The sequence below is a fragment of the Chelmon rostratus genome, chromosome 14 (assembly GCF_017976325.1).
Source record: "Chelmon rostratus isolate fCheRos1 chromosome 14, fCheRos1.pri, whole genome shotgun sequence".
In the NCBI taxonomy this organism is placed as follows: Eukaryota; Metazoa; Chordata; class Actinopteri; order Chaetodontiformes; family Chaetodontidae; genus Chelmon; species Chelmon rostratus.
The window spans coordinates 8956476-9078055 of record NC_055671.1 but is presented as its reverse complement, the minus strand read 5'-3'; the positions used below and the strand labels follow the sequence as shown (position 1 = coordinate 9078055).

The 121580-nt window shown below is 41.8% G+C and overlaps 11 protein-coding genes across 18 annotated transcripts; 6 read left to right on the top strand and 5 right to left on the bottom strand.

The window, feature by feature from the left end:
* The first annotated feature begins 1146 nt into the window (after window positions 1-1146).
* LOC121617539 (odorant receptor 131-2-like) lies at window positions 1147-2073 on the top strand. The gene has a single exon (XM_041952732.1). The coding sequence runs from the start codon at window positions 1147-1149 to the stop codon at window positions 2071-2073; it is 927 nt and encodes a 308-aa protein (XP_041808666.1).
* Window positions 2074-7049: 4976 nt separating this feature from the next.
* nectin3b (nectin cell adhesion molecule 3b) lies at window positions 7050-31268 on the top strand. The gene is made up of 9 exons (XM_041952731.1): window positions 7050-7167; window positions 14280-14627; window positions 15420-15719; window positions 17012-17129; window positions 17438-17589; window positions 20715-21323; window positions 28493-28637; window positions 30634-30736; window positions 31095-31268. The coding sequence occupies exons 1-9, from the start codon at window positions 7089-7091 to the stop codon at window positions 31266-31268; spliced, it is 2028 nt and encodes a 675-aa protein (XP_041808665.1). The 5' UTR covers window positions 7050-7088.
* A 5050-nt stretch (window positions 31269-36318) lies between these two features.
* On the bottom strand, window positions 36319-39666 carry rtn2b (reticulon 2b). The gene is made up of 7 exons (XM_041953007.1): window positions 39654-39666; window positions 37929-38136; window positions 37635-37773; window positions 37045-37114; window positions 36726-36772; window positions 36538-36596; window positions 36319-36421 (listed from the first exon to the last, which is right to left on the bottom strand). The coding sequence occupies exons 1-7, from the start codon at window positions 39664-39666 to the stop codon at window positions 36319-36321; spliced, it is 639 nt and encodes a 212-aa protein (XP_041808941.1).
* A 2102-nt stretch (window positions 39667-41768) lies between these two features.
* Window positions 41769-48007, top strand: ppm1nb (protein phosphatase, Mg2+/Mn2+ dependent, 1Nb (putative)). The gene is made up of 6 exons (XM_041952355.1): window positions 41769-42487; window positions 42818-43389; window positions 45552-45669; window positions 46358-46472; window positions 46566-46629; window positions 46728-48007. Exons 1-6 carry the CDS (start codon window positions 42082-42084, stop codon window positions 46743-46745), a joined length of 1293 nt encoding a protein of 430 aa, XP_041808289.1. The 5' UTR covers window positions 41769-42081; the 3' UTR covers window positions 46746-48007.
* Window positions 48008-49067: 1060 nt separating this feature from the next.
* Window positions 49068-50542, bottom strand: LOC121617762 (potassium channel subfamily K member 13). Of its 3 annotated transcripts, none has more exons than XM_041952995.1 (3): window positions 50197-50494; window positions 49516-50077; window positions 49068-49428 (listed from the first exon to the last, which is right to left on the bottom strand). In XM_041952995.1, the coding sequence occupies exons 1-3, from the start codon at window positions 50492-50494 to the stop codon at window positions 49068-49070; spliced, it is 1221 nt and encodes a 406-aa protein (XP_041808929.1). The 3 variants fall into 3 exon arrangements, with proteins under 3 accessions (XP_041808929.1, XP_041808930.1, XP_041808928.1); XM_041952996.1 differs by having other exon boundaries at window positions 49068-49385; window positions 49533-50077; XM_041952994.1 differs by having other exon boundaries at window positions 49068-50077; window positions 50197-50542.
* Window positions 50543-54011: 3469 nt separating this feature from the next.
* On the bottom strand, window positions 54012-59011 carry itpkca (inositol-trisphosphate 3-kinase Ca). Its single transcript, XM_041952089.1, has 7 exons — window positions 58903-59011; window positions 56968-57067; window positions 56669-56882; window positions 55983-56187; window positions 55698-55799; window positions 55540-55611; window positions 54012-55358 (listed from the first exon to the last, which is right to left on the bottom strand). Exons 1-7 carry the CDS (start codon window positions 58912-58914, stop codon window positions 55152-55154), a joined length of 912 nt encoding a protein of 303 aa, XP_041808023.1. The 5' UTR covers window positions 58915-59011; the 3' UTR covers window positions 54012-55151.
* On the top strand, window positions 58214-64374 carry ccdc61 (coiled-coil domain containing 61). 3 transcript variants are annotated; one of them, XM_041952087.1, is made up of 13 exons: window positions 58214-58414; window positions 59563-59720; window positions 59800-59882; window positions 60600-60760; window positions 60873-61025; window positions 61105-61312; window positions 61414-61496; window positions 61630-61850; window positions 61951-62029; window positions 62142-62339; window positions 62423-62456; window positions 62959-63025; window positions 63140-64374. In XM_041952087.1, exons 2-13 carry the CDS (start codon window positions 59573-59575, stop codon window positions 63232-63234), a joined length of 1530 nt encoding a protein of 509 aa, XP_041808021.1. In that variant the 5' UTR covers window positions 58214-58414; window positions 59563-59572; the 3' UTR covers window positions 63235-64374. The 3 variants fall into 3 exon arrangements, with proteins under 3 accessions (XP_041808021.1, XP_041808019.1, XP_041808022.1); XM_041952085.1 differs by having other exon boundaries at window positions 62423-62468; XM_041952088.1 differs by lacking the exon at window positions 58214-58414 and having other exon boundaries at window positions 59535-59720.
* A 655-nt stretch (window positions 64375-65029) lies between these two features.
* Window positions 65030-87644, bottom strand: LOC121616927 (transcriptional regulator ATRX-like). Of its 2 annotated transcripts, XM_041951815.1 has the most exons (36): window positions 87510-87644; window positions 86904-87010; window positions 86765-86820; window positions 85616-85644; window positions 85139-85260; window positions 84924-85040; window positions 83935-84044; window positions 82377-82444; window positions 80492-82269; window positions 79715-79775; window positions 74486-74637; window positions 74106-74282; window positions 73918-74026; window positions 73116-73212; window positions 72735-72938; window positions 72398-72551; window positions 71883-71992; window positions 71505-71648; window positions 71182-71359; window positions 70959-71096; window positions 70361-70536; window positions 70152-70269; window positions 69600-69727; window positions 69442-69515; window positions 69066-69158; window positions 68640-68746; window positions 68411-68567; window positions 68216-68307; window positions 68013-68118; window positions 67743-67920; window positions 67243-67434; window positions 67003-67146; window positions 66800-66859; window positions 66607-66702; window positions 65709-65816; window positions 65030-65586 (listed from the first exon to the last, which is right to left on the bottom strand). In XM_041951815.1, exons 1-36 carry the CDS (start codon window positions 87527-87529, stop codon window positions 65494-65496), a joined length of 5853 nt encoding a protein of 1950 aa, XP_041807749.1. In that variant the 5' UTR covers window positions 87530-87644; the 3' UTR covers window positions 65030-65493. The 2 variants fall into 2 exon arrangements, with proteins under 2 accessions (XP_041807749.1, XP_041807750.1); XM_041951816.1 differs by lacking the exon at window positions 69066-69158.
* A 2941-nt stretch (window positions 87645-90585) lies between these two features.
* Window positions 90586-106351, top strand: LOC121616910 (plastin-3-like). Of its 2 annotated transcripts, XM_041951779.1 has the most exons (16): window positions 90586-90715; window positions 96376-96480; window positions 96677-96828; window positions 99174-99303; window positions 99521-99653; window positions 100531-100612; window positions 100700-100865; window positions 100984-101126; window positions 102079-102174; window positions 102277-102472; window positions 103155-103233; window positions 103384-103501; window positions 103597-103727; window positions 104605-104728; window positions 105016-105140; window positions 105234-106351. In XM_041951779.1, the coding sequence occupies exons 2-16, from the start codon at window positions 96420-96422 to the stop codon at window positions 105364-105366; spliced, it is 1869 nt and encodes a 622-aa protein (XP_041807713.1). In that variant the 5' UTR covers window positions 90586-90715; window positions 96376-96419; the 3' UTR covers window positions 105367-106351. The 2 variants fall into 2 exon arrangements, with proteins under 2 accessions (XP_041807713.1, XP_041807714.1); XM_041951780.1 differs by lacking the exon at window positions 90586-90715 and having other exon boundaries at window positions 96145-96480.
* A 4688-nt stretch (window positions 106352-111039) lies between these two features.
* On the top strand, window positions 111040-114870 carry cnga2b (cyclic nucleotide gated channel subunit alpha 2b). The gene is made up of 6 exons (XM_041952729.1): window positions 111040-111140; window positions 111250-111360; window positions 112025-112201; window positions 112885-112992; window positions 113123-113229; window positions 113378-114870. The coding sequence occupies exons 1-6, from the start codon at window positions 111040-111042 to the stop codon at window positions 114868-114870; spliced, it is 2097 nt and encodes a 698-aa protein (XP_041808663.1).
* Window positions 114871-116893: 2023 nt separating this feature from the next.
* On the bottom strand, window positions 116894-121245 carry rraga (Ras-related GTP binding A). Of its 2 annotated transcripts, none has more exons than XM_041952383.1 (10): window positions 121112-121245; window positions 120580-120701; window positions 119473-119572; window positions 119300-119366; window positions 118960-119182; window positions 118187-118282; window positions 117981-118103; window positions 117779-117870; window positions 117561-117676; window positions 116894-117470 (listed from the first exon to the last, which is right to left on the bottom strand). In XM_041952383.1, the coding sequence occupies exons 2-10, from the start codon at window positions 120604-120606 to the stop codon at window positions 117367-117369; spliced, it is 948 nt and encodes a 315-aa protein (XP_041808317.1). In that variant the 5' UTR covers window positions 120607-120701; window positions 121112-121245; the 3' UTR covers window positions 116894-117366. The 2 variants fall into 2 exon arrangements, with proteins under 2 accessions (XP_041808317.1, XP_041808316.1); XM_041952382.1 differs by having other exon boundaries at window positions 121028-121170.
* Window positions 121246-121580: the final 335 nt, after the last annotated feature.

Genomic DNA, 121580 nt, shown 5'->3' with positions numbered 1-121580 from the left:
TAGAGCAGAGCCCCACGAGTCTGTGCTGAAAATGGCCACTGTGCACAGGATAAACCAGTTCTGGTTTAGGTCACAACAATGTTCTTTGTCTGACCCGCAGGCCAACTGAAATGCACATTATCATCAACACACTTTCATCGTAGTCAGTGTCCAATTATTTTTTTCAATTGTCATTTGCGGCTGAGCCTCCATCGGGCTGCTGGAGAAGAGTCGTTATAGTAATTACTTTATTGTCTGACATGTAATTTCAAAGTGGTCATATGCAACCTTCAGGTAATTATATAGAAATGGTGGAAAACTAATTGAAACAGAGAATAGAGCAGATGGAGATCTGTGTTTGAAATTGTGTTCCCAGACCTATATACATACATATTGCATTTGCATTTATTTGTTTGCTTTCATTTCTGCTCACTGAGGCAGCGTCCACTGTTGAAGCAAGCTTACACACATTTGAATAGGCTGTTTAACATTGGCTGTATATTATGTACTGCAGTTGAAGTACTACTATATGAATGCAATACAATGGTTTGAATTCCATTTTAGTTTATACAGTAGCTCTGCAGTTGGTCAATGACCACTGAATTTCTATGGATTTTGCACTTAAGTTTAGCAATATGAAATGTCACGTAAGCAGGTTTACAATATAATATCATGCTACTGTAATTATGAAAAACTTATTCAGTGACTCTAGCAGAACAGAACTTCTCAAACTCCCCTTCAAAGAAAGCCCAACCAGAGCTCTGACTGGTTGTTGTGGTGATGATGTCAAGGCACAGATTACTAATAAAAAGGACATGATGGGCTGGAGGTTGGTTCATTCCTCAGATTTGTCCACCAAATCTTCATTGTCAAATGAAGGCAGGCCAAACAAGTCGCATGCACAGTAAGTATCATGTGTGTCAGACATATGATAAATGTCTTAATTATGAGTTTAACAGCATAGATTCTGTGTATTTCTAAAACATTTTTTTATTATTGTGATGCTGTCTAATTGCTGTTTGTTAACCCCTGAGAATTGTTACATTATTTAATATCCCATCATCATCATTCTGTACAGGTTTAAAGAGTCAGGGCTGTTCATAATGTTCATTAAGGATCAGTCAGGTGTGTTTGTGTGCCGTGCCTTTACAGACCCTGCATGAAGTCATGAACAACACCACAGGAGTCACCCAGGTGATGTTTCAGAGACCTGTCAAAGTTCTGCTGTCGATGCTGCCATGTCTTCTCTTCTTGTACATCAACGGCATCATGCTGTTTGCCTTGCTGAGGAAGCCTCTCCTCCTGGAGTCCTCTCGTTACATCCTGTTTGGTCATTTGCTCCTCACTGACTCTCTGCAGCTTCTGGTGTCTATGCTGCTGTACATCTTTGCCGTGACCATGGTCAGAATGATCAGCCACGTTTGTATTGTTGTCACACTGTTTGCAACCGTCACTGTTAAAATGTCACCGCTCAACCTGGCTGTGATGTCTTTGGAGAGGTATGTCGCCATATGTTTCCCACTGAGGCATGCTGATATCGCCACCGCCAGGAAGGCGGGGGTGGCCGTCGCTGTGATGTGGATGCTGGCCTCTTTAGACTCGTTCACCCAGCTTTTCCTGTTTGTCAGTCTGGAGAACACAAGCTTCACTTTGCCAACGTTCTGCCACATAACCAGTGTGCTGCGGCTACAAATTTATTCAACTTTAAACAAGGCCTACACCACTGTGTATTTTGTTATAGTGAGCATGATTATCATCTATACATATATTGCTATCATGATTACAGTGAAGTCAGCCTCCTCTGATGTCCGTAACACCACTAAGGCCCATAAGACGGTGCTGCTGCATCTGCTTCAGTTATGCCTGTGTCTCACCTCCACTCTCTTTAATATGATAAACAGCAGCAGCACATGGAACATAAATCCTGCTCTGGCCATTCACATCCAGTATACCCTCTTTGTAGGTCTTATCATTTTCCCCAAATGTTTGAGCCCACTCATATATGGCCTCAGAGACCAGACCCTCAAACATGCCTTTAAATACTATTTCACCTTTGGCTTCACAGCCACTGTTAAGCAATTTCCTAAGTCTTGATTTCAAATACAGTCATTGTGTTATGTTTTTTTTTCTTGCACATCACGTTGAGTAGGAATGCCTGCTTATTTTTGCAGTAGGCACGTTTGTGATTTACTATAGTATGTGATGATGCGTGATTTCTTTCAGATGATTAAAGATACTGTACACTGATGCTAAGTAATAGTACAGTATAGAACAATTATTTTCTCATGATCTGTAAAGTCTGAAAATTCTCTATGAACCGTGTGTATTTTTGTGTTGAGATGTCAAGATCTTTACATAAAAAAAAAAGTACATCTTGTATACAAGCCAGTTTCACCCTTTATACTCCTTCTTTGGTGAAATTTGTGTTAAGAGAAGACCGTCATCAACCACATGTGTGCACGGTAAGTATCTGACAGATTTGATAATTCATTGTAAGAAATGACAAATATATCTGCTTCACATCAATTCACAATGACTCTCTGTGACCTGATTGTACATTTTATATTCTTGTATTTTGAAGTAAATCGCTCTTTCATGATGATGATCGAATCCTGAAGATGATGAGGTGTGTGGTTTACTAAATGACTGACTGGTTCAAGCCACAGTATCTTGTATTCTACTTTCATATGCAATTGCATGTTTTTATATTGCATATAGAGACACAATATCTATACTTAACCCTAATATAAAATTAATGATTGATGTGCAGTATGACTGCATTGTTTTGCAGCATCAATGATAGGACTATAACTTCACTCATAACTTCCTTTATTCTTAGAGGGACACACATTATTCAAGCTTTTCACAATAAACTTAAATAAAAAGCTCTTTAATTTGTTGGGGATTATTTGTGTTTCATTCACATTGTTTTTTAAGATTAGATAAACTTCATTAATCCCCAGCTGGGGAAATTCACTGTTACAGACAGCAGCAATAAAAATGGCAATAGCAAGGCAATGGAGAATAAGAAATAAAAAATAAGAAGTTGACTGTATATATTTATACATTTTATACAAAAGACTATAAAAAATGTATTGCAAATGGAAGATATTTAGAAATATTATAAAATTGCACAAGGATTTTAATAAATTGCACATGGTCTGGTATGGATAAGTTAAGTACAGTGATTGCTCTATTGCACAGTAGATAAATATATATGTGTCACAGTGGAAATAAAAATATATATGCACAGGTGTAGTTAAAAAGAAAGAAGTAGTATTGCATAGGTTATAGCATGTATGAGATAGAAGGATGTTAAATGGCAGTAGTGCAAAAAACAGTATGTGTGTGGACACAGTGCTACATTATATAGTGCTGAAGTTGAACAACCTGACAGCTGTTTGACTGAAGGACCTGCGGTAGCGCTCCTTCTTGCAGTGGATGCAGCAGAGAGAGAGAGAATGGATTTTGGATGCAGATTTAATTGCTTAGATCTACTTTTCATGGAGTTTTGTATATGACTTGTCAGCTGTTTGAAGACATGACCAAATGTTCCAGTGTTTCCTATGAGCATTTCTGAAAGTTGAAATACATTTTATTCCCATCGGTTTAAATATATATTCTCAAATAACAAATGTCAAAGGAATACAACAGATCACTTTATCTTTTGATGGCAACAGATAAGATAGTTTATATTGTATGAAACGTACAGTACTCGTTGTCAGTTATCATTATGTCTGACCGACTCCACCAGCCTTAAATATTGTAAACATACAATATGTACCATGTTGCATAATGACGGGACTAAAAATCATTAAATTAGAATCAATTGCAAGGTGACACTGACCAGAGAGTGAGCATGATTTAAGATTCTGCATGTAGAGAGTTCATACTTTCAGCCAGCAGATGTCACTTTTGGTTTGTGAATAGTTCAGCAGTGCACACTGTGGTTGTGACTGCCACAAATTGCACTTTTACCATTTAATATGCAAGCTTAAGGCACCAGTCTTTTATATGGAAGCACAACACCTGAGGAAACTTGCATGAGGTTATGAAAAATAGGCATATTTTGAGATTCTATTGATGAAATTCCCGTCCCCTGCTCTTTCTCACAGTCCAGATGGACACTTGTGTAGGAGAAAGGATAGAGACAGAAAGCAGAGAGGGACCAATTTATGTGGGTAAACAGGGAGGGAGGTGCTGACCTGCAGAATAAAAGAAGCGTCTGAGCGGGAGGTGGACTAATTTAACCGATCTTTACTTCGCCACAATCCTGAAGCCCTCTCAATACCTCTCTGGCCTTCATGAAAGAGCACTTGAAGGGTTGAAAAACATTCCAGAGAGTGAAAGTACCTGGTGACGGAGAGCAGCTTTAGTTTAGAGCGAGAGTAGAAGGGAGAGGCCGTGTTCATGATCACAAAATCCTTCACATTCTCCCCCAGTGGAGTCTGTGGAGCTTTGGTTTAATAATGGCGAGCGTCATTGACACAGCCTCAGTTTTACTTTTGGTCACACAGGTAATGTGTCACCCTTTCCACTGCATTGTGGTGTGTCCACAGGCTGCTGTGAGGAAGGTTTTATCGAAAATATCACCTGAGAGTAACAACACTGACGACACCTACTTTTCACCAGTCTGTGGAAGCTTTGCACAGTGGATGCATACACAATGTAATGCAAACCAGTGCAATAGCCTGCAAAAAATACCATTATGAGAAAAGTGTTTGTTGTGTTTAGAATGTTGTCTTTTGTTGAGACTGTGTCAGAGAGGAATTGAATCAAGTCAGTCATACTTTCTGTCTTGTTTCTGTCCAGGAATATTCATTATTACGAAGTGGAAATGCAATTTCAGAAATTTGCTGCAGCTGAAAGAAAAGGGAAATTTAAAAAAAGAAATATAACAGTAGGGCTCATCATGTCACCATCATGTTTAATGGAAAAGTCTTCCACTCCAAGAGGTTGTGGAAAAGTCAGAGGGAAACGTTCTAATATGGCTGTGATTGTAGAGGAAGCCCCACAATTGAATTATACAGTCTGTTAGTGTGCTCTTCTTTCTCTCCCTCATCATAAATTCTTTGTCACAGTAACATATAGCTTTCATGTTGACGCATCGCACTCAAGGCAGGATTTTCAGATTGAACTTCACAACAATGGGAATATTCAATGCATTCATTTTACCCACTTCGAGACGCGCTCACGTGCACACTCACACACACACAGCGTTTGCACTATAGAGCAGCAGATGAACGGGATGGTGGGAGAGTAATTGTATCCCTTGTGGCTCTCCAGAGGACAGCACTGAGACTCAAATTAATGCACTGACCTGGTTAGCTTTCTGTCAGCAGGAGGGGGTGCTGCCCCCAACCCCCATCCTCATCCCACCCACATTTACTTGGCAAGGATTAACTTGTTGACTATGAGCAACAATTACATATGTCTGCATGTGACAGACCAACGCAGCCACAAGGATCAAATGTTAAAATTCTCAACAATTCGGTTGCGTATCACCAATTAGAGTGTAAATCCATAGAGAAAGTTAGACCATGCAATAATTTTAAGAAGTTTACAAACACAACAAAACACTAGACCACATATGAAATAATTTACTGATAGTATATGGCTTTCAAAATATCTGCTACCATAAACTCATGAATACCACAGACAAGTCATCGTACCACACAGGGATATATCTGTCGTCATGATCCTTCAGGCCCAATGCCAGGATGAACAGTGTAGACCAGGCATGTCCAAACCGTCCCATAAAGGGCCGTGTGGCTGTATGTTTTCATTCCAACGAAGGAGGAGCACACCAGGCTGGTCTCATGTAATCAGCTGATCTCAGTCTTCTGATAATTAGGTGACCTCTTGACTGATTGCAACAAAAACCTGCAGCCACACGGCCCTTTATGGAATAGTTTGGACATGCCTGGTGTGGACCTTTTTTACTGCAGACCTTTTGAGTTGTCTTAGCAGGACACACACGGGTGGAAGTAATAACATTAACGATGGCTCAGCTCAAAATGTCCCAGGAGGCCATACTAACGAACCATCGATGTACCAAGGCCATGAAACTGCCATAACTAAACTGGATGCAGCCATCATTGCCATTATTAGTTAGATTTGTGCTTTTCCTGCAATTGCATGTCAAAATAAATGTCTGACCTGCAAAAAGGAATATTATGAGTCATATGTGCCCATAAATAGTCATGCCATTGTTTGTAGCTGTAGCGCCACCTACAGACAAAAAGGCATTTTAAAAACAGTGCTCAGAGTTGATGAGGTCATTTTTAAGTCTCAATGTGGTTGCAGCTGCCTGACGTGGTAGAGCACTACTCAAGCAATTCTTTCTACCTTTGTGTAGAGTGAAAATGGCGTGGAATAAAAAAGATAAATGGGTAACTTATATATAAGGTCAGTCAAAATAAGGAAAAAATACTCTTTTGATAAAATTCAAAGTGGCGAATAGCGTGGTGCGGAAAAGACACGTGGTTAGACCATATAGTCTCTGTGGGTTGAACCACCTCTGATTGGACCAAGCAGTCAAGAAACAAAATGTTTCTTTACTTTAAAGTTCAACAATCAAAAAAGAAAGCGCTGCTTTTTATATATTTACATGTTGGTCTCATCTGCACCAAAATGAATCAGTCCTTCTCAATTAACTATCCCAATTTCCACCAAATATTGTTGAAATCTCTTAAATAATTTCAATATATCCTGCTGACTGACAGACAGAGAAACAAAAAAGACACATTGAATACGAATGGAATTGGAATTGGTAAGAACATTAATTTTCAGTGAGCATCCGGCAAGACAGCGAAGAAGAAAGTGGTTTGATTGATCAATGTATGTCGGGTTATCAACAGAGATGACGTAATGTGTATACTAATGGACCATTCTTCCAGGGGGATGTTGCTGTTGGACCTCGACAAATGACCGTTTACTCCCATTATCAGGTGAGCTCGCGCTCTCCCCGCTCCGTGCTGGGCAGATGGTACAGTCCACATGCAGTTCGGAGTTGTTGCTGAGGAGGTTTCTCTGCTCAGCACATACCGTTAAATTGGCATGCAGCTTACGCCCGGGTCCTGGAGCAGGAGACTGCGCTGCTTTTGAAAATGTTACCGCCTTCTCACCGGAGTTACCTCGGACACCACAGCAGGGTCGCGTTGTTTCACCTTCTGTGCAGTATTACAGGTGAGTCCGGGATTTCGTGCGGCAGGTTTCTTTTTTTGTGCTCTCCTAACGCTACGGAGAAGTTTTGTGAAAGAGCCCGCTGCCTCGCGCATCATTCAAACGAGCGAGTCGGCAAACCTGGGCGCCTCCGTCCGCTTTAAGTGTGGATTATTACGAGGCAGCAAGTTTAACAAGTGTAGCAGGTGTCATTAAAGACTAAAGGAAACTTGGTTATAAGTTCACTTGGACGCTTCGGAGTGGTAGCTAGCCAGCGCCACCACCGCGGATGATGGTGTGACCCGAGGCTGCCTAGAAACAGTCCATAGAAACCGGGGAGCGCAGACAATGATTTTCAGTGATATTTATATATGTATCCTTACCCAACCTACACTTAGGTCTCTGTAGATTCACTGGCAGCCATATTTGCTCCAGAGACGTTTTCTGTCAAAGTAATATGCTGCTATGTTATGTGTAACGCCAGCTGCGTTTCGCAAAATGTTGAGGAACTTAACGTGTGTGTCACCAGAGAAGACAATGGTAAATGTACGCACCTCCCGGTCGGGATGAGGGTCAGCCGCCATGTGTCTGCGCTGGACTCTGAGCTCATTATGCTTTAATCAAGGGGTGGGCAATTTACTAACTACACCCTGAAACACGCCAACTTTGTCCACAAACTCACAGAGCAGCGACCCGGCAGCGTAGCTCCAACTCTGTCACGAAACTGTCCTGGTCTACTCTCAGGTCAGCACGTTGTCTGTTTAAAAGTGCATGACAGGATATTATGGGATAGGATGTACTGCCCACAGGCAGCTTTTCTGTACCGCCCTAACTGCCTTTCCTCTGCAAAAAACAACAGACAAGTTAGATGTTTACAATATTAATAATTAAGAAACTTGTTTGATGTATAATGAAAAGCTTGTGCAATGCACAAGACCAAAAATCCCACCAAATTCAAACGCTGCTGTGCTTTTAAACAGTAGTTTAATGTCCTGCATTTGCTCTTTGACAAATGAGTGAATCAGACCAGAGAGTTAATGTATGTCCCCAGTGATGTTTCTCTTACCATATTTCCCTTGCTTTATCTGAGGGTAGGAAAAGGACCTCCAATATGTTCACTGAACATCTTTCAGTGTGAAGCATTTTAATGCAACACGAGCACAAAATGCTTTCAAAATCACTGTAGAGGTAACTCCGCTTTTACAACTCAACTTTTACTAAATTGAGTTAGTATTTGTTGCAGGCCTGTGTTCTTGGATGTCATTACATTGCAACAGAGTTTCTATTTTTCTTGTCACTGCCTTTATCTTTTTGGCAGTTTTCTGGCAGTGGCAATATTTTAGCCATAAAACTGATGTGTGTGTAACACATAGGATAGCAAAAATGGGGTTCATACTGTAGAATTTTTCCAATTCAGAGCAGCATTGTACATCAATGTCACATTAGTAGATCTATCCTTTGCCCAATATAAAAGAAGCGGTCATGTCGCACACGGCACTGAGCAGCGTGCAGAGAAGAGAAGCTCTGGGCTACTATACTAAGGCTGAACCCATAAACGGATGTGTAACTCCTTTGTTAAAGACTCGACTTGACCCAGAGACCCTCTACCGCATTATTAATGTTCTGCATGCTCTGTCAATTTATTGCCGGGATCCCAAAGTCCATTCCTGAACAGACTGTTTACCTCCTTCAGAGAGTTAAGGTTAAGGAGGAGAGACAGGTGCCCATTTATCTAGCTTCAGTTTAAGTCTGCTGTACATTTCATTGAGGAGTTTGACCTTGTGCCTTTTTTGAATGCAAAATAGGTGCACACGCCCTCACAGCTAATAATGTCTAGGTCTTAAAGGGGAACAAACACAGTTTTTTAAGATTGAATGTGTTGTACTTAGATGCACTTTGTTTTATTAAAGTTTCATTAATCTTATTTCTGGCCACCAGGGCTGACAGGTACAGAGTCACAGAATATCTTCTAAAGTGAGATTAAGCAGTTTGTATTAGGTCAGGTTATTCTGCTTTACTGGCTACCTCTTACCGATTGATTGATGGAGCTTTGTGACGCTACAGGACATCATACAGCTGATCTTTTCCTTTTCATGTAGTAGAAATGTTTAGCGTCCCTACACTTTTGCATTACTGCTTTCTGCAGTCAGCTAGAAATGCACATTTTGTCACTGAATGAATTCAGTTTTTTCTTGTATATTTGAGAGTTGCTAATTCTCTGAAGAATTAAAAATCAGATCTCTTTTACTTCATGCAGCATGAAGAGAAGACCAGTACATCATGTTCCCTGCCACACTTTCAGAGTGTTCACAAGACAAAACACAGAACAACAGTTGCTAGTCTCATAAAATGCAAATTACAAGATTGACCAGTCACTCTCAGCCTTCCTCGATCAAGCATCTTAACCGAATGGCACTGTCATTGTAGGTATTAACTGTCAGTCTGCCTTTAGTTGATCCTCACCTAACAATCTAACAACTATGGTACAGAGAATCTTGAAAGAGTCTAAAAGGCATTAATTTCTCTCATCGCTGCTGTGTATGTGCGCCTTTGTGCAGTTCGATGAAGCCAGTCATAAAATGTCAGTGTGCAAAAAGTTGATTTGAAGGTCTGATAAGGCGCGCCGTCAAACGACCAATCACCCCCTCTCTGTCCTGCTCTGCGCAGCTGGCTCTGCCACTTCTACCCTAACACCATCACCATTTATGTTCCGGTTTCCACTTTTAACAAGACACGCTGCCCTCTGGCAAGACACACATATTAATACACTTGCTGCCACATAAGTGGTGCATGTGAAGGTAATATTGACTAAAGTGAGAACGAGCAGCAGCGTGTCCCCAGGGAGCAATGTGTCCTTGATGCCAGGATATCTATAATCTGTTGTGTGTGTGTGTGTGTGTGTGTGTGTGTGTGTGTGTGTGTGTGTGTGAGAGAGAGAGAGACACACACATTGTGTTGCATTTGCAAACCAAACTGAAAGAGTCTACAGTAGCTGCTCTCTTTGAGGATATAAGGATTGCAAGAACTTAAAGCAGTGTCTTTTCTTTGTCTCTGAAAGCACAAGAAGAAGCAAGAAAACATTCTTGTGACTATGTCAAGATGGGCTGCATACAAGATCAGATAGACTTTGCCCTTTTTCTCATCACTTTTTTATTCTAAGATGGAGAAAACGAGGGCATGCTTATGTAAGGTTGTCGTCGTGTCACTTATAAAAATTTAATACGGTCGCTATACCTCTTCCATTACATATTCAGTGCAGGACAAATGCTGCTTTCTTTCCTCTTACTCCGCTGTTTTCCTTGCCATCTAGCGTTTTCATGACAAATACAGCAAGTCGGAATATTAGTTTTCTACTTGAGACAGAGGATCAGTTACAGTATATCATACATTAGTTGCCATGTGGATTCAGTTGTGGCATTTTCACATATTTTACACAAATCACTTTTTTTTCTTTATCCTTTTAGTCAGAAAGTTTGAATCTTTTAGTGTGTCAGTGTTTCCACATGTGTGTTGTTTTCTTTTTTTTCTGATTTACTTGTGTTTTTTGAAGGAGTGGTTGTTAAGTCCCTTGCAGTTAAGTACCAGTTTATTTAAATGTGTTCTCAGTTGTCCGTCTTCTTAATTAATCACCTGAATTAGTCACTTGCAGGGCACTAGTGCTACCAACTTCCTCATTTGGCTGCACTAGGGCATGATTTGGTCACCCCCTTTTTTTTCCACTGTTTATTTTTCTCAGGCTACCAAGACCACAGTGAGTGAGACCATGAAATAGAAGCCAAGGCCTGAAAAAATGCAAAAAAGTCCAAATTGACTCTATTATTAAAAATATAGTAAAACTCACTATCAATATTTTCAAAGGACCACAATGGTTTTTGAAAAGTCGTTATCCAACACGGCCAACATCTCTTTAGTGCGAGTACATTTGAAATTGAATGTATTAGGTAGCTCTTTTATGTTGTGCCATGTGTTTGTGGAGGGGTTGATCTGATGGTCAGATATCAGTTAAAAATCAAAATAATCATTCTTAAATTCTAAGTAACTAAAACACTTAAACAGTGCAGTGACGTTTGGAGAGTTTAACATTTTCTTTACCCACCTCTCTTTTACAGTGCAGTCTACCTATAATATAAATCACCTGTTTCCCTTACATTTCGTTGAGTGGCTTGTATATTATAAATTGTAAGCTAACAGCATGCTAGAGGAAAAGAATACACATGCAATCACACTTTTGATTAATCATTCAAAGTAGATTCAGATTGGTCTACCACCACAAAATGTAGCCTTGTATCAGTTTGGTTTGACAGAGAAATGTGCCTCAGATGGCAGCCAGCACAGCTCTGCAAGCAACTTCACAGTAATAATGAACTAACATGTAAGTAAAAACTTTGTTTTGTAGTGCAGACAATGACTAATTCATGGGAAGAAATACTTTGAAATAATCTATTAAAGAGATACAAGAGTTTGAATAAAATTTGCCAGCTGAATCAGACAGGGTTTTTGTTTTGTTTTTCTTAACCCAAATTGTTTTTTTAACCCAGATTTCCATATTGAATAGTTTCAAACTGTCATAAAAATTAGTAATTCCTCATGCATTTTGGAAAGGCTGAGTGTACTTCTTTGTATTCACCAGTGGAAATGAAAGTGGTCATTACTTGTCATTACTTTATTAAAGGGTAGCTTGACATGTTTTGCAAGTCTGACATAAAACAATAGTCCCACATGTTCAACCCTGATTCGTAAAAACTTGGGACGCTGTGTAAAGTGAAAATAAAAACAGAATGCAATCATTTGCAAACAAACTGTGTTGGCTGATAGCAGTTTTATAAAGTGTTCCTGACCCCATGTAGTAACATCCTTTAAACAATCATGTGTTCACAAAGTGGTGAATGTCACTTCATCCGTGTTTGAGAACAACTGAGCCTTTCAAGGATGCCCCTTCCATACCCAATCATGATGCTATCACATCCTGTTTTAATTTCTGTTTTTCACAGTGTTTGTCTGTTTTACACAGTGTGCCAACTTTTTTGGAATCGAGTTGTACATTGAAACAGTTTTTGGTTGCAGTAAGCTCCTCATATTGGCCATTAAAAGATCCCTTCCTTAGGTGCTTCCAATGGAATTGATGGGGGATAAAATCTACAGACCTTGTTCTGTGCAAAAATATTCTCCAAAGGTTATTTGAAGCTAATATTAGGCCTCAGCACTCAGAGTTAGCCAAATCAAGTGGATCTCATCCAAAGTTGCAGTCTTTCACTGCAGTCCTTTACCACAGTTACACCATGAAACATAAAGAGGGAATTCTGCACGAAAAAGACTGCAACTTTGGATGATATTCGCTCAGATTCTGATTTCTCACAGTAGCATATGCATTTTTGTACAGAATTAGGACTGTGGAATTTGTCTCCCATCCCAAGCACACTAGGAAGGGATCACTTACTGGAGGAATGCAGGAAAGAAAAACTAATGGGCACCTGGCTATTGTTTTAGACACAAATGCTGAGTTTTTGTCATCAGTTGAATATTTTAGCTGATTTACAGATCTGTGTAGTGTGTGTGTGTGTGAGAGTGTGTGAATTAAAACCAATGTGTGGCCCTAAATAGTTCAGAAATTCATGAGCAGTGCTTCCATAGCTGAACATCTCCCCACTGCTGCCCTTTCTCTGTGTGACTCATGATACCTACTCTGCACAAAATAGGCTATCAAGATTTGATAGAAACAGTTGAACATTTGGCTTATATTTCTTTGTCGTTCAATCATTATATTTCGGAAGCGGATTAATAAATATTTACAACATTACAGTGTAATATAATTTATTCTCCAATTTCACACTATTTGATTAAGCTAATAGGAATTTTGTTTTTGTCATTATCTGGAATCCCAAATAACCAACCTTGTAATTAACCTCTGAATCTATAACTTGAAAATTAAACTTCAGTGAAAACTAGAAGCGCTGTCACGTGTATGGTGTTGTCACAAACTCAGTCTTTAATCTACGGGCAGAATAAAAAAGATAAAAATAGACATTTGTACTTCATACTGTAGGGGTAGGGAAACTTCTGCAGTGCTAATATTTGAGGACATTGCCTTTTTGAGGGAGACTGGCCAGAGAAAGAGCGGCTTTTGGCAAAACAACAATAGAATATTTGCAGTCAGTTGCCAAGCAGCGCAGCAGGTTTTGATTTATGATGATGTCTTCCTGCTGGCAGCTTGTTGCAATTAGTGATCTGGTTGAGGGCTTTGGCAGTCTAGCTATATTATATTCTGTTTTCTAAATCAGCAAGGTAATTCCTCTGTTTTTTGTTTAGCGGAATCCTGGTCATACATTTCCTCTTACTTGCGTTTCGTACGTGACTTTGCACTCGCCTCTCCTCACTCTCAGCCCTCCTTTCTTTTCTCAGCGATGATGTCATCCTCTTGTTAGCATATCTCTTCCCATCGTTTTTTCCTGCCAGTGTCGGTCTGTTCCCTTCACATCCCTTCGACTCTCCGCAACACGACGTTGAGCTCTCTGCTTTTGAGACATGCCACATTTCTGACAGGTGCAGGTGACAGAGTGCATGGGCTTGTTATATTTGGACAAAGGACATACAGACAGCCTGCTTTTAATTCCTGAATTCAGGTCAGGAGGAAGAACGCTATAAAGACAAAATAAATTCATCAATGGAAAATTCAGTCACGCAGTCAGCTGTGTTTTATTTGTTGAAAAGTCCAACGCCTGCTGGTGGTTGTATCAAGCTTTGATTCCAGACTGATACTCACAGATTTCAGATGGCACTGAACAGCTGACATCAGCAATAACAATAGAAATACTCCTCTGTCACTCAATCTATTATTTTTATTTTTTGTTTTTTTTAGAGATTTTTTGTGGCCTTTTTACAAGAAAGAGGGGAGGGGGTGGATGGCTCGCAGTCAGAGGGACACTGGATTTCTTATTATGAAGGATGGGATCTGGATAAATACAGATGAATAATTACAGTACGAACTAGGCAAACAGGATTATGCTTCAAAAGAAGTGGGCATAAAACTTTTTAAAGATGTTTTAACAATCAAAGCTGTAGTATAAGTGCTCTTGATTTTAATTTTTTCTTAATTTTTGTGTATGTGGTTAAAGTGTTGTTGTGCGTCTCTTTGGCAGGTGTGTGGGGCAGTCAGGTGGTGGTGCCTCAGAGGGTGAACGCTGTGCTGGGCAAGAATGTGACATTAGAGTGCAGGGTGGAGGTGGGCGCAAACCTCACTCTTACTCAGAGTTCCTGGGAGCGCCGGCTGCCTTCAGGGTCAGTCACAGTGGCTGTCTACAACCCGCTGTTCGGCATCTCCATCCCTCCAGAGTTTATCCACCGCCTGTATTTTCGCTCGCCCTCCTCCCATGATGCCACCATCATACTGGAAAACGTGGGCTTTTCTGACGTCGGGATCTATACCTGTAAGGTTGCCACATTTCCTCTGGGAAACACTCAAGCCGCCACTACTGTCAATGTACTTGGTATGTATATATACTTCCCCATGTATGTGTTCTGTGTAACAAGTCTTCAAGAAAACAGTTTATGTTGCTATAGGTAATGTCAAGTACAGCTGAAACAGTTTGTCAATTAATAGATATTCATCAAAACATATAAATCAAATGTGAATATTTGCTAGTTTTCTTTTTCTTCTTTGACCATAACTTGAATATCTTAGTTTTGGACTGCTGTTTGGAGTCTGATGGGTATTTTTTCACTATTACTATACAAAATTATTATGCCACTGGTATGCATTACATCAGACAGCACATGTAAACATAAAACAAAAAGTTTTTCATTGCAACTTTCATAATGAACACTATGAGCCAGTGGAGGGAGAACAGTGAGTTTTATAGCATCAGACATTGATTTAGTCATTGTCTACTATTAGTCCTTGTATCAAAGGAGTTGAAAGCTAAGGCAGGTTCCAGTCCTGTGTTTTGAATTTTGCTGAAGCGATTGCTCTTTTTGTTTGCGTTTGGATCACAGGTGGTACAATGGGTACACTCACTCGATACATGTGTACTCATTCAATCCTTTTTCACAGATTACAGCGGTGACTAAAGCTGCTACTAATGGGTTGGACTGGGTTGTAGTGAATTGACATAAGGGTAGAGAATGCAGCAAGCTTGATAACAAACTTGATAAAACAGAAATGTAATGTTAACTTATCAAACGCTATAGTTAACTCAAGTGGGTCTTGAAATTCTAATGTGCCACCTCTTTTTTTTTTTTTTTTTTTTTTTTTTTCCCTCCGGTCTTATCTTTGCTCACAGTGGAGCCGAAGGTCTACGTGTCTGCGGGTTCAACTGCCCTGATCGACGGTGGCAACGATACTGTGGTGGCCACCTGCATTGCTGAGCGGGCGCGGCCTCCTGCTGAGGTGTCCTGGGAGTCCAACCTTTTTGGTCAGTCAGAAGTGCAACTGTTTGACGAAGTCAACGGCACGACCAGCACTCAAGTGCGCTACCTCTGGCAGCCCACGCGTCACATCCAGGGCCACACGCTGACCTGTGTGGTCCGCCACCCGGCTCTGCAGAGCGACTTCAGGATCCCCTACCAACTCAATGTGCAGTGTAAGACTTTCATTAGATATTTTTAACACATCAATGAAACAACCAGTGGCAAAAAATGTTATTGAGTCTTTTAGACTCATCAGGCCAGAATAAACTCACAGGCATAAAGTGAGTAGATTAGAGGGTGCAGTTGAGTCTACACTATAAAATGGAGTGAATTTTTCAGGTCTAAGAGAAGGCGCCCAGCTGTCCACTGAGAGGGAGCAAACAGTGCCAGCTATTTTCTTACTCCCTTACGTTACTTTCCTTCAACATTTAAACACAATATTTAGCAGAAGAAAGAGGAAGAAAGTCATAATACTAAAGTATTTGATTTTCAACAGCAGTCAGTTCTTTATGCTTGGCCTCGTCAGTGTTGACGTTTGATGGATTTGAAGCACTTCAGCAACAATTCACTTTTGAAAATGGCTTGACAGATGAAATCAAGGACATTCCATGCAGGCTCCTTACAGATATTAATTGTGGTTTAAGAGAGGCTGTCCTTGGTGTTTTCTTCCTTCTTTTTTTGTTTTTGTCAAAGCCTGTGTTTCTTTTCTTTTCTATGTCAGTACATGTCCCTGTGTGCCCCTAAACTGTCAAAAGTGAAAATGTTATCTGTCAGTAAGCTTCTGTAGATGTTAGAGTACATATCTGTAGTTTGTGGGGCACAAATGTCTGCGTACCAGCTGCAAATAGACTGGTGAAAGGGGTAAAATTACCTCCTTGACAATCTCTTTTGTTTGACAGATACATTTATCTTTGGTCTGACTTTCCATTTTGTCACAGATGGCAACTACTAAGGATTTTATGCTCATTCAATTTATAACATGGTGAAAAAAATCTCTGTTGCTCTGCATTATCAGTAGCTTTCTGTGAAACAAATGCAAAATTATAGAGGAGCTAGATTTGTATAGAAGGCTTTCAAAATTATGTCAAAAACTGGTACGATGGTTGACTGTTAGAAATTGTAAAAACCATCATACTGTGAGTGTTTGCTTCTCTCCACACTGTATTGTGTTTCTGATTACCAACCACCTTAGCGGAAAGTTGGAGGACACAGACTTACATCTCTAGGCCATGAATGACCCCAGACTCCATATAATGCTGCACCAACTAAGCAAACTTGTAATGTGTTCACTGGTGTAAAGCACAGAGTGGCTGCCAGAGCTATCAATACAACGTCACAGCAGAAATATTTTCAGAATGTGAAGATTTATCTTGGTTGAACAGTATTGTCTAGGCTTGCTTGTCAGGTTTCTGGCCAGTCTGCAGTTATGTCTCAATTATTTGTTGTTGTTTTTTCCTCCCTATAGTTGCTCCTGACATCTCAGTTGTGGGCTATGATGGAGACTGGCACGTGGGCCGGGAGAATGTTCAAATGACTTGCAAAGCGAACGCAAACCCACCGGCTCATCACTTCAGATGGATCAGGTGTGTGTATGAGATTTTCCTTTTCCTCCCTAAATTTGACCAATCACTCCAAAACACTGAGTCGTAGCTCGAGGTGTAAGTGAATTTAAAATGGCGTTTTTACAGCTAACTAGTAGACTAGCGAGGAGGAGGATTGTTAGCCTTACTTTTTCAGATATCTCTAACTCATCCAAAACCTTCACGTCATCATTGAATTATTTATCATTACGTTCCAAATGAAATGCCACATACCTGTATGCATGATTACATAACAAGATTCTTGTTTTAGGTGCGTCTTTCTAAATGTCTGCCTCTTTTGTGCATCATAGATTGGACAGTGAAATGCCAGAAGGGGTGGAAATAATGAACAGCACTTTGCTCTTCCTGCGTCCCCTCCAGCGGAATGACTCTGGAGTTTACAGGTGTGAGGTTGCCAATGACATCAACCTCCGCAGTCGGGATGTGCGCATTCTCATACAAGGTGAGCGGAGTATACACACCAGAACACAGCTGACTCCTATTGCCTGCTCTTCCCTTAGGAAGCACTGTGCATGCACGCACGTCATAGAGGGTATCACTGCCTATGACATTGTCCTTCAAGCTGAAATGTGACACTGGATCACTCTCACCCATTCTGTACAAACTGACAGTCTATCAAGCGTTCACCCATGATACAGTGTGTTGGCACTGATAATATTTGACCCTTTTCATTTAGTCTTAATTGCATGCTGATTAGCCTTGATTAACATTATGCCTCCAGATGTTCAAAAGGGGAGTTCCTGGGCCAAACAGCTGCAAATATTTAAGGCCTCTTTAGACCACAGTACTCAGCCTCTGTTCTGTCCTCTTGGCTTGGCATCTAAGTATGTCATGGCTCGCTGCTGTGTATGAGCATGTTCCTCTGGTTTCACAAAATCTGTCTTGTCTGTGGAGGCTCTTTTCCTGAATGAAGTTCTGATTATGATGTGATTTTCTTTTACATCTCTCTCTCTCTTCCTTTCTGTGTTTTCTTTTATTTCTGCATGTGTCATGCAGTAAGAGGCAAAAGCCTGCAGCCTGACTGTGAGATGATGTCCCAGATTCATAAAACATTAACTAGTTCTTTTCAACTCCTATTTATTATTTATCATCCATATTTCATTTTCCTTTGAGAGGACCTGTACGGTTGTGTGCAAGCTTACATGTGTTGGTGTACCCTTCGTGGTGTGTGTTGCTATGGTTGTGCTCACATATGTCAGTTCACTGCCTGTGCATGGAGTTGTACGATTCATATACTCGGAGACTTACAAACCTTCACGTTTATCATCTCTCAGATGTGAATCTTTTCCTCACATCTGGCTTGGCACCAGGGATAAAGTGGCAGAGCAATTTTGCAGGACCATTAAAGCTTTTAGACTCAGATTCTTTCCATTACTTCAGCTCCCTCTGATTATGGCTTTTGGCTTTTCTGTTTTGTGGGCATCACCCCTAATCCAGTTCACTTCAAGGCTGATGTTCTAACAGTGGCAATGCATCATTATGCATGCAAAAAAGGGTGCTAAATGCACAATCTCATGCAATTTAAGCATGCAATATACAAAATATTTGATTATGCATTTTTTAAATTTGTAATGCCATTGTAGGAAATTTAGAGAGACCCCTCATACCACTTGTTTTTTGTCTCTAAATTCCCATCATGAAGTTGCCTCAGTAAGTCCCACATTTGCTCTGTATATTCAGTAATAATGATAATAATAATAATAACAATATGATGATGATTTAACATCAACAAACAAATGTAATGTTTACACTTTTCATTCAATGCACTGATGATTGTTGAGGCTGTTGTGTTCAACCTAAAGAATTACAAAATTTGATTGTAGCTGAACTGACACTTCTTTGAGTGCGCGTCAGCAACAAATAAAACTGCAGTGACTTTCACAAAAGGTAATGATAATCACGACTCTAGTGCTGGATTGCATTACGGTGCACAGGGTTTTCTAGCCCTGTGTTCACCCACTGAGTATATATAGAAATGCTGATCTTTCAATCCAATTTCCTTTTTATTTCTTCAAATATATCAAACACATACCAGTATGCCAGTCTGATCTGCTATGACTCCATCTGCATCTCCAGGATCCTGACCACATGGTTGAGATAGTCTTGCTTAAGGGATTTCAGTCACAAACGATTATTTCTGTGATTTTTTTTTTTTAAAGATTGGGATCATTTAATTTGATAGTTGCAGAAAACAGGAAGTTTAATGGAGTTCGTTACTAGGGTTTGATGATTGGACAAATGTATCAACAATTGGCCTAGTCCATTTCCTTATCTTTTTTTTTCTCATTTTATTTTGCTAATGTAATGGTCTGTTCAGCAGGCTAACTCAAAACAAAGAGGCCAACAGCAGCACGGAGAGGCAGCAGGAAAAACAGCGTCTAGAGCTAGAATATTTTCCACATCTGACTCTGTGGATTAAGGATTTATTTTGACCAAACCAGGGTTGGCGATTGAACAGTGGAAAGACTAACCAAAACAGTTTTTGAGTTTTATTTGGTTTCTGTTGAGTTTGAAGTGTGTTTTGTGATGTTCACAAGGCAATTGTGTGTGAGGCACACATACACACACACACAAGCACACCTGCGTGAAAAATATGGCATGTCACCTCGGGAATACTCTTCTAAACTGCTAGTTGAAAATGAAGAAGAAAAAACGAATCATGTCTATAAGCAGGCTTCAGTATAAGCTAGAAGACGAGTGATCCCCACTGCCCCTTCCCCAAACTGACAGCTGTTCGCAGCCTTTGTAGGTGGAAAAACTGTAGAATTTCACTTAAATTTTCACTTACAGCATTTAAAGAGTAGTTTTAAAGTTTCTCTTGTATTTGCGCCCAAAAGTATTCACTCAACTTCTATTATGTCTTTATTACTTGTGTAAAATATACTCTGTTCTGCAGTCATTGATTTCTTCATTGGCCTTTGGTTTGCTCTTGTTTAGCACTCAAAATTTCTTGAGGTTTGTTTTTGCCTTCAAATGTATACATACCAAATAAGGAAAAATGTAAAATTGTGCTTAAAACCCCAAAACTGCACTTAGATGTACACAAATGCTAATGCAGAACAGCGGTCTATAAGGTAAATATTTGTAAAGATTTCTTCCATTAGATTATTGAAGTGATGATGACGCTGCCTGCTTTGAACAGCTTTGCTTTGTTGGTTTTATCTTGGGAGAATATTAGACATTATCTTGTAGTGAGAATTTTGAAAAACCTGGTGTTTCTCATATGGTGTACTTTATTTTTATGGAGACGCTGCTCATGACAAACTTTCTCATTGATCCATCATCTAATCTGCCCATTATACCAATTCCTAGATTTTTTCTTTATTTTTCTCACCAATCATTGTTTAATAATCGAGACTGCACCCTAAAGCTCTGCTGAACTGGCAGTGCACACCTGAGGCATGTACTCCATAGTTTAGTATATCTGGTAGTTTAGTTGATGTTTTTGTCAACCTATCCCTACTTAGTAAATGCTGATGTAGTTGGCATTGACATTCTCTGCTTCTCTGTGTGTTCATCTCTCCCTTCTACCCTCTACTCCCCTCTCACCCTCCCTCCCTCCATTAGATCCTCCCACCATGCCTTCCACCATTACTGCTCCTGTCCTAACTGGTTCTGACTCCTCCACCTTAGTGGATGAAAGGGGGAATGTCCTCAGCTCCCCCACACTCGAAGCCCTACCTGAGAGTAATCTTGGTTCCATAGTGGGTGGGGCTGTGGGTGGGGCCTTGTTCCTGCTACTGCTGCTGACTGTGGTTGGCGTGTGTTACCTACGAAAGCAGCAGACCCTCCACGGGAACTACTACACCAAGCAGTACCTGGGCCCCAATGACCTCCAGAAAGCCCCCACACAACACGAGCTCCACCCTACCAAAGCTGGCAGCAGCTCCCACCATCAGGACCACGACCGAGAGGAGTGGGGCGACCGCCAGCTCAAAAACGAGCGTGACCGTCGTCACCATAGCAACTACAATGGAGAGGAGTATCCCTCTAATGGCTACACCAGGGCAATGAGGGAGAGCAGTCACCACAGCCATCAGCAGAATCACCACCGTGAACACACACAGTATTCTAGTCCACGGCAGGCCAGATGTGCCAGATACCCTCATTCACCTAAACCACAGGGAAACGGCTCCCCCTACATGTCGGATGACTGCTACGATAGCGGGCCCGAGGGTGACTATGTGTCTCACACAGACGGATCTGTCATCTCACGCAGGGAGTGGTACGTTTGACAAGCTACCTGGTCCTGCAGGAGCTGAAATCCAACCTGGAGGCTTCATTTATTTAATTAGGAAGAAACACATTCTTTCTCTTCTGTATGCACATACACACTTCTACTAATCTCAGCTCTGTAGTTCCCTTGTTTTGTCCAAGCGTCCTGGTCAACACTTGAGTTAAAATGTTTCGGTTCGCGATGTGGCCAGATTGTGGACTGCACAGCCACTTTGACAGTCAGCATGTACATGCCTACAGAAGTGGACATGTCACTAGTTTGTGTGTGTAGAGACTAAAGATCATGATGTATGTGCTGTCTCTGCCTTACTACATGAACTGCCGATTTATTGAGCATTACTAATGTCTTTCAGTTGTGTGGAAGCCCTGGGGGCTCACAGATCACACGTGGTTGTTGTAGAGGAAAGCTTTTTGTTTTCTGTAAAATCAGCCTGCTCAGGCTTTGTGTCACTTGATCATTTGTATTTGTATGTGTAGATATTGCTCACGCTGATTTGTTTAAAGGACCTCTGACCTATGAATGTAACTGGAGGTAAGCCCATGAAATTCAAATGGTCACAGGTCCTTTTTCCACAACTCAGTAGGACACAGCAGAGACATGTAGGCTACTTTAAAAAAAGGATTTATCTCGCTGAGAAATCAAAATTCCTTCATGACTGATGATACACAATGATTCTTGGTCTTAAAACTTATTGCACTGCCTTTTGCAAAACTTTATAATGGACGACCACATCGTTTGTTTTCTACCTGATGTCTATCCTTTATGTAACTTGCTATGATTGGAGACTTGTGAGCTTGACCACTGATGTCCTCGGAGTGTCCTTTTCAAACTGATGGCCTAGAGTGGGAACCTCAAGAGCATTTCTACTGTATGTCCTCGGCTCATCTTTTATCCCCAGGAGGGAGGGATGGAGAGAGGGAAAGCAGGGAGGCCTGCATGAATGAGACACAGTCCAGTGTAACAACTGACTGGGTTTATCAAACCGTCATCATGCAAGTTTAAATAAGCTGGAACCTTGTTACTCATGTTTAATCTTTTTTACATTTGTGTGACTTATTGATTATGGGAAGAGTTTCAGGTTAGTTGTCCTCTTCAGTTAAACTCAAACACATTCTTCTGCTCACTACTAGATTGTAGCGGCTGTGTTTGAGAATTTGTGCTCTGGCACCAAACCAGTGTTCTCCGAAGTTCAAGAGAGCCATCAACCCGGGCATTGTTTAAAGCAGGCTACAGTATGGCAGCCACCATACGCTGGCCTCCTAGTCACAAAGTATTTTGTTACACAAAGAAGTCATTGAAGAGGGCAGCCAGTACAACCTACCACAAATAACCACCGATGGACTCATTTCACCACTCTGAGTAATCTGCAGAAACAGGACATGATTGTGTCACAATTACAATCTGTGGCATTAATAGGCTTATTGTTGCTTATCCAAGTGTGCTACTGCAAGCTCTTTTCATGTTCCCCTCTTTTTTGATAGCATTTATTATTACTACTACAGTGAAATATACATTATGTGATGGATGTGCTGTCATTGTCACCTGTGGTTTTCAAAACCTCCTCTGAGCTTTTTATCCTCAGCTCACCAGAGGCAAGAGTCAACATTGTGTTGAAGGAATAGCCCTGTGCTTTTTCTTTCTTTTTCTTTTATTTATTTTTTTGTCTCATGGATTTCAGGCTTGATCAGATCTGTATTAATTTGTAAACAGACACATTTTATTGCTAATCAAGACTCTCAAAAATTGCAGGAAACACCAAGTACTGTGACTTAACTGAGGAAAAGTGTGTTTCATGATAGGTTTAAAGATAAATTTCAGTTTTTGTTTGTGTGTGTGGCACATGCACCTATTTACCAGACAGGATGGAGGAGATCTAACAATTTCTTTCATGTACACCAGTGTTTGTGAATACATGCCAACTTTAGTAGTGTGGTCACCTATACAATATTTGCTGCCAGATGCCAAATATTTGTTTAATTTGTATGTATAAATATGATGATGTCTCACATAAGTATTGCTGACTAGCTAAGAACTGATTATAAGCTTAGATAAATAACTAACCTATCACTGTTGTATACAGGGTCTTGTAGCCTGAAATAGAAGTGAAAAGATGCTTTAGGCCACTTTAATATTACAGTAACAGTTGTCAAAATGGGACTTAGTTATATTGTTATGAACCCTCGCTAATTATTTGTCAGGGTGTGAATTTTGTGCAGTTAATAGGCTGCAGTTCTCATAGTGAGATTTGATAATGTGCCACTGTAACTTGCAGGCAGAGAATATGACCCCTATACTGCAAGTCATGTAGTTCCAAACTGTCCTTCCCAATGCTGTATATTACACTAGAACTAATTAATCTCCATAGACGGAAGCTTCCCATTCCAATAACTACCTGAAGTTTCAGTTCACTCCAATTACATTAACATAATGCCTCACTTGCCACTAGTGGTGTAACAAAGTTTTGGTTTCTTGTGCCCAGGTATTGAGATTTCTGCTACAATAAAAAACACAATTTCTTAAGTAGAATGTAGTTCCAGTGATAAAGCATTTACAGTGTAGATTACCTAAAGTAATCACAACAATGTTTCTGTAAAAATTATGTCACTGTAAAATTTCAACATTTTCCATCCACCTTTATTGTATTGGGGTGGAGGTTGAAATCTGAGAGACAGATCTCAAAACATGGGTCAGTAAATCCAAAACAATCTGCATCATAGATACAACTACATGTACGTGAGAATATGTGTTTCTTCGTAATTTGGATGAACTGACCCTTTAGTTGGAGTGTCCAAAGTGAAGTGTACAGCTGGCAATTTGTGAACCACAAAACCTCGAGTTTGATTGAGATTGCTGAATTAAAAGTAAGGTTTTGAGGCAGCACACACTGCTGACACCTATTTATTCTGCCTTTTACATGAATGCAGAGAATAACAGGAAGCAGCAGCTTAATCCCCTTCTTGTGTTTGCTTCTATGCACTAAGACGGAAATTCCACAAATCAATATACTATTTTTGCCTGACGAAGCGATCAGTCATCAATATCTTTACTTTGGAGAGATGTCCTTCACTTTGGGTTGTGAAATACAACTAGTGCCTTAGATACCTAGAAGAAGAAATGTAAGTGTTTTCTTATTGTTTTTGTAGGGATGTAAGAACCTGTTTTGTTGCTCTGTGAGGTTTTTTGTTGCCTTTTTGTTTTGATTCTCACTACAGTGTTTTAGGAGGACTCCGTAGTGCCATATTCACTTTTTTGCCCTTGCCACCACAATGGTTAATGACGCAGTATATTTGCAAACCTAGAGGCATTAAAACACACCCAAAAAAGCAAAGCTTGAATGAATTTTGATGTAAAATGAGTTAAACCATCTCTACTTCACAGGTATCTGTCAGGGCTTTTGGTTTCTGTAGAATCACTGTTGTTCAGAGGACTTCAGTCTCACGTTGTCAATGAAAAGCACCTTGTGGTCATGTTTGTTTTTGTATATACTGAAGAAAATGTAACTTTCTGGAAGGAAAAAATAATAATATTTGTGTGTGACAACAGTGGAGCATTATTTTGTCAACCTTTTTTGAGATACTTTAGTTCAATAAAGCACCTTAGCACCTGTGAGTTATTTTCTCTGGAGGTTTTTAAGCATGTCATTACTCACTCACAATTAATTACTCACACTGCTCAGTCTCTGCTCCTCTTTGTGCTTCTATAAATGACATCATCTCTAGCTCCCTAACGCATAATGCTGCATACACCCCCCCACCCAACCCAATCCAGTGCGAACATGTGGGACGCCGCACATGATGTAATTCATGCTTCCTCACTTCACCGTCGCTTCATTACTCCTTAGTTTCCAAGAATGCTGTAATACTGAGCTTTTCCTCTCTACCAGTAGTTCTGTAGTCGAGGGAGCTCCAGCACCTCCTCTGCTCTCTCGGTGCCCTCTTCACCGGTCCTAGTTTGCTTTGTCTCCAGGACAGAAAGGCTCTCACTCTCCCCTGCAGCTCGTCTCCTTTGTGATTTCACAAAGGAGACGAGTGTCTTTCCCCCACTGTCTACCAGCTGGTAAAATTAAACGCTGAGTGTTTATGTCTGGCCCAAAGTCCCCACTCTCCAGCCCATTGACTGTCCCCATGGCAACAAGCTCATCTGGAGCTGCTGATGGAGGCTGTCTTCCTACAAGCTCTACCTGGCCACAGAAAGCGGAGGGAGAGAGGGATGCAGGGGGGCTGCGTGGAGCTGAGAGTTTTAACCATGCTGCTGTGAAAGGCGGAGCAGAAAGAGAGAATTAGCTACTGGAATTGAAAATGGCCCATTACTGCACTACAGAGAGCTCCTCTGGCTATAAGGACGTATCGCACTGATGTGACCTTGACACTGTTTAGCCTGGACTCCAGGTCCTCAAGACACACTTCCTGTAGAAGTCTTTATTTCAGCTGACCTCTCCGTCTTCCGCAGATCTTATCATGGGCTCAGCATTTGTTGTCTTTCTGACCTTGAATCAGGGCATGCTCAGTCTGAAAATACACGGTGGAGCTGACAAAAGTGAGGCGGCTCAGTCGTAGTAATGATGTCAGCCAGCGACGCTTTAATTTGTGTGAGACGCTTGTGAGGAAGATCAGTGGGTTTGCATCTTGCCTGCGACACAACAGTTTCCAAGGATACTTTTCACAACTCACAAAGGAGTGAGCAACCGTCTCAGGCAGCGTGGAGGGATGCAGCGCTGTGTAAGAGAGACACTTTGATATTAACTCCCCAGTAGAGGTGGGATCAAACTGTCACCGGCATTGAGCTGAAAATATTGAAATAGATGTCAGAGAGAAAAATGACAGACCACCTACTGCTCTAACCTTCCTCCCCCCTCTGCTATTACACCAGCATCTGCTCCCTGCGGGGTCTGTTGTCCGGGCAATATCATGACCCTTGACCCTGCTGTTAAGGGTTTAGGATGTGGGTGGTGACGGGGAGGGGGGGTTGCCTTGCCATAGCTTGCTCCCCTCACTTCTCATGCTGTTTAATTCATGACGAGCCCGTCTGCTACACTGACCCTCTCGAGCGTCAGCATGCACTTTTCCTGGCCTCACAGTGATGGTGTGTGTGTGTGTGTGAGTGAGTGAGATAAAGTGCTGAAGTAGGAGAGGCAGAAAGAGTCTTGCACTGGAGCCAGATCCCAGTTTGGGGACAGCTGATCCACCACTAACACCACTAATCCAAGCCCCTCCAGAATGGATGATATTTGGACCAATGAAACGTTTAAACGGGAGAAAAACGTCAGAACAGAAAACGCATAAAAACCTTTCTGATAAATAATCTTGAATCTTATTCGATTACAAATCAAGTTACACTCCTCTGTGTGTTGATAAATGTTAAGGTGCTCTAAGCGTTGCGGGTTTGAAGCAGTTTTGGTCCCTTGTCACACTCTGAATGCCTGTGAAAATGTCTGTCAGCAGCCATTAAAGCAGGCAGCTTGATGAACTGCATTTTTAAAGGCATTTTGATCAACTCAAGAGGCTCTTGTCATAGTTCAGCAGCCATCAAAGATAATCGAACGGTTATTAACTGGTGGAGGACGGCATGAAGGTAGAAGAGGGGGAGGGGGGTAAAGGAGGAAGAAGTGGCTTTCAGGGGTGAGCTCAGAAGTCCCTGCTTGTTCAATCTGCATCATAATTGAACTGTTATTTAGGATTCTCATCTCAGCACATTATTGATTTTTTTTCCAGCTCAACAGCTAAATCAACTAGAATTGACCATCACACACTTTGCTTTTTTCCCCCCATCCCTGTCACCTTTTGTCCTCCAGTTCCTTCAGTGTAGTTTTACACATTACTGCTGATTGGCCAAAGCCCGCTGTTCTGTGAGTTTAATACATCTTAATCACAATTAATCCTAATCCCCTCAGTGGACAACATGGAGCGCATGCAAGCATATGGTCAAACAAAGCTAATTCAGCAGACGGTACAACAGCATCTAGAACTCCACACACACAAAGACAGAGGAAGGGCAATATGTAGACATGGATGCATGGAGGGAGGTGAAGATGTGAAGTGAATGATTAGTGAGTAATAGAAGATGCAGGACCTCCAATAAATTAAACCGCAGCCACTCTGTTCCTATATACATGTTCGTTACATCTGAACATGCACAATATCCAATACAGACAAAAACACTTTGCAAAGATCAATTACAAACATTAATTCAAAAACAACTTTGATGGTAGTGGTTTAAAACGGAACTGGTTTGTAACTTGTTTAAAAGAAAAGTTGGGAAATATGCTCACTTGTTGAGAGCTGAAAAAATCAGCACCACTTTCATGACATTGTACATTTCATGTACATTAAATATGAAGCTGCACGTGGTTAGCTTATCTTAGCAAAAACACTGAAAGCGATAGGAGCAGGATGTTTCAGATTCTCCACAAGGGGGAGCTCTTTAGTCACCTGTGCCACCTATAGGGAAGAAAAATAAATGCAGCAGTTAGTTCTTGCAGACGTGTATCCATGTTAATGTTCCCCCCTGCATGCAAATAAAGTAATACAGAGTGCTGCTTTAAAGGTGGGTGAGTCATTCTGGAGCGAGCTCCTTTAAAAGCTTCATCCCCCTATTACAGCTAACATGGGTCACATCAGTAACCAACAGATGAGTAAATAATTTCTATGACAGCCAAGTTTCTAGTTCAAACATTCAGAGGCTTTTTGTAAGAAATGTCAAACCCGGCTGAGAGCCTCCTCCTTTCCTCTCAGGGTAACGGGGAGGACAGAGGACACATCATGGCACTCAGAGACGTTTGTACTCCTTGGAACAAACTGTCCTCCGGTTAAACTCTTACATCTTGAAGGTTTAAAATGTGTAATGTCAGACCATAAAAAACACAAGTACTTACTTTCCTTGCCTGTAGATGGCGACACTGATGCAGTCTGGTCTGTCTCGTTGCCTCTAGGGGGCCCGAGTTGAACTGGAACTATGGGTCTAAACACATATCCCATGTTTCAACGAACACCTCTATTACAAAACCTGGACATTATAAGCTTCACCTGAGTTGCAGCGCTCATTTGCACATCCTCATGCTGATGTTACTGTGTTTGCGGTGCACTGAAACTGTCTCCCCGCTCTGTCTCAGACCAGTCTCAAGCAGAGAGGTCAAACTCCATCGCCGTGGCCGGAGCAGTTATGGGCGCAGTCCTCGCTCTCTTCCTCATCGCTGTCTTCATCATCGTGATCCTCACTGCTCGCAAGGCCCCGCCACCAGCCTACGCCGACAAAGTGTAAGTCTGTCAAATAATTCATGCCGCAGAACATGCTCGCCTGGTTAATTAATGACATGATACCTTGCGAGGTTGACTGAAGCCCATCGCCGGGTTCAGGGAGTTGCTCCTTGCTCCTGTGGAGAGTGCTGCAGTGGTGCACGCCCTGGAGCAGAGAGGCTGCAGGACAAGGTTGAGGGGTGGCAGATAATTGCTGTCTTGGCAGCAAGCCCTTGTCCTATTTTGTTCAGTCTGTTCTTATAGCGCACCGGCGCTCATGTTAATGTTACAGCGAAGAAGAATAACTTTGAAGTTAAACTGTCTAAAGCAGGAGCTGGGTCACACTCTGCCAGAGTCCTGTGACTGACACTAGATGCTCTGCTTGTGTGTGTGTGTGTGTGTGTGTGTGTGTGTGTGTGTGTGCGCGCGCGCGCGCGCGCGCACGAATGCACTCTTTGTCTCTGTTGTGTGTGTTCTGAATAACTGTGACAGATGGTAAATTACAGCACGGAACAGGATCTTTTATGTGTTCAAGTGTGCATGGATGAAACCTTGTGGGTTTGTTTTGATTAACTCTGCTTCAGCCTAACATGTATGTCCTAATAGCAACACAAAGGTGCACTCTGTGTGTCCGGTGCTACCAATCAACCTTCTGCCCCTTGCATGCAAATCATTATTATGAACCTGTGGACCATATCTGCAAGGCTGCGGGTTGATCGCCTCATCCATCCCTGTTAGTGTGTCAGCGAGCATGCTCACTCCAGGGAAACAGAGTTACATGCATCAAGCAAGTCTCAAGAATGGGAGCCAATGGGAACTGCCAAATAAATGTTATTCCTGTAGCGTCTTACTCAGGGTGCTAAATCCAGTCAATGATGTATAAAAATGGGCTGATAATTAGAGAGTGTTCATACACAGATTATTATTTCTCCATCTGAAGGAGTTTGGCTTTCTTCACTTTTTCTGCAGAAATCTCATACTTTCTGTCATTGTATTAAATAAAAGCACTCAGTCTACGTGTGATCAATGACCTTTGTTCCCTCACTCAAAACATATTGCTCTTTGTAAAAATGTGCATCCTAATTTCAGTGACAGCGCCCTCTTCAGGGAAAAACTGAAAGATGTTTACTGTGCAGTCTTTTTTTAATCTGACCGATTATGTGACAGTCACAGTGGTAACAGCCCACCTGCTGTTTTCTGCCAGCGATGGCCTGAACACTAGCAGAAAACAGCACTGTGGAGAAAACACTCACCATTTGTGCATGTGTGCGGCCCCTGCATCACCGCACTGACACTACAGGACGGTGGATCTCGCCGTGTGTTGCTCTGTGGTCAGTGCCAGGACAAACTTAGCATCTTAAGTGTGACCGTGGCTGGAAGTCCCAGTGGGACTCGTCCCTCTCCTTCATCACACGGGGACGTGAGTGTAGGACAGCGTGTCACTGAGAGCACTAACTGTAATCTCTCGCCGCTTCTCATCCCAAGTATGAAAGAGAAGAGCGGCATCGAGCGGCGTACAGCGCCAGAAAATCAATGCCTGTCGTGGCACCGTTTCATGAACGGTCAAGGTCAGTTTCTAGGTTTAAGCTCAGTAGTGGAGGGGGATTTCACTTAATGTGGAAATCACACTGATTTGGCCGCCTTGCTGTGGTTTCAAGGAACTCGCACAGTGAGTGATTTCAAAACATCCATCACCTTTATACTCATGTTGTCGTGCTAAACCCTGTTAAGTTAAGCATGATGCCATTAGTGTCACTGGCTACCTGTTAGAAATTTATAATTTACAAGCACAGTCCAACAAATAACCTGGATGACATCACTATGACATCATCAGGGTTGTCTTCTCAGTCAAAGCAGCATTTGACTGGAGGAGGTGTCCCTTTAAGAAGCTTCAGAAATGACCACACTAACCGTTTGATGCTGCTTCTTTCTAATTGTGCAGTTTCCTCTTTCAGGTGTCCGATCTGGAAAACTAAACTCTCCCTTCACTGCCGTTTCTTTGTTTCTGTCTCTGAAGGATTGACCTTCCTCCGACACACAAGCCTCCTCCCCCCTACTGCGGGAGAGCACCGGCTGTTCCTCTGGGTGTCCACGCATCACAAGTGGCCTGGCTCTGTCAGGTAAACCCCCCTCGCTTTTCATTACCGCTTCCATATCACGTCAGCACATTTAGGTGTATCTGAATCACCACGTACCATTTGATAGCTAATGATGAGTCACAACAGGAAGTGATAACAACCTAGATACTTCCTGATGTCATTACCAGTGTTTATTAAACAGGGGGCCTAATGGCTGCTCTCATTTAATATGTAGGATAGATTAAATTTTAATTTGTGCTCTCAGCACAACTCAAGCTTTCATAAGCCTGTACGTTTTTTAGTCTCACCCAGATAGAGACTCCTCTCACACTTAACCTGACTCTGTGACACACTGGCTCGAGAAGGTCAAACTGCTTTGTGTTTTGTGCCATTGGAACAGAGTCGCAGGGCGGAGCGCAGGTACGAGCTGACTGACGGGCAGCACCCACCCACGGCAAGGCCAGGACCACCGGCAGCACAAAGCCCCACCCAGCAGCTGTCTCGCCTGGAGTGGGTGTGTCATCAGAGCGGGACAGACCGGGTGTACATCAACCACCGGGAACACTATGTGTGACAGACATCCTGAGCACAGTCCACCAAGCAGTCACTCAGTCTGTCTGAGCAGCATGGAGCAGCAGGCTTCACCTGATTCACTGAGCCATCAATCCAGAGGAGGAAACAGCTGGCAGCGGTAGAGGCCAGCGTCTGTCTCCGCAAGCAGTTTTCACACACTTTCATCATTTTTTGCTTCACAGTGTTAAATGTTACTCGTCTTGAGGGAGCTGCCCAACATTTTGGGAAATGCGCTTATTCATCAGAAATCGACACCGTGTTTGTCATAAATGAAGCTAGCTTAGCCTTAGCTTAGCACAAAGACACGGCTAGCCTGGCTCTGTCCAATGGTAACAAAACTTTCACGCCTACATCTCTAAAGCCTGGAGTCCCCGTTGGTTGCCTGGCAACCGTACAGCCATGATGACACTCCTGGAAGTCACTGCACCCATAAAACCACAAATTGGCTCTTTACAATTCACTTTATGTACAAATTAATCAAACAAGATACAATGCTTTAATTGGAGCGTTTTAGTGGCGATGGTAGCTATTTATTTATTTTTTTTTACCTTTGGACAGAACCAGCTAGCTGTTTCATCCTGCTTCCAGGCTTTATACTATACTAAGCTAACCACCTGCTGTCTCTAGCTTCATGAGAGTGGGATACGAAATCTACAACTGTTCCTTGAATTATTATTTGTTATTTCTGATTTGCATTTTTCCCGTATTCATCAGCATTTAGCATTTAGCCTAGATGATGCCTTAGAAATGTCACGACCACGAGAGCAGATCTCACATTATCTGCCTTACATGAGTAGATGTAGAACAGCTTGAGGGTCGCAGTCATCCACCGAAATCCAAGCACTATTTTTCTTTTCCCCCTGACAGAGAGGGTAGCACAAAGCATACATCTGAGACTCTATTCTCAGGCATATCACTAGACCAAACCACGTCACATCCGAACCGCTTAGGTCCACCGAGACCAAATGTACCAACTGCAACACAGACCATGAAGGGATTAATTAAGGTATTTCTGTCCCAGTTCTGTGATTTGCTGTCGTAATGTTATGACACAGTGCTTTTTGGCAGCAGCAACTGTAGATTTGTATATGTGTAAATGTAGCCTCAGTGCCAGTGTAATTATGTAGAGTCGTAACTAATCAGGGAAACAGCAATCTGAAACATTACTGGTGTCAGTGGTTTTTATACAGACTGTAGAAATATGCACTTATTAAATGTAAACTGAGTGAAATACTCAGAAGATTTGTGGTGAGGAGCCAGCGCTGCAACATATTCACTGTCTGTTGAAGTTGAAGTGGATTACGTCCTTCGTGCTCCTGTAAAATACACCATGTCTGATTTTATTGTGATGATCTGGAGAGCTAACTGTTTGAAGTGCCATATTGACGTTTTGGGGGTATTCCCTCTGAGTATGTAGTCTGCTGTAGTGTTTACATTTCTAGATCAGATGGTCATGAGCTGTTGTCTTGTTTGATTTCTGCATTAAAATGCAAGTTGTTGCCAAACTTGCACCTGTGACATGATGCTGTGACGCCGGTAGATTCGGGATCCTCATCTGTTCTCGCTCTGTGTAAAAACAGACGGCTTGGTGCACAAAGGTGTCCCAAAGCCTTCTGAAAGTTAACAGTCTAAGAGATGGAGGCTCTGAGTCACTGCATGTGGAAACAAGAGAAGAAAGTCCTTGAAGATCTGAGAGAGAGAGTTTGAAGTGACGTGTCTGAGGGAAATTCATCTCAAGGTCACAGTCACATTGTATCCACTGTGATTGTCACCTCAGGGAGGGAAACGTTGCTCTTATTACCAGGAACATTTTGTGTAGATGATGCAGAGTTTGAGGAGCCGAAGCCCACGTTGCATTGACGCCACGCTGCTGGTTAAAATGTTTGTCAGGACTCATTTATTCCTTCAGATCAGCCAGTGCTCTGGGTTTCTCCATCCTTTCCTGAAAGGGCGTAGCTGACGCCTTCCAAGAGCAACACCTAGTGGTCAAACATGCGGGTGCAGCCCCTGGTGGTGAGTGTATTACTATCACAGAATATACAGAAAGCATGTCTGACCCTTGGCTGCTCTCTGTCCATGAAAACTTCACTGTATTTAAATAATAAAATGAATGATGGCTGAATTCTGCTTAAGCTTTGGGATCCTATTGTGTTTACAGGCTCACTGTGACGCTGTCTTGACTTACTGGGACACTTCAATGGAACAAATCCATATTTAATATTATTTAGTGACCGCACGGAGTGCCAAGCAAACTCATTTTCACTTTTAGTAAACAACCTTTTATTGGGGAGCAACATAACAACAGGAAATAACAATAAAAAATTATAAATACCTGGAGAAACAAATCAGTCTGAAACAAAAGATAAAAGTGACAACCATAACTTTTGCTGCACATTTTACAGGTGCACTATGTCACTCACACCTAGAAGACATATCACAAAGGTGCCAATGTCACATGGACAATAAAAATGCTATTAATGTTAACAGATATCAGCTGTTGCTATGCAAACTGTTGCATGGGTGCATCTTTAATGGTTTAGTTCACCCATATTACAAAAACACATATTTTCTCCCCTCTAGTTGTAGCAGTTCAAATAGTTTTGGTTTTATGTGTTCAGGTTTTGAGATATCGGTCTCTCTGATGCTTTGAAAGATCCAAACTCTGATCAGAAATGTTTAACTCTTTATGAGCTATGTGTTGTCATATGCACTACTTTCTGCCAAAGAAGTAGTAGTAGTTAAAGAGTTTTCTGGCTAAATTAAACCAATATCTGCAGATCTAGATACTCACTAAAAGTAAGTGAGTATAATTTTTTACATGCTAAGTGAGTTGGACTGACCCTTTTATTTTTTTTCATTACATGCTGAAACCTCACAATCAGCAGGGGTCTGAAGGCTGTTTCAACCTGCGATCACAATGTGAAATTACAATAAATGACTTGAGCTCATTAAGACATGTTAGTATGAGTGCAGCTGCATTTTAAGAACTGAAACACCAACCACTAGAGGTGGCCAACATTACTCTGACACGCTAACAGTAGCTCGCCGGCTAAACAGCTGCTCTGAAATAACTGTTTACAGTTTACTGGCTCAGGTTTGGCAGCTAGAACCATAAGGGAATAGTTCACCCAGAACTGAAACTTTTACCCTGGTGTCAGTTAAAGCACTGAACATTTGGAGCGAGCCAATGTTGGTACACACCAGGGGACAGGCCGAGTTTGAACGTCAGTGTAAAACAGCACCTTCCAAGTGTTCAGCAGCACAGCTGGGTCAAAGTGTTGATACTTTAACGATGAGGAAGCTCCTCATGAGGTGTTTTGTGTAATTTTATGCTGATGTCTTGGCCACATTCTTGAGTAGTTTGGTTGATTTGGAAGATGTTGACATGGAGTTGTGCCCGCGGCCGTCTGTGCTGAAACAGCCGGATGTTATGGACTAGCATGAATGTCTAAGTGGAAGCTCTTCGGTCAAATGTCGTGTTCTTCATGCTGGAGGAGAACTCTCCAATATTCTGCCTTCAGCCTGTTTACATTTCCATGGAATTCCTGAAACTGTGTTAGAGACTGAATAACTTCACTTTGGGATTTAATGGCTTCTGAAAGTGTATATTTTGTATTTGCCAGTGACCTCCACCTCCTTGTCAAACTGCCCCTCAAGCCCCTTTCTCCTCACAGGCTGTCAGCGGCATGTTGTGATGCTGCTTCATTTGTTGGTTTGTTTTTTGGAAGTGATATGTGGCCTCACAAGAGTCCATTGACCCATTTTTGTGTCTCAATCCTTTATTTAAGTAACTGGCTTTTAGTCTAATGATTTAACAATGGTGCAAATTCTGTAGATTCTAGTTTTATTTACTGAAGTGTCCTCTGAAGACACGTTATGGTGCAGCTAGTTCACACAGTTATGCAACTGAAACAGGGTGGAGGTGGTGTGTCCTCATGAAAAAAGTTATACTTATGTAGTTAGTTATAGTTATATTAGATATAAGATACAAACCAAGAGTGTTTGAAGCCTAATATAAGAAATACAAGACGAATACATGATGGCATAGCTTTAAGCAGCTGCAATAAATATTTTTATAGCAATTAATTGAATAACTGCTTTTATGTGAAAGGGCTCATTTGAATATTGGACTTATATTCATCAGGTGAACACAAGCACAACTCGAAACGGTAATAATACATCAGTGTTGTGTTCTTTGTTTGCGTCCACTGCCTGTGTCTGTCCAAAAAAAAGGTTTAAATATGAGATAATATGAGAGCAGAAGCAAAGTCGTCTGTTGTCTGCAAAGTAAAGGCTGCTGCTGTTTTGCGTCACTGCAGGACACACGAGGTTGCTGTAAGAGTTGTTTTGTTGCCACGCTTTGTACCTTTAATCATTAGACTGACCCGAGAGGAGCAGGATCTCACTGTTTGTACCTGATTAAATGCAATTAGCATGAAGAGCAGAGGACAATGCTCTCATTATTTCTCATATAAGTCTCATAAAAGTTGTCAGGAGTTCCTGCTTAGAAAGCTTTTGCTAACACTTTAGGTTACTCAGGTGGTGTAGCAAGCATAACACCATTAATGTTAATTAATGGCAGGCAATGTTCATGTCAGTTTTATTCTAGCCGGCTAACAATGAATGAGGCTAAATAATGTAAGCAGCAATAATGCCTCACTGCTTCGTTATGAATAATTCTGCAGCTCAACAGGAACACAGTGCTCACTAGTTGTGTAAAAATAGACTTGTTATCAAAGGAAAAAACAGTGATATCTTGCGCTGTCCCTGCTCCGAGTGGATGACTGTGTGAACTGGTTCTGTTAAACGCTGCCCACAGAAAGAATCCCAGTAAATAAAATTCTTCTACTCATGCACTTCCACTCCCTCTCCTTGAGTGAATGGCAGCTTTGTTTCAGCTGTCAGGATCGATTAAATCGTTCTCCCATAAACAAACACGGCGGCGGAGAAATGGAAATGAGCTGCCCCTCCAGCGGCCCCACAGAGGATGTACCATTCCAACATCTTCCAAACCCCCAAGTCCTGGGTGCTTTCAGCGCGCGACCAACAAGTTACTTGGACTTGGCCTTCTGTTTGACGGCAGCTGCAACTGCAGGTTTTGGGGCGGGTTCAGCGGCAGGAGAGTGTCTCACTGAATCATACAGACTAAGACACCTGCAGCAAAACACGAAACAACGTCAAAAGGCAGAGAAGAACATAAAGGTGTTCCTATTTTGTTAGCATTAGTGAGAGCACATAAAAGACAGTTGTACAAAGAGCAGGTTACTTACAAGTTTCTGATTTTCTTTACAAAAGCTCTGACAGCTCTGACCATCCTCCTGATCCGCACCTGTCACCCAAACAACAGCAAGCTCAGCGCATGTCTCTTCATTAAAATATGTTTTTGTTATTTTCTCCAGCAAGAGAGATTCTTAAGTTCAGTTAGTGCACTCACATTTAATCAATATGAAACTCTCACCTGCTGCTTTTTGTACAAAAGAGGAATGGAGAAAACGGCGATCACAGCTGTTCAACAAAGATAAAGGAGAAATGAAACGTCAGCACCGTTGCACAGGTTTATTACATTCTTCCATTAAAATACATAGCGTTCAAAACCATTTTACTAAGCAACACACATCTGTGCAGCTGGATCCCGGGAGGCTGAGCTTTGTGTCCTCTCTCCAGTCAAAGTGACTGTGATCTTTCCCCAACTTTTACCAAGTAGTTTAACCAGACCATAATCATAAAGCTGGCAGCTCAGAAACACTCATGAGTCAATTTTTGGAAGAATAACTCACCAGTTATCACCAGAGTCAGTCCGTTGGTCAGGACGCCGACATAGGTCAGCAGATACAGGAGCACAACAAACTGAGAGGAAGAGCACAGGAAACAAGTTGGATTTGAATGTTAAGTTGAATTATTCAATGATGTCATATAAACACATGAGTCCCTGTGGTGTGATGGGTGTGCTGTTGATCCCGCTGTGAAACAACACCTCTAACATGCAGCTCTTTCAGGTCCTGGTTTTGATTTGCTGGTCAACACCAAACCAAAAATATGAGTTGAAGAGCTGAAAACTCAGTGGTTGCCCGGTGTCGTGGTAGCAGATTGTGTTGTGTGTCAGCACATCGTCTTTTTGAATACTTAAGTTTGGTGAACTCTAATTTATTGGCTTTCATCATTCATCATTCAGGTTTAACGAATCTGTTGGTGCTCATTTAATACTGATATATAATCTGATTTCAGTTTGTTGGGACGCTGTGCAAAATGTAAAGAAGCATTAGCAAGGTATCACATTCTGTTTCATTTATGTTTTGCACAGTGTTCGAAACTTTTTTGGATTTGGGGTTTTATTTTGTCTTTCATCATTTTCTCATCACACTCAGACCTTAATGGAGTCGATCATGCTGTCGATGAAAATGAGGCGTTTGATCTCTGTGACAGCAAACGCGATCAGTAGCACCACCTCCTCTACCAGCATCACTGTCTCCTTATCTGTCAGAGTGCTGTCATTATCCAGGTACGACCTGGAGACAGAGAGACACACATGGGCTGACATGATACAGAACAGCTGAGGCCCTACATGTAGCCACAAGTGCAGCATCACTTAAAGTTTTGACCCACAGAGAGTACTGCTGAGTAGTGTGGGCTTAAAGTTGGAAAAACAAGCCTGCAGACTCACTGGAAGGGGTGCACCCCGGGGTTCCAGCGCAGCAGCTCCAGCAGCTTGTAGTAGAGACGGAGGGGGAAGGTGACGCACATGGCGCCCAGGCAGACGTGGGAGAGCACGGTGATGGCACTGAGCTGGAACACGCTGGCCAGACCGATCACCAGCCCCGTGAACACCACGCCGGTCCTCCTCACGTTCCGCCAATACACCAGATCCACAACTGGCCAAGAGGACACACACATGTTAGAGGAGGAGATGAACAGGTGTCAGGCATCCTTTAAGTAAACACATGGGACAAATCAACAAACAACAAAACAGCCATACATTGCTCATTAGAATAACCTGCAACCTACTGTGAAGTTTGAACAAGAGGAGATCATCTGAACTCTGAGCTGTTGTTCTTCTGGCTCTGCTTGAATGGCAGCTCACATGTCGCCGTGGGTTTTAAACAGGCTCAGACTTTGTTTAAGGTTGTTTCATATCAGTTTTCCAAAACTCTGTGAAAGCGACACCACTTCGAGATGCAGCTTGTGTGTGTGTGTGTGTGTGATCCTCACTCCTCATCCAAATGAGCCAGATGATCTTTCACCTTCCTCTGCTCGTTACAAACAGGCCTGCTGGTGCTGACACACATCGCTCCCTCTGTGCCACAGATGTTTTAGGTATATGAGAGGAAAATGGGCAGCAAGTTGTTCAAAAAGATGTTTTGGGATGGTCATACACACTGTTTGAACTATATGTGGGTAGATTTGCACAGCAGCTACACCACCAAATGTGCTCTGTTGTCTATTTGGCTTTACGTTCAAAGAAAGAAACAGCTTTTTCTATTCAAAAAAACATCTGACATGAGGAAAGATAATAAAAATAACACGAGCCGCAGCATGAAATCTTGCCTTCTATTCAAATCAAGCACGTCCCAAACAGTAGCATCTTTTTGTTGATCCCTTTTCTTGCCAAAGTAGAAGATATTTTAAGAAAAAGAATGTCTCTGAACTACTGTGTTGCTTTTAGTAACGCTCATTTCTGAATGAATAATAAATAAAGGAATAATTACGCGATGAGTCACAGTATGATATTAGATCTTCAAGCACCAAAGCATTGAATGAGCCTCCTAACTCCAGCGTTAATCTCAAGGTAATTAACTGATTGAAACAAACTCTTGGGATCTTGCGCCTAAACATATACACAGAAAGGCACACACAAACAACAGCTTGTCTTCCGAAAGACAGTTTACCAGCACCAGTTCCATACATTTGCACACGCACGCAACTAAAGCAGCAACACATTTTCACAACCAGGTTTTCAAAGAAGTGCATATACCATTATTTGATGGTAAATCCGGACAGGACGCTGGTGAGGCAGAAACACACTTGTGCTTTCACAACAGTGAAGTCTATTTCTGATTCCAGTCATAAAATACCATATAATCTAAGAAACAGCCATGACAAGGCAAAACCTATTAGGCTCCTTTCTGATGGGATCTTTAAGAATGAAACAAACAACAACATTCAGTCAGCAACAGGATCTCATTTAGCTGAGGTCCTTTCTGTCCATCTGTCTACCAAATGAGAGACATGCCACACTCAGTATGTGACTGGTCATCCTGTCTGTATTCACACCTGCCCAGCAGAACAGAAAATAAAGAAATTCTCTCCTCCACCTGACAGCTGGACTCTGACCAGCTCCCTGTCTGCTCTGATTCACTTCACTTAAAGCTGTCGCCATTTATTTCCTTACGTTTGGTGGCCATTTCAGCTGCGGTCCTGCTTGCTCTCCTCTCTTCCTTTGCGCTTCCACTGCTGGCTTCCACCCTAGGCTTTTTTTGGCCACCCCAGCTCCGTCAGCAATATAAGGCCTGGCTGGCCTAATTTTATCCTGTATTGGATACCCCCAGTTTGGATTCACTCACTCACACACACACACACACACTCCAATTGGGAACCTGAGACATCAGCATGTACATGTCCCTCAGCTCTCAGAGACTCTCTCAGCCAGCTGGTGGCCGACCTGCAACCAGAGGCCCTCGCATGCACCCAGAGAAACAGCTTTTAATGTCAAATTCATCACTGCTCGGAAGCAATAAGAACACAGCCAGTGTCAGCAGGCTGCTATCTCCTCCAGCTGTACACTGCAGCATTCATGACAAACTACTGAATTTCTAATAGAGCCTGAGCCATAACTAGAAATACAGCATACTCTATGGAAAAATGATTGAAGTGCTTCGTTTATCACATTTTAAATGCATGCCAGAAAGACATGCAGACTTTTTTCCCTGCAGGTTCATTTTGTGAGATTTACGAAGCGTCTCTGATGACGCTTAAAAGTCAGGCAGATAGCTATGACCATACAGACTACAGACAGATATAGAACTATATCTGTCTATCTATTTTCAGATATTCTCTAGGATATTTCTTATTTCCTTTTCTATCTTCTTACTGTTCAACAATGGGAGCAACTGCAACTGACCCAATTTCCCCTCTGAGATCAATAAAGTATTCTGATTCTGATTCCAAGATCAGTCATTTCGCTTTAGTGTGACGCAGCTGCTAAAACTCATGACATCACATTTTGCACCTGTGAGTAAAGATGTTCATCTGTTTATTTTGTCCCTTCAGACTAACATGTGCAGATGTGGGAATCTACCACGTTCAGGTATCTCCAGTATATCTGGAGCGCACACAAACTCTCTGCTGCGCCTACCTCTGTGACAAGCTGCTGCGACACCGTCATGACAGGCGAGTTTGATTAAACATTTGAGACAGTTTCTCCATCCTTTCCTGCCTGGTCACAGTAGAACGATGGCCCCGAAATCAAAGCAGGCCCATGTGGGGAATTACAGAGAGCGGCGATGTGATCCCGTTCAGGGAACTGTGCCAAAGCAAACAGCTGTAAGTCATGTTGCGGTGACATGTATAATCATGCTGGACCAAAATCACATATCTGCTCATTCAAAATGAAATAAACAGTTAGGACATGCAGCAATCTTGGCCCTTTATACCTGCTGAATTATTTACACTTTTTGGCTCTATAAAGTAAAAAAAAATCATATTTGTGGCTAATTGTTTTGTTTGTTTTTGTTTTCTTTGCATTTTATTTCAAATAACAGATATTGCTTTGTTGTCACATTAAAAAACTGTTTATGAGAAGCTTATTCTAGTGAGAAGAGAACTGCAACCATGACGCAGTGCAGTGTATCATTTCCAAAGATTTTCATAGAACAGTTCAGTCCAGAGGCTTCATGTTTTCCTGAATGACATCAGTCACAAAAATAAACGATGAAATAATACAAACATAATAATAACGATCAAATCTGCACAGAATGTCCAGGGTCACCACGAGCAGAATTTTTTATTACACTGCAAGCATTACAGATGCCAATCTGACTCATAATTAAAGAATGAAAGCAGCTCTGGTGGCAGGTTGTAATTGCTGGGTGATCAGTATGAATCCCTGTGGAGGGTACATACACTGTCACCATGTTTAATGTATAAAAAAGGAAATATCAATTTAATGGAATTATCTGTGTTTAGAATGAAAATAAGATTAGTTTCCCCTGTGTTTCTGCTTCCCACCGTCAGTCACATGCTGTGCACTAAATGGCCGACAGTCCTGTAATCCACATCAGTGGCAGCCCATAATCCCAACCGATCAAAGGTTGAGATTACCAAAGATGTGGGTGGGGCACAGGAGGACGGTGAGGGAGGGTGAGCTCAGACGTGACAGTGGCGATGCATGCTAGGCAGGGATTGGTGCACACAAATAGCCAGCCAATCACAGCGGAGGCAAGGGAAAATAACAAGGCAAGGGGAGAGCTGGTGAAAGAGGGAAGAGCGATGAAAAAGCGAGGGAGAAGGTGAAATCACAGCAGCGCAGAGGAGAGACCAAACAAGGAGGAGAGGAAAGATGAGTGGAGCAGTGAGCGCTGATCAGTGAGGTCTCCAGAGAGGAAGAGGAGAGAGGAGAGGAAGGAGATGAGCAGGGAGAGGGGGCTGAGCAGCCAGCACTGAGAACATCCATCAGCTCAGGCAGCCATGCTCTGAGCCCTGGAGCAGCAGGGCTACGCAGACACTGCACAGGCCCACCATCAGGCCCGCCTCAGCCCAGCCACAAACACCGGGGCAGGGAAAAAAGAAGATTCCCATCACATCAGCCGTGCATAGGAACCATGAGGACAGCCAGGAAGGGCAGCGTGGAGATGCCTGCGTTTATGCGGCAGCTGGTGAAAGAGACAGAGAAGAGGGTCAGCTCTTTCTTCAAAGGGGGCCGTGGAGGAGCAGCAGAGAGAGAGCAGCCAGGGGAGGGGGAGAAGGAGGAGGTCATCCCCAGCCCCTACCTGGACCGGCCGGTCCTGGACAAGCTGGCAGAGGAGGGCTGCGCCCGCTGGGGCCTCACCTACGCCCTGGGAAGCATGCAGGGCTGGAGGGCCAACATGGAGGACTTTCACAACTGCGTGCCACAGTTGGGTGGAGAGCTGGCTGACTGGAGCTTCTTCGCTGTGTTTGATGGCCATGCAGGCAGCACGGTGGCACAGTACTGCTCCCAGCACCTTCTGGGTCACATCCTGGCCACAGGTGAAAGACACGCAACTGAACATGCATGAATGAAATTAATATAAAAGATCAAAGATGTGGAGTGTTGTTTTCTTTTAAAAGGGAACAAAATGTATTGTTTACTTAATGCACAGCTAGGTTTAAGATATTCTGGTCTTGAAACTGTTTTCTTCCTGAGGAGACTCTTATTACAACGACACAATCCTTTTCCCTGTTGTCAGACATCAATATCATGACTGATCATTTCTCATTGCATTCTGCAAATATCCATCCTGTTCTACGCAATTATGTGTTTTTGTGGGTTTCCAGATTCAGCAAGTATTACATCATTGTATCTGTTTGTGCACATAGGTGGAATGGGACCAGAGGACGACCCTGAAAAGGTGAAAGGAGCCATCATCGAGGGCTTCCTGCACACAGACAAGCACCTGCACTCTGTAGCACGTCGAGAAGGCTGGGAGAGGGGCGGCACCACCGTGGTGGCCACTCTCATCTCACCATATTACATCTACTTTGCCAACTGTGGTGACTCAAGGGCCATGCTGTGTCGGTCTGGCCAGGTTTGCTTCTCCACTGAAGACCACAAACCTTACAGCCCTCTGGAGAAAGAGCGTATTGAGAGTGCAGGTGGCTCTGTGACCATCCAAAGGATCAACGGTTCCCTGGCAGTGTCCCGTGCTCTGGGTGACTTCAGCTACAAGGGGGCAGAGAACCGGACGCCCAGCCAGCAGATGGTGTCACCAGAGCCTGAGGTGTGTGTGGTGGAGCGCTCACCTGCAGATGAGTTCCTGGTGCTCGCCTGCGATGGGGTTTGGGACACCATCAGCAACGAGGAGCTTTGCGCCTTCATCCACAACCGGCTGCGTGTCTGCACTGACCTGAGGGACGTTTGCACTCAAGTCATTGACCTCTGCCTCTATAAGGTCAGAACCTGCTGCTTAATCCCATTTAATTACACAGTGATTCAGCACCGTATGCATTTCTACACTTTCAGTAGTTTAAATGTCAAATCCTTTTAACTGATCATAAACAGAAAAAAACTATTTCAGGGTAAAACTGCATTACATCATTTTTAATGGGCTGTGGATTTTATGTAATAACATAATCCCTTAAACTGTGGTTGTGTTGAGTTGGTTTGGTTTAATCTGAAGGATGCCAGGGTCATTGCACTTTTTTTGCCAAAATAGCTCAGCTTTATGAGGGTAACTCTGGGACAGTTTCTGTTTGATTAATCGTACACAAACCTAATCAACCACAATCAGACTAGATGACTTTTACTCAGGCTTTCAAAAAGCTTGCTCTAATCAACCATTTCATATATTAAGTGTTGCTATCTAACAGCAGATTAGACAGATGGTACATAAGAAAAAAATTGAATGGGCAGATGTACAAAAACTGATACAACAACAAATTAAAAATCAATAGTATCTTGCTGAGTGTGGAGTTCCTCTGGGGACTCTCCTGGGTCCTCTTGTTTTCCTTGTATATATAAAATGGTATGGGGACTTGTTGGTCTGGTTATTTTATTCTACATACTATATGCAAATGACTTGGTCATAAGGTAAATGGTTTGAAGTTTACTTGGTGAGGATCAGTGTTGTATTGTGGTTCAGGTTGCCATTTTGTTTGTGTACACTTGTGGTTCATGAATGAAACAGAGAACCTCCACTGTTTTGGAAGCTGGTGAAATCTGTTGGAAAGCAACATTGAAATCTTATCATCTTTTAAGTTTATACAGCAAACTTGTTAGGAGTCATGTTTCTAGTGACCCAAAGAATGTAAGTCCTACAGTATTCATTCTCCTTTTAGTTCTGCTTTGCTCTCCCCTGACTCCTGAGAAAAATGTTTGGCACTTTAGCTTGATATTCCATTTTGTCCACTAGCTTGTCGCTAACTGTGTCCAATGCTGGACAGGCAGCCTCTGACAATGACTAATAGTGGTGAGAATGAACCTAAACAGATGAAACAATGATGTGGAGATGCTAAAATGCTTCATATGGGTGAGGTTAGCCGGATGATAAGGGTTTGACACTATGAACGCTTTCACAGAGTATCATGTGATCCATCATTACCATAAAAACATCAATGCTGGCCACTATAAACACATTCATACATACATGAAGACAAAGTATAAAAGAAACCCACAGAACAGCATCTTTGGCTGTAAAACACACATTTAGAGTGAAAAAGCCTCTCAGACTTCTGCTATAGGTTTGGTTGGGTCTCATTTAGACTGTGGCTGCTGTTCATGGTATAATAGTGTGACAGACGACCTTAAAATAGAATGTCAGAGGTGTCAGAACAGGTTATGTGGGATTATTCCAGGTTCCTATGAGGACTCATTTCAGCCTCTCTCGCTCTGAAAGTGTCAGATGCTTGAAGGTGGATTTTCAAGAACATAGAATTATTCATCGCACCATCCTTATACATAAAGGATAATTTCAGACCAGTGGGGAGAATAATTAGTCCACTACAGCCAGATCCACTCAAATCTTAACTGCTAGACTAAAGGGTGTTTAGTGAAGGACATTTTTCACTATACGGTAACTAATCTGTAGAATAAGGGAATAGCTTGTCAAGAACACTCAAGCTTTTCAGCAGAAAATGTATGATTTATTTTGTTGTACCATAACCTAATAGATGAATATCTTCTAGTTGAATGGATAAAACAAGTTTCATCATTGCACTCATATCCCATTTAAAACCATGGTTCACAGTACCTCAAGGCAATTTACAAAATAATTGGCTTTGCTGTACATCCTGTATTTTTTTTTAGAGTCAGAGAGACACATCCGGATAAACATTGCCACATGTGCACACGCTAACCTCCGTGCTGCACTCTGTTTGGCCGTTATGTCCATCATATCACTCTGTTATGTAACAGGGCTTCAGCCTGACCTCAAAGTGTCACAGCTTCTTCTGCACTCCATTTACACTTTCCTGCTCAGCTGCATCTGTGTGACACTGGCGAGCACACCTTGAGGTGAAAATGATCTATTTCTAAAACAGTTCAACCAGGATGAAATACGGTTTTAATATGTAAGGTCCGCCGTCTCACCTTTGCTGATGCCACTTCTCTCCACAGGGCAGCCTGGACAACATCAGCATCATCCTGCTGTGCTTCCCTGGAGCCCCCCAGCTGTCAGCAGAGGCGTTACACCAGGAGGCCGAGCTGGAGGACCTGCTGGAGTCCAAAGTAGCAGGTGTGTCGATATAGGTGATACATATGTGACGCTGTCAGCCGAGTACTATCATATTGGGCATTCAAAGACCTTGTTTTTGTCATGGTTTCATGTTGACATCGTGCTCTCTTGAGGTTACTGGTTTGCAGTCAAAGCTCGCTGAGATAAATCTCTCACACTTGTTCTGCTTCATGAGGGCAGACAGCCATGTGGGGGCGACATGCTTCTAAAAATCCTTTAAAGAATAAGGCTTTAATATTCTGTATTTCAACAAATCAAAAGACCAAAATCAACAGTGAACTGACCCGACTGACATTAACAAGTATTCTTTGTGTAGCCAAAGCCTGATATATCTTATTCCTCTGTGCGGTAGCGCTGTATTGTTGTCCAAAAACTGTTAAAACACACCAGTGAGCTACACTGGGTGTCATGCTTCATTGTGTATTAATCCACAGCTGGAAATATTGCCTTATACCTGCACTAGTTACCTTTGTTTGAGTAAGGTTTTGCTAAAATCTGCAGTGCCAAGATGTTTCAGCAGCACACTTTGCCTTTTAAAAATGAAACTATATTCGTGTTTGGAGCCATTGTAAGACTATGACTCCAGGCTTATTCTTTAACACTGCGTGTAAAACTTGAAATAATTGCCATAAGCTTTCCAAATGTGCTCATACGTTTGTCTCTATGTTTATGTTTTAATATCTGGCAGAGATCTATGATGAGCTGTGTGCGAATGGGGAGGATCCTGACCTGCTGTCTGTCCTCACCGTCCTGGCATCCACTGTCATCCCTGGATTACCACCAGGTGGAGGCATACAGAGCAAGTAAGAGACACAAAATGACCGTTGATGTGTATGTGTGTGTGCATCTATACCCTGTACTGGGAAATGACACCATGTCACTTGTGTGCGTTACAGAAGGAACTGCATTATTTCTGCTTACTATCAACAAAGAGAGACACACAAGCCCACACTGCCAAATGTGAGAACAAATTCCACAACTGTCCCTTTTCACCATAAGATGACATGTTATTCCTTCACTATACACAGTATATTCACCATTATCTTCATTGCCTACAGGGCCTCGGAGGCTCCTGAGAAGTCCAGCTGGATTCTGTCTCCAAGGATCGATGGAGGGACTGTAATTAATGTCAATATTAAAACTGTTTTCTTCACGTGTGCAATTTGACAAAAAGGGAGATGATTAACAGACAGGGATGTTTGTTTACATCGTGCCAGCAAGCAGCATCTCGTCATAACAAATAAAATGTAAAAATAGATCTAATAAAGCCTGATACATTTTATATTTCTACATGAAGGACATTTTGTAAAACGTACTCAGAGAAACTGATCCAGCAACAAACCTCTGCCTCATATTCAGTGAAGAGATGATACAGACAATAATTTCAAATGATACAATGAATAACAGCCAACTGTGAAATTGTACATATTCGCTGAATAAAATAAGGTACATGAGTATATGTAGTATTATATTTTAAAGATGATGTTTTAAAAGTAGATATAATAAATAAATAATAGAAATAATGATCAAATAATTATTTAAAGTTTTTTTCAATTTCCTCTGCAGGAAGGGAAAATGAAGCTATAGCTAAAAGTTCCATTCATTTCAACAGGGAGCGCTAACAGCGCTAACAACTGGCCAGCCGATGGGAACGCAGAAACACATCTTTTCCCCTCGTGGTCGAAAGTGACAGGCAAACAAACACAGGTTAAAAATTTAATTGTACTAATTAAATCTTAACACATACACGTACACTTAGTCAAGAAAAAATACATTTCACTCATAATTTGCACTCTTTTTGAAGAGGTGTTTACTTTTTGTTTTATTTTAAACATGCAGAACAAAGTCCATTTAGTAGAAGTGACATTTGGGAAATTAGTTGTTTGTTAAAATTATTGATAGTGAACAATTGTGCATGATTGTGACCAAAAACTGATAGTGTCCAAATATTGGCCAAGCATCCTAAAATCTGTATTGACTGACCAATGAAAACATATTTTACATGAATCATTTCTACATGTACACATTTATTTTATTTTATTTTATTTTATTGCAGTTCTCTCTATATATTAGCCATATTTCTAAACACATTCTTCAGTTCAGTGCATGTGAAATGTATTTTTCCATTAGTTGGACGATATGATGATATGTACTGTGCTGCCTTATTTATCTTTTTATATAGCTGATAAAACAAACAGCATCAGAACGGGTCACTTTCAGGATGGGTCATTTTACCTGCATCATTCTGCATTGTTACATTATTTCAGTGAGTAATTTTCTGTGTATAGACGTGACATGTTAGACGTCATGATTGTTTTGAACCTAAATAAAGAATATTTGACTGACAATATGCAGCATTTTTACCCACAATAGCTCATTAAAGGTTCTTTTTAAAAAAAATTATAACAGTAAAGACAACTCATCGAGAGTGACCACTAGAGGAAAATAGATCTCTAAGAAGGAATCTTTTCTCATCATCCCAAGCACCTGCCGCATAAATGACACAGAATGGATTAAAATGGCTTTTCTTGCATAGTAAAGGATCTCCTCCAGCTAGCCAAGGAGCGCCTGCATCTTGCTCTCCGCTCTGGTGATGTGATTCTGCGACTATCTGCACAGCACTTACTGACATAAGGACGTCCTCTACAGGCCACGTTTGATTAGATGTGCTCTATTGAAAACCCTGGAACTCAGTGCTCTTTCATGATTACTATGAATTTCAATGACATGCATTGATGAAACAAGATGGGCGACTCGTGAGCAATCAGCAAATTAAAATGTGTCTTTCTCAGTGCTTGTGAGCTCCTGTCGCGGGTTTGAGAAGCTCTGTTGAAATACAGATCACGGTTCAAAGGTTTTATATGTGCAGCTAGATATCTAAGAGGAGACCGCAGATATTGTGTTTATGTCTATATGTTCACTATTCCTGACTACCACCTCACAAATAACCGCATTAATTGAGGAACTCAGGGGACATGTGCAGCACTCTCAAATCAGCAGTCCCCTTGAAGTGGTCCTTCACTGCTTCTTTCATCTGATTGCTTTTGTATGAGCCAATCACTTCAGGACATCAGACCCCTCTTCACAGCGATGTTGAATTCTTTAAACTGGTTCGCATTGTTGCTCTTTCTCCACACAGAACAAAATGTAATCAATATTTGATGTCCAGAATCCATGCTGGAGCTCTGCTATTATCTGCATAGACTTCCACTGAAGTTGCTCAGAGAGGTGCTGAATGGATGCCAATTAGAGGGAAATTATTCTACTCTCAGAATTTGATTCTGTCATACTGAAAGGACAAATTATTGATTTTCTCGAAATCACTCAGTGAGGAAATACAATGGATTAGGGCTCCAGTATAGGAAACCCAAAACAATGTACACAAGATCTTAGTGGTGCTACCTATCCACACTGGTTTCCTGTAGGCGATTATTCATAATGGCCAAAGCACCGACGCCACCAGAGAATCCGTTCTGATGGCCGTAGCTCTGCCGTGGGCCCTGGTGAGCCGTTTCACTCAGCTGCTTCTGCAGCAGTGCCAGAGACACCTTATTGGACACCATGAACTCATTGACAGAGATCATCTCTCCTGACAGACGGCGGCCCACACACACCCCGCCAGCCACTGCGCCTGCATCCGTCTCGCTGTCGCACACCGTCTCCACCGAGCCATCCGTGTAGCGGTGTCTTCCTGCAGGGCAGTGGGACGGGATGGGCTGCACCGTGTTGCGTTTTAAGCGTTTTTGCCTGAGGTGTGCAGGCAGGCGCCTCTGGTTGTGATTTTTGTTCTGGAGGCAGGGGCAGCACAGCCTCCAGCAGCCTGGTGCAGAGCAGGAGCAGAGAGGATGGCGCCCCGAGCAAACCAGCTTACCCACGATCCAGTTGAGAGTTTGTTTGATGATAATAGAAATGACATTGAATAGTGAGTAAATACAACACACCCCCATTAAAATAAAAAGGCAGTTCCCGAGGCGGTAAGCCTCCTGAGACTCGTACTGCTGTCTCTGACTGCTCACCAGGTCCCCAAAGCCGATGGTGCTGAAGGCCACAAAGCAGAAGTAGAGAGAGTCCACGTAGCTCCAGTTCTCCATAGAGCTGTACAGAGTGGAGGCACTGCACGCAATCACAACCGATGCCACACCCAGGATCAGCATCACGTAATAGACTGACGGTTTCCAGCCCTCCAGGCTGTCCTCCTCGCCGGACGACTCCTCTCTGCTCGACACCACCCCAACTCCAGCACACCTCAGCCGACGCTCGTGACACCAGCGCATGATGTAAGCTAGCATCGTGATGATCCTCTCCAGGAAGAGGTTAAAGAAGAGGATGGTGGCAGCACAGCCAATGAGACCATAGAAGATCAAGAATATTTTTCCAGCTATGGTCGCTGGTGTGGTCATGCCAAAGCCTGGAGAGGAGAACCACAGAATGAAAGGTTAAAAGGTCATGGCTGATAAACATTATGGATTTAATATCTCAAAAGAACGAATTGGCATCTCAGAAAAACCAAACGGTATCAAGACTTACCAATAGTGGAGACCACTGTTCCTACAAAGTAGAAAGCTCCAGAAAAGTCCCAGCGGGGCCTCAAAGCGTCCACTCTGATCCCAGCTCCATTTGCCTCCTCGTACTGACGTAGCAGAGTGTGCAGGGCGCCTAGGTTGACCTTATACCTCTGGGTGAAGTTGTCCAGTTGCTGTTTCCAGAGGCGACGTGCACGCAGCTCAAAGGGGTGTTCCAGGGCGGAGAAGATGGCCGCACCACACAGTAAGTAGAGTAGGATGAGCCCAGCCAGCAGGCAGAAACGGGCATTGTCCTCATTCATGGGCGCCCTGGGGCAGCAGCAGCCACCAGCGGTCCTCCTCTGAGCCATGAGCACAGCAGCAGCACAGACACACCACGGCAACAACATGCACCGCCTCCACCAGTGCCGCCGAGTCACACGCTCACAGTATGTGCTGCATGCATCACCCACCACACAACATGTATGCACTGGCTATGTAAAGCACTTCTGGTTTACGTGCACAGCAATACATTTGTGGCTACTGCAAATGAGGAGGAGGTTACTGAGGACTGCTTTGAGCATTTAGGAGACTAACGGTGCATCTGAAGAGAACAGAGTGTGGCAGCTGAAAGAAAACAGAAAAGACATATTTAATTAGCAAGTTTACTTCAGTATACATATTTGATTATTGTTTTATTTTGCATAGCTGTATATGTTTTATTTTTTTCCCTAGCCAATACAAAATGATTAAAAACAAAATCCAGATTCAATCTGACTGAAAACAAGATAAGATTTGGTTAAATCAGTTTATCACAAAGACGCTCAGAGAAAAACACTAAATCCATCATTCACAAATTCACATTTTAGTCAGAAACAGTTTTTGAAATGTAACCCACACCCACACATCAAATAGTCAAAGTTGAAAGTAAAAAAAAATAAAATAAAACAAAATAGCCACAGTACCTGGTCTCACTGACAGCAGCATCTGTTCCCCGAGCTCTGCCGGTCTGCTGTCCTCTCTCCATGGATCTGCTGAACAATGACCAGCGAGAGGAAGCCTCTTGAGTTTTTTTTTTTGTGCAAACAGAAAGGCTGTCTGATGTTTCATCTGTCACACACTGACATCATCAACCCCCCACCCCCCTCCATCTTTGAGCACACCCTGGCTGGCGCAGTCATCTCCTCATTTCAAAAGCAGAGTTAATCCTTTTCAAGCCCACATTTCACCTTAATTTAACTTCACCTTAAAGCGCTACAAGTGAAGTAAGGTTGGCTTTGTGTAATTGGTCACTCAGTTACGTCGACCGAACATGGACCAAGGGGTTTCAAGTCCTGACTGAAGCATAGCATCAACCCTGATTCTCCTCTGATGCTGAAACCAACCACTTTGGCAGTGGTCTAAACATTAGAGAAGGGTCAGCTCAGAAGTCAGCTCAGCAGGATTAATTCAAGTGGGCAAAATGTAAGAGCAGAGTTTGCCCCTCTGTCTTTAACACCCCTGAGGTGCCCTTGAGCAAGGCTGAGTAAGTTGAGTAACTCGAAAGTGCTCCAGTGGGGTTTGAGCTCAGACTGTGGTTGCACTGTGCAGCTTCCAGCCCCTCTCAGAGGGCTTTTTGTTGTTGCTGCAGACTGTGTGGGAGGATTTGTCGAACATGGCTCTGTTTCTCTGTCTGTTCATCCCTTTAATCTCGTCTGGTACTGCAGGTAAGGGCAGGGGTTCCCTCTGCCTGCCGTCTGATGGCTGAACGGCAGGGGTGGACAGGTGTGGAAGACAGAGAGCACGTCTGCCTTCATCTCACCATCAGCCCTGCGTCAGGTGATGAACTGTAGAGTTTGATTAATACTCTGATCCATCCAAGTTTACAGCACTGCACATCTATCCAAACCTATTTTAATGGCTATAAATGCACGTGAGTACATACATCAGTGACTACTTATACTTATACTATATAATCTTAATATGTAGATCTGCTGCTTTCAATAGTATAAACTGTAGTCACTGGTCTTTAAATAAATGAGAGCAGAAACAGTGTTGTAATACTACTCATCATTAGAACAATTGTGAGATAAGGGTAAGGGTGACAAGACTATGCTGTGGTAGTCAGAGTGTACAGCAGGATGGAGCTGATTGTCCACACATCAAGACAGAAGTGGTCTGCCAGTGGGTTACCAGTGTCCCATCCAGCCTACCTGCCTTCAGTGTTGGTAGTGGACAGCTGTCAGTCGTGCATTTTCTGTAAGGACAGTGGCATTCACAATCACACCCAGAGACGCATTGAACAGGCACCATCTGCCTGCAGGAGACCAGTGCAGAGTCTTTCAGAATACGAACCCTCATCCCTCCACAATGGTTGCCATATAACAAGTGGTCTGTGTCACCACCCTCTGCTCATGCAACTTACAGCTGTCACATGATCTCCTTAGAGCGCTTCCACATTAACTGCCTGCAGCACATCCTGGGAATTACCTGGCGTGAGTGTTTGCCTCACACTGAAACACTTGCAGACCAACTGCAGAAGTATTGAGCCCTTGATCACAAAGCGCCAGCTGCAGCAGCTGGAGCATGCGATAAAGATGTTCCCATGTTGGCTGCCCCGCAGACTGTTAAAAGGCCAGCTACATCATGGTCGATGCTCTGCTGGAGGGACAAAGAAGGCTTTCATTATATTGTGGGCAATGTGTACTGCGACACTGGATAATTAAATAGAGTAACTAAAAAAAGCCTCCACAGATACAGTTTACATACAGTGAGTGTATGCTCATGCCGTCTAAGACAATACTTATCTCACTGTTAATGATAGGTCAGTGTGGTTTTCTTGTTTGTTTTTTGTCCTTCAGGGTTTTCTTTGGGTGACTACAAGACCCCCAAAGATGAGGGAAAAGACAGATATGAGAAAAAAGTCCCAGGAGGAGAAAACAGATGAGGGAGGACCCCGAGGAAATGATAAAAACACTCCATGTCCAGCAACCCAAAGATGAAAAAATGATGGGGGGAAGCAACGTGTCCATAGGATACCATGGAAGAGCACAGCAGGGCATAAAACTATGTTGAACCTGTTATGTTTCACTGTATTTGGTGCAATGTCTGCAGTAACAAAGTATAACCACAAGTCTTAAAAGTGTATTTTTAGATACTGAACGTTTACATGTGATTATAATGCTGCTGTAAGTATTGTGAGTAAGTGTATTATAACATTGTGGTTTCATTGTTAGTCACTCCCTGCTGCTGGTGCTAAGTGACATGTCTTCTAATCTTATTGACCTTTCTCTTCAGGTTCAAATCTTCCAGCCTAATGGTGCAATCTTATATAAAGAGGAAACCACATGGTCTCTCTGTCTCCTCCCCAGCCACAGCAGCAGCAGCAGAGGCAACACAGTATCTATCTATGCCTCAAATAAAAAGTCACAACACAAAAACACATCAGTTAACCAATGACCTTTCTGTGGTAAATTTGAATTATGACTCTGAATGAAACTGAATTATACAACCTTTTAAAAACACTGGGGAAAGTCAAAAACACACTGTAATATGCTATTTATATATGCATATAAATGCGCTGTAGCTACAAGTAATAGGAATACCTCAGTGTGGGATGATCTACTTTGAGCATACTGCTTATGGATAGGTGAACATGGCAGAGTGGACCACATAACCCACAGAGCTACATGAAGAACAGCGCCATCTGATGGATTCTTTGTGTTACTATAATTTCTAGAAACCTTAGAAGCTGGTGTTCAGATTTCAGGAAGCAACTGTAAAATCAGGTTTTCCAAAGCTACAAGGTATTTCACACGAGGCAGAGTTTATTAGAGCAGTGGGGCAGTGTTTGATTAGTAGAGCAGCATAATCAGAGATCGGCCATGCTGGCAGCTCTGTGAGGCTGCACTGAGGCACCTCTATGATTTGAGCTAAATGCTAAAGCAAGGAAGCTCTGGCTAACACCAGTGTGCTAACATACTGCACAATGACTATGCAAGAAATGTAATCACATTTGCTAATTTGTAGTAAACACATAGCACAGCTGAGGATGATGGGAATATCATCAGTTTATCAAGTACTACATATTGGACAAATTCAAATTTTGGCCTGTCAGTGGTGCTAGAGGAAACATCAGGGGGTCATTAAAGTCATTAGGATTCATCTTCAGGGGACTATGAATGTCTGTACAAAAGTTTGGTCCAATCCATGCAATAGTGTTGGAAATATTTCAGTCTAGATCAAAGCGGTGGCCTGACCAACTGACATTACCATCCCTATAGTTACGCTGCTGGCATAGCCAAAAAAATGTCCCTGTTGTTTGACCCTCATAATTAGAAACTTCATGCAAACTATGATGCATTTAAATAAAGTAAATTTAATTTAAAACCTCATGCAATAACAATGCTATTAGTGAGGCAAACCATTGCATTAAAGAAATGCTGAAAATAACGCCACTTTAGAGCATCTTAGCTTTAGCACCATTTTAATGAGACAGTGTAATGGTTAGACTACTGATCATCTCATCTCACAGGGGGCAGCCATATCTCTGGCTTATAATTGCAAGTGCAGTGTGTTTTCTGAAATAATGAGCGGGTCGTCTCAAGACAGTTGGGTCGGACGTCTCCTGCTGAGGCTGGAAAATGAGACTGTGCTTGACTGTTACACGGTGAGCTCAGCGTTGTAGGTCTATTCGGTGGTCAAACTTAACAAGGCTCATGTTGCTCAGAGGTCCCATAAATCATCAGTGGCCTCTGGACCCGCATGGTGGGCCTGATTTACTGAAAGGAAATCTGCTCTGGAAAGAATTTACTTTATAACACACTCTGCAAAATGTGTTGTTATTGTAATCAATCACATCGTCCATTTTTTGCACCCTCATACTGTATTTTCCCTGTACTGTGAGTTAATTCTCACAATTGAAGCAACCATTTCAGGAGCCATCTGCAGTCATTCACTCAAGACTGGTGAGTAAATTTCCACACATGTTTAGAGTGGCTTTCAGGTCAGCGGCAGCATGTTGGTCAGTATATCAATGAGGTTGTCCAGACCCCACAGGTAGCCATCTTCTCGGTTGCCCTCTACCCAGGGAGTGCGGTGGTCCAAGGTAATGTGAGCCGGCAAGGTCACAGTCTTTCCGAAGTCGATCATCCAGACTCCTGTTCTGCCCGTCCAGTCGTGTACAAACAGTAAAGAACTGCCCACAACCTGCAGGGACACAGCTGTTAGACAGAGCCTGCCGACAGCGACGAACAGATAACTGGCACTACAGACTTTCAACACCGCTCTTTTGGAAACGGCTAAGTGGTTATTTACCTCTCCTTCACATTTCCAAAATCCTGTTCAAAGCATCAACCACCCTGTTCAACAAAACTGTCCCACATCTGACCTCATGCGCTCTGAAGAAGTCTGACGCCTCCAAAACCTGCCGCAACTGTTTCAACCGTCTCAGGTAGCCCCACTGAACAGGAAGATACGAGATTTACAAGAGAGGAAGGAAAAAAAACAATCTATGAGCACATGAAAGTTGTTGAAGGTCACACTCACCACAATGTGTGTATTGGAGTCGACAAAGTTGTCCAGTGCTTCCTTGACTTGCGCTCTGCTTTTGGTCCTTTTGAAGTTTGTGTGACATTCTTCATTTGCCTTCTGCACAGAAAATGTACAGATTATAACACAAAACTGTAGCTTTTAGACTATGAAAACAGACATTTATTGGTGCAAAGAAAATGCATTTTTCAATGATTGTCACCCCTGTAACATTTATTCCCTGTACATCAAGATAATCCATGACCTGACACATGTATCTTTGATGAGAGCTCTGGAACTTACCCTGAATCCTTCGATTCGGAAACCCAGAGTTGTTGTGGAGCTCAGTGTCTCCCTCCACTGCATGTACCTGGTTTTCAGCACTGCCTGCTGGGCTCGTTCCTGGACTGTCGGGGCCTCTGGATCCACAGCCACCATCTTCTCATACATGTCGTGACGAGGCTGGGGCCGCTCTCGGGCCAGCAGCAGCTCCTCCTCGAGGTATGTGCTGTGAAGGACAGTGCGTCAGTGTCTTTACTGTGACTGGAGCGTATTACTTGTATTGAAGGATTACTGTAACTGTGAAAAAACATGTTCTGCTTTAACATAAGACCCAATAATACGTGTGTAAAAGACAGTACTTTGTTCAGGATTGAGAAAAAAAATTCCCATGAAAATACATTAAGTCACTATCAAATTTATAGGTGTTTTATAATGTTGTATTTCAGCCTCTGAAGCTGTTTGAGCCCTAACTGAGCATTTGTCTATTTAATCCACCATCATTAATTAAAAGAAAATCTTTTCTGCTGATTTTATTATTACACTGTTATGTTCCAGTGATGTAGTTTTTGTTATTCAGGGTACAAAAAACTATCAGGACATTTTTTTTGATAATTTGTGCTGCACTACATGTTTCTTACTTCAAATTTGCATGAAAAAAAACTCATTCAACTGCTCTCAGTCGTAAATATTTCCCTGTTCAAACTAACCGACTGCCCATCTTGCAGTCCATGATGGCTGGTGTGCTGAAATGGGTGAGCAAGTTATCCATCATGTTGTAATCCTGCTCGTCCCGCTGCACCACACCGTGGTAGACTGGAACAAAGGGCCTCAAAGTGTCCTCCATCAGCCTGAGGTAGCATTGTTGCTCCCCTTCACAAAACTTCTTCAGCAGTGTACCATACTCCCCAACACGAAAGCTCCCTGGAAGAGAAGGCTGCTATTTATTCCTTACAATTAGACCTGCTGAGGAGCAAAATGAAAGACGAATGAGACGAGACAAACAAACCTGCATGTCCGACCACTTGCAGCCACTGCTGAGGTTTCTTGGGAGTCATAGGAAGGAGAGGTGAAGTCCCGCAACTTTTGTGTTTCTTCCATGTGGAGTTCTGCATTGGAAAAAAACACAGAAGCCTCAGTCAGCCATTCTTTAGCACACACACATAGTAGGTCACACTCCTCTGCTGCCCGTGTTGTTCTGCGTCTTCACCAACACGCAGCAACGACCTCAGACTTCAGACTCAGTCACTTGACTTTTCGCCTAATGGGTGAACGTCTCCGTGGAAACAGCCCTTAACCAAGACTGAGTGAAGACTTGCAAAGATGGGGTTGGCTCTGATCTTATGCAACAGGTTCATCAAACATTTACAGCAAGCACTTGTTTTCTGCTGAAAACCGCTCTTAACCACTGAACCACACAGTGGAAGGCTGAACACATAGATGTCGCAATGTCAACATAGAAGCTGCTTCCCACTTTTGAAATGATGTTAAAAATGCAGTGCTCACACTACTATGTAAATTGATTTGGTGATCAGAGGAAAATGCATCTATTATTATATTTTTAATAACACTAAAATAATTAACTGGTAACAGCTTCACAAATATGAAGTGATGTTTGGTTCTGTCTGTCCATCACCTCATCATAAATACGACACTGATGTAGCAGTGCTGTTTTGAATTCATTGCAGCTTTTACATCTTTCTCATAGACTGCAGATCATACAGCAAAGACATATTAAAGGAGGGGTAGAACATCATATCATAACATATGTGTTTAATGTTTTATATCGCAGTGATGAAAATCAACTACTACTACTACTACACTACAATTTTAAAAGTATTCTTACAACCGTAAAATGCTGCTTTCACATTAATGCATCATGAGTAACAATGATCCAATAATATAAACATATGGCACTTTTCTGCAAAATTAGCACTTCCACTTGTAATACTTGTCACATTTATTTTTTATACGTTTGCCTTTTTCTGCAGCAATATTAAGTCATGACACTTCGGTATTTTATTTGGATGCAGGACTTACAATGGAGTATTTACATCGTTAGAATGCTTTGACTTAAGTATCTGGTCGTTCTTCCTCCAGTTTTCATTTTCAGCTTTGTCTTGTCATCTTGCAGTACAGTGAAGGTAATTTCCGTTCACTACCTGTGGGGGGCAGCAGTAGGCCCGAGAGGCGTCGAGCCTCCGTCAAATTTCGGCAGAGGAAGAGAAGCAGCTGCAGCGTAAAGTACAGAAGAAGAATTTAACGGTTCCCGGTTGTTGAACCGCCCCAGCCTCCACGGTGCCGGTGGCTTACAAATTGTTTTGGACTGTATTGCACCACTGGTCAAGCGGCTAACGTTCGCTGTTTTACTTCACTAAGCTAACGCACCGCTATGTTTTTCCAACGAGAAGCTATGTGTTGACATTGAGGATTGAGGATCAATACTGCAACCAAAGGTAACGTTAACGTATTTGTGTTTGGCGTTTACTCCCACATTGAATAACGTTTTATGGATCTCGCAGAGATAGCATTGTTAGCTAGCTGCGACACAAGTTAAACTAAGTTGCGCGACCCAGCGCTAACTAACGAACATGTCCGTGCTAACCTAGCTAACCTTAGCTAACGCTGGTCAGTTGGCGTTACCGAGCGAATATGTTAACTCTCACTAGCTGATCTATCGATGGAGAAGTAGAAGATAATGCAGTGTTGGTTTATTTTAAAGGTCCGTAATTACAGTTTATCAGAGCTGACTGTCAAACAACGTGTGCTACCCAAGCAAGCTGCACCCCAGCGTCCGTAATGTTTTGTGTGCATGCACAGTAAAAGATGATTAACACACATTTCGCGTCATAGTCTCTTTCACTCTGCACGGGAGAAAGTGAAGGCAAACGCGAAGTCTAACAGCATTGTAACTCAGCAAAAAATGACGCAATTAACAACTTACCTCGTAAAACATGCCTTAAAACATTTGCCGAGTCCCAGACATATGATATGACCCACCAAGCAGAACTTTTTCCAATAAAAATGATGACACCTTTTGAAATGGACTCGGTTGGCTCGCTACCGCCCCTCGCGGTGTGTTGTGATGAAGCCAGACTGTCTGAGGTGAGCAAGGTGAGTTGGGAGAGAAAGACAGAATAACCATATGGATGCTCTTAAAATAACCATGCTAATGCTAGTGGCAGTTAGGTCACTCCTGAGAAATAATGTAGCTAGATTCATGAAAACAGACTGTTTTTTCTTGTCTGTCGTGGCTGTACAACAAGCTTCTTATGATACTGACCCCTGAAATCTGCACAAATCAGTCTGAATGAAGTAGAATTGTACCACTTTTCAAAAGCATCCCAGTGAGTAGAAAACAAGACATGCACATGAGATATGCACTGCCTACTTTACTGTTTGATATGATATTAATGGATCCATCTGGTCTGAGGCTCTGAATCCTAAACCCGCATGACAGTATATGACATGTGCAACACTAAGCTCTCATGTTTTTTGCAGTCTTTTTCTTTGTCCGATCAGGGTTATGATCGGGCTTAAGACCTTGTAGTTTGTTCCTGATGTCAGGACTTGTAGGAATAATGGATTTCTCCTGCATCACTAGACCCAGAGTGATGGAGGAGGGCTCTGAGGTGATGGAGGATATTGTATTTCGAGGAGTGGAGTTCTCTGTGAAGACTGGGGTGGACAAGGGTCTGCTGACAGTGGAAATCTCTGACTCACTGACAGCAGATCAGTGGAAGGGGGACTTTGATCCAGCATGTAAGTAGCATACATTCATTACAGATTAAACAACAAGCCCAAACAGTCTCACTCACACTCATTAAATTATTTTTTTCAGACATTGAGGATCTCACCCGCAAAACTGGCAACTTCAAGCAGTTCCCCATTTTCTGTAGCATGTTGGAATCAGCTGTTAGAAAGGTAGGTTTGAAGGTGCACTCAGATAGAAATGGGGGAAAGAAATGAAGAGGTGGCACAAATGCATACAAAGTCACTCGAAAGATGTGAACAGACACAGATTTGCTCGAGGCTGTGTGAGCTAAGGCGAGACTCAGTCATTCGAGTTCAATGTTTCCACTTGAGCGAAAAATGCACAGTTATCCCGAGCTGTCTTATTCCTTTTCTCCTTTTCATTTATACACAGGAACAGTGGCCAAAAGGAGAGGGCCTGGAGAAAAACAAGACAGACAATTAGAAATTTGCGTACATTTAGAAATTGTTCTCAACTGAACTGTCATATACATACAGCACAAGCACAGTACACACACACACACAGACTTGTGTGAGCTGTTCAGTCCTGTCCGTCAGGCCATTTTAGGCTAAAACAATAATAATAATGCACAGACCACAAAATATCAGTCAAATATAAGTAATAAAATCAAATTTATAAGGACAGTGAAGGAACTTTTTATCACATTAGATTCACGATTCTCAGAAGAGAAAAATACAGGATTGCTATTATTTTTGTGTATTTAAGTGGTAAATGTAAATTAAGTGTTAAAAACTTTTTATTGCTGTGCATGTAGGTCAGGCAGACATGAAATCTCCCGATTTTATGAGTTTAGTTTTTCTCTCCAAGTTGGTGATCATGAAGTCATTTTATTTCTGATGCACAGTTAACCTGCGCTTTTTCTGCAGACGAGTGATTCTGTTACACTCGACCTCTTGACCTATGCTGACCTGGAGCTGCTACGTAACAGAAAAGCAGGAGTGGTGAGTCGTCCTCGTGGCCATCAACAGCCCTCTGCTCTCACTGCCAAAAGATATCTAATCCTCATATACACTGTGGAGTTTGACAGGTGTGTGTCTCAAAGTTTATTTAGTCCCATGTTAAACATAAACTCAGACGTATTTTCTCTGCATTTTGGTTATGTCAATGGTAATAACTATTTAACCGTTTTGTGTTTGTAGGATACACTACCCTTTACCCCTGCCCTATGTGGGTAAGCCTGACCCGGCTGCACTACAGAAGGAAGTCAGAGCTCTGAGGGCAGAGCTCAGCACTGTCACATGTCATGGAGTTAACAAATCTGCAGAACTAGAAATACAGCGACTACGAGCAGAGTAAGTTGCACTTAACCTCCATCGCCAATACGCAGGGATGTGGGGCTTATTATTTTTCATGTCTCATATTGTTCTCAAGGCTGGCTCTGGTGAAAGAAGAGAAGGAGGCCATGGCCAAGGTTCTGGAGCGACTGCAGCTCGGTGAAAGTGGTTCCACAGCCGGACGAGAGGACTGGAGGGTGAGAGACGTGGTGAGGACGCTGGAGGAGCAGCTTGTCAAGGAGAGGGCCAAAAGTCAACGCTCGGCTAGCAAGAGGTGCCAGGAGCAGCGACTCCTGTTGGAGCAGGTGGACCTCTTCTGCTTCTCATAGTAGTCAGTTGAAAAGGATTCACGTTTTGCCCTTTGTTATTCAGCTGGTTTTAACATGTTCTCCCCTGTCCCGGCTAGTTGGAGGAGCTGAGGGCATCGGAGTGCGCTCTACGCGTTCGTGTCAAGAGTCTCACCAGTGAACTAGCGTTACTACGGAGAGGGTTAGACATTCTAAGCGTGTACTATATCTTTTCTTTCTCTCTCTTTCATTCATTCACTTACAATGGGGAGTAAACATTTGAAGTCTGATTGTTATTTGCCTGCTTAGCGCACACCCTCTTTGTGTGTCTGCAGCCGAGTGACTCCTGTGTCTGCTCGCATCAGCTCCCGAGTTGACGGGGAAATCTACCGCTCTCTCTCACGCGAGAGGAGGACGGGGTACGGCACTGTCAGGGCTCGCTCGGGATCCAGAGAACGGATGGAGAACAGAGTGCAAAGGTCAGAGGAAAGAGGACGAAGAGCGGACTCCTCAGGACCACGTGCTCGCATACCCAGGCCGTCACCCTCCCCCACTGGTACTGGCTCTGCTCATGATGTTGCAGTCGCCTTTTAATTCTAATGTTCTAAATCTTTTGCTTTTCATAGATCTTAGTATTGCCACCTACTATCTTACAGGGTCACGGGTACCACGCTTTGACCCAACTGCTTACATCCAGGACAGACAGCGCAGGCAGAAAGAGGCAGAACTCAAAAAGTGGGTTTCCCTTATTTTTCCTGTCACATTTTTGACGGTAGACCAGCATTTCATGTTGTAGCTGCTCAGAACAATCGTTTGAACTGTTTGAATCATTTGTTTTGTGTGCCAGACAGAGGAAGGTACGGAGGGACATGCTGACATCACCTATTGTCCCTGAGAGAGGGCGATCACGTTCCAGAGAGGCTTATCCTCAGATGGCCCGGTCCGGCAGCAGGGGCAGGAGTTTATCTGTGGAGCGGAGAGGGAGCAGGAACTCCTCTGAGAGCTCGTTAGTGGATATGGAGGAAATGGCCAAAACTCTGTTCAGGTGATGGATTACCTTGGATAGGTTTTGTGAAGTCTCTGTTGTTTTAACTGGTTATTTTAATGTCAGCTTTTCTGCGTTTACAGAGGAAGAAAACAGACTTACAATGGACCCAGTGTGGTGAGTGACATGGTAATTACTGGCACACGGTTTATGCTGGTCTCTCATTTGTATATTTAAAGGATAAGGTGGGGTTATTCTACATTTTTCTTATTGTCAGTTCCCATGAAAAGGCTAAAACCAACCATGCATTATTTTGACTCTCCTTATTGTCCTGAGTCTTCAACACAATTTGTTTGTGCTGGAGATGTAAATCTTTGAAACAGGTGGCAAATTATTTAGTTTAATTTAAAAAAAAAAAGGCTCACTAATTTCCTGAAACATCTGGGCAATGTTGTCTTTAGGAAAAACACTAGTGGCTATTTAAGGCAGCAGGATAATATAAGTGGGACTGACTCAGAAGTGCCCGCTTTCATTGTAATGAAAGAATAGGTCACCCAGGGCAACAGTGTCAACAGATCAGTTGGTTGTTGGTTTTGGTCTTTTCATGGGATTTTTTTGACAATAAAAAATACAGAATATTGCCAGGCTCATCCTTTTAATGTGTTTTTACTCTTTCTAGTCTAGAGCAGGCCTTTTGACCAGAAAGCCATTATGCAGTACTCCGTCACACAGAATGAAAGACAAAGGTAATTCATCTCAAGTCTTACAGTTTGCTGCAATAAGATAATTTTATTTGGGGTAACAGAAAAAAAAAAAAAAAAAGACACCATCTTATTATCTTTTTACATCTCCAACCCCAGACACCTCTGTAGATACAGGTACTGAGCTGTCGGAAATTGATGCCAGGCTGCAGGCACTTCAGGAATACATGAGGGACCTAGATACAGGACACTAACCACCACAGCACAACCTGCTGTTCAAGCCATTCGTGGATTTGCTCCCTGACGGCTGCACAGCTCGGAGCTCAGGCCATCTTTTTGTTTTACCGTGCACAGACTGGGAAACACATGATGCCTCAAACATGAGCGATGGGTTTACCAGCGAATCTGTGCTCACGTAAGAGACTAAAACTCCTTCTGGAGGGTCAGACGTCCAGGACTTCAGGAACCTACAGCAATCACTGTGAAGGACTACTTTTTGAGGACTGAAATTATTATTTTTTTTTAAATATACCAAGTTTTTATTAATTAACTTAAAACTTGACTATGTCTGAGCGTACTGTTACAACTCACAAAACCAACTAAGATCGTTGCATGGATGTAAGATTTGGCCGTACCTTAGTCCATAAACCCTCTACGTGCTTTTTGAAGTTTCCATTACGTTTTTATCTGATTGACCGTATGGTTTGCATTCTTTCATCTTCCAGATTCTTTGTCTTGAATGTGATTGTGTGGCAGTAGATCAACATTTCATAACCCTGTTAAACCTGTGATGAACTGTTGTGTCTTCCACCCAGTGCATGCTGGGATACACTCCAGCTCCTCTACCCTGAAAGGCAGTAAGCAAGCAGAGGGCATGACTGACTGGATGCATGTCATTACAGAATTTGGCGGTGACATGTCATTCCAGCCAAAGTCTGCATTTTCAGTGTGTATGTTTTAATGTCTGCTCTCTTTCCTGCTCGACCCTGAATTCAACATATCCAGTGCATTTGAAGCATTATAGTTGATACCATTATATAACCTCGTATTAAAATGTAGCATTTTTTACTGTTTGAAGTTAAGTGAACGTACATTCCCTTTCAGGTTATATCCCAAACTCAAGCATAAGACATTAATTTTGTTAAGGGAACGATTCTCCTGGTCAAAGATAAATCATTTTGGACAGACTATGGATGTTTGTATTTATGTGTACACACATCCATACTACTTTCATGGTGATCATGCATGCAAGCATATGAACACTGACACCTTTCTTATAATAGCGAAACTGCCAAATTTTGTATGAAACTACTGTATGTATACATGCACAAAGACTGTTATTCTAAATTTTCCCCAGACTGATGCCTTTTATACCATTGAAAATATAATTTATAAGAAACATACCCTCTGTGTAAAGACTTTTTTTTAATGATCCTTTACAGTTTTATACACACTACTTTCCTTTGCACTTGTGTCAGTTGAAGTGGAACCTGAGGGAAACCTTGAAGGGCCTCCATCATTGCAGCTGGCTTGCTTTCATTAATTAACAAATAACCTTCTGGCCAGGGAGCCTGTCTCTCAGGGGAACAACACGGTGTCAGAACAGCTGCTCTGTTTCTACAGGGATACTCAGGAGGGACTCTGTTTATATGGTTTATGTTATAACGAAAGATAATGCAGCACACACTGACTGACACTATAGCAAGATGCACGTGTGCACAACATTTAAACTACATATGTACAAAAAGTGCATGATTATATTCTTCATACAATATGGGAATTACTTCCTCTTGCAGTTACAAATTCATAGACCTGCACAATACCTGCGTAACTCCTACAGAACTCCCTCACATACTCACATATTTATGGTTTATTTTGTGTTAAACAGCGAGGAGATACTGCCTTCAAAAACACTTAGATCTCTTCTACCAGATTAAATATATATTTACAGAAAAACTGGTCTAAACATCTGCTAACCCTCTCATGGCCTCAATCTTATTGATGGCTCACAAACATGGACAAAAGTAACACAAGCACCAGTTCTGTTATTTAGTTAATTTATTACTGCAAAATAAAATCTGGCAACAGACATATAAAATGTTAAACAAATTGAATAGCAAAACATATTAAGGATAAATAGTAAGGCAAGTTCAGTAAACATTCATTGTGGAAACCATCAAATTGATGTTTGGAAGCAACAAACTGCTACATTTGACATGTATGAAGCTGCCGAACAAACCAGTTTTAGCAAACTGTAAAGGAAATTTGTTCAACTTCACTATGTATCCTGTGTAAGTTAAAATGCAGCAAGTAATACAAAACAAAACTGTTCGGACACCTGATAATAAACTGTTATTAAGAAGCTGTTATTTTTATGTTACAGGAGCTTAGTGCATTCTTCTCTTTCCTTACTGCTAAAACATACATTCATGATGAGATGAAATAAGGTCCCTGTCATGTGATGAAAACCAAAGGCATCACTTTCTTTTCCTACTAAAACATGATTCTCTTGTTCAAGTCTGTGCAGGCTGGTTCACAGAGGTCACGGACGTCTGCATCGCTTGATTTCTTCGACTGGTCAGTATGGCCTGAATGCTGAATATGAGCTATGAAGGGATGTGATTGAAACATGAGACTGAGCGTTTGTATGTACATGCGCAGACACACACACACGCAGACACACACACACACACACACACACACACACACACGTGTAAAAATGACTTACTGCTTGTTGCTGTGCGAGATAAGAGGTCTGCTCCTTCTCGTCATTCACTTTCCAAATCTGAGCTTTGGTCTGGACATCGATCTCAGGCATCTGAGGCTGCCGCTGCCGCTGTAACATGAAGAAATAAACATTTACACACACAAAGTGCAAGGAATATTCTCAACAACTGATCTTAGCTATATCGTAAGGCTGGTCTTATGAGCCATTTGCTTCCTCTGTTTTCTGCAAAGTAATGTGCTGTGATGCATTTCTCATGTGCTCATACAGTTAACTGATCATTCACATTGTGTTTAGTGTGTCACATCATGTTTGCATCAATGTACCTGTATTTGTCAGTTATCTCATTTCCTGTCCTATTATTTACTTACTACTTCCTATTTACTATTTCACAAGACATGCACACACATATATAAATATATTATATTTGTAAACAGAATTCTACATCTTGTGACAGAGAATGCACACATATATAAACACACACGTATATGTGTATACACACACACACACACACACATATATATATATACACACACACATATACATATACACACACACACACACACACACATATATATATATATACACACACACATATACATATACACACACACACACACACACACAGTCTTCCTCAAAATTATTCATACCCTAGCTAATTCTAATTCTGTTAATAATCACAACTGGATGTTATTATTATAATACTGCATCAATGTGTGTGTGTGTATATATATATATATACATACATACATACATATATATACACACACACACACACACATATACATATACATACATACATATATATACATATATACACACACACACATATATATATATATATACAGTATATAAGCAGCATCTTCACCTCATCACCTAATGACACCTTAAGGTCACTCACCAGTAGTGACATGTAGTCCTCGATTTTGTGAGACCGTATCTTCTGCAGTGACAGGAAGGCCACCGATGTGTTTAATCTGGTCTTGTTAAGCAATTCCTGCACAGACATGTTTTATGTAATATGTTGTAAAAGACGCAAACATCACCAGCCGCAGTTCTAAGAAGAGAGTTTAGGAAACCGTATTTGTTCATACCACGAGCTGTTCATTGGTCTTCGTCTCCAAAGTGTCCTTGCTGGAGCTGACTGTGCTTGACTGAGGAAAAAACACAATACACAAACAGTAAGCACGTAGAACTACAATGTAAAACACCATGTATAAAGTCCAGTACATGCAGCTTCTCTATACAGAGCCCTGCTTGTGATAATGTATGCTTTGCTGTGTACAGCTCTTCACACCTCAGCCTCGTACTCGTCCCAGGCGGCTTTGCGTTCTGCCTCACTGAGCTCCTCCTCTTGTTTATGGTCCAGCAGAGATTCGTGCTCATGGAGAGAAACTATCTGGTCTTTACAGGTATGTAATAGCTGTGCCAGGACTTCATCCTGAGACACAGACACAGAAAGTCATTCAGTACTGCAAATGCTCCATATAAGCTTGCACGTCAGACAGAAACCTGAAAACAAAGACAGAGACGGCACCTTTGGCAAACCAGAGGCGGTTCTCCTGCTTTTCTTAGAGTTTGGGTCGTCCAGCAGGTCTGGCTCAAATGTGTACAGTTCGGTCAGTTCAGACGAGGTGAAGTGCCTCTCAATCTGCTGCTGATCCACCACTCGATAGGACAGAGACTGCTTGGTCACCTGACGATCATAGATCTTCTCCTCCATGGTGCCCTGTGCATGAATATGACCATGATAATAAACTGGACTGAAAGGTTTAAAGTTAAGTAAGAACACAGCAACTCCAAAAGATCGAACTTATGACCTCTCATCACATGTCTATCAGCAGCAGTAAAGAGTGATTGTCCCTCTGAACTTTGTCCAAAAATACAAACTTAAAACACTACAAACTGCAAAGAGGCAGATAATCTCCACTGAAACCAGGTGTTTGGATGAAACCTTGACTTAGAGTTTGGGTCACATTGGAGAGAAGTTTGTGTGCTTTTGCACAGAATACTGCAGTGACATTCAGGTGAGCTTACCTGAGCCAAGAAGCGGTACACAAACACTTGTTTGAGCTGACCGAAGCGGTACACCCTGTATATGCTCTGTACGTCATACGAGGGATTCCACGAGGCATCAAATATGATGACCCTGTTGGCAGCAACGAGGTTGATGCCGAGTGAGCCGGCTCTCGTCGAGATGAGAAACAATCGTGCGCTAAAATAAAGAGAAATCACTGCAATCAGATAATTCTGGCCAAACCGTATTCCAGTATAATCTATGTAGAGAGACAATCAGACAATCTGTACCGGACATTGGCAGTGTTATTGAACCGATCTGTCCATTTCTTCCTTAACGAAGCAGTGGTGGAACCATCAAGACGATAGTAATCGACGTTTTTAATCCAGGTGCCCGCTGTGGGAACAATGAAGCACAAACATCAAAACTAAAGTACAGTCAAGGAAAAGAACTCCTAAATGCTTTCTTATCAATTCTGCCATGAACATAATACCTCTAAACGATGAAGTGTCTCTGGCACGGTGAGAGGCCTCAAGAAAAACCTCAATTAGGTTTAATGAGATCAAGGACTGACTGAACACAAGCCTAAAAATGCAAAAAAGGATGTGTGATGACCAGTCAGCATATTGAGAGACCACTTACAGTGTTTCTGTGTTCAAATGTGCTTCAGATCGAATGAGATACGTACACTTTATCCTTCAGGTCTTCAGCCATTCTGAGGATCTCAAACAACAGCACCATCTTCCCTGAGTGCTCCAGGATCCTGGAGTCCCCGTCAGACAGCAGATTCTTGAACCAGTCCTCGTCTAGACCCTGAGGCCTCCAGCTGGCGGCTCCTGTTTCTCCTACACAGAACAAACTGTATTAGTGTGCAAGCTACAGGGTGTGAGTATTAGTAACACGTGGAGCTTTAATACCTTCCACTTCTGGTAGCGCAGCAGTTGCAGCTTTGGACAGTTCAACAACAGCCGCTGCGCTGCTGTCATCTGTATTCCTGTCGTTCCCTTCATTCTCTCTCAGTTCACTACATCAGACAAAACAATTGCATAAAAAGTATAGAAATCGCCTCAGAAAGTACAAAATACAAATCTACACAATATCTCATTTCCGGAAAATTTTGCACATTTAGAAATCTAGAATTACAACCCCGAGTCCAAAAAAGTAAGAACGCTGTGTGAGCCGTGAATAAAAACAGAACACAATCAACAACAAACAAACTGACAACGGTTTTACAAAGTGGTGAAGCTCGCTCCATCCTTGCTTGTGAACGACTGAGCCTTTCCAGGATGCTCCTTTCATACCCAATCATGATACTATCACCTGTTACAAATCAACCTGTTTACCTGTTTACCAATGATCCAAACAGGTGTTTTTGGGTCATTCCACAACTTTCCCAGTCTTTGTTGCTCCTGTCCCAACTTGTTGGAAACATGTTGCTGCATCAAATTCAGAATAAGCAGATATTTACAAAAATCAAAAAAGCTGATGAGATCAAGTTATCACATTCTGTTTTATTTATGTTTTACACAGAATCACAACTTGTTTGGACTGAAGGTTTTACATGAATGTATAACTACACATGTAGATGTGCTTTTCATGCATCTGTTTCCTCTGATCATGCATGAGGCGGCTCGACTGTTCGCAAGGTGTGCGCCTGATTTAATTAACTGAGCATGGCGTTCGAAAGCACATAAAAGGTCACAGCGTGGAAGGCCTTACCTCTCAGCCACAGTGGTTTCTTTATTTCTCAGCAGAGCTGCAACGCTAACTTCCTTCTTCTTTTCAAAGTTTTCCTGTAGGTCAGTTAAAAACACTTCGCATTATGTCAGTCTAATAAAGAAATCAACATGCACTCAAGGTGATTTCTTCTTTGGTACCTTCTTTCCTCTGTTGTAGTTGAGCTGAAGGCACCAGGGATGGGTCCAAATTCGCCCAAGCACCTGAAAGTCTTTGAACAGGTTGGCTGCAGTCCTCGCTTCTGCTCTGTTAGTCAGAGAACCCACCCCTGGAAAAACAAACATGCGTCTACTTCAGATGGTCGAAAGTCCGTGAAATGCCAAATCAAAAATGTTCCATCACCATCAAAAATAGCATCACACTGAATTTGTCCTAAATCTATAATAGAATATTATTGACAGTATGTGCGTCTCTGTTTCTATAAATAGGACATTGGGAAATTGTGTTCCTATGTTACAAATTAAAACAATCATTGAACACAGAACACATCAGTGTAAGAGTAAACTAGAGCTGTGGAAGAAATGTATCTTCATCCATGAAAACAGTCTTCACCAACAGATTTCAGGGATGAATCTATCATGTTGTACCAAAGCAAAAGCTTCGTTCTGGAGATCACAGGTTTCATTTTCTCTTTAACACACAGTATGTTGTTCTACAGTTACTGTATACATAATGACTGTGTATATTCTTACCGGTGATGTGATCGAGGTAGCAGCGATACAGCTGATACTGAAGTGGGGAAAGCCTCACCATGAGCACATACTCGTGTTTGGGAGGCAGAAACTGAGTCAACTCAGTGTAGTCTCTTCTCTACAGAAACGACAAAAAAGCGTTGCAAGAGCTTGAAAATAAAACCAAACTGTATCCTACAACTACCGGCATTTTTAATTAGATTTTTTACCTGCACGCATCCAGCCAACATAGCATGAAGTACATGAGCTCGCTTCTTCATGATCCGGACGTCTTTTGGTGTGGAGTCGGCACACTGGCCGTTCTGTATGGGGTTGATAAAGCGGTTTCTGAATTCACCCAGTGAGCCCAGAAGATTCTTCTTGATGAAATTGACCATGCAGTGATCTGTGGGGGCAAAATGTGTTGTGTGAAGAGTTTAATTTTAAAATGAAATACCGGCAGGGGAAAAACAACATCATGCCTCCACTGAAATTACTTATTTGGATTTAAAAGTGAAGCACAATTTATTATCTGAGCATCTGCTGGCTTGTTTTCCAAAATGCGCCAGCCTAAGAAATACAATGATGGACTTAAATGTTACATTTTTGGTGCTTTCTAAAAAACAATTTCCAGTGAATATGTTGTTCTGACTTTATTAGGGAGCCTAATTCACTCTGTGGGAACTCACCTGTCTTGCATCTTGAAAGGAAACAGTTAACTCAGGAAGTAGGAAACAAAATAATATGTAACAGCCCCTTTAAAAGGTATCAAAGGTATAGAAATCTGCATAACTTCAAGCAAACTGCGACCTATTGAACATGACTCACACTCGATCAGGTTGTTTTGCAGCGGTGTGCCAGTCAGCACTACTCTTCTTCGGGTCTTGATGGCATTCATGGCTTTGGAGATATTGGACGCTTCATTGCGCAGGATGTGCCCCTCGTCACAAACCACAAAGTCCGGACCTGATCAGGAGCAGCCACTGGTCAAAACAGTTCCAAGCAATGAGACGTAAAACATTTTAAAAACGTCATTACAACGTTACTGCACCTGGATCCACCAGCACGCTCTTTATCTCTTTCTTCCATTCCTCATTGTTGATTTTCCGGGCTAGTGACAGGATGCGGTACATCTCGTACCCCATTATCATAACGCCTCCGTCTCTCTGCCACCGCTGCAGAGCTCTGAGTCGATCTGGATCATGCTTTATTGTAGCCAGTTCTGTGACCTGTGATGCAGTATTTTTGTGTTTGAACAATAACCACACATGCGTGTGTACATAAGTTAAGAAAAGAGTGAGACATAAAGCATCTGAAACACAAATTTTTTTTCTGTCCAGTTGTGGTTAGACACCTTTTAACTGTTTTGCATACTTTTACTTTGTCCTCTCCCATGCTGCCTTGCCATTTCTTGAACTCGCCGACCCAGTTGAGGATAGTATTCAGTGGACAGACGACCAGCGCCGTTTTGAATTTCAGATTCTCTGACAGCAGCACCGTGTGGAGGAACGTTACCACCTATGAAATAACACAGTTGTGAATATGAAAGCATGGAAAAATGATCACAGACAGTAAAGCATAGTTTAAGGTGGGTGACGTACAGACAGCAGACACAAAAATCCTCTTAATCTGAGGGTGCACTTTGTGCAGCCAGCAATATCTAAAATTACTTCAAAATGCTTGGTGTATTAGTTTGTCAGGATAAATCAAATCAAACAAGAACGTTGGGGGTGGATATATGTATGTGTCCACCTGCAGAGTCTTTCCCAGGCCCATGCAGTGTGCCAGTATACAGCCTGATCCAGGAGAAGAGTTGGCCTTCTTCACAGACTCACAGCAACTGTCCCAAATGAACTGGACACCTGTTGGAGAATAAAGAGAACACGCTAACTATGTTTTGCCTGAACACAAAAATGAAGCTCGACTGCGATAATATGCAGCAAAGATGTAAAGATTTGTAAAACTCTACATCAGCTGCTGCTAAAAAAAACAACTGCTCTGTTTTGTGCAGGCTTTTTATTGACATTTTACAGTCATAAAGTGTTGTGTGTCACACCCAGAACAGGTGCTCAACTGTCGGTTCATTATTTCCAACTGTTCTTGGAGACATTTGTGCACTTAGACTCAATTTGAAGCTGTCAAACAGTGTCTGAACGAATAAAATCCAAAAGTATCACTGATGTAAACAGGAACTGTGTGTAAATGATGCTGTTACTGCCATCAACGTGCCTGCATTGGGCATAAAAATAAAGCGGGCACAAGCTCACCGTCCACCTGGTGAGGCTTCAGTCTCGTCACCAGGTTCCTGTGCACCTGAACAAGAGGCTTCTTGGTCTCCTCTTCCTGATCCAGGACCAGCTTGGTGGTAATGGGGCACACCACTTGAGACACCTCATCCTTCCTCGTCCAGTCAACAATAATCTGGAAAACAATGGCGAACGGTCAGCTTCTGTCTGTTCGCCCCTCCTCCATCTGTCAGCAGCACACCTTTCATGCACTGTGCTTATTGTGATGTATCAACAGTGATACAGCATCTTAAGAGCAAGACTACAGGAAATATCCATTGGTCATCAGAACAGTGAAGTTTAATGGTCTTTTTTTTACCTGCGGTGTATGCAGTACCTCTCTCCTGTCCTCCATCTGTTGTTCCCTATCAGCCAGCCGTTTGCACCTCTCCTCCTCTTCTCTGAGGGCCTCCTGGGTCTCTGCACGAAGATTCTCATCCTCAATGATTTTGCGGATCTTTTTGCGCCCTTTGGGGGTGCTTTTACTGTCGTTCGTCTCCTCATCAGCATCCTCAATATCGCTCTGCTCAAACACAGAAAGATCCAACAAGCAACATGGCCATTAGGCACTGGAGCCAACAACCTCTTCATCACCTGGGAGGTTAAAATTAATAAGTAAGGTTAAAATATAAGTTTAAGGTATCAGAGATGAGCAAATAAAGGTGATAATAAACAACTTGGTTAAAACATCAGCTGCTACCTTTTCACTGCAGGAGTCAGACAACCAAATGCAGGGCACCTGTTTCTTCTGTTCGTAACTACAGGGCGCCTCGCTCATTTCATTGGACGATCCGGAGCTAAAAAGAGGACATAAGCTAATATTCAGTGTGAACATACAAGTCTGCTTAATAAATGAAATCTTCTGCATTGTGAGTGAAGGCAAACAATATTGTTTGGTGTTACTTTACCTTTTAAAGCAAGACTATAAACCTTTTAATGGAAGACATAACACGCTCACTCTCTTACAAATGAAACTGAATTCATAAGAATTAAAACTCAACCTTACTCAATTCAACATACTCAGCCTTACTTGGTCTGGTACGACCAGTAGCAAATGGTGGCTAATGTCAGCTAATATCAATATTTTTAATATTTTGACAGATTTTGCCAAATAAATGTACATTTTACTGCCAATAATTCTGTTTCTCCTTCTGAATGCAGGATTTCACAGCAGGCATTTTGGTTTGCAATAGCAGGACAAGCACAAGGGTGGCGGGGTCATAGACAACTGCTTTCCATGTAGGTGAGCTAGGTCCAGGGCTCGGCCTCATGAAAGTAGTTTGTGCTTTTCCTGCTATGACAAGTAAATATTTGTTGCATCAGAAAAGGTTTATTATTCCTTTGTGCTATTGAGGCTTTTAGTCAACCAAAGTATATTTCCCAGTGTGTCCTGTAAAGTCAAGGTGGACTAAGAAAAACTGAATTCATTATACAGAAGTAACACAAATTGAAATATAAGACATAGTTTTTGATGTTGTTAGTGGCAGCTGAAATGAATGCACCTTTTGGGTCCATCTTCATCGGTCTCATCTTCTGACTGACTCAGTTCCTCGCTCATCCCCAGATCTTCTGGCTCGGACTCATTACTGTCGCCATCATTTTCGCTAGCAGCTTGACAGAAATCAGAATCAGACATTAGAGGAAAGCAGGCACCCCCTGGTCAGACAGGCGATGTTGGAGGTGTCCTTACAGCTCAGGTGTTCGCCGTCGCCTCGTTGCTTGCGCTCCTGCTTCCCTGCTTCACTCTCTGCCACGGCCTTGTCACTTGACGTTCCCTCATCTAAGGTTAGTTTGTGACGGAGAAGATGGTGCCTGGTGTTGGCCCCATCAGACAAGGTGTCAGATGGTTCTGAAGGCAAGTCTTCCCCTGCAGCAGAGATATATTCTATTATTATTCCCGTTTATAACCGACAAAAGGCATCTGACAATCAGGAACAACTCTGGTTGGAAAGTACAAATATCTAACATAGCTGCTGTCCAACAGGACTAAAACTGGAAAATACTTGTGCTTATAAAAAGATGCACAAGAGTAAAGCTACAAATGTGCTACTTAAAAAGAAAAAGACTTACCATTTTCATCTGTTCCATGTTCCTCATTGCTTTGTTTGATCTCATCACCGTCTGACTCAGATTCATCCTCCTGCGTTTCCTCATCCGAAGAGATCTCATCGGCCGATGAGAAGTTGGCTTTGATTTGGGCCAATAGCATTTTCTTAGCGATTCTTTCAGAAGTAGAAAAGAAGGAAAAGGCACCTGAAGTTCAGTTCATGATCAGTGACATTGTCTGCAGCTGGAAATTGTTGTATTTTCAGGCAAAAATCACAGCATAACAGCAGTTGGACAGTTAACAAAAATAATTCTCAAAGTGGTGTTTAGGTGCCAACAGTCCTCATGCAGCTGGCCTTTAAAATCACATCAGATAGCTTTAGTGACTCACTTCTGATTAATCCACATTATGTGCCAAAATAAAGTTCTGCTAGTGAAGACACAGGCCGATCGAAGTGAACTGCCACAACACTGGAAGAACTACATTTCAAATAACCGGCAAAAAAAACGATAAAAAATGAGGCCGAGACGTTTTAAGAGTAAGAATTTATTACAACAAACAAGTATTCTTCACAGAAAAAACAGAAAGACACGTTCTGAGTTTATTCTCCTTTGGGAAATGCGTGGGCACACTTTCATCTTTTTTCCTACAATGTCTTGTGCTTGCTTGAGTCTGGCACAGACACTGATCTCCAGTTCACCAAGTCATGACTGCTCACAGTAAAGAGCTACAGGCCTCCTGAACACAGACTGCGAGCTGACTGGATGGCAACATACTCCTCTGGTACTACCGGCTAATTAATATCGTGTGAAAATGGGGAGAAAGCAATGTGGAACACAAAAACAGCTAATTACTAACAACTTCTGTACATAAATATTTACTCATGACGAAACATTATCTCAGCTGTTTTTAACCCTTTGTACTCCAATGGAGCATAAAGATTTAAAAATAAAGAAATGATGCACATAATCTGATACAGTTCATAATACACATGTTTTAAAAAGGTAAAAGGTTTATGGTTTTAATACCATATCATGTTTTCAACACTCAATAGTCAAAATTACTTTCCCTTCAACACGTTTCCCTTCCAGTGATCAACATGCATTTCACGACCCGGGGCTGGAATTACTCATGACAACCGAGAGCTGACACGGTCAATTGTCCGTCCTGCGTTAACCCTTTCTCGATCCTGATCTCAAAGTGGGTTGTCAGTGCAGGTCACTGGACAAAGGAAAAAATGCCATTTAAACTGACATTTAATCAAACGTCCAATGAGAGTGTACTGTAAAAGACGTATTATAGTACAGCAATGCCAGACGACAGCAGCAGTAACAGAGCGGAGCCTTGGATCTCATTTGACATGTTTCAACTGGGAAAACGGACGAAACACAAAGCAGAAAAACACTGAAGGAAATTAACATACCACCACACAGGAGTTTGGCATTATTGCCACAATCGCATGCTGTGTGGATTTCAAAGGAATATAACAGCACTATTCATGTTTTATCCCACTAACTACAAACAATGTACACATTACATTTTTGCTGACCATTTTTCTGAAGATAGGGTCGTGCTACGACTACAGCTGAAAACAGACTTCAGGAGAAAAAAAAGAAAGAAACGGCTCGATGCCAAAAGCAGGCTACAATATCCCAGATTTAAGTGATTGTTGCCTAACAGCACTGCATTCACTGCTGTGCTGTCAGAAAATCCGACCTGGAAAAAACACGAGAAACAAACATGGATGTCATTAAAAGGCACAATGTGAATTTGGTCGCTTCTTGCATTATAATGGTTGTTGTTTCACAGCCCACTCTCAATTCTCAGATATACAACCTTCGTGTTAGCGTTTTAGAGCACTGACCTGAAAGGCTTTTTAACACGAATTGTTCTTATCTGCATTACTTCGGCGAGAAAAGAAAAAAAAAAAAAGACAGCTGGTTCACGTGTCAAGCAGGGTTTAAGGCTCTGCGAGTTTAAATATGGTAAAATAAAGCGCCTTAAAAGCTAGAGTATGCTTTAGAAAATGGTCAGCAGTAATGTATACTCTGCGTATAGAAAGTGGGGTAAAACATACAGTACAAAAACACAGGTATGGTTCCGATGAAGACTGCTGACTGCAGTCTGTAACTTAGTTTGATTAACCAGGACGTTTTTCTGCTGTCACGGCTCACTGCTTACAGCATGGATGCATTATACTGCAAGAACTGAATACAGTGTTCTGCGATGGAGACCATTAAAATAAAGCTGCTCGAGCACATAACGCACATGTACCACTGAGGCTGGCTGAGCTGGCTAAACTGTCCCCACACATTAATGGCAGTAAAACAGTACGTTAATGCTAGTAATGGCCAAACTGTAACTGGAGGCATGTAACGGCAGATTTTCTTCGTTGTTTGCCAGCTACTTCTTCCGTGACATTTTGTATGGGGAAACGTTTTTAGAGTACATCACCTGACCACCAATTTCGAAGACAAAATCTCTGCCTAAATCCTGCGCTGTTCCTCAGGGCTTGAGCCTTACGAAATTTCCTCCACCTCCATTGTATCGGGGTGGCGCCAAAAATCTATTTCAAAACGTCAGCAGATAAAACAGAGGCTGTGTGTCTGGCTGGTTACCACCAGAGTTACAGTGAAAAACACGTCTTCTTAATTTGAGTGAGTCAACCCTTTAAGAGCATCTCTGTGAAAGCAGCACTGTCATAGAAACAAAAGTATATATAAGTATAAAACTTGGCATCACAATATTTGAGGGGACGTGCATAAGACTGGCATGAGACCATCATAACCATGACACAAATCATTAACATGAATGGGTCTTTATGAATGTCATGACTGTTGTCATTAAGTGTCATTCCGTCAGTCATGTCATTTTTAAGGGGGTTTGGGTTAATTCACCGAACGATGGTTACTGACAACAGTCATAAGCATTCATGAAGATTGCCCCATGTCCACGATACTGTGTCTGTCTTATCCAAACCATTCAAATAAGTGTTACCTAAATGTTTTTGGGTAGGGACACTACCCTGAAAAAGACTTCTCAGCCCTCTAATCACTACTATAGCATATTGAATATATGCAAAAGTGCACATTCATACAAAGTGCTGGAGTAGCACTTTGACCAGGTGCATCTGTGCTTCAAATAGTGTATCACTAAAACATTCTCACAAGACCTAAGGTCAGTACTGTGTAAGTGCATAAGGGGAATAGTAGCAGCAATGATAAATAATAAATCATTGATGGCCAGGATAGCTGAAAGATAGCTCTACCCATCAAAGCCCAAATACTGTGTGGCTAATGCCATCTTGTCATTGAGATGATTTAGGGAAACGGTGTTGAATTATCATGTTTCTAACTATTAATTCAGACTCTAGAGACAGTCATGAAGCCAGTACTACACTGAATGTGCCAGACGCTCTGACATAATTCACAAAAAATGAGCACTCAAGGCATCCAGTGAATGTCAACCTGCAGTAAAGCCTTCTCTGAACTACATTAGGTGTGACTGTGGGAGTGTCAGTGTGCCAGCGGGACGGTTGTTTGTGGTTTCTGGACCAGCGGCAGTAAACTGTCTTGAAAAGGCAGCATTTCCAGACCCCAGAACTGGCAGCTTGCATGTGAACTTGTTTCAAAAGAAGACACACTACATACCATATTATAGAGTATTATGTCCCAGTACAACATATTTATTATTCATCATGGTAGCCAAGTGCAAATACCAGAGCCTTGATTTTGACGGCCTAAATATAGCACTGCAAAGCACCATTTCACTATCAAACAGGGGATGCCAATTGACATTGCATCTACTGCAATTTGCTGTCAAGGTTAGTGTCTACCATGATTTGCAAATTATAAAACTCAACACGAATAGAACAAATGTAACAACTGTTTATGTTTTTTTTGGGGTGAGGGCGGTGGGGGGCTTTGGGCATTTATTACCAGAAAGTGTTTCTAAAATGTTCCAATTTTCTGTCAGTTGGACAGTGAGTAGCCCTATAGCATATCCTGAGATACAGATGATCATGATACCATCATTACAGTTGTGTTTTTTGATTTTCAAAAACAAAGTAATAAATCACACTCTGAAATAATGCATCAAACTGGCATCAAATATTAGCCCATTCACGAAAACACAGCCCGAAATGAAACTCAAATCATGTGTGGCAGAAGAATTATTAAAGATACTGTGTGGTCAGAATCGCGGATACAGAAAGGAAATTTAACTTTTGCGCCTAAAAGAACTCAAAAGCTGAACAACATAAATCATTTACAGAGCCAGGTACATATATTTTACAGATATTTTAACAAACAATCCTTGTCCCATTTTATCTTGATTAGGGCAAAATGACATTGTCTCACCACAACTGTGACCTTGTAAGGTTCGTTTTAGAGCAATATATTGAATAGATGGTTTTCAAGGTGAAGCATAAATGTTTTATAAATGCTTTCAACTTTGCAAGCCTTGCCTACCGTAAGTGAACACAAAACATTGCTCATAATTTGCTATCATTTAGAGATGTAGAGGGAAAAAATAACATCACAATTTTATTTTCTAAATTGTGTGCAGATAATGTAGTAAGCATGTTCCAAACTTTATACTTCACCTGTAAATAACAATATTTTATTTACTTAAATTAATAATGCTACTCAATGGAGGACAACAGTTCTTTGGGCAAGAGCACACTGACGTTTGAAAACTTTCTAAATAAGTTGTAATACTGTCACTGTCAAACAAACCTGTAACACATTAACAGCTTGAGCTGTAAGGCAAAATATGTTTCATTCATTGTCCAAAAGTATGCTCAGACCTCTTCAAGTGGGTCAACTGCAAGGCTTTCCCTTTTGTATTAGCTTAGCCAGGGAAAGAGTACAAATATGGTATAACAAATAATAATAATAATAATAAAAATCTTCATTAAATTGTATCTCTCACATTTACATGTCTACTGGACTGAACACTAAATGAAACATAGACAAGCAGAGCATGTTGCTCATCATTCACAAGCCTGTTCTGATCCAGGTTCAGTCTCACTGCATCACAAAGTGGGCTTCACAGTGTACCTCTAGAATGTGTATTTGATTGCAGGGGCTCTACTGCAGCTACGTTTTGGTCTTGTTTGAATAGACTGCAACTGAGTCTTAATGACACGCCTGTTGCTAGATTTGGCACAGAAGTTGGGGTTCGAAGTTGCAGCCTTTCTTCCACACCTAGGGTGTTTTACAAACTCTACATCCGGGCTTTTGGAACCATACCTATTTTCTGGATCGTCATCTTCTTCTGCTGCCCACGAGGGCCCAGATTGCTCCTCATCTCCTACAAAAGCAAAAAATTAGAAACACAAATTGTCATGATGTTGCAGAGGACTGTATGTTGCATTATACTGGCATGTCAAGAGAAACTACCTCAGATTTATTATTGTATAAGACATATGCAGACTGCTAGGTCACAGAATTGCCTCCATGCAACTCATTAATGTGGCACTAACAAATTCCCCTGAAACAACCTAAGTTAGTAGTTCCCTAACGAGTATCAGTCTGTCTGAATGGACTTTTGGACTCACTTTGCTGTCTATATAATTCTTGCTAGCATGAATCTTGATACCCTTTGATACCCTTAGCATCAAAACACTAATGTTTCTTGATTGTTTAAATGTGACTCAGATTTTCACACCTTTTTCAGTAGTAAAGATGGAATTACAGCATGAGTTAAGGACCCCTGACAGCAATTATTGTGTTAGGGGGCCGCAGGTAAATATTATTAGTTGCACACCACACACACACACACACACACACACACACACACACACACACACACACACACACACACACACACACACACACACACACACACACACACAGGCCATGGCCGTGCACTGAGTCATTAATAAGAGCACAGCATCACAGCAAACCCAGTGCTGAGTTGGAACTAGCATTACCAGTTATTTGGCAAACTAGTGATCTAGTTATTACAACCATTGACAACATATCCTGAAGATTGTGATATATAATAATAAATAATATGAAACTCACCTGATGATTGGTGGAATGCTGCTGCCCCTAGCAAGGCCACATCTTCAGTGATTGGCTTCATCTTCTGAACACTTCCATCACTCCCAGAGTCATCATCTTGTACATCCTCACTTGACGAGGATGTCGACTCTATTACCTGGCGACGAGATTTAGTCTTGGACTTCCCAGCCTGCATTCTAGCCTTCCTATCCACACCTTGGTCCTCTCTGTTGACGAGGTGAGGCTTCCCTATTGACCTCAGTGTACTCAAGTGTCGCATTTTCTTCTGCGAGTCTTGATCATCACTAGAGGAATCCGACCCACTGTCCTTTCGAGACTTTACTCTCCTGTCACATGAGTCAGACTCGGGGGAACGATCCAGCATCTTGCGTTTGCGGCGCATTTTCTCTGATGAGATCGGGGCATTCTTAGTAAGCCAAAAGAGGCATTTCTTGGCCACCTTTGTTGATGCTTTTCCACCATCCTCATCACTCTGGGGCTCATCAGAACTTTGTGATATAGCTGCCCGCTCAAGCAGTGCTGCAGGGACTTCATCTGAGTCAGAGTCGTCTCTTGCCCTGCCCAGACTTTGTTCTTCTGTGTTTTTGGCTGGCACTGTGCTGGAGGTTTCCTCAGGGTCACTGTCACTGTCGCTGTCTGCTGCTGAAAGCGATGTTTTGGCCTTGACATCACTTGGCCTACGCAAAGGTGTTGTCTTCACGCGAGGAGATCGTCTATTGCCTTGCTCCTCTTCTTGGTGTACAGACACACTAGAGTTGTCATTGCTCATCTTGCTCTCAGCTTTAGCACTTAAAACACCTGTCTGTTCATCTTCAGATACATCCTTTCTCTCTGACTTCTTATCCTTCGTGTCCTCCTCCATCTTCGGGATATCAGAGGATGGCCCCTGCTCCATAAGTACAGGCGTAAGTTTGACAACCAGTTTTTTTGTCATATTGAAACCACTTTCAAAAGGCTTCAGGCCAATGTTTTGGACCCTTTGCCTGACTTCTGAATGTGAATGCATGTCTTCCCCAGGGCAGTCATGTGCATTTCTCCCATCTGTGAAGCCCTTGGAGTCAGAATCATCATCAACCAAATGTTCAGCTGCCAATTTTTGCAAGTCACTCAAGCATCTTTCATCAGTGATATCCAGTTCTGTGTCTGCTTCTGTTACCGACTGTGTATCAAAATCATCACTGAGGACCTTTTCCCAACAGCTCAAGACATCCAAGTCACTGAATTCTTCCTTAAGGCTATCCTCAAGTGCTGCAAGTGATTTTCGCAAGCCTTTCACTACAGACAAAAAAGAGTTCAAGTACAGATTGCGAACACCAGGTGTTTGTTTGTTCGTTGTCACAGAATGAATGAAACTGACAAATGTTCGATTTAAGATGTTAGCAGAGTCCACTAAATGTTTGGCTTTTTTGGTAATGTCCTTGGACACCTGCAGTGCATTATAGTTGAACACCACATTACCATCCATACCAGTGTGATCCCATTTATCCAAAGAAACGTTTTGTGGTAAGTGTGGTAACATGTCGTAAAGTTCAGATTTCTCTGGCTCTACTCGATTCCTCCTTCGCTGCTGATTCCACAGATTCTCCATATTCTCAAGGATATTGTTACAGGTCATCACCAGGCCAAAAAGGGGCTCTGGGCTACACACATAGCAGTACCATTTGCTCTCCAAGATGCCAGACAGTTCCTTCCTTCCCAAATTTCGTAGAATACACTTCTTGCAGAAGGCATTACTACAGAAGTCACAACAGATCAAGTTGCCTCCTTCAGCACACCATCTGCATGAGGAAAATAAGATTAATACGGTTGAGCAAAACCTTAGTACAAAGTAAATTAAGGAAAACGATTACATTTCAGTTAAAATATTAAATATAACAAATCTTACCTGCATTGTTCGTCCATTCCATCTCCATCTTTACTGATGTCATCACTTAAGTAATACTTGTAGCAAGACTGACAAAAACAAATATTATAGGAAGAGTTACAGACAGCTTGAACAAAAAGTAAATTGGAAACAAAGTAATTTTCATTAACGCTACTAATGTACTCCAAATTCCATTAAAAATTCCTACTAGAATTACAGCTCCACGGTTGTTGCAGTCAAGTTGCAGCTCCCATCCATGTATCTCCAAACTCATATATGTAGTGAAGACTTTGAAGGAATTTAATAAAAGTTATTAAGTGTATTTTTGGTGAAATAGGAGTTCTCACTATATTGATATGTGTGACTCCAGTGACTAATGTCCAGTGAGAAACATGGTGTCTTCACTTAAGTGACTATTTTTATAGAGGAGTCCAGAGGGCTGATAGAGAGCTTCATCACATGGTGCAACAACAATCACCTGAAGCTCAGTGGGTGGAATATTATGCTTCAAATAAGGATGTTGCTGTAAAGAAGCTACAAATTGTAAAACGTGGATTCTTCACACATATCTTCATCTATTACACAACATTATGATGTCACAATGTAGTTGACCAGTGGACCTTTTGGATATAAAGTGGCATCCCTTCAGTATATTATCCTATGAGATATTTGTGCAAAATTTTGTCAGAATTAGAGTGTGAATTCTGGAGTTATGGCCGAAAAGTGTTGTGTGCTCACAGAAGTAAACAATTCATCCCTGACTCTAAGTAGACATTTGGGCCAGATGTAATGAAATTCCACCCAGGCGTTCCTGAGATGTCATGTTCAGGAGAATGGGACGGCCGTGAGGTCACAGTGACCTTTGACCACCAATATCTGATCAGTTCATCCTTCAGTGAATGTTTGTGCCAAAATTGAAGCAATTCCCTCAGAGCCATCCAGAGATACCATGTACACAAGAATGGGGCAGATAGCCGGGCAACCCAAAAACATAATGCCTCTGGCCACAGCCCCTGTGTGGAGGTAACAAAAAAAATGTTGATTGCAATGTATATGCTTGTTGGATATTATTACATTTCTAATGACTTTTAAATTATCACTAAATCAAATACAGAATTTTTTTTAAAAGCAAGCACTTTTAATATTGATCTGATTTATCTGACCTGACTATTCATCTGAATATGAAATGACAATGAGTGGTTGAAGTGCACACTAATGTTTTAACTGTTTCATACAGTTGTGCGTCTCAGATCTTTGTAAACAAAAGCCAGTCAGTCTGCCCATGGTTCATATCAGTACTCCTCGACATAAAAGTAAAAGTACCAAAGTAAACATGACTAAGACAGAAATTAGTGATGTCATTAACATGGCAAATTAAGTACCCGAGTAAAAAGGTATGGTAATTAAAATGCCACTTTAATCATAGTCACTATTTCATGTAAACTTTGACAAACAATTATGTAAAGTTTTACATCTTGTACATGTACATGTTGATATATCCTTACTTAAAGGTCAAATAAAATTGCAAACTTGTAAACACCCTTCCAAATGGCTGTTTCTGATAAATAAGATGACTCACCTTGCAAATAAGTACTTTCAGCACTGGATGTCGATAGAGGGAATCTCTCTGGAAGTGGTTAACTTGACGGCCACATGCGGTGCAACTGACAATTTCCATGTGTTCAACTCCTATGAAAGCACAGCACTTTCATTAGCAACAAAAATGGTTATCAGTTATGGTTTGATGAACTGCTTAAAAAGGCGTGGGGCTACTCCATTCAATATCTACTTAAATCCATTCTCCAGGTAAGATATCAATGAGCAAGACCAGTGGTTGGATACCAAAACTTGCCGTACGCACTGCAGAGTGGGCGTGAAGCACAGCTTTTTTTCAAAGTCGTGTATCAGTCATGCCTTTCACAACAAGATAACAACCAAGCTGCATTTAGACACAAAGTGAACTGAATTGTCAGCTTGACCACTGGAGTGGGTCTGTCTTTTGTCCGCAAGGGATCAATGGATGAGTACCTCCAGAAAGTGCCTTCTTTTGTTTCATTTGTTGCTAAATTGATCAATGTGGCCAATATTAAGTTGTACAACCCCAATTACAGAAAACTGGGGACGCTGTATAAAGGATAAATAGAGCAGAATGTGATAACTTGCTGATACTTTTGAACACATACTCAATTAAAAACAGTACAAAGAAAATATATTTGATGTTTGACCTCATCAATGTCATTGATTTTTGTAAGTATCTGCTTATCCTGAATTTGATGCAGCAACATGTTTCAAACAAATTGGGACAGGAGCAACAAAAGACTGGGAAAGTTGTGGAACGCTCCAGAAACACGTGTTTGGAACATTCCACAGGTAAATAGGTTGATGGTAGCAGGTGATAGTATCATAGCTATCAGCAAACACAGTTCGCTTGCAAATGATTGTAGCCTATTCTTATTTATGTTTTACACAGCGTCCTGACTTTTTTGGAATTTTTTATTTTCCAAAAAAATAAAAAAATTAATGCCTGAGTAATCATGTGATGTGCAATATCCACCAGTAGTGACTGACCTCCACGTCTTCTTGAAAACTCTTTCCGCAGTACACCTGATTTCCGGTTGCGAAACTCCGGACCCCTGAAGTCATCTCTTCCATTATCAACAGGTTCAGGCCTCACCAGAACAGTGCCTGTATAAAGAAACATATCAATGAATCAAATATATGACATAATTATTAAATATGTTAATTATAGCATAGAAATATTATAGGAAACGGTTAAGACCTACCTTTTGGCAATCTAGTGATATCAAGGTGACCATTTGTGTTTACTGGTAAATCCAAGTCCTCACTTGCATTTGAGTCCCCAGATTCATCCAGTCCAGAGTGCTTTATGACAACAGACGGTTTTCTGTATTATCAGTGAAAGAGAAAAAAATCAAATTGCAGAGCTTAGCAACATTTACCACAGGTTGGCAGCCTACTTGGACAGTGAAAAAGGAGGAGGGGGTTACCTATATTTTAAAAGTATCAACCACGTATAAGCTAATAGCACTGCAAAATCATCATTATCACTTCTGATTATCAGACTACTGTTTTAAACTTTCACATGGTTTCAGCACAAATGGTGTGGATCATAATTACATTACACTACATTCACTTCAGGTCAACATACATTATTTCCAGCAATGAGCTGCATGAAATCTGGACTGTTTATCATGGTGCTTTATCCATGCTTGCATAGTACAAATGAAATGCCAACTCACCTCCTTGAGTATTTCGTATCCAGTCCTGCCTACAAAGCAAGAGAGTTTATTAGTTTGTTTGCCACTGGTACTAAGTGTCACTTGGTGTAAAAATGCAGTAATGCCCCAAAGGGGATGCTCACTCAGAGGCCAGTACTTTTTTGTAATTAAGTTACATTTTTAAGCAATGGGCTGCATCTTCAAAAGACCTCATTAGATTACACTCCTACCAACCAAAAACATAAAAGTAGGAACATCATCAGAGGTAATGGCAGTACACTTTTGACATTTTTTTTAGCTAGAGGCACACACACCACATGGGACTCCACATGTCCACTGGTTAGATTTGGAATGCAAATCTAACCAGTGGACATGAGTCTGCTCTGTCACATCATGTCATTCATCACAGCTACAGGTCAACCTCTAACTGCATGATGTCTCAAGGTCACACTGTCTTTAACAGTCCCCCATTGCTGAGAGTGGACTACTACCATGATCCCATGATATAACCTACTTGTGTGATGCATGCAGACACATAGACATTTGTGTGGTTATTGTTCAACAGGCTGGTAGTGGCTGTACAGGATGTAATCAATGCATACCACAGTGGCTATTGCATGCACAATTGCACTTTGACAATGCACATCACTCAAACTACATATGGCACATGTAAAATATAGCTGTCTTAAGATGCCAGTATAGCGCACTAATCAGCTGAAATGGAAGGCCCTCATATACACAAGCTGTCGTGGGGGGGCTGATGCTGGTAAGAATTAGATACTAATCTTAACTCATCCTTCCTGCATCATTACCTCAACTCATACAGGCTACCTTTGATTCAAAGGTCAAGTCGTAATCTTAATAATAAGCGTAGAAACAGAAACACCATTGAATGACAATCAATCAATCTGTAAGGTGCACTAAAATGTATTGTGTATATTAGTGGATCTTACAATTATTCCACCAAAAGAATTGAAAATGTAGGCCTGTGCAACTACTGCGCAGTGGTAAATTAAAATATAAAATGATCCTAACATAAGCAAAGTTAAAATCCCTTCAGTCTGACACTGTTGTAAATTTCTGAAAATGGATCCAGTTGAAAGGCTATTGCAACCTTTAGTGTCACCAATGTACAACACTTGACAATGGATATGGCAAAAAGTATGTTACCTCTGTTGCAGCATGACCTGTCGAGTTTCCCACAGAACAGCTCCTATTTGTCAGACCTGTGAACAGAGGTTAAACACGTTTCTAAAGCATGTAAACATGACATGACATTCTTTTCACCCACAATAATCAAAAGCTGTACCATCAGCATCCTCTGAGGGTGGAGTACCATTGCTGTCCTCAACAGCTGAATGAGCCAAGTACTCATGCAGTTTGTTGACCAATACATTGAGCTTGCTGGTAGTGGTGCTACAGTCAAGAAAAAGAGAGTGTGGTTATTGTACACATAACAGTTAGAAATGGCTAGCTGGTTAATCAACTTGCTCGTTAAAAGCCTGATTAATATACTTTGTTAGCATTAGTAATATGAAGTGAATTTTGACTCCAGTTGTCCCGCACAGTATGAATTAAACCTGACAAGGCTTCCCTATTTCAAATGCTCTTTTAAAAGGAGCAACGTTCAGATTAAATAAAGCAGTAACGTTAGCTAGGAAAAATTAGCTAACATTACCTCTGAGACGTCAAGAAAACACATTCGTCGAATTCGCGTGACCTTAGGGGCTGTGTTAACTTGTTAATGACACTTAACTTAAGTTAGTACCTAACTCAACTAGAATTATCGTTATTTAACAGTTATGGTGTCACTCTAGTTAGCTGCTAGCTCATACAGCTAGCTAGTTGCTAAGCTAACCCGCCGTTATACTCTATTGGACAGTATTTCAGTTCAGTTAATTTCAGTTAGTTTTACCTCAGCATCGCTGCAGACATATCGCGAAGCAGGTGAACAACGAGGTCGTTCAAGTCCTTATATTCTCATGATACCAATATATCCTGGGTTTTCATTCTCAGCTCAGTCTGCTCTGGGTTTCAGAAGCCATAGCTAAAGCTGTATAGGGGAAACAACTGAGAACAAGCGTAAGGTCCATTTCTCTTCTTTCGGTAATTTTTAACGCGCTTGACCTACAACATTAACCTATTGCGCTTTACCGCCACCTGCTGCACCGGAGTGGGGATCAGATATTAGCTTTCTCTTTTTTTTCTAGTCTGTAGGTACAACGCCCTTTAAAGGGTTTCACTATTGGTTAATCCCCCTGGAGGCTCTGGCCTAGCACCTGAGACAGATCCTTGCACTGCCCAGTCCAAAGATAGCAATATAATATAAAAGATGCTCATCAACATTTTTTTGGTCAACCACCTTGAGTACAAACACAGCATTCAACAAGATATTTGTCAACCTACGGTGTCATTGGAATGTCAAGTTTAAAGTTGTGTAGCAGGCCCTCTCTCAGCAGCTGATGATGCCAGTGGTTTTCTCTCATAGTTGTGGCACCAGTCAAGAACACTCAAGCAAGCAGGTGGGTCTACTATCTATTCCAGATGATATGGCAATTACCAGACCTGCATATTACGGGCAGGAGGGAGTATCTCTTCTCATCCTGTCTTGGGACAGCACCTCCTGGAGAGGGAGAAGCTGAGTGATTTAGGGGTCTCGGCTACTGTGATCTCAACAATCCAAAGGGTACGGGACCCTCCCACCTATGGGATCACATACATGATCCCAGGTTGGTGTGAGAACAGAACCTTCCGTTCATGGCCTTCTCCCCTACAGGAGGTCCTTGCATTCCAACAGGCACTGCCTGATAGGGGTCAGGCCAAAGCTACCTTGAGGGAGTTTGCAGCAGGGACTGCAGCAAGCCACAGTGGTTTTGACCATTTCATCGCCAGGAAGCACCCACTCATGAAAGTCTTCCTGCCAGGGTTCCACCCCCTGGGACCCCTGTGCACCATGTCATTCCTCTGTGGGAACTCCAAACAATTCTGAATGGCCTTTTGAGCCCTGGGAGCTGGTGAGTCTCGATATTTTTGCATTAAGACTGTGCTCATTTTGGCCCTTGCTTCAACTGAGAGGGCCGGGGATCTGTACACTTTCTCATGCACCCTTCATGCATTTCCCATTGTGGATGCAGCAGAGCTGCAGCCAAATACATCTCTTTAACCTAAGGTCATCAGCTCCACCTGGTGTACATCACATCCTTAACGGCCCTGGTCTCGTCTAACCAATAGTGAAGCCTGTTACAGGGTATTGCATGTACAAAATATAAATAGTAGTTATTGAATGTAACTCCAGTTCCATGAGGACATGCCGTTTTACATGTGGTCCATTGTACTCATGCTTACAGTTTTTAAAAGTGCTTAAAAAACTGTCAATGTTTCTCCTCTCTCAAAAACATTAACAACTGGCATATTATGTCAGTTAAGATCATGCTTAATAGGCTATTATTTAGTGTAAATATCCTGTAGCCACAATTTAGCTCTCATCACCTCACCCTATGTCACACATTTCAAACAACATATTTCACTAACTGCTCTTTCATTATCCAACTGCTTGTCATTATGACTTCTTCCAACATCGCTCCATCATACAGTTGTTGTGTTTTTACAGGCTCTTCAACATTTGGTTGTCTACAAATGACTTCCCTGCAACTCTCTTTTACAGCAACACTCCATGAGCATTTCCCATAATACATTTAGCTTTTGACTTACAAAAAGTGCTGCTGTTCCCTGTATCATAGATTGCTTTGCCAAGCAGCCAGTCTATTTTCCCCTTTAACACAGCGCAAGTAAAAACCCACATAAGCCCTCATCAATGACTTCTTGTAGACCCAGCATGATTAATATTTCTTCCACTTCTTGACAGGCCTCTATCAGCATCAAAGACTGACCCTCTTGTATGTTACACTGCAAATAAGAAGCACTGATAGATGCATGGATATTAATAATTTATTAGCACACACCCTCCTAATTTCGACTGCAAATTAATTTCATTCTGTTCATATTCAGACTTTGTTGCTTCTGGGGCTACCTTTCAGCCTTTTTTTTGCGCCAGATCTTTACCTTCTGTTGATGCCATCTAGATGTGTTTCAAGCCTCATTTAGATGTTGTGTTGACTTGATTACATTCAAGCAATTAATACCTAGAATTATCCTTTAAAACCTCATAAGTCAATGTTACTTGGATGAAAATAAGGCCGATGTTCATTCAAACTGAAGGAACAGACTAAGAAACAGATACTGTGCTGCCCTCAAGTTTTCTATGAACACGATTTTGCTGATTTTCAGATAGAGACATGACCCTCACACTTCAGATGGAGTGTGAGGGTTATGAGGGCCTATCTCAGCTTACATTAGGCAAGAAGCAGGGTACCCTCTGTCCAGGTCACCAGTCTAGGGTTAAACAGGTTTAACAGGGTTAAAATAGTGCATGCAGACAGGCTATTCCCACCCACATTAACCCCTAAGCGAGTCGTCAGTGCACCTAACCTAACTAGTATGACTTTAGACTGAGAGCACGCTGGAACTGTTAGGGGAAAACAGAGCACCTGGATGAAACCCACACAGAACATGCAAACTCCACATGGGATGGTACAAGTCAGCCTCAGGAGGATTCAAAACAGGACAGAACAGAGACTAGCTAGAAAATGGGCATGACTTTGACCTTTGACAAAAAAGTATCATTTCTTAATCATATTATATATTATTCTGCTGTGTGTTGTTATAATAGATGGTATCTCACATATACTTTGCTGACTAATGTCACTTTACTTGAGACAATACTGCATTATTACTTTAAGTAAAACATTGGTGGGTACTTTATGTACACTGCCTTGTCATTTTGAGAATAATTGCTCTTGTTTGCTTTCTATTACCATTTCTATTCTTATTTTTATTGTATTTTTTTCTACTTTTCTTTGTTTATGTGCACTTTCTGTCCCCTACACTGTATTTTATAATGCTTTCAGCACAGATCAGGCTCCACAGACCGGATCTGAACGTCTGGCGGTGACGTCACCGACAGGGCGGGGCAAACATTCCAACCGCCGTCTACTTTTGTCTCTACGTGGAGGAGGCAGGACTGCGAGCTGGACGCTGTCTGGAATTTCAGGCGCACCGACAGTGAGTACCAATTTCCTGGCAACTTCTACACCAACGACCGCTTACAGCTAGAGTTTGTCTCAGTAGCGTCTTCTAAAATAACACCCGTGTCCTAATCTTTCCTCTCTGTGATAGCCGTTGTCCTGTGTTTGAAGGGGCGGCTTCGCAGGAGTAAACAGGGATAGTTTCCTGCCCACAAAACTTGCACGTCTGTCGTTAGCCGGCTAGCTTTAGCTACACCTTCACTGTAGCGCATTCGTCCTCACGGCGCTGTGTAGGTCTGAACTAAAGCAGTATGCTCAAATAAAGCAGTCTCACTTTCCTTTAATTTGTGAGCAGATAACTAGACGAAGTAATTACCACTCAAAGTCATAGCTGTGGTTACTATTAACTCCGCATAGGTGCAAGTTTCAGCAATTTTAGTGTGTCTGTGCATGGATCCTGGCCATGTTTGCTTCTATTGCTTCATATTTGTGATTAAGGAAAAATGTCCCGATAAGAAGCAAATAAGTCACAGCGCTTCAGCACACCGCGGTTCACCGAGGGATGCTGCAAGGGTGGAGTCTGCACTAATTGTTAAAATGTTCCCGGTTTGTCCTTCTGATGACAGTTCACGTTTTTTTTTCTTGTTGACATTTGGTGTGATGCCAGCTCAACTCTAAAAAAAACAACAAAACAAAACCAAAAACTTTCTGCTGTATAGATCCACCCCTCCCTCTCTGTGCCGCATTTCTTTGAACCAGTGTGAGACATCTGCAAAGTGGACTTTCGCTCACTTTAAATGATCTGGTGAGGCTGATCCTCCAAAAGACATTACTCTTATACAGTCTGTGTTAAAGTGGGTGTTACAGTTCACTATGAAAGGCAAATGTTTTAACACTGAAACGAGACAGGCTGATTAGTTGCTCTGTGTTTTTGAGCTCGTGTCAAACAGTGGTTTATGTAAACTAGTTTATTGCTCTGAGTAATTTCCCAGATTTTTCCTGCCCAGCCATCTGGAGCTGCTGCTCACTTACATCTGGGATCCCAGTTGTGGATCACTGTTGGGACAGGGTCGAACAAGAATGCCCAATAGTATCAGAAAGGCCCACATTTGTGCTTGAGAAATGCTGTGACTTGGAACAAGAAGTGTGTTGCGAATACAGTCGCTCATCAGTGTTCCCATTCCTTGCATTGCAGCCGTTTGCTGATGATTCTCGACAATGTTGTTCAGTATTTCTTGCCTATCCTGGGTTAAAGTTTCTGTTTTGCTTGTGTGCCGACAACTTTGATAAGAGATGCTGTGTGTTTGGGAAAAGAGGTTAATTTGTTACAGACAAAAATATCAGGAATCAGGAGACAAAGTATTGTTCATAGGGTCAGCAGTAGGCAAAAATGCTGTCTGCACTTTATGGGAAAGAAAAGAGCTGTGATTCATTTTAGCTCTGTGCCTGTCATTAACCTGATTGGTGTGGTCAAATTGCCCGTGAACTTGCATGTGTGGTATGAACTGTGCTTCACAACAGCTAAAGTAAAATGCCACTTTCCCTTGTGCATGCTGCAGAACCACGTGAGAACGCCTGCTGTAGGTGTTTTAAATACAGACATTACATGCCTGATGTTATCTCAGTAAAGACAAACCAGACAGTCAAGAAGGGTGAGTGTGTTTACCGTTTGTGCGCATGAACAGGTTGCCCCACTTTCTGCACCGTCAGGATTTTAAACAGGCGCCTTGACTTTGATGGCAGTGAAAGTGAGCGAGTTGCTTATTAGTTGCACTTGTCTTTGCTTACTGTGTTTTTGTGCTCCTCTTCACATGTTGTAGTTTTGTAACTTTTAAACAAAAGTGTGTTAGCTGTATGCTTTTTTTAAGATAATCAGAAAGCACTGTCTGTATAACCCCCTGAATTTATTACTTTGTGAATACAAAATGTTTTAAAGTTTGAATGGAAAGCACAGAATATTACATTGACTGCCTTTTTTTTTTTTTTACTGTTCTTCTGCTACTAACACAAAAATAATAGTGTAATGAGTCATTAATCTCTACAAAGAAATTCTCTCTGTTTGTGTCGCTTGTTGGGGTCTGGGGTCAGACACATAAAGTGGCCTTGGAATAGAGAGGGATCCAGTGTCTTGCTCACAGGCATGCGTCATGCTCGCATGAGGAAAGGGGGTACTTCACAGTGACTGTGTAATGCTTTTCTTAAGTAATTGCTAACCCCTGTGGGTGTGGTTACTTACCTGTAGCATAAACAGCTTAACTGCACCTCCATAACCTGCCCAATGACATTCTTAAATTGGGGTTGGTAGGGATTCCTGTGGTAACACCCTTGCTAGCACAAGCTTCTTTGATGTGCTGCTATACAGCTACGGCTATATCCTTTCATTTGGTGAAAAGTTGTGTACTATCGAGAGCAAGTTGTAAAGTTTAACTGCTCACATTTCAGGTTACTGTCAAGGGACCATTTCGTTTGAATATTTCCATGGTGATTCACCGTATATGCTAGCTTGGTGAGCTTTTGTAATACCAGTTTTAAACCCAGCCCAGGGTGTTACGGTTGCAGCTGGACATGATGTCAGAGTTGTGTAAACTCAACGTACAGCATTTGTTGTCGTCGCCTTACCTGTCAGTATGGCCGTGCTTATCTTTTCCGCGCAGCCTGACGAGGAAATAAAGGGCTGGTGTTACAGACAGTTTGGTGTTTATGAGTCAGTTTGCCTCACATCTGCAGGCGATTGTGACTGAGTAAAAATGTTCGTATTCTTGCAGAGTATGTTGGGTGTGTGCGTATGAGCTTGACCACACTTGGGAAGAGTGCCCAAATCTATTTGTGTGCCTCATATTTCCCATGTAACTGTGTGGATGAAACACTGGCAGGACGGGGTGTGTCAGCTCCACACATTTAACTCAGCCATCTGGGAACAGCCCTCTGCTTTAAATTGACTGAAAGATCCATCAAAGGCGATTGTAAACAGCGTCAACGTGCTGTTTTTGGCTTGACAATTAAAGCTGGTGCTTGGAAAGTAATACTTGTGTATGGGGGATATCTAGTTGTAAAGCTGTAAAGAGCAAGAGGACTGAGAGTGGTGAATTATATTAAAGACTACAAAACAAGTCCAGTTGCTCTTGTTTTGCTACTGCTAGATATCACGTGACCTGGATAATGAAAACGTACATAGATGTGTGTAGGACTTGCATGTTTTTATTTTATGTTACTGCATCCGTATGGAGCATTTTATTTTTCCTCCTTATGTTCAGTCTGCACTTCAAAGTTGCAAATCTGGAAATCTATTCAGAGTATTTTTTTGTCATTGCATTTATTAGTCAAAAGTATGGCGGCATCATTCTGATATTAAAACTCTTGCACTGCAGCCAAGCACTGACTGATTTGAACTCTATCAGTAGTGTTGATATGCTTTCAGGCGTACATGAGCTGAGTTTGCTGTTGCATTTAATTTGAAGAGTGCAGGAATTTTCTCTTCTCTCGAAGCGCACAGTCCAGCTGTCAAAGACAGCAACTGTCTTTGGGGCCTGACACTCTGAACTCATTTTCTAGCATTACACAGGATTTATTGCCGTGGTTTGTGACGGTGATTACAAACCCTCTATTCTTCTGTAGCAGCAGTGATACGACGCACATTTGTCCGTTGCCATCTGTGCCCTTGCTCCATGTACTTAACCCCCTTTCTGTTTCCACTCTCCCTCTGTCGAGGGTGTGACTGGGGCTGGCAAAGACGTAATGTTTGTCGGCCCTTATTGTAGCTGGGCTGACTTCAGCAGCCACATTTCACATCCTTCTGGAGAGAAGTTAAATATAGCAACACTGGCATCGTCATTTTCCTAATCGTTTAGTCAGGAGTTTGTGCTTGCCCCGATTTAGTGTTACTTTGTGGAAGAAAAACACCCTGTTCTCTGGGCTTCATGGAGTGGCATTTAAAAGCATCTCTGTTAGTGTTTGTGCTTATCAAAGTGACAAATGTGCCCATATCATTGTTGTTCCCTAGAACAAATTCTCTACTGTTTTACAACTCATTAGACAACAAGCACATTTTTGAGTTTGTCGGTCAAACTGTTATCATTTTCATCACTTTGTTTTATTTGTAAGTGCAGCATTAAAGGAACTGAGTCACATCTCGACCACATGGCTACTGTTGAATCATCGTTCATGAATACTATTAATAGTTTCATTCATGAAAGAGGATGCACGGTTACTGGACTTTGTTTATCTGCTTGAGTGTGTGCCTGTGAGGCTACTGTGGCCACAGAAACACTGGATGGCTGAAAGTACTCAAAGGAATTCACCAATTCAAGCTTTTAATAATTATTACTAATAATCAGACGGGTTATGATCCATTTGACTAACTCGACAGTCAACTAATTTCTTAGTACGGTTTTAAATATGCGTTACTGTGGAAACCAGAAATGGCCTTGCCCAGGATTTCTGACTAATACACAATGAAAATCAACAATCTGTACTTTAAATCAGGAAATGGGAACACTTTTCTGCCTGGAAAAATCTGTGATCTCTAGTTAACCACAGTGTAAACCTCATCTTTGTTTTCTGAACACTTGTGTTCGAGAGGAATGCCACCATACCAGTTTAGCCATCGAAAGCGAGGCCGTACACTGCTCACCTCTCTGTAAGTGAAGCTCGATCTGCCCAGGCCTCATGCATTCCTCTGCCACTGCGGAACGGGAAGGAGGTACTCAGAGGAATTCCTTCTTTTCAGTGATTTTCAGATGGTTGCGTTGCCTCGGAGGAGTTCAGAAACACAGTTTTCAGTCAAGCAAAATAACTTTCAAAATAACTTGAGTCTCCTGGCTATAGTCTTGTTGTCTGATTTTAGTCTTTACACATTTAAATGATTGTTTTCTGCTGGGTGAGGGCACTTATCTCTGCTCAAATGTTGAAATATAACCCAAACAGAGTCATGATAAAAGAGGCTCAAGGTCCTTGACGTTTCAGAGAGGCAGCCGTCACAGAGGGCTCACAAATATTCCAGATGTTGCGTTGTCACATAAAACTGGATGGACTCTCCATCACTTTTCATCACATTACAAGCTCAGTTTTTGTGAAAGAATATTTAAAGACTAAAATCAAATGATTGAATTTCATTTGTAGAACAGACTAAAGGGCAAAAAGAGATTACAGTTAAAATGGTCAGTATTGGAGGATTTGGACATTCTGTTTCAGTAAACAAATAATCAGAAAGGGTTGTATGAAACCCCCCTGTAGACAGGAGTAGTCTCAGATACTCTGTTTTTTTAAGCACAGGCTCATTGCTTTACAATGGAGCTAACAGGAAATTACTTTGATTATGGGAGAGAAACATGCTTGGAAAAGGAAAAGAGCTCGAGCGAGAAACTGCAGAGAACTGTAGATATGATCAGCAGGGGCGGGGATCAGCAGGCATCAGTGAGGAGGCGGGTATATGAGGTACAACTTTAAGATTTTTAGATCTGACAGAAGTTACCTATGGTCCTTTTGTTCTGCCTGGAGTGGAAAGGTCACTTCGTCCGGAGGCAGAAAAGTTGAGGCCTGTGTCTGTGATCGATCGGGCAGCGAGCAGTGAGATGATTGACTCAAGTTAAGGGCGTTGAAGGCACAGAAGGTTGCGGCAGTCTGAAATGTGGTTTGTGTGAGGCTGATGAAGATTTGGTTCCAGTTCAGTCTTTTGTCCTGTGATTTTTTTCTCCGCAGTCTCACCTTTCTCTGACTGACCACCTCAGGTCAATCACCGTAAAATGTCTGGAAAGATAACAAAGGAGGAAATGGAGGAGATGAGAGAGATCTTTAGAAACATCGGTGAGTAAAAGCCATTTTATCACGTCTGTCATTAGTTAGAACAAAAATAATCATGTAAGCCAAATATGTGCTAGTTACAGCTTGTTAAAAGTGCAGACTGTTATTTCTTTCTGTTTTATATCACTGTTACAGGAGTTTTCAGCCTTTCCATGTCCTGGTGTCAAATGGTCTAACGCTTCTTTTTGTGTTTCTATAGATCTGGACGACGATGGGCATGTCTGCGATTTTGAACTCAATGAGCTCCTTAAAAGTGCCGGCCTTTCTATGCCTGGATACAAGGTCCGAGAGATCATCCAGAACCTGGATCGTAACAATGATAACAAAATCAGCTTTGAAGAGTTTTTGTCGGTAGGTTCGGTGGAACTCACCTTCTGTTCTGAGCTTTTCTGACTGTGAGTTGGTCTTTGTTTTCTCTTCTGCCTACAAGCACCTCGTCCCTCCCGAATGGAGCCGGTATGCAAAGCAACTTTTAACAGCTACATGCACGACAGAGTTGAAAGGCCTCTAGAAACCACACAGACATACATACTCAAGGAATGTGGAAGTGAGATCAGCAAAGTAGCGTGGGTATTTTGTTTCAGCAGTGATTAGGGAGCAGTCATTTAGGGACGGCAGCCATTCACAGGGGGCTGCTTCTGGTACAGGAGTGCGAGGCTATACCAGAATGTCCTGAAACAGTGCTTTGTTTTTTCTAATATTGTTCAGATGTCCCATTTTTGCAATGTGAGGCACTCTTTATGGTTACGTGATGCCAGTTTTCTGCAGTTCAACTATGTTCTTTTGTCAGTGAGTGAGTCAGTTATGTCAACAACAACAACAAACCTTTCAAACAAGATGCATTACAAATCAGGATCTAAACATTCAGGACACTGCTTCAGTTGGGCAAATAAAAGCACAATAAAAGTAAAGAGACTGCAATCCACCTTAATTAAATATAATCACTATATTGATGACCATGAACATAAATAACATGCTTGATTTGGTAAAAGTGAAATAACAGGACATGATTGAACTGGCAAATAGTAACAGGCTTTTTTAAAACAATGAAAAGATTAAAAGGATGTCACTGATTCTGCAACCCTTATACCTTTTTTTTTGTAAATGATCTGTTTAAAAAAATGTGTACACTTATATAATTATGTCAGTGATGTTGGAGGGGCGTTTTCTCTGTCCTTTAGCAAAATATGTCAAAAACAGCCTCATTTTGTACAGAATTTGTGCAGATAATCACTAGTGTGGGCCCAAAGACCACCTAAATTGATCATTTGATTTGATTCTTGTGATTTTGCAAAACTTGGATTTGTCTGTTGCAATCTGTTATACTGTGTTCATATGCTGGCGGGAAGGGGAGGACCATGTGGAACTTCCAGCTGCTACTAAACAGCATTGTTCCATTGTGTTAGTTATGTGTGTGTTCCATTGCAAGGTTTTCATAAAACACCCTTTTGCAAAGTATGTTCTTAGGTAAAGATAACAACCCAAATTTAAGGCACGGGGAGTAAATGTGGATATCCTCTTTTTAAAAAAAAAAAAAAAAAAAAAGCTTTTTGCTAATTTGCAAATTCAATGAAAATCTTGTTGTCTATGAAAGGTCATGATTGTGTTTTTGTGGTTACCTCTTTTACCTAGAGCAGCCAAAAAGTGCAAGGTGGCACCTTGTGACTCTTGTGTATGTTTGTGGTAAATTGTGCTGTGCTTTTTAAACGAGGCTCACAGTGCCTGGCTGGATAGCTCATTGTGGTCACGCTCAGCATCCGTGGGGCTGAGGTCACCGATGAAGCAGAGATAGCTTCAAGTTCAGGAAATATCACACATATTAGCATAGAATGTGTATTGTCAAAGCAGCATTGTCTGAAGCGGCTCACATGCTGTGTATTACTGATAAGCCACATGCAGTATGAACTCACACTGCAGAGCTCTCTACGGTCTCTTTAGTAGTTGTTAAGACAGCTTAATGTTTTGAGCTAATTATTTAATATTGGGATGTGGGGACAAGCCTGAGGATGGTGTTTGTGTCAAGGATGATAACAGCTGTAGCGTTGGCGGTTTAGTGTTACTGTTGATGACACTAATGACTTACTCGCACTCACGCACTCAACACTGTAGTACTTAGATGTGTAGTGAGGGCACAGTCTCACTTTAAATCACAACAGTGCACTTAAATGCACAACACAACATCAGTAGCTTTTCTGAACCTGTCAACGTGACCTCTTCCTGGATCATTCATAGATGTTTGTAGATGTTCAGCTTGTCTTCTCAGCCCTTTAGCTGCGAGGTTGGTTTTATGTTTTCACGCCAGTGAGGAGGAACTCTGCAACAAAGAGATATACAAATCAGCAGGCACTTTATTAGATACACATGTACATAAAGTAACCTACGTAAAGTCTGTTTTTATGATGCCCACATTGTTCAGTTTTTGTTGACACTGTCATAAAGGTATTATTTAAATTTTGTTTTCACATTGACGTTTTGTAACACCTCACCTTTAACTATGACTTTAGTAAGGAACATACAATTAAATCAAAAAAAAAACAAACCCTGAACACTATTAACTTCATAATGGCAGAATTTATGGCAGAGCTGTTGTGTGTTCATGTCAGGAAAGAAAAATAAATTTCATCCTAAAACAACAGTGTAGGATTTTGGCGGCACGGTGGTGATTTGTTCTTGAGTATTCTCTGGTCTTGTTGTAGATCGTGCAGGAGCAGAGGAGCAGTGAAATTGCGAAAACTTTCCGCAAAGTCATCAACAGAAAAGAAGGCATCCTGGCTATTGGAGGGACATCTGTGCTGTCAAGTGAAGGCACACAACACTCGTTCTCTGGTAATGTCTCCTTCCTCTCTCCAGTCACTGCTAGTGTTTGTCATAAACTGTTGACTTTGTACCCTCTGCGCTTCAGCTACAGATGCCCCATTTACCATTGAATAAACCCATAATGGACAATGTAACTCACAGAATTGGGCCATTATGAGCGATACTGTCACATTATATTGTTTGTATTTAGCTTTTAACTGATGCCTGTATATGATCACCATTCCAGAGGAGGAGCGATATGCCTTTGTGAACTGGATCAACAGTGCTCTGGAAAAGGACCCTGACTGCCAACACGTCCTGCCCATGAATCCCAACTCAGACTCTCTCTTCACGTCTGTCGGCGACGGTATAGTCCTCTGGTGAGAGTTCCTGTTTTCACTTCAAACTAACAACACAGCTCCTCCCTCCCTCACCTGTGAAATAAATGTCAAATGCCTGTGTCGCACTCCTCTTAATGTTGTGATCACAAATGTCAGCCTGTATTGGGGTAAGTCAATCAACCACAACGACATTCTGCCTCACATTACAGAGGAGATATTGATACTAATACAGAACTATTACATTCATTAGAATGAAAAATAAAATAAAATATTCATAAATGGTTACATATTCTTGCATGTCTATTTTGCTTTTTGTCAAATCACCAGTTTAAGGACCACAAATGTAAGTTGAAAGAGAAAATTATTTAACAACAACTTGATCAAAATTGCAAACACTGCTGTAAAGGTAAATCATATTGGGCTGATCGGCAGTTAACATTTCACAGCTAAAAAGGTTGTAAGTCTTGCAAGTAATCACCAGTTTATCATGTTAGTTTTTAAATTAACACAAAGCAGAGCTGAAAAGTGATATATGTTTCTTATAGTATTGCCATTTTGTCTAATTGTTACATGTGCACACTTCCACTTTATGATGCATTTAACATCACAATGAGAGGCAAAATTTGTAAAAGGTTTTAATGAGGCATTTTAGCCCTTTGTTAGATAATATATATATACAATGAGGGGAGAAAGAGATGTGTGATGAAAGGGACAAAGGTCCCCAGCTGGACTCCGGGGAAATTGCAATTACACGGTCGCAATATTGAACAGCTTGGCCGCTAGGAAAGTTGCATTCTGGACACCACGTTCCTTAAAGAGTTCGCACACTTTCATCTTTTGCCAACAATGAGTATTTGGGTTGCTGTCTTTGCCTTGTTTAACAATGTCATTAATGTGGTTTTGGACGTTTGCACAGCAAAATGATCAACCTGTCAGTGCCAGACACTATTGATGAGAGGACTATAAATAAGAAGAAGCTGACACCGTTTACAATACAGGTCAGTTAAATTAACTGTTTTCAGGGCTGCTATTTCTCTTAAGGTGGTATTTGAATTTTCGCACAGCTGATGCTTTGTACCTTACAGGAGAATCTGAACCTGGCCCTGAACTCGGCTTCTGCTATTGGCTGCCATGTGGTGAACATTGGCGCTTTGGACCTGAAAGAGGGGAAGCCTCACCTGGTGCTGGGCCTCCTGTGGCAGATCATCAAGATCGGCCTGTTTGCTGACATCGAGCTCAGCAGAAATGAAGGTACAGGCCACAGTTAATAGATCCATTACATAACACGTATTTGAGTCTGTGATCCTGTCACTAGCGTTTCCTGGTCTGTTGTCAAGTAGCTTAACTGATCATTAACACTCCTTGACAGCGCTGGCAGCATTGCTGAGAGACGGGGAAGCCCTGGAGGACCTGATGAAGCTGTCTCCAGAAGAGCTGCTGTTGCGCTGGGCAAACTTTCACCTGGAAAATGCTGGCTGGCAGAAGATCAACAACTTCAGCTCTGACATCAAGGTGAGCCTGCTCACTAACACTGAAGCCAGTATTTAAACACTAGCTGCAGGTAGTAGGTAGTATACTCAGTATGAAAAGTTTTGGTTCTAAGTTCTTTGGGAGATGTTTGTTTTTTCACTTGTTCATTTCCGTGCATTTCTCTAGTAAGTCGCTCCAACAACACGCTTGTCTATCAGCACACTGGGCCTGGCAGTGCATGATTATGTTTGAACAAACTCACTTAAATATCTGCCAACACTGCTCCAAAAATGGTACTGACTGGGTTGCATCTTTCAACTGTCAGCCACATGGAGACGTGTGTGTAAGCATATATTATGTACACACTTTGTGGTCAAAAAGTGCTTTTGTTTCTTTGCCTACTGCTATGGAAATTTAGATAAATAATATCAGTTATTATGTCAGTTGTACTGTATTCGTTTGGAGGAGATTGCACAACACTCTCAGGCCACTCCATAAATCAACGAGGCAGGTGTACAAGCTACGGCACCTGTCTGGTTATATATGTATTTTTTTCTCACTCCATGTCTTGCTTGACTATCTTGTACGTAGAGATCAAAAGTTTTATGAGAACTTTGCTGTTGTTTTTGCTTTTTGTTAATTCTCTGAAATGTAATTTTGAAATTCATTATCAGTTTTCCTGTATTTTAATTTCATAGCTGATACTTAATTTATGCCAAATGTCGTGTTTTATTTAAAAAAATCTAATATCAATACAGTACACAACATGTGGTGAAACCCAAAGCATCTACTGTAAATACTGCATATAAGCAGGTGGTAGACAACATACAAAACATGCAGTAAGAGTTGCTCACAAGCAGTATCAAGCTTATCAGTACCTCACTTGGGGTACAGCTTTTTAATGAAGCAAAAATTGCAGGTATGTTCCACAGTGGATTTTGCGGTTCCTTCACTAGTACAAATCTAATTGTTTTTTGTTTGTATTATTTTCCAGGACTCAAAGGCCTATTTCCACCTCCTGAATCAAATCTCTCCAAAAGGCAACGAGGAAGACCAGCCACGCATAGACATTAACATGGCAGGCTTCAGTGTAAGCGCCGTGACAGTCAGCACTCGCCGTTGAGTATCTCCACCACATGGTAACAGCTGTACGGTGTGTCTGATGTGAGGCTGTGGTCTGTGTGTTGTTCAGGAGAAAGACGACATAAAGAGGGCAGAGCTCATGCTGCAGCAGGCCGACAGGCTCGGCTGTCGACAGTTTGTCACCCCAGCTGACGTCGTCAGCGGAAACCCCAAACTCAACCTTGCCTTCGTGGCCAATTTGTTCAACAAATATCCAGCACTGACCAAACCTGAGGGCGAAGACATCAACTGGGGACTGTTGGAAGGTGGGTATGGTGAGAAGAAGTCAGTTTTTAGATTCAATTGTTAACTTTTAGAATTTCAGCTTCGTAGTTTTTACACATACCTGCTAGCATCCATGTCTGAAACCATCATGGAGGTCCACTGGTGTGTTCGTTATTAACAAATAAGGCCAAAATACACAAATAACAACCAGAGAGATGCTCGTTGAAAAAGATTCTTAGTTGTTTTCAACTGTAGAGTGAATTAGGCTTCGGATCTTGCCCCTTGTTACCTAGTCTCAAAACTCCAGAAACTTACGTAATTCTATATAAAATGAAATATTCGTGACTGGATGAGCAACTAAGTTAAAGTTCAGAACTATGGGAATTATTTATAAAGAGTTTAACAATCAAAAACTCATCCCTACTAGTAAGAAGCTGTTCTTTGTTAGCTAACTGGTAACTAACTGGCCTGCAGGCCAGACAATGTGACTCCTACTGGATACATTGATTAGCATGCAGAACATATTTTTATATTAAGTCAGTAATGGCTACCAGATATTTTGCTTGTATAGCTAAGAGAGTACTATCAGACATATTAACCAGGCCTCTTCAGTTCTGATGAGACAGACAAGCCGCATATTTAGAAATGTACTGAGACCTCCAGAACGGTCGCCAGCTATGTCACTTGACATCCCCATAAATCCCATGGTCCTCTGCTGTCTAGGTGAGACACGAGAAGAGAGGACATTCCGAAACTGGATGAACTCTTTGGGAGTGAACCCACATGTGAATCACCTGTATGGGTACGTACCACAGACAAATTACTAGAAGACAGTTAATCTCTCCTCTGTACACACTGGCATCTGAAGAGTCCTCACACTTGTTGGGATCTTATATTCTTCTCTTTTATCTTATTTAATTTGATGTTTATCCAACACAATTTTGTCTCTTAGAGACCTACAGGATGCCATGGTAATCCTTCAACTCTACGAGAAGATTAAAGTGCCTGTGGACTGGAACAACAAGGTCAACAAGCCGCCTTACCCCAAGCTTGGAACCAACATGAAAAAGGTAAATCAGATTCCTTTTCAATGATTTCAAGCTGAGAAATTGAGAAACAAAATCGTTTTGGCTGTTTTAACAGCTGTTTCATTTTGTGCCTTTAGTTGGAGAATTGTAACTATGCAGTGGAACTGGGCCATAAAGCCAAGTTCTCCCTCGTTGGCATCGGCGGGCAGGACCTGAACGAGGGCAACTCTACCCTGACTCTGGCAGTGGTGTGGCAGCTGATGAGAAGGTAAAACACAGCTACATCAGGATCACTTCAGAAAAGAACAAAATAGAAATATCTTTGAAATGTTAACACTGCATCCCATTTTTGATCTACAAGAAACTACGTAAAACGGCCTGGGATGCAAAGCGTGGCCAAGGTTTGGATTGTGTGGTGGATTTACACTCTTGGATTCTCTGGTGTATCTTTTTTTTTTAATGTTATAATGAAAACAAGTAAGAGCCAAGTATTTCTCTGCATCAAGGTATATAAAGAACTAACAAATGACAAATGAGGGCCTTCAAATGTATTTTTCTGGGACCAGGAGACTTAAAAGTAGATTACTATCAAGGGACTACTGAGCTTTTCCTAAGAGGGAAGAAACAAATCAAAAGGCTCTGGTTAATTTTGTACATGACCATGATGCTAAATGAATACTGCTGCCTCCGACAAACCTTCTGTTTTTCAGTCAGTGTGTCTCTGTGTGATATTTTGAAACACTACAATCACCATTGTCTTCACTGTCAGATTCATTGTGAAAACTCTGTATATTTACTGTAAACAGTTTCAAGGGATTGGTAGTTGGTAACTTCTATTTCATGCCAGTGGTGTTGTTCATGTGTGTGTTCCTCCAGACTGAGACCACATTTCCATAAACTCAGTTGCCTCCCTGTCACAAAGGATGTGTGTTGACACATTTAGTAGTTCCCCATAATTCATTTGCTTTGTGTCAGAGTTCGCAATGTTTGAGTGACCCAAAAATCACAGTGAAGCATGAATCTGGGCTGCAATTAAGGTTTGGTGTTTGTTCTTAAAATGCAAAATTAGAACTCAAGTTTCTTCTGTGGTGTTTTGTTTTTTAAATCATATGCATAATAAACACGCTGCCCCTCCGCTCTTTCAGATATACGTTGAATGTACTGGAGGAACTGGGGGATGGACAGAAAGTAAACGACGACATCATTGTAAATTGGGTGAACAAAACTTTGGCGGATGCTGGAAAATCATCTAAGATCTCGAACTTTAAGGTGAATTTAAACCTTTATTGATTCTTTTTTATTCTCGTCTTTCTTAACTTTCAATCACATCTCATGGTCTTCATAAGCCAGTAGTGTGTCCAGTGTCAGCTATGTGATAACGTGTTAAGATATGGGGGCATATGACGCGTCATTTCTCTGACTCAGCCCCTATTTGCTGATGAAAACCATGATATGTGGTTGAAAGCTCATAAAAAGTTAGCAAGCAGGCCTTTGAGCTTTGGTCCATGTACCGTTCCCAAGGTCAAAGGAGTTCTGTGTTTAAATTTCGTGATCAGGACAAGAGCATCAGCAGCAGTTTGGCAGTACTGGAACTGATAGACGCCATCCAGCCCGGCAGCATCAACTACGACCTGATAAAAACCGACAACCTCAGCGAAGACGACAAGCTGGAGAACGCCAAGTAAGCTTTTTCTTTGACAAACAGAGAGCAAAGCCGCAGTTACTTTGCCAACTGAACAATTTTAAGACAGGTCAACCTTTTTGTTGTTCGTAGATACGCCGTGTCTATGGCGAGGAAGATCGGAGCCCGTGTCTACGCTCTCCCGGAAGACCTCGTGGAGGTCAAGCCCAAAATGGTGATGACAGTCTTTGCCTGCTTGATGGGTCGGGGGATGAAGCGGGTCTGAGACACTGGCTGGGATCATTGTGACACTTACCAAAGTCATACCCACAAGCCATTATAGTTTTGAAAGAGCTCCACAACTGAAGGAATGAAGAATGTTTTTTTTGTTGTTGTTGTTTTTGAATGAGAATAACACGAGGTTTTGAAGTCAAAATTTGCATGTATCCCTGCCTCTTTTGAGGTGTCTACCGAAGAAGTCCTCTTATTTAAAGTGAGTCAACAATACTAACATTTTAAAGAGATGGGTCACCTGTTACAGAGGACAACTTGTTACTTTCAATATGCAGAAGTTTTGATGTATAAGAATGCTGTTTTTTTTTGTTTTTTTTATGCATATTTCCAGCTGCAAGGTTGTTTACATATTTTTACTCAGACTGATAAGTAAATTATATCCTTGACTAAGCAACACACATTCCGGAATACCATATATACGAATAAATGCTTGACAAGGTAATAAGAGAAAAAAAAAGTTAGAGGCAGGATGTTTAGGTGCAGCACCTGGAAAATACCCAAACATTCCCTCGTACAAGCTTGTCTTAATAACTGGCACCATCAACTTCTACATATCTGTATACAGAAACCATACGGTCAAATTATAGTAATGACCAGCCTGATGTGCTGTCTGTATTCTTGTGCTCGTCATTTGTTTGTGTCTTGGGATTATGATTTAAGGTAAATGCTGTTTTTGGGTGTCCAGTCATTGTTGTATTGTTTGTTTTGTTTGTTTTGTTTTGTTTCATCTGTTACGTTGGATGAGGAGCAGGCTGACTGGACTGTCCTGGCTTCTGCTGTGCCTTCCTCTTGTCTTAAAGACAACTTGTACTCACGCTAAGGTTTTCCCTTTTTTCTATTGTATTCAACATTACCAAATATAAACAGTAACTTCATTCCAGGTAGTTTCACAATATTCTATGACAGTGGCCAAATTGTATTTGGCCTGTTTGTCTACTCTTAAGTGCTTGTAACAATAAATAAGAATTTGAAAAACTGCTCATGTGTTTTAACTTTGTAGTTTCTGGAAAAGGCTTCTTCCACTGAAATGAAGCTCTGCTGCTGTTATCCTGAGTAGTTTCAGTGGGTCAAATATCCTGATGTGGTGTGTTTTAACTTACATAGTTGATCTGATCATAAGTGGCTGCTTACAATATATGTTGCATCTCTTCTTAAATTCCTCAATTACAACTTGAATATTGCCAAGACTAATGCCTTACATGTAAAGTTGTATATCTGAATATAAATCTGCAGACTCTTCATAAATGTTCTTTGGAAATAATTCTACACCTCATGAGGGGAAGGTGCTATTTTATATTTGCTGTAAAATAGCAATAATTGGATAAAAGTCGTCTCCAGATGTAAATCCAGTGTTCTGTCAACCTTATTGACCAATGTTACTGTATGTTATTACACTGGCCACTCCTCGTAAGCAGCACATTGGGCAACGTCCCTGCAGTGTCATTAGTGCACTGCACACACATGCAAAACATGCAACAAGATTTGATCAAAGAACTCACAAGCATCAGTGCTGTCTCGAGTCTATGCAAAGGGTTGAATGTATCAGTTAACTCATTGCATTTTGTCTTAATGATGCACTTAAGCAACTATATGAAAAGTGTTGCAGAACAGTTTTTGTCAGTGTTTCACTGTTAATGTGTCACTCGCTCATTGGTGCAGCTGACTGATCCTCGAAGTACACTCTACACATACTGGATGCAGTTACACTCTTTCTAGAGGTGTTTCTCATATTCACTCTACCCCCATAGATTTAAATGGGGTGGACGAAATAGTAGATACACCTGTCACTAAAATGCAGTACAATATACTAACATTAAAGGAACAGTTCAACACGTTTGTCAAATTAAATATGATGCTACACACAGCGGCTGGTCTGCGTAGCTTAGCATAAAGACTGGAAACAGGGAAACATTTAACCCGGCTCTGTGCAAAGTAAATATCATCCACTTACCAGCACCTTTTACCATCAGCCTGTAACTCAAAACCAAAACATAAATGTGTCACTTAGTAGTTTTACAGGGGGTATAAACCAGGTGCAGTGACTTTCCCGGAGTCAAGACTACAGTATATAGCTGGTCCCCCCTGCTTCCAGTCTTTGTGCTAAGCTAAGCTAACAGGCTGCAGGTTGCAGCTTCATATTTATTGTACAAGCACGAGAGCAGTATCAATATTCTCACCTAACTCTCTTTTTACAGATATGTCTGACTAAGTTGAAAAGTAACAGGCACTGAGTCTTCTCCACCACCTGCAGCACACATGGACTCCTTTACTGCTGCCTGCTTCTCCTTTCTCTTATCTCAGGTTCTCTTTGTGATACTGCCCTCATGCTTTTATGTTCTTCCCCTCTTTTTCATTGTAGCACACAGTACCTGTCTTAAATAGCACCTCTTTTATGAGGTGTATAGAATATATACATATATATGTACTGCGTGTGTGTGTGTGTGTGTGTGTGTGTTTCCTCCCCCTGCTGCTTTTTAATGCATGATTGTTACGTCTGCCCAAGAGGATATTAAGATTTAGTCAAGTTAAATGGACTTTAAACATGACAACAACTATAAAGAAATAATAGGAGTACTTTAAATTGTGATTAACTGGAGACGTATGCTGTGGAGAATCTCAGCTGTAATGTTCATGTCTCCATATTAATAAGAGATTTCTGTTGACACACTTGATCTGTTAAGTCTCTTCTCTCCTGTTAACAGACAGGATTTCCTTTACATTCCATCAACAGTGTTGTAGTACAACAGGGGATAGCGGTGGCAGCTTGTAGTTTACTGTTCACTGGCCTGAATCTCAGTCATATGTAGAGTCCTCTGGGCTCCGCTCCCTGAAGGCCTTCTCAGTAAGTCTCCAGTCCTCCCATTTCCCAAGGATCTGATTAAAGCTGAGACTGTCAGAGAGCTGGATGATGAGGAAGCTGTCTCCTGTGGCCTTCATCATGTGGATTTTCAAGCTCCATTTGCATCGGGGAGCGTGTCTGTGTGGCGTTGGAAAGAGAGTTTGGCCCTATAAATATAGCATCACATCACAAACACCTGAGACTATTATAACATCATAAATTGATTTTAAAACATGCAAACATGTCACTTAAAGATGTGATTTTTATCAACAAGACAAGTATAAATATAGGGAGGGGAAGCTCAGACAGCAACCATTCCCAAAAAATTCTAATGAAGACCAGGACAATAGAATCAGTTACATTAAGGACATATGATGTAAATAGTTTAATGTTGCACAAAATATCAATCCAGCAGGGTGGAAGACCTTTAAATTAAAAATATGTAAAAGTATCAATACAATGATGCATAAAAAATCAATTTTAAGTAAAATCCTGCATTCAAACTCCTACTTCAGTGGCACGGAAGTATTATCAGCTAAATGTACTTGAAGTATCAAAAGGAAAAAGTACTTCTTCCGCAGGAACGGCCCATGTGACTGACATATATCTGATGCAATGTTTGCTTTTTTGTGAAATATATTAGATAATTTGACCTCTTTGGGCTAATGTGAATGTGACAGGCTTACTGCTAATATCCCACAGGCATCTGACATCTAACAAAGAGCCACTGATTTTAGTGCAAGGGGTCATGAGCCAAAAAGGTTGTGAAAAACTGTAGAGGAGCGAAAAGCACCATGTTTCAGTCTGACATGCAGCAGAGTACAAGATGAAAATATTCAAGTCAAGTACAAGAAGCTCAAAATTGTACTTAAGTTCAGAAACTGAGAAAATGTGTTTAGTTTCTTTCCACCACTGCAAGCCAATATTTCAAGAAAAAATGTTCAGGTCAATAATATAATGTTATACACCATACAAATAAAAAAAACAAGTGGAAACAATTGTTTTTAAGGAAATGTCAAGTAAATAGCAAACATAAAACATGACATAAGGCCAAGACATTATCCTGCACTATTATCAATATGAAATGAATGAAGAGAGCCGAATATCAAACACAACAAATGTGGAAGCCTGTTGAATTGTCTGCTCGCTTCGTGTCGTTTCCCCTGAAGACTCCTCCGTCTAACACTGACATCTGGGCTCTCCAGCAGTGAAAGATTTCCCCGCCCTGCAGCTCTCATCCTGCCAGCCTCCTGCTTGTGCTCCGGCCATCTGAGGATCAGGTGGACCACGTGTTCCTGCTCCTGAGGGGAAGAGGGGAGCGCACTTCAAGACGAGGCTCACACAAAATGTTGCAAGAGCAGGACTTGTGATTGTCTTTTTTTTTTTTTTTTTTTTTTTTTGGGTGTTGGACGCAGTTTGATTTTTCCTCTCATAACATGCACTGTGGGCAGTGAGGATGGATTGGCCGGGAAGGAGCCGCTCTGGGTGTGTCTGTGTGAAGTCACCATAAGGATTTTATTGGAGAAACTGAAGGAAACTAAAGGTAAGACTAAAGACAAGCGAGAGCTGATTTATTTTCCATTATTTTCTTCTCTCTTTTTTTCTAGTTAACCACAATGCTGTTAATCCACAAGGCTAATGTGTTAAGAATGCAATTTAATGGCAAACAATGACCTTTAATGTTAATATCATATTGTAAAAACAAGTAAAAAAAATGTTCACAGCACTGCATACTGCTAGTAAAGCAAACAGCTCTTTCTTATAATGTATTTAATATATATATATAATATTTATTTGCAATTGCAGAGTTACCATGATACATAAGTTTAATTTTAAAAAGTAAGCTATATTTAAAGGTCTGTAATTCTCTAGTTATTTCCAAGAAAGAGCAAATAGTAATTTAGCACCAATTATAGGAAGAATAGGAATGTGAAAAAGCTCCATTTAAATCAAAGTGAGTATTTATTAATATCTCATGAACTATTAGCAACTCTCTTCATATGCAGAACTGTATGTTAACCTGTTTGCTTGCCTGCAGACAAATATCTAGATTACACTTGCAATTAGCTAGAATTAATCCCACAATTAGTACAAAATGACATTGTTCTTTGCTGGAAACTTTCTACAGAACACTTTGGAAATTATTCTGAATTTATGGACCCATAGAATAAACATAAACATTACCAAAATAAGTCCAACTGCTTTTTTTGGGCCACTCTAACAGTAAGACATGTATCTTGTCTCTTTGCAGTTGATTTACCAGTGTTTGCTGCTGGTTTAGTGAACCCTCTCTGCTCTCAGTCTGCACCCTGGTTTCCTAAGTGATGCCGCTCCTGAGGGAGAGCAGCTGATTGGCTCGCTGAGCTTCAGGCCGACTGTGTGTGTATGTGTGTTTTCGTTAATGATCCACCAATTAGTTGTACAATGGTAACAGTCACCTAAACACCTCGTCATCTGTCCGTGCTGCGGGGGGTGGGAGTGTGTCACTGCCCTCGTGTTTTCAGGGGTGGGGGATGCTACTGTTAGCAGCCTGAAATGGGGTTTAGGTGAACTTCCATCACGACAAAACTGCACTTCAAACAAAGCAGCATCAGTGTCGCCGAGTTTCTCTCAGTCACCACAGCAACCAGCTGCTGTGTGATGGGACAGGTGAGGGACTGTGGCAGACACTCCCAGTCGCCCCCCCCCCAGGTGTCCCCTGATGATAATCTGTCATACGCACCATAAACACTTTCCTCTGCTGCCACACGCTCAACACTCCCTATCACACACATGATACATGACGAGCTGTGATGTGAGTGCTCGCCCTCGCCTGCAGATCTGAAGATGACGGGCCAGGTGGCGGAGAGGGACCGGTCGCCTCACAATCTGTCAGTGAAGACCACCTTGGAGGAGGAGATCGAGAGAGCAGAGAGCATCCTCAGCAGGTGACGGCAACTGTTCAGTCCTGTGTCGGGGTGTGTTGGTGTGTTCGTCTCAGAGGGTTGTTTGAGAGAGGCAAAGCATGCATGTTTTTTTTTTTTTTTTATCTCCCAGGGTGCCATCTGTCTGCGATGACACGTCCTCAGAGCTCCAAAGAGTCGCCGCTCTCGACCCTCATGGAGGCAACTCCAGAAACTCTTTTCAAAGGAGCGGAGCCATCTCAAGGTAAAGCTGTAACAACCCACAGCACGGCACGGCCCAGCACTGACTGATCTGACTGTTTAAAAACAGCCTGTTTCCTCAGACCAAGTGCAACAGGTGCTTTTTAAGGCCACGCACGCTGGATAAAAGCACACATTCAAGCTCATAAAGACCCCGATGACCAAGCTGGTGGTGATATTTGTCAGCTGGCACACTTCATGCACTGGGAGCATAAAACCAGAGAGAAGCTTTCCCATCTTATTCCGTCAGTGTGCGAATCTTGTTTATTTCGAGCTGTTTCTCTTGCAGGATTTGACAAGAACCGAGAAGATAATTTGAAGAGAATCTGAAAACTCAGCTGTTTATTGACAGAGGTCTCATCTATCTCAATGCCTCTGTTTGACCTGTCGGAGGGGAAAGTCGTGCTGGAAGTGATTTTTCCGTCTGCCTTTCACTTGTTCCACTGTGTAGTTCTGTGAGAGACGCTGACAGCTGTAGTTGTGCTTGTGCTGGACGAGTAACGTCTGGCCAGACTGCCCGTCCTCTCTCTGATGGTGTCGCACACTCACAACCATTTCATGTTTTTCACGCTGCCCTGCTTTTGTTTTCATATGTGCTGAGCACGTTCTTTTAGCGCCAGCTGTGACTCACACATGATGCTTGTATGTTCGGTGTGTGTGTGAGTCAGACTGGTGAGCCTGGTGGTGAGGCTGAGGGAATGGGCGCACAGGAGTCTGTTGGAGGAGGAGGAGCGGCCAGACTCCTTCATGGAGCGCTTTCGTGGCCCTGAGCTGAGAATGGCCCCCAGCCGCATCAGCAACACGCAACCGGATGCCAATGGCAACAATGCCAAAGGGATCTTTAGGTATGCCCGCCTGCCCGCCTGGACCATTGCTATGTGCGTTGATATGCAATACATATACTGGGTGCAATACATCCAGCACAACAGTTCTGTAATGATAGTGCCTGAGTTAAGACATAAATCTTGTTAATAGCAGCTGCACAGACACTTTAAAGGTCATGGGGCACCGCTTCTGCACACAGCGTTAATGTTTAGGGTTTGTTTCGCCCAGAAGTCATAACAGAGTGACATTTGAGCAAATCAGAGGGGCAGTTCAGGGCAAAAATGAAGCCATCATGTCACAGACAAGGCCTGTTTAAATAAAGGTTTTGGAAAAAAAAAAGGCACTTCAGCACTCAAGGGATTCCACTCTGGTAGTTTTGAGGCTGTAGTTTATATTGCTATGTCTGCTTTTGCTTCACTAAATAAGGAAAAGAAGGTGGAAAATATGGGAAACACCTCTCAGTATAATACAGTACACTATGACAGCACAAAGCCTTAGAAGTGACCACAGAGATGAGTCATCACACCAACAAACAGTAAAATTCAGTTGTTAGAGTTTGTTGCAGGGCTATCGTATTGCGTATTTTATATATCGCTGCTGCTTCTATCTTGCTGTATATCTTGCAGTAATGTGTAGTACTTGACAGAAACATGAGCTAGAGCGGTGTCTGAGTGTATCATTTGCACTCTCTCCATGCTTTCAGGAAAAAGTGGAATCTGTTTGTGGTGTCTCCATCCGACAACGCCTACTACCGCTGGTTATTTGTTATCGCCACAGCGGTGCTCTACAACTGGTTCCTTGTTGTGGCGAGGTAATAACACCCCAGGCGTTATCTGTCGGGGCCCCGCAGCCTCCAGAGACGGGTGATGGATGTAGTGAATGGGTGCACTGTCCACTTCTTCGACAGGAGCAGTAAATCATGTTTCTTTTTATATTCACAGGGCATGCTTTGACAAGTTACAGGTGGGCAATTACATCTGCTGGCTGGTGCTGGACTACCTCTCTGACTTTGTGTATCTAATGGACACGTGCGTCCGACTTCGCACAGGTAACCTATTTTAAAATACGTCAAGGCACAATGTAGCTGTATGACACAAAAGAAGTGCAAAGTCTTAAGGTCCCATGTGTTTTAATGTGATTATGCAAAAGTAATTATCTTTTAAATGACCCTAACTGAACTCATGCTCTTGTCTCAGGGTTTCTGGAACAAGGTTTGCTGGTGAAGGACCACGCCAAGCTCAGAGACAGCTACGTCCGAACGCTACAGTTCAAGCTGGACGTGGTGTCCATCCTGCCCACCGACCTGGCGTACATCTCCACCGGCATCCACACGCCACAGCTCAGGTTTAACCGCCTGCTGCGCTTCCCGCGCATGTTCGAATTCTTTGACCGCACGGAGACACGCACCAACTACCCCAACATCTTCCGTATTGGCAACTTGGTGCTTTACATCCTGGTCATCATCCACTGGAACGCCTGCATCTATTACGCTATATCTAAGTCTTTAGGATTCGGCTCAGACACATGGGTGTTCCCAAACATCTCCAAACCTGAGTACTCCTCCCTGACTCGGAGCTATGTCTACTGCCTGTACTGGTCCACTCTTACTCTGACCACTATTGGAGAGATGCCTGCACCCGTGCGAGATGAAGAGTACCTGTTTGTGGTCTTTGACTTCCTTGTTGGGGTGTTGATCTTTGCCACGATTGTAGGAAACGTTGGTTCCATGATTGCCAACATGAACGCCACGCGTGCCGAGTTTCAAGCTCGGATCGATGCCATCAAGCACTACATGCACTTCCGCAAAGTCAGCAAAGAACTGGAGACGCGAGTCATTAAATGGTTTGACTACCTCTGGACCAACAAGAAAGCCGTTGACGAGCAGGAGGTGCTAAAGAACTTGCCAAACAAGCTGCGTGCTGAGATTGCTATTAACGTACACCTGGAGACCCTGAAGAAAGTACGCATTTTTCAAGACTGTGAGGCAGGACTGCTGGTGGAGCTTGTGCTCAAGCTACGCCCGCAGGTCTTCAGTCCAGGGGACTACATCTGCAGGAAAGGGGACATAGGAAAGGAGATGTACATCATTAAAGAAGGGAAGCTGGCAGTGGTGGCTGATGACGGGGTCACTCAGTACGCTCTGCTCACCGCTGGCAGCTGCTTCGGGGAAATCAGCATCCTGAACATAAAAGGGAGTAAAATGGGAAATCGTCGAACAGCCAACATTCGCAGCTTGGGCTACTCTGATCTGTTCTGCCTCTCTAAGGATGACTTGATGGAGGCAGTGACCGAGTATCCAAATGCTAAGACTGTGCTAGAGGAGAGGGGCCGGGAGATCCTGATGAAGGAGGGTCTGCTGGATGAGAACGCGGAGAGCGGCGGGCTGCAGAAAGAGGACACAGAGGAGAAGGTGGAGAGGCTGGAGGCCTCCCTGGACACCCTTCAGACTCGCTTTGCCCGTCTGCTCAGCGAATACACGCACACTCAGCAGCGGCTGAAGCAGCGCATCACTCTGCTGGAGCGGCAGCTGAACCAAACGGACTGCGGCGCAGATTCAGGCGGTGACGTGGACGCAGATGCAGAGACGGTCAAGGACGCAGACCCCAGGCCTGTTGCCCATACAGATGGGTCCCCACAAAGAAATAGTGTGCAAATAGAGGACAAAAAGAGCCCAAGATCAGAAAATTAACTGTGTCACCGAGGAGATGTTAGATCCATATCTCATGAAATACTTTGATTTGGGCTCTTTAAGGTCTAGGGAAATCCCACAACACCCTCTTTAACTACCATCGTGAGACTGCTTTCATCCGTTTAGCTGAGCGTAGAGATGTCTGCATGTTAAATAAACATGAAGAGAAAGTGGACAACACTGCTATGCCCATTCAGTCTTTGAGTTCTCACACATGCCAAAACCAGTGAATGTGAATATGTGTTTGAATGGCTTTAAAGCTACTTCCCAGATCAAGTTAAATCAGGGTGTGAGACAAACTGCTCAAGAGAAAAAAAATACATTAAAAACCTGAAGTTTAAATGTCACTTTTTAGACTTCAGACTAAAAAGCACTTAAAATTGCAGGTTTGTAAACATTTGAGCTCAGTTGCGTCAGCAGAGGGATTCAGTTGTGTCGACATATATTATGCTCTGGGCCTGTACACCCCGTCCCTCGCTGCTCCTCCTGGGGAAAAGGTCCGAGGAGAGACGGGAGAAGGTGATTTGCTGAGTTCAAGTACACAAACACAGTTATTTTCCAGTGTCCTCCCGTTTCAGGTTCAATCTGAACCAGACGCATAATGACCATCATAACAATCTTTTGACATTTTCTTCCCAACTCTGACTTGTTTGTGGGACATCTAAGGAGAGCTCTTGCACTGAAAATGATTTGGGCTCTGGTGAAGTGACTCACTAGCAATTTGCTGTCTATTTTTTCAGTTGTGCCACAAAAGGGCTTCAATTTAGTGAGATTTTTATTTGCTATAAAATGTACTTTGCCAGTCTTATATCAAACGCCACTTTGTCTCTGTTTGTATTTAGTTAGTCTCATTTCTTTTATGCAGACTCACTCCCTGAAGTGAGGGACTGGGGATTTTCCAGTTATTCAGCCTCTGCATTCCAGGATACAACTGAACCACATGAGCAGTGTCGATAAGCGCAGCTGGAACAATGCCCCTGGCGAGTATAATAAAGAAGCAGGAGGTAATGAGTGCACGTTCCCTGCAACTCCTGAAGGATTGGGTCGGCTCAAGGATGATGGACAAATCTCCAGGTTCTGTACCTGCCATAGGCTGGTCAAATGACAGGTTCAGCTCCTGATAAACTCAAACTCTCTCTCTCTCTGCACAGAGCTAACAGACAGCACTCCACAGCAAAGCAACATGACAAACTCTAACTTTAATGTATTTTCTTACTATGAGCAACGGGGTCCCACATGAATGCTCTATTTTATGTTAAAAAAGAAGTTTGTTTAATTTCTATTTGTTATTTCTTCTTTTTGGCTTAAAGTGGGAGGGGCCCAAATATAAAAAGTTGACACTTCTGTGCACCAGCATTTAGCAACATTCAGAATGTGATGACAGCTGCTAAGATGTTTGGTCACTGTCAGTCAAAATCTGATCAAACCACAGCCATACAGTCCTGGTGAAGAACATTTGCTTAGTTCTACAATAAATAATATATCCAAAGATGTTTATAACCTTGACTATTTCTCATGTAATTGTGAATGTTTTATGTTATAGAGAAAAAAAATAGTTTTGAAGGTAAGTTTTCAGGGGCTTTGAGTGCTAATTCCGATATTAACAAAGGAAATGGACAAGTTTCTGGCTGTTTGTCACATTGTTAAATTCACTGAAATGAACTCATTGTGTTGTGCATTTACCATGCAGCTCCATCTGCAGCTACGCTACTGTTGACTCCATGCAACTCACTTAACAGGTGCACTGAACTGTGCCCTTCCCCAACCTCCCTCTCTCTCTCACCACACACACACACACATCCAACCCCCTACCACATCAAACACACACTGTCATGTGCACAGAACAACTGGTGCAGTGTCATGAGGCCATGTGGCTGCAGTGAGTGAAAGGGACAACATGCACCATCTCTGAGCAGGATGATTTTTACAGGAAGCAAACATGTATTAGCGTATGAACCATAAATAGGACACTTTTGTCGATCACGTGGTGAGCACTGTCAAGACGTGAGAGCAGAAAAAACACATTACAAATGATGTTTTTCTGAATATAACTATATTGTTCGTACTTTCAAAGTGTAACAGCTTACAAACTGCATTTGAAAATCAAACAGTATCTGCTGCTTATCATTTGGAGAGAACGTCCCCCAAACACTGGGACTCGGTGCATGGAGTAAATGAATCAACTGTAGAAGACAAAGTGTGACAGCAAAGGTAGCCCCCTTCATAGTAAACACAACTATTCATTTTACTTTAATGTGTCGCATTAGGGCAAGTACTTCAACAGAATTCATCTCAGATATATATATCTGAGATACTTATGATCACTGTAGAGGAAAAGGAAATATGATTTCTCCTGTAATAACTGTGATTGAACGTGAAGATATAGAGGACACAGTGCAGGGCTGCTCATGTGTATTGGAGCTGGAAGACCACAACATGTCGTCTGCGGTCTGTGGACTGATTGGCTGAGAATATCCACTGGGACAAATGCACAGGCTAGCGCATTCGCATGTGCAGGCTGTGCTTGGGTCCATCCACCCGTTCCAACTTCTCAAAGTGTTTCCTAGCATTACGGATATTGATGAGAGTGGCTGCAGATGCTGGAACAATGGAGACAAGGGTTCTTATTAGGCTGATTTGGTCTCTTAAATGCAAATTCGCTGCAGAGAAATGTCATCGTTGCTACTTACGAATGGAGGGGTCCGACATGATGACCATGACATACGTGTTGGAGGTGAAGACGTCAATGAAGGCTGCAAAGTTAGAGTTCCTCACTTCCATGCTTTGGAATGAGGCCGCAAGTTTACTGGATAAAATAAAATAAATATTTTTTAAAAATCAGAAAGATCCTAGAGGTTCAGCAGGCGATGTGTGGAGTGAAGGACATGTCTTTGCAGAGTGAACTTACCTACAGCTGAGTTTGAACTGTTTGATAATGTTACTGATCTTCTCGAACCGGTGAGCATCACGCTGCTCTTTGCACTGATAGTGGGAGATCACCTGAATTAACAAAACACCAAAAACAGAAATAATTAAAAAAAGACTCTCATAACTAGAGCCAGATTTTCTGCCCAGGACACTGTCGTTCCAGAGGAGGTGGTTACTCTCACCAGGAAGGTGGCTCTCTCAAACAGGAGAACTTCATCTGCCTCTATGATCTGCGCAAAATTTCTCAGGTTTGTCTCCAGCTGCTGGACGTTTGGGATGAGCTGGTACACTATGCTCGACCAGGCCTGCAAAGACATTCAAAAAGGTTTCTTACAAAGTCAGCTTTGTTACCTGACATCTGAACTTAAAACCAGTCAAATGTCTCCACCTTATACAGGGTTTCGTCCCAGATTGATGTCCTGAAGCAAGTGCAAGCCAGAGGTCTGGACAGTCTCTTCAGATCTTCTTCACGCTCCTTAAAGATCTGTAAAACAGCAAAGTCAGTCAGTCACATGAACAGTATTAAAGCAGCTACACTTTAGATCTTCCTCGGTTAAACAACAAATGAATGACGCAAATGGAGAAATTTGTCTTTAAATGTTTAAATTAATAATACCACTTATTATGCCTTTATTCTACATCTTCCTTCAAAAAAGGAAGCATGCTTTTATAACCTCTTCAATAGTTTTGCACATTTAATTCATCATCATCCTTATTTAATGCAGTTGTGTCGATGTTTGCAGCACAATGGTAGCTAAAGTAATATAATACTGTCCAATCTTAAATTTAAAATGTTTTTTGTTACGGTTACTTTTTGTCCCTCCTGTCATACCTGGCTGATTTATGTCACTGCAATGATCACACTGTTATGTGTATGTAACCAAGGGTTAATCTTGTGATCTTTCACAGAAAATATTTTCTAAAATGGTTTAACATTACTGTATTCTCATATTGGTAACAAATCTGACTTAAGATAAAATTACTTTAAGTACTAAAACTAAGGACACCAAATGTGGCAAAGACAGACAGTGGCAGCAGTGTTTCTGGTGCTGTGTGAACATCGCTTTCCTCTTTTGTTCATGTGCTTCTGTGTGAGACTGCAAAAATGTGGCCGTAAGAGAGGACGACCACTATTAATCTGATAAAAAGTGTTGAGCTTACCAAATCTCTCTGGTCTTCCTGCACCAGATCCATTTTGTGAACGAGGCAGAACACTTTGGCATCGGGGGAGTTCTGCAGGATGGCCTCCAGACACGACTGGTAGTAGTGCATGTCTTTCTCCAGCTCACGGCTCTCAACATCAAATACATAAATAAGCACCTCTACGTTTCTGAAAATGTTGTCCCTCTGACTGGTGAAGTAGTTCTCCATGAACGTGTCCTGTCTGATGCGTAAAGGAAGCACAGGTAACGTTTAAGAGGCTTTCAGACTAAGAGAAAGGCTTGAATTGAATTGTCAAAGCTGGCCCAAATATGGCAAATAATGAACAAATGTACTTTACCCTCCACAGTCCCACAGGTTTAGAACCAGATTGCCCAGAAACCGTACATGGGAGTGCTCCACGTCAACTACATTTAACATGCAAGGATAAAAAGATTTAATGGATGACATTAAATACAAACCAAGCTTTAAAAATGTATCTTCATGCAGAACCTTTCTTTAAAGCACTCTTACTTGTAGCTCCAAGGCGGCGTGTGTCTCGAGCTATGTAATTGGCAAAGATGATTGATCTCATACTGGTCTTTCCAGACCCACTTTTTCCCATCAGTAACACCTGAAAGCACAAATGCAACAGATAAGACCATCACTGAAGTTAAAATCCTGTCTATCCTCTCCTGACAAGTGATGGAAGAAATATTCAGACTCTTTACTTAAATTAAAGCAGCAATAGTGCAATGCCAAAAATATCATGTGCTTCAATATCACTATAAAAATTCTCATTATACAGAAGAAAGATTCCTGTCAGTGTTAATTTATATGATGTGATTACTGATGAATTAATGACCACATTTTAATCACTTGTTGTAAGTAGCTTTCAATAAAAGTGTTAGGTGAATAAATGTAATGCAGTGCTGTAGCTCGTTGAGAGCCCATTTTAAGGGCTTTATATACCGTAATGGGCAGTTTAATCTGTAACAATGCATCAAATTTTATCAAATGATTTTATGTTTTGTACATGAAATCTTACCAGTCTAAGACGTGTTTGATGTCAAAATGCTTGATAAGTAATATTTTGTCACGTCATTTATTAATTTTAATTGCTCATTTATATTTTCTGTAAATTTTATCTGCCCACACAACGGTCTGAGACAGTTTCACAGAATTCTCCACACTACCAAGAACACAATTTGAGGAAGAAACATTAAATCTCTTCATTTTATCTAATAATCTCTCACATTTACAGATCCAGATAGAGTAAACTTGACTCTAAATAGTTTTTTAATAAACCTTAAGTCTTGAGTAGATGGACTGGTTGCGCCGTGTCAGTGTCAGTGTCTCCTGATTTTTATTATGGGACAGATGTAAAGTACCAAATGCTGCATATCAAAATGTGCATTTTCAATTATTATGATGGATCTGACAACAGCTTCCAGACACATTTTAAAGTATTGAGAAACAGCTAAAGCGCCAAATTATATATATAAGTCTGGTAGAGGCATGAAATAACAGTACTCGAGCAAAGGGCAGGGAAGTCATTACTCATTAGTCCAGCACTCCAGTAACTGTACTTCTCTACTGCCTGTGGCGCCGCAAACAGTCATTGATTAGCCTCTGCTTCACCTTTTTCTTCATTGCTGTGCTTGACATCCCAATCAGCAGACACGATGTAGAGTATTTCTCTGAGCTGCAAGTCAGATGACTTTGGTCTGTGTCCACAGCAGCTCTCCTCTTCCTCCCTTCAGCTGCAGAACAAACACAAATATTTTCACCTAGCTGTTACTCAGCTCCACCGAAGCAGAACACCGGTATAACTACACACGACACGTTTAAACGCTTATATGACGGACAAGTCAAGCATGTGTGACCAAGCATGCTATAAGCTTATTAGACTTACAAGAATATACAAGCAGTTTACTTAATAAAAACTATTTTCTCTGTTCCGGATAAACACCTGAGCTAATGCTAAGTTAGCTAGCACGATAGGCAGTCCAGATAAATGTCAGGTAGCTTGGCCGAGCTAAACGGCTAGCTAGCTAAGTTAAAATTGAGTAGTATGACGTCTACTCACCCCGTCAGGGTAGAACGCTTACTTAAATACAAAGTTAGACTATAGGCTTTACTCGTTTTTAAGAATACCAGTTGTATACATTACTTCGTAGAATCAGGCAGTGAAGTCAAGATCAGCTGCTTCCTGTTTACGCCGAAGTCACATGATGAGATAATTTTGGTTTGTGCCCTGAGTTTTGTCTCGCAGACAGCTCGTGCGCTGTTCCCTGGTGTTTACTATGGATGTAACTAAGTAATTTTGGATACTTCTACTTTACTTGAGTCTTTTCTTTTCTTGCTACTTTCTACATCAACTCCGCTACATCTCAAAAGGAAGTGTTGTACTTCTTATTTCACTTTCATTTATCTGTCCATTTTAGTTACAAGTTACTTTACAAATTAAGAAACAAAAGAGCTTTTAAAAATAGAACGTTTTGTTCTAAATTACCCAACAGTTTATACAAGTACGACTGAAACTATTGGTTGATTAATGGACAGAAAATTCATTGGAAACTTTTTTGATACCAAAGTGATTTTTCATGTAAAAATGTGAAAATGTGATGCTTTTCCTTTTA

What these genes read in the sequence shown, in the direction of transcription:
- LOC121617539 (XM_041952732.1), top strand. Translation starts at nt 1,147, where the DNA reads ATGAACAACACCACAGGAGTCACCCAGGTGATGTTTCAGAGACCTGTC.
- nectin3b (XM_041952731.1), top strand. Translation starts at nt 7,089, where the DNA reads ATGTTACCGCCTTCTCACCGGAGTTACCTCGGACACCACAGCAGGGTC. An exon ending in CTACCAACTCAATGTGCAGT is followed by an intron (nt 15,720 to 17,011) that starts GTAAGACTTTCA and finishes TCCTCCCTATAG; the next exon opens with TTGCTCCTGACATCTCAGTT. An exon ending in CCAGCCTACGCCGACAAAGT is followed by an intron (nt 28,638 to 30,633) that starts GTAAGTCTGTCA and finishes CTGTCTCTGAAG; the next exon opens with GATTGACCTTCCTCCGACAC.
- rtn2b (XM_041953007.1), bottom strand. An exon ending in GCATGATCGACTCCATTAAG is followed by an intron (nt 37,115 to 37,634) that starts GTCTGAGTGTGA and finishes TCTTCCTCTCAG; the next exon opens with TTTGTTGTGCTCCTGTATCT. An exon ending in GTAAAGAAAATCAGAAACTT is followed by an intron (nt 36,422 to 36,537) that starts GTAAGTAACCTG and finishes GTTTTGCTGCAG; the next exon opens with GTGTCTTAGTCTGTATGATT.
- ppm1nb (XM_041952355.1), top strand. Translation starts at nt 42,082, where the DNA reads ATGAGGACAGCCAGGAAGGGCAGCGTGGAGATGCCTGCGTTTATGCGG. An exon ending in TTGACCTCTGCCTCTATAAG is followed by an intron (nt 43,390 to 45,551) that starts GTCAGAACCTGC and finishes TTCTCTCCACAG; the next exon opens with GGCAGCCTGGACAACATCAG. An exon ending in GCTGGAGTCCAAAGTAGCAG is followed by an intron (nt 45,670 to 46,357) that starts GTGTGTCGATAT and finishes AATATCTGGCAG; the next exon opens with AGATCTATGATGAGCTGTGT.
- LOC121617762 (XM_041952994.1), bottom strand. Translation starts at nt 50,542, where the DNA reads ATGGCTCAGAGGAGGACCGCTGGTGGCTGCTGCTGCCCCAGGGCGCCC. An exon ending in AACAGTGGTCTCCACTATTG is followed by an intron (nt 50,078 to 50,196) that starts GTAAGTCTTGAT and finishes TCTCCTCTCCAG; the next exon opens with GCTTTGGCATGACCACACCA.
- itpkca (XM_041952089.1), bottom strand. An exon ending in GACTGCAAGATGGGCAGTCG is followed by an intron (nt 56,188 to 56,668) that starts GTTAGTTTGAAC and finishes TGTCCTTCACAG; the next exon opens with CACATACCTCGAGGAGGAGC. An exon ending in ACTCCAATACACACATTGTG is followed by an intron (nt 55,612 to 55,697) that starts GTGAGTGTGACC and finishes CTTCCTGTTCAG; the next exon opens with TGGGGCTACCTGAGACGGTT.
- ccdc61 (XM_041952088.1), top strand. Translation starts at nt 59,540, where the DNA reads ATGGATTTCTCCTGCATCACTAGACCCAGAGTGATGGAGGAGGGCTCT. An exon ending in TACACTGTGGAGTTTGACAG is followed by an intron (nt 60,761 to 60,872) that starts GTGTGTGTCTCA and finishes TTGTGTTTGTAG; the next exon opens with GATACACTACCCTTTACCCC. An exon ending in CTTACAATGGACCCAGTGTG is followed by an intron (nt 62,457 to 62,958) that starts GTGAGTGACATG and finishes TACTCTTTCTAG; the next exon opens with TCTAGAGCAGGCCTTTTGAC.
- LOC121616927 (XM_041951815.1), bottom strand. Translation starts at nt 87,529, where the DNA reads ATGTCTGCAGCGATGCTGAG. An exon ending in ATGTCTGCAGCGATGCTGAG is followed by an intron (nt 87,011 to 87,509) that starts GTAAAACTAACT and finishes TCTTGACTGTAG; the next exon opens with CACCACTACCAGCAAGCTCA. An exon ending in GCAAAACAACCTGATCGAGT is followed by an intron (nt 70,537 to 70,958) that starts GTGAGTCATGTT and finishes TTGCCCCCACAG; the next exon opens with ATCACTGCATGGTCAATTTC.
- LOC121616910 (XM_041951779.1), top strand. Translation starts at nt 96,420, where the DNA reads ATGTCTGGAAAGATAACAAAGGAGGAAATGGAGGAGATGAGAGAGATC. An exon ending in GCTTTGAAGAGTTTTTGTCG is followed by an intron (nt 96,829 to 99,173) that starts GTAGGTTCGGTG and finishes GTCTTGTTGTAG; the next exon opens with ATCGTGCAGGAGCAGAGGAG. An exon ending in TTGGAACCAACATGAAAAAG is followed by an intron (nt 103,502 to 103,596) that starts GTAAATCAGATT and finishes TTGTGCCTTTAG; the next exon opens with TTGGAGAATTGTAACTATGC.
- cnga2b (XM_041952729.1), top strand. Translation starts at nt 111,040, where the DNA reads ATGACGGGCCAGGTGGCGGAGAGGGACCGGTCGCCTCACAATCTGTCA. An exon ending in GCAGAGAGCATCCTCAGCAG is followed by an intron (nt 111,141 to 111,249) that starts GTGACGGCAACT and finishes TTTATCTCCCAG; the next exon opens with GGTGCCATCTGTCTGCGATG. An exon ending in GTGCGTCCGACTTCGCACAG is followed by an intron (nt 113,230 to 113,377) that starts GTAACCTATTTT and finishes CTCTTGTCTCAG; the next exon opens with GGTTTCTGGAACAAGGTTTG.
- rraga (XM_041952383.1), bottom strand. Translation starts at nt 120,606, where the DNA reads ATGTCAAGCACAGCAATGAAGAAAAAG. An exon ending in GCACAGCAATGAAGAAAAAG is followed by an intron (nt 119,573 to 120,579) that starts GTGAAGCAGAGG and finishes TTGTGCTTTCAG; the next exon opens with GTGTTACTGATGGGAAAAAG. An exon ending in AGGAAGACCAGAGAGATTTG is followed by an intron (nt 118,283 to 118,959) that starts GTAAGCTCAACA and finishes GCTGTTTTACAG; the next exon opens with ATCTTTAAGGAGCGTGAAGA.